Source organism: Armigeres subalbatus, chromosome 1, assembly GCF_024139115.2.
Source record: "Armigeres subalbatus isolate Guangzhou_Male chromosome 1, GZ_Asu_2, whole genome shotgun sequence".
Taxonomy (NCBI): domain Eukaryota; kingdom Metazoa; phylum Arthropoda; class Insecta; order Diptera; family Culicidae; genus Armigeres; species Armigeres subalbatus.
Window position 1 is genome coordinate 153389200 of NC_085139.1, and position 144179 is coordinate 153533378.

General features: G+C 39.9%; 3 protein-coding genes across 7 annotated transcripts in view; 2 read left to right on the top strand and 1 right to left on the bottom strand.

Annotated features, from left to right (window-relative positions):
• The window catches only part of LOC134205307 (A-kinase anchor protein 1, mitochondrial), a 25890-nt gene extending 9411 nt beyond the window's left edge, over positions 1 to 16479 (top strand). For all 3 annotated transcript variants that reach the window (XM_062680450.1, XM_062680451.1, XM_062680452.1), the window contains exons 2-5: positions 3012 to 4216; positions 4641 to 5028; positions 5107 to 5243; positions 14262 to 16479. In XM_062680450.1, the coding sequence (XP_062536434.1) occupies positions 3029 to 4216; positions 4641 to 5028; positions 5107 to 5243; positions 14262 to 14321 (1773 nt within the window). In that variant the 5' untranslated portion in view covers positions 3012 to 3028 and the 3' untranslated portion in view covers positions 14322 to 16479. The remainder of the gene's footprint in view (positions 1 to 3011; positions 4217 to 4640; positions 5029 to 5106; positions 5244 to 14261) is intronic.
• A 2990-nt stretch (positions 16480 to 19469) lies between these two features.
• LOC134206641 (uncharacterized) lies at positions 19470 to 20141 on the top strand. Its single transcript, XM_062682370.1, has one exon. It carries the CDS (start codon positions 19470 to 19472, stop codon positions 20139 to 20141), a length of 672 nt encoding a protein of 223 aa, XP_062538354.1.
• A 22596-nt stretch (positions 20142 to 42737) lies between these two features.
• Positions 42738 to 96457, bottom strand: LOC134207548 (sodium-dependent nutrient amino acid transporter 1). Of its 3 annotated transcripts, none has more exons than XM_062683261.1 (10): positions 96203 to 96457; positions 84997 to 85183; positions 84825 to 84914; positions 68577 to 68808; positions 62966 to 63236; positions 62746 to 62849; positions 61833 to 62022; positions 44087 to 44154; positions 43912 to 44020; positions 42738 to 43486 (listed from the first exon to the last, which is right to left on the bottom strand). In XM_062683261.1, the coding sequence occupies exons 1-10, from the start codon at positions 96290 to 96292 to the stop codon at positions 42905 to 42907; spliced, it is 1923 nt and encodes a 640-aa protein (XP_062539245.1). In that variant the 5' UTR covers positions 96293 to 96457; the 3' UTR covers positions 42738 to 42904. The 3 variants fall into 3 exon arrangements, with proteins under 3 accessions (XP_062539245.1, XP_062539239.1, XP_062539251.1); XM_062683255.1 differs by lacking the exon at positions 62746 to 62849 and adding an exon at positions 62505 to 62608 and having other exon boundaries at positions 96203 to 96456; XM_062683267.1 differs by lacking the exons at positions 62746 to 62849; positions 96203 to 96457 and adding exons at positions 62505 to 62608; positions 91183 to 91316.
• Positions 96458 to 144179: the final 47722 nt, after the last annotated feature.

A 144179-nucleotide genomic window follows, 5' to 3' on the forward strand; every position in this document is an offset into this window, starting at 1 on the left:
GTTTCGGAGTATCTTAAATGGACACTTCCAAGTCTCTTGAAAAAAGAATTCCGAGCCTTTTAAAGGAAGGCTTCGAACCTTTTGAAAGAAGGCTTCCGAATCACTAGAAAGGAGGCTTCCGACCCTCTTGGAAGAAACCTTCCGAGCTTTTATAAGAGAGCCTTCCGAGTCTTTTGGATGAAAGGATGCTTCCAAACCACTTTAAAAAAGGATTCTGAGCCTCTTGAAAGAAGGCTTTCGAGCCATTTAAAATGAGGCTTCTGAGAATCTTGAAAGGATGCTTCTGAGGCTTTCGAGAGTACGGTTCCAAGCCTTTTGAAAATAGCTTTCCGAGATTTTTAAAAGAAGGAGAAAAGAAAAAAAGTTTAAAGAAGAAAGCTTAAAAGAAGATTCCCCGGCCTCTAGAGAGGAAGCTTCCAAGCCTCTTGAAAGTATGCTTCCGAGCCTTTTAAAAGGAGGCTTTCGAGCCTGGTGAAAAATGCCTTCCGAGCCCCTTGAAAAGATCATTCCGACGCTTTTAAAAGAAGCAGAAAAAACAAGAAATTTTATAGGAAAAAAAACTTAAAAGAAGGAATCCGGCCTCTTGAAAGAAAATTTCCGTAATTCTCAAAATGAGGCTTCCGGGTCACTTGAAATGAGGCTTCCGGGCCTCTTGAAAAAAAGGCTTCTGAACCTTTTAAAAGGAGTTCTCCGAGCTGCTTCGAAGGAGGCTTCTGAGAAGCATAGAAGGATGCTTCCAATTTTCTTGCTTCGAAGCAGCTGAGCTTTTCGGGAAAAAGCCTTCATGTCTCTCAAATGGAGGCTTCTGAATCTGTAGACTCTAGATTTTAGTTAAGAGTCATATTCTTAACATATTACTCAACATGCAGTTTTGATCAGGTAGATTGCAAAGAAGATTTTTTTAATTTGTTCATTCGAGGTTTTGCCCTTTTGATCGTTTGTCCCACAGCTCTCTATCCATTGTACTGAATGTAGAAGGCAGGCTTTAATAGATCATGATTTACTGATCGCCATGCATATTATGTACAAGACAAAGTTTCGAAATAAAAAAATAGGAAATTATCAAAACTTTATCAATAAGTTTGGTTAAGATTGTAATTCATCCGCCATTACGCATTTTTGTCCGAGGTACCCCCTGGGCCCGGCGAAGGTACCCCCAGGGGTACATGTACCCCAGGTTGAGAACCGCTGTATTAGACTATGACTGTCCGTCGAGCCAGAACAAAGTACAGTCGCCTCTCCACATCTTGATATTGAAGGGACCATCGAGATAAGGAGAGATCGAGGAATAGAAGGAAATTTGAAGTGGGTACTAGATAAACAAAACTCGTTACTGTGAAAATCGATAACAAAACAAATGTCATCCCTTGTTTTTGATGTGTTTGTTATTGTTCAAAGATGGTCTAGTAGCCTAGAAATTTGGAGAGAGAATTCTGAACAAAATGTGACAAGACCACATCGGAATAGAGATATATGGTCGGGATTCAGCCAAATCGCACCAAGCGCCAACGAAAAATTACCCATTTTCTGCTCAAACTTTCGTTTAGCAGATTTAATTAGTCGCAAATTGTATCGGATATCCCTCAGCCCCATAACCGAGGATATCCTATTGCAAATGTACGCTTAATTTTGTATGAAACTATTTCCGTTGTCTTTAAACGAACAAAATATCACAAGCCAGTCGAAAAGCCGCTTGGTGCGGTTTGGCTGAATCCCGACCATATCGAGATAGGGAGGTTATCGAGATGTAGGAAATTCCACTGGTTCACTGGGTATTTTGTAAGTGTTCTGTCCGTTGTCTAATAATCAGGGATTGAATCCAAAAGAGAATGAAAAAATCTCTCACTTATCAACTCTGTATACATTCAATTCATATGTTTGACTACATATATCAATTTTACACAATTTAGAGAAAACAAAAAACTGTTTTTGAACATATTGGTACCAAATCTTTTGATTTCATCCGCCTCGCAGCTTAGTATTCATTAAGCACTTCCACAGTTATTAACTGCGAGGTTTCTAAGCCAGGTTACCATTTTTGCATTCGTATATCATGAGGCTAACACGATGATACTTTTATGCCCAGGGAAGTCGAGACAATTTCCAATCCGAACATTGTCTACACCGGCACCGGGAATCGAACCAAGCCACCCTCAGCATGGCCTTTCTTTGTAGCCGCGCGTCCTACCGCACGGCTAAGGAGGACCCCGAAGGGTTCGTTATCTATTGACAGCGATTTCTGCATACCCTACTAATGATAGGTGTTGAATATTCCAGTATGTGCGACCTCTGATCGAAGACGGTGATTTTGTCTTTATTATTATTGCTTATTACTGCGTCACATATAATCTGGTATTGACACCCTGCCTTGAGGCCCTGAATGGTACCGCATGCTTGTAGGTCTCATCCCTCTGCAGCATCAAATTGTTCCGTAGCATTATTGCTGAAACGTGAAACTCTTCCGCAATCTAATCTTTCTTGACGTTCTGTAATTCAGGCTCCATACTGACGAACAATACTCGAAGGAGAGCGCACCAGAGAACAGGACAGCGATTTAGACAATAGCGATCTCGCGATCAGATCTTGTTTTTGTCTTTTGTTTTTGCTTTTAACTAGGGTTTGGCTTAGTTCGCAAACCCTCAGTTAAAAATCAGTCCAGTTATAAAGGGCACAGTTAGCGAATTGTTGTTGTAAGATCACAGCATAATATTTTGTCATAAAACTATATCCAGCTCAAACTCCTTAGGAGGCACTTACATATTCTGCAAAACTGGAAGCCCCCATGAGTAAAGATGTTGCGGCGCATAATCCTTCATTACCTGGTACATCATGGACGATGTAAAATCCAACTTCGATTTGGTGATTTGGTCCCTGATGCATTTAATAGAATATAATTGAAGAATAAAAATACACAATGTCATGCAGCAATTCGATTGAAGCATATTTATTTTTGTTATCTTTTTTACAACTTAGTCACTTATACCTATATTTTTAAAATTGTTTACTTTCAGAGCAACAATTATTCGCCATGGTGAGCGGACGCCCCTTACTGTGTCTATCGTTGACAAGTTTAGGCATCATTATCGGCTTGGTGTGGTTTCGCCGAAAGAAATTTATTGGCTTCGACTCGGGCGGTGAAAATGCTGCGAATGGAAAGATGGATATCGTAGAAACTGTCGACAAAAGAACTACCACAGAAGTAGAAATCCAAGGAACAGACGTTAAACATACGGAATCGTTGCCCATAAAGTCATCGGTGAACGTGAAAAGTGAATCCGGCAAAAATCAATCATCCTCATCGTCCTCATCGTGCAGTGGAAAGTCTGATCCCATTGATATCGTGTCCAACACAAGAAGTCCTCCGAAGTTCTCCGATCAACAGTTAGACGCTGAGTTGTTGAAATTGAAAATCGAAGAGTCGGATATACGCAACCTTCGTCTGATTGAAGAGCAGGATGACTTTTCAAGCTTCGAGTCACCGGCTAACCTACCGGAAACAGTTGATCGTTTCCAAAGTTTTAACAAGTTCAACAAATCTTTCGAGCCGCAGATGGAGCCGGTTGTAGTGAAAGCAAGTATGACGGCTAAAATCTCTCCTAAAAATTCATTCGCAAGTGAGCTGATTGTGTCAACAGAGTCACCAGAATGCAACGGAAATGTCGAGGCTTCCAGGGCACAAGACAAGGTCAACAACAATGCCGTACGGGAAGACCCCGTAGCCCGTGAAAGGACTTCTGAAAGTACCGCGAATATTGAGGACACCGTCAATAATAACGGTTTGAATGGAACAGTGCCCGTGACTGCTGAAGAACCTCGTTCTCCGGCTGCAAGCCCTCCTCTTAGCGTATGTAGTATGCATTCAGGTGATTCCGGTAAGGGATCAAGCCCACCACAGTCAGAGTGTGCCCCAGTCACCAGCTATGATTTTCTTCTACCTGTGTACCTGGTGTCCAAACTGCTGGGTCGTAAAGCCAGCTTTGTTCAGTTGATCAAGTCAAGAACCGGGGCGAATGTTCTGATAAAACGGAATCCTGACACACACAAAAACAAAATATGCTCACTGGAGGGAACGCAAGCCGAAATAGACAATGCGCTAGCATTGATTCGCCGGAAGTTCCCGGAAAAGAGGTTCTCCGCATTAACGCTGCAACGGGTGCATGTAAGGCAGACGGAAAATGTCGTTCCCTTGCCGCTGACCGACACAACATGCTTTAATGTAAGTATAGGAGAAAATCCATCTGCATAACAGTTCTCTATTTCTCGGGTATTTTTTTATTCGAAGGGATAAGGGAGTTTGTAAACAAAGATTCAAATGATGATTTTTCCAATCTGATAGCATTCCCACGCAAACTATCAAACCACAGACAGGTTGGGGGAGGTTCCGGCTACCTGTTCCTAGTGTTGGTTTAGAGTGCCATTAGATAAGACAAATCGACGTATGAATCTTTGTTTGAAACATCACACGTCCTTTTGAATAAGTACACGAGATTTGTTGTTTGAGGTTTACAAACATACAAGATTTTAGAAAGGACGAATTCAATAAACTAGTTAATGGAAATGCGCTGCCGGACATAATGAAAGGGTTTTTTTGATTTTCCAGTTTTTTGATCATCAATTTTTTCCTCTTGTATCATCTACAGCTACAACTGGTCGAAGGAATCAACAATGATGTGACCGTATGTTCGATTGTCAACGGCGGCCACGTGTTCCTGCAGCAACCGCTGCATCCTTCGTTTCCATCGTTGAACACGCTGCAGCAGTGTATGAACAAGAGTTACAACATGATTGAGACGCCGCAGCTACCCGAAATAACGGAGAACGCCATTTGCGTTGCGGCAGTCCAGGATAGCTGGTATCGAGTGCAAACAGTTTCACACGACGCAGAAAACCAGTGCTGTTTAGTCAAATATTTAGATTACGGAGGCTACGCTAGCGTACCAGTTACTAACTTAAGGCAAATCAGAACGGATCTTATGGGAGTGCCGTTCCAGTCCATCGAATGTGTGCTGTCTAATGTTAAACCTAATGGTTTGTGAAAACGTTCCATGACTTTTGATGAATCGATTTAATTCAGTTGTAATTATTGTTTCATTCGTTTTATTGCAGGTGATTCTGGATGGTCTCCCGAAGCATCAGAAGCTTTGTACAGCTTAACAAAAGGGTTAATTCTTCAGGCTCAGGTGGCAGGTTACACCGCAGAAGGATTACCAGAAGTCTACTTATTCGCTTCATTAGCTAGAGATGTGAGTATAGTATTCGTTAATAAACTGGGGACGTTTTTTGATCGGGTCGAATAGTGGGAACACCGAAAACACAATCGTTGTTATGAAATCTTTTTTACTGGTCTACAATTTGGGCTATAATGTGCTAACTTTTTCTAGTACCTGCCAAAAATACAAATTTATGGGATAGCTTCTGTAAGAAATTGGATCCTTTGTTATTAAAATCGTTAAAATTATCGAAGTCGGTTTAATTTTGCGAGGTCATCTTGATTCAAGGTCAGACTTGTTTGAGACGTCGCAAAGCATTAGTTCTTCTCGGGGTGGTGTGAGCACGTGTCTCCTCACCTCGACGTTCATGGTTTGAATCTGGGTTACACTTTTTAAACAATCTCAAATTGATGAACTTATCCACGAAGCCGCGTCGATTGCGAGCAAGGAAAGCTGGACAAAAAGCTTTTTGTTGGTAGGCAGAAGATACACAGAAAGCTGCCAAAAGAAAAATTCTTCGCACTGTCAGACGTCTATCCCTAAACCACAGACGTAACACTAGAGAAAATATCGACCATGACTTTAACGACCAATTTGAATTTGATTGATTGCGCGTTTCACAATTAAGGGCGCTAGCGTCGTAATCCTTCGAGTTTGAAATTTCACTCTAGCGCCTTCTTGTGACAATGTCATACGAAACATTGTTTGGTGTAACATGCTCGCAAGATGGTGGTAGAGGAGTTGAGCGATGGATTTTTAAATAAATTATTCAAGCTGTTACGTCTGTTTGTCTGTGCCTAAACTACACTGGCAGAGAATAGGCCCTCTATCGCTACCCCGACTCTACATCCTATGTAAACAAACTATCCGTAATGCAAAACGCATTTTGGGAAGAGTTTCTAGAAAGCATGAACGCATCATAGACATCTGCGGACGCCTTCAAGAGCAGAAGTATTTCCACACAATCAGCACCGTCACCGATCCACTTGGCTGACGCCAAGATGGATACACAACTACCTAGGTGTTCCAATCTGCCAAATTCACGAGCCAGACAGTTGGGGCCCTCCTTAGCCGTGCGGTAAGACGCGCGGCTACAAAGCAAGACCATGCTGAGGGTGGCTGGGTTCGATTCCCGGTGTCGGTCTAGGCAGTTTTCGGATTGGAAATTGGTCTCGACTTCCCTGGGCATAAAAGTATCATCGTGTTAGCCTCATGATATACGAATGCAAAAATGGTAACCTGGCTTAGAAACCTCGCAGTTAATAACTGTGAAAGTGCTTAATGAACACTAAGCTGCGAGGCGGCTCTGTCCCAGTGTGGGGATGTAATGCCAATAAGAAGAAGAAGAAGCCAGACAGTTTGTTTTAGTTTTGCACTGAAAATGAATTTTTCACCCCCGCCTTCTTCTCTTCCATAAACTTGGCAGATTGGAGCACCTAGCGGTGTGTTCATCTTGGCTGACGCTTTAGGGGAATATTTTTTCTGTCTCGGCGCAATTTGCAGCTACGACGACTCTTTCAAACGCCACCGCAATGTCCTCAATGGCATCTCAATAAATAAACCTTTCTCTCTGAGCTGCAATTCGCCCTTAGGTATATGAAGTAGTGGCAAATCAGCAAATCCAGCGAAATCTGATATCCGTTGATCATGAACCTATTCCCAGCTGAAAAAATAAAACTCATTGAGGTCATTTACCAAGCTTGGACGTCCTAACAGCCTTTAGTCAAGTGGCAAAAATGTGCCGCTGTCCCCTGTTGTGAAACGACCTATGTTGGGATCAAAAGCATTGGTCGGCTCGGCTAACTAACATCGAACGCCACAAAATAAGCTCAACAACGAAACATATAGGGGAACTGTTCCGATCTCCATCTCACTGTACATATATTTATCCCATCACTACACAAAGAAATACGGGACCAAATTCGTCGCTTATTTTTGTCAACATGCGTGCTCACTGCTAAAAACTCAAAGGTGCAGCCCAATCGGGTTGTACGCAAAGGTGACGTTGAACTACGTAGCTGTATGCAATGTACAGGTTTTCGACTTTTCTGTTCGATGAGACCAAAGCAAGCTTAAAAAGCCCAGGGTGAATATGTTTTCGTTGGTTATCCTGTGCTGCTGAGGTTGAGCGAACATTACGAACTCTGGTAATGTATAAAAAATTTTAGACCAACATTTGAAAAGGGTGATAAAAATAATATTTTCAAATAATCGAGGCTGAACAACACTCTCAAGCCATCACTTATCCAAATTCTTCTTCTTTTTCTTCTTCATATTGTCATTACATCCCCACACTGGGACAGAACCGCCTCGCGTCTTAAATTATGAAATGATAAAAACTCGCTAAAAAGTAAGAATCTTTCGATAATTATATCTCGAAGCAATGGTAAATACTACTTTTGAACTTATTTTCCTACATAACATCAAAACACGCACGTTAAACATCCAATTGAACGTCATATTTGACATTAAATTGGTATTAGTCAGGTTTTATTAAAATGATAATTTTGTGTTTATTATCAATTGATTCCAAAATTTGAACAAGTTATCACCGATGATAACTCACTTACTTCTCCCACCGCAAACTGGAAGAGAGATTAAGCACCAACCACTAGATCAGTCTAACCCCGGTGGCTGATTACAGAAAAGCCCTTCGTGCGAAACCTGGGCTGTCAACGGCGTTCGGTGGTCGTCCTATGGAGGAAGTCAGAGTAGACGCGACAAAGAAGTTTGACAGTTTATTGATAATAATTATTATTTCTTCACGTGAGTTGCGTCGAACTTTGCGTATACTCCGGCAGACACATAGGAATCCGTGTATCTATTGTATTGTTACAAAAGATACATTCTAATGCAATGACGGACATAGAAAACTTTCAGTTATTAATCAAATAAATGCTTAAAGATTACTAAGTAGAAAAGCAGGCCAAGTTCAAGTTGGAATGTAGTGCTATGGAAGAAGAAGCTTGCGATGCACTTACGAGGTTGACTGATTCACCGAAACCGATTGCTCAACTGTTAGCAAGTTTGGAATTGTAATTATTATCATACATAAATATTGTAATACACTGGAGTCGGTTTTTACGCGGAGGATATGGGCCGCGTAAATTAAAATAACATAAGAAAAGGGGTAAATCCCAAGATATGTCTAAACAAACCGCGAAAATACCAAAATCCGAGTGAAAAAAAAATCGCATAAAAAGCGATTCGTGTAAAAAACCGCGTAAAAAACGACTTTAGTGTACATTGGGTATGAAGCATTGACTCTTCCTTGATCGAACAGTCCAAGAAAATTGAAAATCCATCCAGAAACGGCTGAGATATTAACGATCAAAGTCTATCATATTTTCGTGACGTTTTTCGATTTTTTGCAATCGTAAAGTGTACCCCAATATAGAAAAGACAGACGTAGTTCTACGTCAAAAAAAAATCACAAAAATAACAAACAAAACAAATTCCTTTCCATTGCTTTGTTTTTTATGGGATGGAAATAGGAGCTATGAGATGAAGTGGCAAACCGTTCCCCTACATGATACAGATATTTATTGAGCTAGCATGCCCTTTCTTAGAAATTAATCATTACCCTAACTCCTATTCTCAGTCCTAGCTAAGCATGGTTTTTATTCACGCTACAGAGGCACACGTCCGCCCCACCGTCCTCATGCCATTCCTGATGCTCGGCTTCGGATCCATTCTAGATTGAGCCTCTCGCCACACGCAATCCGGCTCCGCGACTCGGCTGCCTTTGTATGGCACGCACATACAAGCCGCCCTCGTCTCTGCCCACTATCGGCGGCCTCCGTGGCTCACGCAATTCCGTGCGACCAACAGCAATCGTCTTCTCGCTTGTCTCGCCGCCCTTGTAGCACCTTTGCACCCTGCTGGATTGCTCACCCGGAAGTCGTGTTCGCATCCAGAGAGTATCCGCTGACTTGGCAATCGACCTAAATACCGAAGAACTGATTCCGAGGTCAAGAAGGTCGCCGGAAATTGGTCACTCCGACAAAACTTCGGCTATGCTGAAGAAATCCAGTCACGCAAAAGAAGCCCTGTGAACTGGAGAATTTCCTTTTTACTTCTAGCCTTGTGTTAAAATCAGCGAACACTTACTTTTCGTGCAGGTTTTTCCGATCCCAGTATTTCGTACTAGATGTCAAAACTTGGCTGTTGGCGGATTGATCAGTCCCAGTGGCCTTCGACTCACTTAGCTGCACCGAAGAGGAAAATCGACGGTTACTGTGAATTCCTTTGTGGTCTTTATTATGACTCTTACCGATACGCAAACTTTCCTCCGGCTGGTCTTTATCCGGACTTGTCCGTCGAGCTAATTTTTCTGCACAGGGATTTTGCTCACCGTTTACACTTGCCAGGACCAGGTGATTAGTGACGCGGGTCGATTTTTCTGTTGACGCAACGCAGAAAATTGATAACTTGTGTTTGTATATGTATTTATTTCAACGATAACCTATTAGTTTTAAACTTTTTACAAGGTCAAGGACGGTTTGCTACTAGAAAAATACAGAGCCGGAAGATAACTTTTCGCAATGATTACTTTTAGTATGGTTCTTACCCGAACTTCTCCCTTTCTCGGGTACTTATTCAAAAGGACGTATGTGATTTTGTAAACAAAGACTCAAACGTTGATTTCTCCAATCTGAAAGAACTCCTACGCAAACCATCACCAAAGACAGGTAGGGTCAGGCTTCGGCTACCTGTTTGAGGTGTTGGTTTGCGTGGAAGTGCCATCAGATTGGACAAATCATCGTATGAATATTTGTTTACAAAATCACATACGTCCTTTTGAATGAGCTTTTTGCTCAACGAGTGGGTGAGTTTGACTACCGGAATGTGCTCGCTACGAGTCCCGTCTTCGTGGGGCACTTTCTGCGGATCGTTTTTCTTTTCCGTTTTCCTCAAGTGAAGATCTCAATAAATAAACAATAAGCAAACGATTCGGCAATTCCAATAATGCGATGTAACAGGTGCCGAGCACACTGTCTTCAAATTGGACGATTTTGCAGTACGAACAACACTCGCGGCACTTTTTCTACCCGGTCCAATCGAACGAAAAACAACAATTCGAATCGAATGCGGTGAAAGGGCAGTCGGAAAACGGTAGAGTAGTTTGAAAATAAGTCGTATGTGCATAAGAGAGACTCTCTTTGAATCTATTCTCTTTCGAATATTACGAAACTATACAAAAGAAAAGTTTACTTCGAATTTCTTGGCAGATATCCAAAGACAATAGCTTTGTCTATCATGCTGGAGTGGAAATGTAGCAAAACATGCAAAACTAGCCGATATATTAGCGAAAGAGAACGTGGTCAAAGAGAATCTCTCGTTTGCACACACGACCTATTCTCAAAGCAATCTAGAACGGATGTTTTCAATCGCTGAGCCTGCTTCTCGGTCCAACCACTTGGTAGTGATGCAGAGTGACAGCTGTGTGACGCGGTCGAAGATGCGTTCCATTCAAATTGGCGGTTGATGTACAGGACGATTTAAATTTTTCGAACAGCTTATTGTATGTTGCGTTTGTCGGTCCTCGTGGCTTTGTGAGTTGTTTGCTTAGGGTGTTTACTTTAATAGGGCAACATCAAAATCGAGATCAAAATAAACTTAACATAAAACCCCATATCAGCGTCCTGTGAAACGCTGGACTGCCTATTAGCATTACGTCACTGGCTTTAAAAATTACCCAAAAAAGTGCTTTTTGTGTTGATTTTGGGCCAAAAAATATTTCAAAATGTTTGTAAAACCGTATATGTAATTTGGTTTGAAAAATGAAGTTGAAAATTTCAACGTCCCGCATTTCGTCTGGTCTGGTCGCATTACACATGCTGGTCTATTCAAACTGGTGGAACACTTGGTTAGGCTTTGTGCATAAGTAACGGCCGATTAACCCCCCTCCCTCCCCCTCAAGCGTTACGTAATTTGTGCACAAAGCCTAACCGTAGACTCAAACAGCAACTGGAAGATGAAGGTTGCCTTGACCATCGTCAACGCGCTTTTATTGCCTGTCAAGGGATCAATTCCTATTTTGTTTCGCTGGACTCTCAGGGACTGCACGCGGAATTAATCTCGCTGGCTCTCTCAAAGGCTTTAAACTAGAGGTGTACTAGTGGACACCAGATTATGAATTGGGGGATATCTGGTCACGTAATTCTCTTCCTCAAAATATTTCGACCAAACCGTACTTTTCGGATTTCTGTTGACGCCACATCAAAGCAGTTTTCTGAAGAAACTGGCGTACCACAAGCGGCGGTCAGCGCTACCGCAAGCAGACTTCCTCGTTGAGTAAGCTTTATTCGTTGAAAAAAAAACTCTTGATCTCCTCACTGAGTTATGCAGAATTCTTCGCATCATCCAAAATGGCACTCCCCATGGTGTTCACTGGATCAAAGATAGAAGTTGGCAATCAACATAACTCAAAATTGATTCCAGTATCACGAACACATTTCCGGCCGGGGATAACTAAGTCGTGCTTAGAGCTACTATGCTCGACTGGCTACGCTCTCCCTATACATAAGTCACCAAACACAGGTATACGGGCAGGTCATTGTCGCACCGCAGGTTGAGGATTGGCGTCTCTGGATCGTCTATCACGAGAAGTTTGAGTGTATCTCCTCTGTGTTCAATTTTCCCTGCTGGACCCACAGTTACATTTTATCGCAGCTACGCCTCCTTCAGAACAACCCATCTTAGTGCTGAATCTGACTAGTGTAGAGAGTCAATCCTTAAGCCGTCCAACTCTTGCCTGGATACCTGGGCACGGCGGTGTCCCTGAAAATACATGTGCCGATACCCTTGCAGGCACCAGTTACATTGCTCCGAGATATACAAACAAGCTAACTCTGCATTTGTTTATTTGTTTATTTGTTTATTTAAACCAACAGGCTCACTTGGCCCCAATGATTTGATTCTTAATACTAATTACAAAACATTATGAATTGTACTTTCTTCACAAACATTTCAAACATAGCAATAATTTAAACGATAAGAAGAGCACAACAAAAAACAAAAATAACTACGATAAGTTTAATAAGCTCATGGCTCCCAGTAACTGGTTTCACAATGTACGAACTCTCGAAACAGCAATCCCGCAGGCCACGTTGATTCCATTAGTACCTTTTCTCTATAATTCCAGTTAACGCCAATTTTGAAAGATACGTATTGCAGGTTCTCAATGTTGCTCCATCGCGGTATCAGCTTAATAACGTCTGGTTTATCGTTAACCGTAGAGAATTGCAAATCATTTCACGGATGACTTCAATGGATACATGTTTAGCTACTTTTGTAATAAATAGCCAGAACTTACTGGAACCAGCTGGCCCAGTTTGACGTCTTGATCCTCTCATCAGTCGGGCGGGATCATTCGAAATGTGCATCGAGTTTCTGGCCTGTTCGAAGCTTTCCATAGGTGTTAATGTGAACGGCATAGCGGCAATGTTATGGCTCCGTTGGCAACCACTGTTCATCGTTTGGTGTAATGCAGAGAAGCAACGGCATGACATTAAAATAATGAGTAAGAAAAAAGATACCTTTTGGAATCGATGGAAGTTAGAATGTGCTGAGAAGATTACGGGCTACTTACTAGTTCCTAGACAGTTATCGATTACTTAGTAAATCATGCTTCGATAATTTAGTGTGTCATTAACTCATTCCAGAAGCTCAATTTCAAAATGTGTTGTATGGAGGACTTTAGTGTTACTTTTCTACGACTATGCATAGTAATTCGTTTTTGAATTGTACTTATAACGGAGTTAAAGCGCTATTTGCAATAACTTATACTAAATGATAACAAATTTTCAGTCATTCGGTTTACGTTTCTGCAACTAGCTCTCTAAATCCATTATTTATGGAATTCAAACAGAGGGCCATTGAGCGGAATTGTAGTAAAACCATCGCATCGCATTTTGAAATTTAGCTTCTGTAATGAGTTATTGACAAACTACTAAATGATCGAAGCCAGATAACTATTTTTTCAAAATAATCTAAATTTAAGTTTCGATCGTTTTCTAACTTAAGTATTATTTTTAAATCATGTCGATGTTTTATTATTTGATTAGGTGGATTATATTGCTCTAACATCTATTTTATTTCCTTTGAGCTGTTTGTCGTCAAATTTTGAACGCCCAGCCCAATTCACTACTTATACACAAATGAATCACACCATAAATTGAAAAACTCCATCCAAGCCTGAACCAGTTGTTAGAAATTTTTGAGGAAATTTCTAGAGGAACTCTCTAACTTTTTACTTACATAGAAAATAAAGAATGAGTTAGTTATATAGGGAATTCTAGAATTTATTGATTGATTGTCTTTATTAAAAAGACTTGCAGCCCTAGGCTAGCTCATCTATAGAGATTCTATGTTCTCGAATTAGAATCCACATTCGATTTTGCATGTTACAAAACTGGGATTGATTCATACTGAACGGCTCTAAGAGCTTCCTAGTCCCCCCTCTAATAAAACAAACATAAAAATTGACTAACTCCTTATTTAGATCCGCCGTTATGTTATTTTAGTATCATTTCCTCCAACCAGGAATCTGAAAATCGATTTTAAATGGACTCCTTAACGGCTAATCGGTTTGGAACTTGTATTTCCCCTTGCACTAATCTACGTCGGTTTACGAAATAAATAAATAAATAAAATACCTTCATTATAAGCCTTATTAAAATTGAAAAAAATAATGATTTAGGAGATTTGGGTTTTCTTCAAACACATCAAGAATCTGAATCCTGTCTCCAAAGTTTTTAAACGAATTTCTTTGAAAAAAAATCAAGGTCTTCAATTGCTTATGGAAATTATCAATTCATTGTTTATTGTTGGAATATGTATATCACCAGTATTTATTTTTTTTTTTTTTGAAAATAGCTCATAATAACAAACATATATTCCCATCCTTTGATCGTTATCTGGCAAATCAAAGCTAATGCTAATGCATCTGTAAACAGATGCTGTATAGAGTTAAAGCATTTCAGCGAATATAAAAGTATTACTTTGGCACCTGATATAATCATGTTTTGTTTTTCCTTCTCCCTACAGAACGTAATATTTATCAATCAAGAGTTGGCCGCCCGCCAGCTCGCAGTGTGGGAGGAATAGATAGAGACGCACTGTGTTCTTCGATAGAAACCTCAATGGCTGATTATTGAATAAGTAGTAAACAATGAATGAATTGTATGAATAATACTAGGAAAAAAAAAACCTTGCTGAAATATTTTCACACCCTGTCCAACGGAAAGCGGAAAAGTTTTGAGACAAATTGATTACAGAACAACAAGAGCATAAACCGTTGAAATGCTACTAATTATAGAGTTACGTATTTAGTGCTCCTGAGTGGAATAATCCAGCACTCTCATCAAGGTATGATCAGTTTGATGAATCTGCATCATGAGAAAAAAAGGTTATTAAATGTATAGAGCTATGCACACAACATAGGCAGAACATACACAGAGCAATCTTATTATAGCAAGAAATCTAGGAAGAAAACTGAGTTTCAAACTAGCATATAGGTTTTAAGAGAACATGTACTGATTTGTTAGGATTACATCATACGAGAAATCTTAATTTTACGTTTTCATTGATTATCCTTTTGTAGTAATCAAAACTATATATGCAGGTTCGAACTAGCGGAAACTGAAATTTCTTTTTAGCGGTTTGAAGTTATGTAGAATAATTGATTTCTTACTTTTCGACATGTTATGTGAACTCAGGCAATAAGGTTTTATATATCGTCAATACTCGTCATCATCGATAGGCACACATAAAACAAACGGACATGTTCAGGCGTTCTTTCCGCTCTTTCAATACGGCGTTCGTTTTATTGTTATATTCTTTTATTTTGGGGATTACAATAAAAATGTGTATGTAAATAGACAACTATTTCTATATTTAGGATCCTAGGAATGTTCTTCAAAAGCGCAATAAAATATAAATAGAAATTGCAACAACAAAAAAATAGAAATGTGCAGAAGACCCACTGGCAAAAACAATCATTTCAAGTAAAACCATTTTAAATTCGTTTTGTTGTATCATAATTTACAGTTTAAACCGTAAAGTTAAGATATTCCTGTGATTATTATATACAAAGAAAGAATAAAAATGTTGGGAAACGTTTTTCTTGAGTAATAGCTTTTAGGAAACAATATGGAATGAATCAACACATCGAAATTGAATTTTACCTTGTCAGAATATAAAGACTCACGCGTTGCAAATTTTTACATCGTAATTATTTCCCCCAGAGCTCAGCAAACAAGTCGAATTGGGTATTAGTGGTTAGATGCCGGTTTTCAAGTTTGGTACTGGATTTAAGTGCATCTACATCAAATGCAGGAAACACATCATGGATTTTTATTTTCATTCGGACTATTCAGATTTCCATTTGCTACTTAGCAATTTTAAAATGTACATACGTAGACTCTGGTCTGACTAAATTGTCTTCTGCATTTAGATTGAAACTTCCTTGCTGTGAAACATTCTGTTTTTGTTAGGAATGCTTTCCTCTACCATACATATATTATCCTGTTATGGAAGTTTTCTGAATTTCCAACGCCACGAAGATGACGCACATATTCCGTTACATGGCGACTTTCAGTCGAAAGCGTGATAAGAAATTTCCAAATTGAAACGCCACAGGCTGAGAACTATTAACTGAGATTTTTTGAAATATTCTTGTCAGATATCTTATATTAGAGTTCTTCCTTGGTATATATTTAATGCAGTTTGAACAAATTCTTTGGGACAAGGTTTCCAGGTTGCACAACAACATATCGGTAAGTTATCGGTAACGGGTTATGTTTGCGAAAGTGTAGAAATTTGCAGCGCTTAATGGGTAACACTACATTGGAGAACTGGCTAAATTCTCAAACCAGATATGTGCGTTGTCCACCCTTGCTACCATAGAACGAAGTCGAAAGAAGATGGTCTAATGCTAATGACTATTTCGTATTTCATCATTCAGTTTCTCATCACTAGAAAACATAAAAAAATAGTAAGATAAAATTGGATGCAACTAAAATTGAAAGTTACTAAACTGTACAATTTTTAAACGTTTCGGATGTAAGTCATGAGTAGCATGTTTTAAAACTTCCAATAACATCAGTGTCATACGGTTCCGCAGTGAGCAGCGACAAGGGCGTATGTGATCAATCCAGTTCTGACCTACAAATGAATTCCTGATTGATTTTGTTGAAGGTAATAAATTGCCAATAAACTACTCATTTAAAAATTCACACACAAGCACTTTCTAAAAATTGAAGACGTCAAATACAAGCCTCTTAAAAAATAATGAAGTAATTTTAATCATTAAATGATTTTATAATAATAAATTTTATCATTACTTTGAGCACTTACTATTTGAACAGTTATGCGCATTTTAAAAAATAAGTCAAATTCTCTTTGCTTGGATTAAGGTACACCGGGGCAAGTTGAAACGGTTTTTTCAAAGTTGAAATTCGAAGTGCTGTAAAAAAATCACCCTTTGATATTTTTTGATTCCGTTTGCGGTGTTTGCTAGTTCAGGCCAAAGATTATGCATAAAAAATAAGCAACCTTAACTAACTTTTTTATAAATATTTTGTATATTTGAATTATTTTTTTATATGCATCGTTTCAACTTGCCCCGCGTATCGGGGCAAGTTGAAACACTGCATTATATACAGACATAAGCTAATTTTGCCGTATTAATAACAAAATGTATGTACTCAGTGAAACTCAAGAAGCACAAGGTTGTAAAGGTGACTATAATACTGCCAGGATTCACATAAAGGTCCCATGTAAGTTTTCGACGATTTTGATTTTCTTTCAGAAATCAAGCTTAAGATTGTCTCCTGTTTAAGAAAAACTGATAAAATAGTAGGCTTTGTTCTAGAAATTTGAAAACAAATCCCACTTTTGTTGACTCATCTTGATATTTACTCGCTTAAAATCGCATTCCAGATTTTGATACTCTTTTACACAAAAAATAAACTTAAGTATGGTCCATTTAATTGTCCACAGCAATATATACAAATAAAGAGTATTATGTAAAATTTTTGGAAAGATAGTATTTTTTTTGAATTTATTAGTTTTTTTCTATATCTACATATAAAACAAGTTTGAAAAATTCAACGACAAATTACTAAAGGCGGAGAAAATGACATGAGACTCATATGCGAATAAGGGCAGTGTACAACAAAGTCACAAGAATTTTCAGAGACCAAATTCTGGAGAACGCACTTTGCTGAAAATTCATCAAATTGATTTCCTACTACTGGTGACCACTCGGATTACTATTCAGGATGGTTCATTATTTGGTTCACTTGTATATTGTGCACTTGAATCATTCGGTTGTGGCTTCTTCATAAATGCACATTAATTAATCAGCCAGCAGATCTCTCATAAACTCTTCCGATTGGAGAAATAGGCAACTGGGAAAGCGAAAGGTGGAGTTAACGAAATGTTTACATACTCTATGTTTTATTTTTTTTGATAGTCAGTGCCCAGTAGATTAAGAATCTCAAAACTGCATTTTAAACAGGACCCATTTTCATTCTAGTGGAGATTGTAGGAGGGTTGCATTCATGACGAAATGAGCGAAAATTCATTACAGTTATTTCCAGAAGTTTGCATGTATTTATAAATTTATGTTTTCCGAATGTATGTATTTACGAACCTTCATCATGGTCCTTCATGTGGAAAAAAATATTACTTTTAATTGCGAGGGTGACGTTTTGAATCGTTGTTTCAACTTGCCCCGCACCACGTATTTCTATTTGCCCCGATGAGTTGAACATGCGGACCAATATCAAACAACCAAAATACAAAAATTAAAACGGGTCTTTCATCGATTTTTCATATTCATTATGCTTATTCAACATTGAATGATTATCTACCGTAAAAAATTGATGAAAAAACTCTTCCAAACATCGTTTGAGACCTGTTTCATTGGCACGTCAAATATTTGGTTTGGATTTTGCAAATGGCGAAAAATAAACAATAGCAGGAATTGGTTTTGAAAACTGCAATCTTCCGGGCATGGCAGAAGATGCGTCTAGGGAAGTAGTTTGTTGAAAAAAATAATCAGAGCACTCAGTCATTTCCCATCTTAATTACAGCTTCCGTTTCAACTTACCCCGCATTTCAACTTGCCCCGGTGTACCTTACACATACGCTACTGTTGCTTTTTGCTTCCAAATGTAGTACCGTAATTATAATCAAATTCAAAAAAATATCAAAAACAGTTTCCTTACATTTTTATTTGCTATGAACCGAATTGAAATAATAAATACGTTTTTGTGTAATAATTTATTGCAACTGCATTATCTATTATAATTATTATTATCTATTTCACTCAAAACAGTTACAATTGCGACGAAAAAATAGGTAAAATAATGAAAGTGGAGAGGTTAGTCCCTTTGTAATACATAAAATGCAGTACTTAGATTAACCAATTAAAAACAATGGTACAACTGCCTTTGGTTAAGTCTACTTTGTTTATTCAAAACTATTTAGGATGCAACCAGGATGTGCTGTTCAGGATGAAACCAGTCCACTATTAGAATCAAACAAACAAGAATCAGTCATCAGAATAAGGTTCCGATTTAAAAAAAAATCTAAATCTTCAGCAGTCCTATTCCATCTTGAACAGTGTATGGAAATGACATTTTTCTTTAAATCAAATTAACACCTTTCGAAAAACTCGCATTTTATAAAAGTAATAATAGCTGCATTACTGGGTATACCTCTGACAAAAAATAAATCAGAAACCAGATAGTTTTTTGATAGTTTACAACGGCGCTTTCAATTTTTCGGATCAACGTTGAATGGTTTTGAAAAACCTATGTTATGTAAATACAAATGAAATATACATTTAAACAAATTATTTGACTAAAAAATCGATGCGTTTTCATCAAATATTGGTAAGCAAAGAAAGAAATGTCCCATTGGCTTTTCTGTCCTGTCAAACTATATTTCGATTTCTTCTTCTTCTTTTTCTTCTTCTGGGCACCACCGTACTGTCTAGCAGCAGCGATAGCTTGGGGATGGCACAGCTTTGTTGCTATATTGCCAACGATTTTGTTTTGAGTCTGAAGGACTTGTGGTGCGCACTACCAACATGAATGAGTGCGCCCCTGGATACCCCATGTGGAGAAATGAAGGTTGGCGCCGCCATATTTGTTGCCAGTCAGTTGAAGTGATAATAAAACAAAGACACACGCGTTTTTATCTTCGTTCCGCGTTCCGTTTAATTATTGCTAGAAACGTCCGGTGATGTGGTTCGCACAGGCCGAGGCGCAGTTTGCTCTGGCCAATGTGGTGCGCGACCATACAAAGGTCTACCACATCATCGCAAAAATTGACCAATCCGTCATTTGCCATGTGACAGATTTGGTCACGAATCCGCCAGCCAATAACAAATACGACACCCTCAAACAGCGTCTGATTTCCCGATTCCAAGTATCCGCACAAGGTAGATTGGAGCGGCTGCTGAGTGCTTGTGATCTTGGAGACATGCGTCCAACCCGTCTACTTGCAAAAATGCAAGAGATCGCTACTGGACTGAATGTAACAGACGATTTGATGAAGATGCTATTCCTTCAGCGGATGCCTCCCAGCGTGAAGGCCGTACTTTCAATCAGCGACGGAACTATCGGGAAGTTGGCGGAGATGGCAGATAAAATGATTGAGCACCCATCCTCCCACATAGCCGTCGTTTCAAATGTAGCTTCTGCTTCGGATACCGTTGCTGATCTACAAAACCAGGTTGCGGCTTTGACGGCTGAAATTAGGAACCTGAAAGCGACACGCGGCGCATTCCGAAGTCGATCAACATCTAGATATTCAAGCCGTTATCCGGAAGACGAAATATGTTGGTTCCATCGCAAGTTTGGCAGTCAAGCTTTGAAATGTCGGGAACCATGCAGATACAGTTCAAAAAACTAGATTCTCGTTCGCTCGAAACGGCGGGAGTGAACGCAGATGCAGTCAGCCGCCGTATCCTTCTATTCGACCGTTCATCTAACATGCGATTCCTTATCGATACCGGTTCGGATGTTTCGATAATTCCGGCAACAAGCAGAGACAGGAACAAAGAAGCGACACCATTCATCCTACATGCAGCGAATGGTTCGAGAATAAAAGTGTATGATAAAAGATTTGTCACGATGGATTTGGGGTTACGTCGTCGTTTCAACTGGCCGTTTCTTGTTGCTGACGTGGGAATGGCAATTATCGGTGCAGACTTTCTCGCAACGCATGGCATTCTAGTGGACTTGAAACATCGACGGCTAATTGACGAATTAACCAAGCTATCATCGACGGGCGGTATGACAGAAACATCGGTTCATTCTGTAACATTGATAGCTTCCGATCACCCGTTCCGGGAGTTGCTGAACGAGTTCAAGGAAATTACTTTACCGACGATGATCAGAACAGCAGTGCAACACGACGTTACTCATCACATTCAAACCAGAGGTCCCCCGGTGGCAAGTAAATGCCGTAGAATGGCCCCAGACAAGGTGAGTGCAGCAAAAAAATAATTTCAAGTAATGATCGATCTCGCTATATGCCGTCCCTCCAGTAGCTGCTGGGCAAGTCCGCTCCACTGCGTTCCAAAAAAAGTGGAGAATGGAGGTTTGTGGGAGATTACCGAGCATTGAATAAAGCAACCGTACCCGATCGCTACCCGGTTCCTCACATCCATGACTTGTTAAACACTTTTCAGGGTAAATCCATTTTTACAACACTGGACCTCGAAAGAGCTTACCATCAAATACCAGTAGAGGAACGGGATGTGCCAAAAACGGCAGTAATTACACCTTTCGGACTCGGCATGAATTTCGTAGTAGTCTTTGTGGATGAAATCTGCATCGCCTCTAGCACACTAGAAGAACATTACGAACATGTGCGGGCCGTTTTTGAAAGGTTGAAATCATATGGCCTCGTTATCAACGTGGCCAAAAGTAGATTTGCAGAGGCTTGTATCGACTTTCTTGGATACGTGGTCGTTATCAACGTGGCCAAAAGTAGATTTGCAGAGGCTTGTGTCGACTTTCTTGGATACGTGGTAAACAAGGACGGCATTACTCCTTCACCGGATCGTGTTAAGGGTATCATGAATTTCCCAGCGCCTAATACCGTAAAGGATCTAAGGCGATTTCTAGCGCTTTTGAACTGCTACAAGAGATTCATCCCACGAGCATCAGATTTGCAGATCGAACTTCGGAATCTTATTCCGGGAAATAAAAAGAACGATTCTCGGAAAATAGTGTGGTCTGAAGAAGCGAGAAAAGCATTCAAAATTTGCCGGAATTCTTTGGCAGAGAACGCTCTCCTGCATTATCCTGATTCTTCTAAACCGTTAAGCCTCCTCATAGACGCATCAAATACCGCAGCGGGTGCTGTGCTTCAACAGTTTAATGGTGATAATTGGATTCCGTTAGGTTTCTATTCCGAGAAATTTTCTCCTTCCCAGTTGAAGTATTCGACATTCGGTCGAGAATTAACAGCCATGAAGAAGTCGGTCCAATACTTTCGGCACATGCTGGAAGGAAGAAAATTCGTAATTTACACTGATCATATGCCGCTAACACACGCTATGACATCGAGCCCAAGCAGTCGTTTACCACACGAGGATCGCTATTTAAGATACATCTCCGAGTTCACGAACGACATTCGTCATATAAGTGGAAAATTAAATGTTGCAGCTGATGCATTGTCACGAACGCCAACGGTCTCTATTTCCTCGCCGATCGACTACGAAAAAATTGCTGCTGACCAGGTTGATGACAGTGAACTAAACCGCCTTCTATGCTCGCCTACTTCGCTCAAGTTAGAACTATGCCGTACAGCTTTGGCATCAAAACCTCTATACTGTGATATGTCGCGGAATACTGAAAGGCCATACATACCACCGCAACACCGACAAATGGTTCTTCGACATTTCCACGGTTTGGCTCACCCAGGAGTTCGTGCCACTCGTCGCTTGATTTCTGACCGCTTTATTTGGAAGAATATGAACAAGGACGTAAAAATTTTCGTGCAAAATTGTCTTCAGTGTCAACGCTCTAAGGTTCATCGTCATATTGTGGCCCCTCTCCAAAACATTCCCCTACCGAGCAGCCGATTTCGTCACATTCATGTCGATATAGTTGGACCATTACCTCCATCGAATGGACATCGCTATTTACTTACAATCGTTGACCGTTTTTCTCGATGGCCCGAGGCTATTCCAATTGAAGACATGACGGCCAGCAGAGTGGCGCGAGCATTGTATGAGACGTGGGTCGCTCGTTTCGGCGTACCGGAGACCATTTCTACAGACCAAGGTAGGCAATTCGAATCCGAACTTTTCCGAGAGTTATCAGAAGCGATGGGTTCTCAGCATATCCGTACAACGGCTTATCATCCACAAGCTAACGGTTTGGTGGAACGTTTCCATCGTACATTGAAGGCAGCAATAATGGCAGTTGACTCCAAGCACTGGTGTGAACGGCTGCCCATGATAATGCTCGGGCTTCGATCTGCTTTTCGACCGGACTTCAATTGCTCAGTCGCGGAATTGGTTTACGGCCAACCCCTGCGGCTTCCTGGAGAATTCCTGAACTGCGTGGAAAGTGACACAACCAGAACGGATTTTGTGAAAGCACTTCGAGACACATTCGTCAAACTACAACCAATCGATCCTGTTCATCATTCGAAGCCAGCCGTTTTTGTCCATCGGCAGTCATGTGTTTGTCAGAATCGACGCAGTTAAGAAGCCGCTCGTACAGCCATATGAAGGTCCTTTTGAAGTGCTGAGGCGATTCAGCAAGTTTATGGAACTAAGCATCAACGGAAAGATTCAAAGGATTTCGATTGACCGTATCAAGCCGGCATTCACAGCCGATCAAGGAATAAGCGAACATCCCCAATTAGATAAGAAAACTAAAATTACACCATCAGGACATATGATCCGATTCCTAGTGGAATTAGGGGGGGTCTGTGGTGCGCACTACCAACATGAATGAGTGCGCCCCTGGATACACCCATGTGGGGAAATGAAGGTTGGCGCCGCCATATTTGTTGCCAGTCAGTTGAAGTGATAATAAAACAAAGACACACGCGTTTTTATCTTCGTTCCGCGTTCCGTTTATTTATTGCTAGAAACGTCCTCAGGCACCCACAGACTTTTCAATTTTCCGCCTTCTGTAATTGTCAGTTTTGTCGTGTTTTCTGGTTTTTGATTCACCAAATGCTTCTTAGGGGTTCCGATGAGCCCATCAATCATATATAGGTTTGGAGTCTCTTGATAAGTCTTGCTCATAATTCCTATTTCAGTTTTGGATTCTTGAGAACCTGTTCTTGATCTTCTTCTTTTCTTTCAATTTGATGCGTTCGTCATGCCATCCGTTATAAGAATGACCTCTTGCCCTTTTTTTTACTTAAATTCATTTATTTTTGATTTTTGTTTGTTACATTATTTTTTTAAGATTACAAGTGTTTGGTTACTTGGCCCTTCATCTTTGATTCGGTTCAATAGCAATGTTTAGGATTTAAATATAGTTTATAAAGTTTATCTAATGTATCAGAATATGTTGGCCATAGGAAGGGAACCCCCTCACAAAGAATAACAACTAGAGTTCCCTATCTACACCACGGCAGGATACTGACTGATACTTCTGCCAGCAGCTGCAGTTCTCTTTATTCAACAATAGGTATATACAATAATCCATAACAAATTTCCTTAATCTATACCAAAGAGCAACTACAACTAACCGGCGCCCGCTTCTTATCCATCTTCGATCTACAGCGAAGCGTCGCACACTACCTGATATTCCAACACTCCTCCTTAGTGTGCACGCCTCGCAATTCTCCTGGCTCCTTCTAACAGCGAGCCTCCCTCCCGAGCCGAACAATTCCTCCCGGCTAGAGATGTCGCAAATTAATCGATTATTTCGATTAATCGATTAATCGTTGCGATAATCGATTAATTTTGAATCGATTATTACCCAACGACTAATCGATTCAATAATCGAGAAGAATCAACAGTAATCGATTAGTTACTAATCGATTAATCGGGATTTTACGACATCATAAGGATGTCGCAAATTAAGCGATTACTTCTATTAATCGATTCATCGTTGTGATAATCGATTAATTTTTAATCGATTACTACCCAACGATTAATCGATTCAATAATCGATAAGAATCGAGAGTAATCGATTAGTTACTAATCGATTAATCGAGATTTTACGACATCTCTACTCCCGGCCCAATCCGTTGCCCGTACAAATGGCCTCTATCCGACGTTTGCACAGCACCCTCTGTTGACCAGCTCCTGAATGTTCCGACGCTCCTCCTGGACGCTGACCAGCCAGCATTCTACCGAACGTTCCAACCTCCTGATGAATGCCGTCCGCCGCTACCCAAGACTTACGTGGCCGATCCATGATCCCACTGCGCCACGCGACTTATGCGGCCGATCCATGATCCCACTGCGATAACGTCGACGGCAATAACATCCCACTAAGATGGAGAACGGGAATCGTTCCTGGGCCCATAACCTGTTGGGCAGAAGAAGGAGGGAACCCCCTCACCAAGAATAACAAATAGAGTTTCCTCTTACTCCACGGCAGGCTACTGACTGATACTTCTGCCAGCAGCTGCAGTTCTCTTTATTCAACAATAGGTATATACAATAATCCATAACAAATTTCCTTAATCTATACCAAAGAGCAACTACAACTAACCGGCGCCCGCTTCTTATCCATCTTCGATCTACAGCGAAGCGTCGCACACTACCTGATATTCCAACACTCCTCCTTAGTGTGCACGCCTCGCAATTCTCCTGGCTCCTTCTAACAGCGAGCCTCCCGTCCAGAGTTCCTTCTCGCCGAACAATTCCTCCCGGCCCAATCCGTTGCCCGTACAAATGGCCTCTATCCGACGTTTGCACAGCACCCTCTGTTGACCAGCTCCTGAATGTTCCGACGCTCCTCCTGGACGCTGACCAGCCAGCATTCTACCGAACGTTCCAACCTCCTGATGAATGCCGTCCGCCGCTACCCAAGACTTACGTGGCTGATCCATGATCCCACTGCGCCACGCGACTTATGCGGCCGATCCATGATCCCACTGCGATAACGTCGACGGCAATAACATCCCACTAAGATGGAGAACGGGAATCGTTCCTGGGCCCATAACCTGTTGGGCAGAAGAAGGGAACCCCCTCACGAAGAACAACAATTAGAGTTCCCTCTCTACACCACGGCAGGCTACTGACTGATACTTCTGCCAGCAGCTGCAGTTCTCTTTATTCAACAATAGGTATATACAATAATCCATAACAAATTTCCTTAATCTATACCAAAGAGCAACTACAACTAACCGGCGCCCGCTTCTTATCCATCTTCGATCTACAGCGAAGCGTCGCACACTACCTGATATTCCAACAGAATAGCCTTAAGGAGGCATTGATTAATTTAGAAAATTTGATAACCTAACTACTATGTACACTAATACTTACAGTAAAGATTTTGATAAACTAGATTGGAAATAGCGCCCTAAGCGCTTCTTGGTCGGAGTGGAGGCAACGGACCATAAACTTATCTTTACACTCACCAAAGCGTTCATGTAAGGTTTTTATCCCGGCCAGACGGTGGACCTCGGATGTTCTTGTCCTGGGAGGGGTGTTGAGGATCATCCTCAGGAATTTGTTTTGGACCCGTTGTAGTTTGAGGTGGTGGGTTTTAGCGCAGCTCTCCCAGACCGGCATGCCGTATTCGATCCCAGGGAGGATGATTTGCTTGTAGACATCAAGCTTATTTTTAAGGGACAATGACGACCGACGGTTGATCAAAGGATCAGTAGTTTTACCAAAACGATACACTTTGTCACCGTCTTGTCAACCTGTTGCCTGAAAATAAGCTTGCTGACGAGGGTCAAGCCAAGGTAGTCGGCCTCATTGGCCCATTCCACAGTCGTGTCATTGAGGATGATTTTACAGTCTCCAGGCGGAACATGTTTAGGGGATTTAGAGTTTGGGAAAATGATGACCTGAGTCTTCGACGCGTTGATACAGATCTTCTAGCTGGTGAGGTACTCTACCAGGGCATCCAGGCCTCGTTGGAGTTTTGCCACTAGCGCTCTGATCACTCTACCGTTGTAGACGATGGAGGTGTCATCTGCGGACAGAGACAGAATGCCGCCTTCTGGAGGTTCTGGCATGTCGGAAATGAACAGGTTGAAAAGCAGGGGCCCGAGAATATTGCCCTGGGGGACGCCTGCGACGATGTTCATGCATTGGAACTCGCTCCGCTGATTGAGACCTGGAATGTCCTTGCCGACAGGTAATTGTTGATGAATTTCACCAGGTAGCTGGGAAGATTGTAGCGTTGTAGTTTGTACACCAGGCCATCCTGCCATACCTTGTCAAATCCCTTCTCGACATCGAGTAAGGCCATGGCGGATGTTTTTGAGACAAACTTGTTCCGTCTGAGGACGTTGGTAACTCGAGTCAGTTGATGTACAGTTGACCGACCGCGTCGGAAACCAAACTGTTCCTCGAGCAAAATGTTGAGATTTTCGGCAGACTCGAGTAACCGGTGATGAATAGCTTTTTCGAATAGCTTGGATAACCCTGAGAGAAGGTTGATGGGTCGATAACTTTTGGGGGAGGAAGGATCCTTCCCAGTCTTCCGGATGGGGATGACTTTCGCTGACTTCCAGGACGATGGGAAGTAAGTAGCTGAGCCGGAAACACTGATTAAAGATCAGCGAGAAGTGCTCAAAAAACGGAGCACTCATGTGTTTGAGCTCGAGATTCAGGATGCTGTCAAAGCAACGGTAGATGGTGTGCAAAACTGTGTGAAGATTTCGGGCGAACACTCCAGTTTGTTCGAATCGCGCCGGGTACTAAGACAAGGTGATGGATTTTCGTGCCTGTTGTTCAACATTGCGCTAGAAGGTGTCATGTGGAGAGCCAGGTGTAACAGCCGGGGTACGATTTTCGACAGATCCAGTCAATTTATTTGTTTCGCGGATGACATGTCGGCCGAACATTTGCAAAGGTGGCAGAACTGTACACCCGCCTGAAACGTGAAGCAACAAAAGTTGGACTGGTGGTGAATGCTTCAAAGACAAAGTACATGCTTGTGGGCGGAACCGAGCGCAACAGGGCCCGCATGGGAAGCAGTGTTACGATAGACGGGGATACCTTCGAGGTGGTCGAGGAATTCGTCTACCTTGGATCCTTGCTAACGGCTGATAACAATGTTAGTCGTGAAATACGAAGGCGCATCATCTGTGGAAGTCGGGCTTATGGGTCAAACACAATTGGTACGTTTGCGTGCGTTTTGACAGTTTTTCCATGGGAAAACTGTCAAAACGCACGCAAACGTATCAATTGTGTTTGGCCCATTACTATGGGCTCCAGAAGAAACTGCGATCAAAAAAGTTTCGCCATCGCACCAAATGTGTTATGTACAAGACGCTAATAAGACCGGTTGTCCTCTACGGACACGAAACATGGACAATGCTCAAGGAGGACTTGCAAGCACTCGGAGTATTCGAGAGACGGGTGCTTAGGATTATCTTTGGCGGCATGCAAGAAGACGGTGTGTGGCGGCGAAGAATGAACCACGAGCTCACCCAGCTCTACGGCAAACCCAGTATCCAGAAGGTAGCTAAAGCCGGAAGGGTACGATGGGCAGGACATGTTGCAAGAATGCCGGACAGCAACCCTGCAAAGATGGTGTTCGCTTCTGATCCAGCAGGTACGAGACGGCGTGGAGCACAGCGAACAAGGTGGGCAGACCAGGTGTAAAACGATTTGGCGAGCATGAGGCGCATTCGGGGATGGAGAGATGCGGCCTCGAACCATGTATTGTGGCGTCAAATTGTTGATTCAGTGTTATCTGTTTAAATGTAAACCAACTAAATGAAAATGAAATTTATACAAGTTTGATAAATTTGTTGTCATTGTTTGGTATGATTCGGAACAGTTTCTGTCTTCCTTTTATCGTTCTTCGTTATCTATTGAGAGCGATTCATCCAAACCCTGCTTATGGACTGTCATAGGCTGTCCGGTAGTGTCAATGTTTCTGCCAGGGCTGACAATCGTCATCGTCATAGCACGAAATGCCACAGTAGCGACGAGTTGCATTGTCTTCATTGCTACTCTACACATCGTCAATGACGCGCACGACGTTAGCTTTCGTCGTGTAACCAAATCGTCCCGACGACATCGAAGAACGAAGACTTCATACCGTTATTCTTCATGCGGCAGCTGCTATGCGAAGATTTTTACTAATTCTTTGTAATAATGAATTTGAAGCAACATATGAAAGCGTTATGAATGTTATCGATACATTTATGTTACCAAATATCCTACTATTTGTTTATTTGAGACGCTATTATGTTTTTAACCAGTCCGTCTATAATGACGTGCAATCAATTGTGTGAAGAAGTGACGACGAAAATCGTCATAACTTTTGGCTGCGCGACTATCGTCGTGGTACGCATGCAGCGCGAAGAAAACGAATAGGTGTTGCGTCGTGCAATGTTATGACGAAGACTAAATTTTTTTCGCTTTCTTCATACGACGAGAATGACTATTGTCAGCCCTGGTTTCTGCTATTAATTTATTGCATATAGTTTTAACAATCAATTTTCGAGGCATGATAACATTTCTTGTAGACATGATAAGCATGATAACAAAGTCTTTCGGCATCGTTCAGACTATATATGCTAACGTATTTACGATAAATTAAAGCCGCTAAAGCAAAAATGTAAAAAAGTAAGTTTTCCCATACTAATTTCCATATAAATTTAAAACGGGATGCGGAAAGCGATGACGCAATCAACGGGCTCACATTTTACACAGTTGATTGGGGTCCCAAAACGATTCAGAAAAACCTTGATCTTACATGATTGGATGAAGTTTGCGTTCTTTCATAAGTGCAACTGCGCCCCACTCTAATATACATACTTCTATGGAGGAAGATGTGGAGTGCTTTACCGAAAGGGACTTGGTGCAAGTACGACGTGCCAAGAGAGCTGCCTCGTTGCTCAGAAGGCAAAGGCATGGGATACCGCAGTCAAAGGTCGTTGGAGCCACAGAATTATTCCGGATGTATCGTGATAGAAATAATGCCAATAGAAAGCATGGTCAGATGAACTTTCACCTTACACATGTGTTTTCTGAACATGTTTTTACAAGAAGTTTTTGCATAGGTTCGGGTTTGAAGAATCTGTGGAGTGCTCGGAATGCATGGGCGAGGTGGAGTCGACGGAACATGTGATGTTTGCATGCCCGCGATTCAATATTGAGCGCAACGACATGCTGCTAGTCAATGGCATGAATTTGACGCTTTGTCGAATCGGCTGTATGAATTATCGGTTACCGTGGATCAATACACCTTGAGGGTAGAAAACAGGGGGTAAGTTTGAAAAAGTGTTACTGCAGAGAGTCCATGTTGAAGTGAAACTGTATGGAGACTGTGAACGGTGACTACCAGCACAACTAACGACGACCTCTTGATCGAGAACATTGATCTGACATCAACGATGATATGAAGAGAGAAAGGAAGAGTTTGTGCATTTTATGTTTCATTCGAAAACGAGTACGCGACGCGATTGCACACGCGGGTTTTTTCACTAAGAAATAAATTTGAATTCGGTTATAATTTCAAGTGTTTTGACTTTTATCCGATACATATTGGTCCTTCGACATCGAATTTACGTGTTACGGATTACGGTTTCGCGTTTATCGAGAACAAAACAAAAATGCAGATTTTCGCCGGTGATCATCGAATTGCTGAAAATGTGGACGCTGCTCAGCCGATTGAGCTTCGCCTTTTGCACAAGATTCTATACGGCTCCGAAACCACGCTTAATTGGATCAGGAGAAAAGTGCAAAAATTCGAAGGGTTTGATTTCGGATTGCACTCTCCTCAGTTTGAGGTTAGGTTGAGCCTAATAGAGAATGCAGAATTGGAGAACGTGAGAAAAACCTGTGAGCTGCTAGAAATTCCAATTGGAAACGACGTTTCTACAAGACAACTCGCAATTGCGATAATGATGCAGATTTTCCGTCTAGCTGATCCATCTCCGGCAGAGGCGACTAATAAAGGGTATTTTGCTCCAGTTTCCCAGTCCCTATTGAACCAGTCAATGGAGTATGGATTCACGGAAAAAAGTCGGAATAGTAATCCTTTTCGCAGAGAGCCGTCCATTGCAGATAGCAAAACGTCAAGCAAAACAGTGCAAGTTACAGTCATGCGTGCAAAATTGAATGCTGAGAAACAGCTAGCTGAATTAGAGGAAAAACAAGCCCGTGAGAAGAGAATGCGGGCCGAAAAAGTGCTCAATGCGGAAATGGAACTTCAAATTGCCGAAGCAGCGTTGGCAGAAGAGCTAGCGCAAGGAACGCGAGATGCTCCTCGTGATGTCCAATGGTTCCAAAACTTGCAGGAAGTAGATCCAGTGGACAGAGTGCAACAATGGATTTCTAATCTACAAACAATTGAAAGTTCAAAGACAGAATGCGCAAATCCTGTTATTGTAACCAAACGGCAATGTAAAGCTGAACCTAATGGAGGTCACACAAGTCACGATGAAGAACGCACTCAAAAAACTTACAGTATAAATTCAGAAATGGTACAGCTTACGAAATCGATGCAGAGGATGTTAGTGAGAAGCACTGGTGGAGAATATCTTCCGAACAAGTGGACAACAAAAAGTGCCCAGTTTGTCAACGAGGCAGTCATGATATTACGTTGTGTGATATCTTCAAAAATGCGGATCCCAAACGCAGGTATCAACTAGCAATTGAAAATAAGCTATGCTTCTGCTGCTTGCGTTCGCACGGTGGACGATGTGAGAGAAGACAGCAATGTCCTGTGGAAAATTGCAATCGTTATCATCACGGTTTATTGCATAAAGGAGAGAAACCGAATGCTCCCGTTCATGCCGCTCCGAACAGAACTGGCGTGAATGCTGTGTCTTCAGAACGACCAAAAACGTACCATGCTCTCTTGAGGATTATTCCCGTTCGAATCCAAGGTTGTAAAGGGTCTACAATTATTCCTGCTTTATTGGACGAAGGCTCCAGTCTAACACTCATCGATGCTGCACTTGCTGAATATGTTGGGATCACCGGTTACAAGAATCCACTGTGCTGTACTCTGATGGGTGGTTCGAAGCGATCCGATGACGACTCAGAAGTTGTAGCCGTGGAAGTCGGGCCAAGCGAATGTGATAAACCCCTTTCCTTGCTGAAAGGAATCCGCACGGTGAAAAATTTGAATTTGAGTGGACAACGAGTTGACGTGAACGAAATGGTCTGAAAATATCCGTACGTGAAAACAGCTAATCTCGATTGCTTGGATGGTCGATCCTCTTTGCTGTTGATAGGGCAACTGCACATAAAATTATACAGGCAACTGAAGTATATCAACCAGAACAGAATGCCCTGGCAATATCCAAATGTATGCTGGGTTGGGCTGTACAGGCCATACAACGTTGAGCATTGTGAGTCACAAGGTGTCAATGTTTGTTGCGACGATGATAATCTACAGGACCTTGTAGCTTCGTATATTCTACTGGAAAATATGGGAGTCGTTCAAAGCAAGGTTGACCGTCAGCGCTCCGAAGAAGATCGGCGAGCATTGAACATCATTGAAAAAACAGCGAAATTAGAAAACGGTAATTTTGTTGTCAACCTTCCGTACAAAATTACCACGCAGTTTCCGGAAAGCCGCAAATTGGCATTGGCAAGGCTGAAATGTACTGAACGTAAAATTGAAAAGCTTGGAATATGGGAAAAATATGCAGAGACAGTGGCGTAGCCAGAAAATTGGTCTGGGGGGGGGTTTTCTGAACATTTTTTTTTTCGAAAAAAAAAAATTCTTCTAAAAATTTTGTCTTTGGGGGGGGTTTTATACCCAAAACCACCCCCGTGGCTACGCCACTGTGCAGAGAAGATACATGAATACATTGCTAAGGGTTACGCTGTTCCTGTTACCGATGACGAGCTGAAAATGAAGAGGAGCAACTTGTGGTATCTTCCACATTTTCCTGTCGTGAATCGGATGAAACCAGGAAAAGTGCGCGTTGTGTTTGATGCGGCGGCAAGATCCAATGGAATGTGTCTAAATGATGCACTTCTATCTGGTCCTGATCTCCTGAAGCGGCTATATGGTGTTTTGTTGCGGTTCCGGACAGGAAAAATCGGATTTGTAGCAGATATCGCCGAAATGTTCCATCGCATCAAAATAGCAGAAGCAGATTCATGGTCTCAGTGTTTTTTGTACCGAGAAACCCCTGCTGATAAGCCGAAGACCTACAGAATGAGAGCAATGATATTTGGTGCAAACTCATCTCCCTTTATCGCCCAATACATAAAAAATCTGAACGCCGAGCGGCATGCTGAAAGTTATTCAGAAGCCTGTGAATTGATAATAAACGGTCACTATGTTGATGATTGTTTGGGGAGTGAAGACCATGAATACCGTGCCGCAGAGTTGATTCAGGATGTTATCTAGGTACATAGCGCAGGAGGGTTCCACATCCGCAACTTCAGATGCAGCTCACGAGATGTGATGGCAACTATACCAGTAGAGTTACGTGCGAGTGTTTCTGCTTCCGAAATTGGTGACTGTCAGCAACGGGTTCTTGGCCTACTATGGGACAGTGAAAAAGACTGTTTTCTGTTTTCTCCCACGCTGAATCGAATCAATTCCGAACTTCTCAACGGAAAAGTGGTACCGACCAAAAGAGAAATGTTATCAGTGGTAATGTCCGTATACGATCCGTTAGGATTTATCACACCTCTTACCGTGCGAGGCCGTATATTGATGCAACAAGTCTGGCGTAGTGGAATTGGCTGGGACGATCAACTGGACGAAGAAGCGAGACAAAAGTGGAGAACATGGTTGAAGGATTTGCAAGTTGTTGTAGCTGTTCAGATTCCCCGATGCTACAGCAGAAACATCGAGGAAGGCGACGAAATTCAATTACACGTATTTTGTGATGCAAGTTCGAAAGCCTTCGCTGCTGTCGCCTACATGCGGATTGTGAAGACCAGCATTTCTCAGGCTCATGTTGCATTTGTCTCATCGCGAGCTAGAGTAGCCCCAGTGCGCTCAATGACGATCCCGAAATTGGAGCTCCAAGCTGCATTGTTGGGGTATCGTCTCTCGTTGCTAATAAAAGAGGAAATGGGAAGCAAAATAGGAAAAATTTACTACTGGACGGATTCGAAAACGGTAGTATGTTGGTTAAACACCAGGAAAGCGCTGAAAACGTTCGTCGCAAATAAAGTTGGAGAAATTTTGGAACAATCGACATCGGCTGACTGGAGATGGTTATCAACTACGGACAATGTGGCAGATGAAGCGACAAGAGATACTAGTTCATTGAACCTTAAGCCGGAAGGAAGGTGGTTTCGAGGGCCTGAGTTTTTGCAGCAAAATGAACGAGAATGGCCTGTTGATTCGAATCCCATAGAAACGCTTGAAGCACATGAGGAGTTTTCTGGAGAAACAAATGCAGTAAATGTTGTAATAGTATCGGAACCACAGCTACCTGACGTAGAGAGGTTCAGTAAATGGAGAAGATTAATTCGCGCAACAGCATATTTCTACAAAATCGTCGAAGTTTGGAGAAAAAGAGGCACGTTATCAATTACACCAGAGGACGAGCAAGGAGCAATCAAGCAATGGATAAAATTTGTGCAAAACGAACAATTACCGGAGGAGCTACAGGCTTTACGAGACAATAAGACATTGAAACAATCGAGTAAAATGAATAAGTTATCACCGTTTCTGGACGCTGATGGAATTATACGAGCTGGTGGAAGATTGGAAACGCAAAAGTTGAGGTAGCTGTTCGCAATCCCATAATACTAGATGGAAGTGGTCGCTACGTAAAGCTGTTAGTGCTACATTACCACTGCCAAGGAAACCACCACGGTAGAGAGACAGTGCTGAATGAGTTGAGGCAGACTTATTGGGTCATTGGCATCAGAAGTCTACTCCGAAGTGTGATTCATAACTGCCAGCGTTGTCGAGTAAAGAAACCTCAAGTTTTGCAGCCTGTGATGGGACAACTTCCTAATTGTCGACTTCAAATGTATTGTCAACCATTCACGCATTGTGGAATGGACTTTTTTGGTCCCTTCGAGGTCACTGTTGGACGTCATAGAGAGAAGAGGTACGGAGTCATATTTACCTGTATGACGACTCGGGCAATACACGTTGAGTTGGCCCACTCGTTAACCACAGACTCGTGTATCCTGGCACTTCGCCGTATGATAGGAAGACGACGCAAACCTGAGGAAATCTATTCTGATAATGGAACCAACCTGAGAGGAGCTGATCGAGAGTTGAGAGAAGCTTTAGAACATTTGAGTTTTTCGGATGTTGAAGATGTAGTACTGCTCCGTGGAATCAAATGGACGTTTAACCCTCCAGCAGCGAGCCACATGGGAGGCTCATGGGAGCGGCTAATCAGAAGTATCCGAACCGCTTTGAGGGAGACCCTCAAGGAACGAGCACCGAAGCAAGAAGTATTACATACAGTATTGATAGAAGCTGAACATCTTATTAATAGCAGACCGCTGACGTATGTTTCGGTTGATGTTGAAGACCCAGAAGCCTTAACCCCAAATCATTTTTGATCAGGACTACCAGCAACGTACAATCACCAGGAGTTTTTGATCAGTATGACCTCAACTGGGGAAAGCAATGGCGTAGAGCGCAAGCTCTTATAGAACTCTTTTGGAAGAGGTGGCTTAAGGAATATTTGCCAAGCTTAATACCAAAGCAAAAATAGACGGATGAAAGTCCTGAATTGGGCATGGGTGATATCGTATACGTAGTCGACATGCTGAATGAACGAGGAAACTGGCCTATGGGAATTATTCAGCGGTGTTATCCTGGACAAGACGGTGTAGTAAGAGTGGTGGATGTAAAGACATCTTTGGGAGTCTATCGACGACCAACTGTTAAACTGAGGAAAATTATGATGGAAGACAATTACTGTGATGACAAACCAGTGTCACACCGGAGGGGACTATGTATGGAGACTGTGAACGGTGACTACCAGCACAACTAACGACGACCTCTTGATCGAGAACATTGATCTGACATCAACGATGATATGAAGAGAGAAAGGAAGAGTTTGTGCATTTTATGTTTCATTCGAAAACGAGTACGCGACGCGATTGCACACGCGGGTTTTTTCACTAAGAAATAAATTTGAATTCGGTTATAATTTCAAGTGTTTTGACTTTTATCCGATACAGAAACGATAACATAGGATAAGACGACCCAGTGATCAGCATAAATTCCCATACAATTATTCATTCCGTCGAAGCAGCCGAAAGAATAAAGCCGCATGACACCTTCTAGCGTACTGTTGATTGTTGAACAACAGGTACGAAAGTCCATCACCTTGTCTTTGGCGCGATTCGAACGAAGTGGAGTGTTCGCCCGAAATCTTCACACAGTTTTGCACACCATCCGCCGTTGCTTTGATCAGTCTGGAAAGTTTCTCAGGGAAGCGGTTTTATTCTATAGTTCTCCATAGCTCTACGCGGTCTATACGGAAATTGATTTATTGGTTTTTAGTTGTTGGTTAGCTTCCATCGTCCGCTGAACTAACGTAGTCATTTCCTCCGCTGCCTTGACTCTCACTGCCTGTACTCTCAGCGCCATACAAGTGTGCTACTTCCACCTTTCGATCCCTGCACATCTCGGCTTGCGACACGAAGTTTTTGCGGGATTCTTTGAGTTTCTGATAGAACTTACGTGTTTCTTGAGAACGGCACAGCTCAGCTGTTCCATCTCCTTGCACTCCGCGGCGTTACTTCTCCTGAAAAATGCGGGTCTGCTGTCTTTGTTTCCGTCTATAGCGTTCAAATTTAAAACGCGATGCGGAATGCGAGCCCATATTTTGCACAGTTGATTGGGGTCCCAAAACGATTAAGAAAAACCTTGACCTTACTTGATTGGATGAAGTTCTGGAAAATAAGTGAAACGTTGTCATTTAGCATCAGCCCTGCCGTCCTTTTTAGTCACACTTGGTCGACAACTAAGAAGCTTTGCCCAAATCCAAATAGTAGTTTGTGCAACTAGTTGCAAAAAGATGATTTTTTCAGCACGAGTTGTACGTTTATCCAACGAGGCTTGCCGAGTTGGATAAATACTACGAGTGCTGAAAAAATCGAGTTTTGCAACGAGTTGCACACGCAATTTTTTGCAATGACGAAAAATGGGCTTTAATATGATAAACCTATACCAAAATTGTACAATCGAATTTACTCCACATGATCATTCATGCCAATAAATTATGTTGCGGCAGAGAACAATAAGATTCCATCTTATCGTGCCAAATTGCATAGCTTGGAAAGCTATGAAGCGATGGATGCAATTGCCTTTGGAAAATTGTGATGTTATGTCCAACAAACCCTTTCATTTATTACAAGACGCTTAGAGTACACTATTTAAACATTCACCCAAACTAATTCAGCTAAATGTAGTCATGTAACTACTGTCCCAATGTAGGTTTTTCATTATAGCACCCAAATGAGTGCTATAATGAATATTATGCAACCCATTTGAGTTGCATAATGGTCATTAAAGCACCCATTCTGTTGGTATGGAAAAGTAGGCCGTTTTATCACTCAAATGACAACTGTAAACCAGGTATTATGATCAGGAATTGCAAAAAATTTCTATTAGTCTCTTTAGGCTATATGTGTGCATGTGAGCGTGTATGTATGTACAAACAATAGTGTGCCGTACGGCCGAACACCTTTACAGTCTCTTTAAAATGCTCCCACAGGTGCGGATTCGCAGTGCTGCCGCCCTCATGGGTCTCAACGATGCACTGTTGGTTACTATCAACCCCCCCCCTCCCAAAGCCAACATTTTGCGCTCCCGCAGGTGCGGATTCGCACTGCTGCCGTCCTCATGGGTCTCAATGATGCACTGTTGGTTACTTTGGTTACTATCAACCCCCCCAAAGCCAACATTTTGCGCTCCCGCAGGTGCGGATTCGCACTGCTGCCGCCCTCATGGGTCTCAATGATGCACTGTTGGTTACTTTGGTTACTATCAACCCCCCCAAACCCAACATTTTGCGCTCCCGCAGGTGCGGATTCGCACTGCTGCCGCCCACATGGGTCTCAATGATGCACTGTTGGTTACTATCAACGACTGGTCCCAGTTTCGTATTGGAAGTATTGATTTGTTCCCCTAAAATCCCATTTTCACACCGCATGAAAAAATAGTTTATTTTGGGATACTTGGGTCATATTAGCATGAAAAACTCAGGGGTGATACATGCCTTCCAACTCGCAAACAATTTAACTCGGGCGAGAGGGCTCGATGATTGAGGTTGAGAAATGCAAAAAAGAAAAAGTATTCGTGCCAACCGCATAAAATACACTGGGGTCGCTTTTTTAGGCGTGTCGCTATTTACTCGACTTTTTTACGCGGATTTTCGGATTTACGCGGTTTTTAGGATTTAACTTTTTACGCACTTTTTTCCGAAAAGTCTTGAAATCGCGTGAAAATTGTAAAAGCGAGAAGTGAGGAAGTGAGGAAGCGAGAAGTAAGAAGTGATAAGTGAGAAGCAAGAAGTGAATAGTGAGAAGTGAGGGGTGAGGGGTAATAAAAGAAGTGATAAGTGAGAAATGAGAAGCAATTTGTGAGAAGTGAGAAACAAGAAGGGAGGAGTGAGGAGTGTGAAGCGAGAAGTGAGAAATAAGAAGGGAGAAATGAGAAGTGACAAGTGACAGCCGAGAAGTGACTAGTGGGATGTGAGAAGGGAGAAGTGAGAAGCGAGAAATGATAAATGACAAATGAGAAATTAGATACAATAAATGAGATTTAAGATGTGAATAGTGAGAAGTAAGAAATGAGATAAAGATGTGATATGTAAAAAGTGAGAAACGAGAAGTGATAAGTGAGAGCCGAGAAATAAGAAGCTATAAGTGAGAAGTGAGAAATTTGATACGAGAAGTGAGATGTAAGATGTGAGAAGTGAGATGTAAGATTTGAGAAGTGAGGAACGAAAAGTAATAAGTGAAAGCTGAAGTGAATGGAGAGAAGTGAGTTGTGAGAAGTGAGATATGAGAAATGAGGAGTGAGAAATAAAAAGCAATATGTGAGATGTTAGAAGTGAGAAGGGATAAGTGACAAATGAGAAATTAGATACGATAAATGAGATTTAAGATGAAACAAGTGAGAAGCGACAAGAGAGAAGTAGGAAGTATGAAGTGAAAAATGGGAAGTGCGAAGTAGTTTTGACTAATTTTATTTGCTAATTACCTAATACATGTATTCATCTCTTAGACTAGGAGTTTCGTGTTTTCTTAACACTATCATCCTTATTTGCTAAAACGAAGTAAGTAGTGTAAAGTGAGAAGTGAGTAGTAAGAAGGGAATAATGAGAAGTAAGAACTGAGAAGTGAGAAACGAGTGGTGTGAAGCGAGAAGGAAGAAGTAAAAAGTGGATGAGAAGTAAGATGTGCGAAGTGAGAAGTGAAAAGTGAGAAGTGAAAAATAGGAAGGGAGAAATGAGAAGTAAGAAAACGGTAGCGAGTAGTGAAATGTGAGATTTGGGAAGTGTGAAGTAAGGAATGATATGCAAGTAGTGCGAAGTAAAAGGTGAGCAGTGGAAAGTGATTTTTGGAAAGTGAAAGGTGAAAAGGGAGAAGGTAAAAATGAGAAATTAGAAGTGAGAAGTAAGAAGCGAGAAGTGAGAAGTAAGAAGTGGGAAGTGAAAAGTGAAAAGTGAGAAGCGGGTAGTCAGAAGTGAGAGGCGAGGAGTGAATAGTGAGAAGTGAGAAATGAGATAAATATGTAAGATTTGAAAAATGATAAGTGAGAATCGAGAAGTGATAAGTAAGATTTAGAAGTAAGAATTTCGATACGAGAAGTGAGATGTAAGATGTGAGAAGCGAGAAGTGAGAAACGAGAAGTGAGAAACGAGAAGTGATAAGTGAGAGCCGAGAAGTGGGTTGGAAGCGCCAAATTTGAAGTGAGATTGAGAAGTGAGAAATTGAATACGAGAAGTGAGATATAAGATGTGCGAAATGAGAAACAAGAAGTGATAAGTGAGAGCCGAGAAGTGGGTTGGAAGCGACAAATGAGACGTGAGAAATTCAATACGAGAAGTGAGATGTAAGATGTGAGAAGTGAGAAGCGAGAAGTGAGAAGTAAGAAGCCAGAATTGAATGGAGAGAACTGAGTTGTGAGAAGTGAGGAGCGAGAAATGAAAAGTAGTAAGATGTGAGAAGTGAAGGCAAGAAGGGTGAAGTTAGAAGATAGAAGTGGGGAGTGTGAAGTGAGAAGCGAGAAGTGGGAAGTAAGAAGTGAGAAGTGAGAAGTGAGGTGTGTAATGTGAAAAGTGAGAAGCAAACATTTGAGAAGTGAGAAGTGAAAATCGAGAAGTGAGATGTAAAAAGTGAGAGGAGCGAGAGGCGAGAAGTGAGATGTAAAAAGCGAGAAAATAGATAAAGATGGAAGATGTGAGAAGTGAGTAGTGTACCACACGAATTTGACGTCACACGTTCCATTGCTTGGATTGCAATCGTGACGTCATGCTCGTTTGGCATGCTATAGAACTTACAGAGTCTACAATCTACTTTCCGATTTGGGTACAATATTTAAATCACTGCCCGGGATGCGGGTGGTCATTGAGCAACTCGATAACATTATCGAGTTCGCAAGCGGAAGGCAGAACATCAGTAAGGAACTGAAACACAATCTGCTGGTGCACCGCCATGTTGTTCGAGTCGTAAGACAAGAACAGGACGCTTTTATCAGCCAACCAACTGAGGCTTTCTCCTTCGTTGGAAGATCGAATATAGCTGAAGATGCGATTGATTTCGCCCTGACGGCCAACGAGGAAAAGACTACGCCTAGCCAAAAACGGCTCAGACAGCAAACCGGCGAAGGTGCTCAGAGCAAAGCCAAACAGTAGGCGATAGTAGGCCAAACGTTGTCTTGACGGAGAAGATCGGGGTGTAGTGGAGCCCGAAGGGCGTTGATTCGAGATCCGGCCCAAAAAAGTAAAAGGCACCAACCAGACGCCGTCGAGATTTGTCGCCGGGCCACAAGAGGGTATCTGCCGGCCAGTGCCATTGGCACAAGTGACCGAGAATCCCTGGCAGCTGGTCAGTAGCTCAAAGCGGAAGTCGAGCGCATCTCGACCCGCAAAGGCCTTGTTGGTGAAAACTGATAAGCATAAGTACACCGATGTCGATGCAGGTGACCGAAAAGCTTTCGGCGCTGGAACAGGACGCGCGAAGCGTCAGACGCACCAAGACTGGTGAAATGATCTTGGTGTTAAAACGTGGAGCGCAAGCTAGCGGGGCGACTGGCCCAACCCTAGCAGCACAAAAGCTTCACATCTTCTTCTTCTTATTGGCATTACATCCCCACACTGGGACAGAGCCGCCTCGCAGCTTAGTGTTCAAAAAGCACTTCCACAGTTCTTAACTGCGAGGTTTCTAAGCAAAGTTACCATTTTTGCATTCGTATATCATGAGGCTAACACGATGATACTTTTATGCCCAGGGAAGTCGAGAAAATTTCCAATCCGAAAATTGCCTAGATCGGCACCGGGAATCGAACCCAGCCACCCTCAGCATGGTCTTGCTTTGTAGCCGCGCATCTTACCGCACGGCTAAGGTTGCTGTGACCAGATTTAAACACAATCAAGTTGCTGCAACCATTTTTGTCTGACTTGTGCTACTTGGGAAGAGATCTTGGGTGACCAGAACAATCTGTGTCGTCATTGTGGAAGGGCACAAGGCGCAGGAATGCGATAAGTCACCAAAGTGTCCATCTGCGCCAGCAAAAAGCAAGCATGTAATCACGTTATGGGTGGACCTCCGTGTCCCATCGGAGAGGAAAACAAGAAGAAGCCATGCAAGCAACACAGTTGAATCTTAACCACTGTGCATCTGTCCAGCAGCTGCTGTGGCAGTCGGTCTCGGAGTCGAGGACCGATGTCGCTCTCCTGTCCAACCCGTACAACGTCCCTGACTCGGGTCGTTATTTACGTGACCTTTCTTGACGCGCATCTCGGAATTTATTCCATGTACCACAAGGAGCATGCAATATATTTAAAACAGGTCGACAGACCTTGGGTTACGCGTGTAGATCTAAAAGCCTTACCTAAGGATTTTTTTTTGGATTGCCAAGAAGTTGTGCTGTGTACACATGTGTACACTACAAGGTGCATGCACCATATATGAAATAGGTTGACAGACCTTTGGTTATGCGTGTAGATCAAAAGGCATTAATCAAGGATTTTTTTCTTTGGTAGCCATGAAGTTATGCTGTGTATATATTCTAATCTATGTTCCACAAGGAGCATATTTGAAAGAGATCGATAAACCTTTGGTTACGCGTGTAGATCAAGAAGGCCTTACTTTTGTAATTTCTTGGATGGCCAAAAAGATACGTTTCGTACCAATTCTATTCTATGTAGCACAAAGAGCATGCATATTTGAAACAGGTCGACAGACCTTTGGTTACGCGTGTAGATCAAAAGGCCTTACTCCAGGAATTTCTTGGATGTCCAAGAAGTTATTCTTCATACACATTATATTCCATGTACCAAAAAGAGCATTGATCATATTTGAAACATGTCGACAGACCTTTGGTTACGCGTGTAGATCAAAAGGCCTTACTTCAGGAATTTCTGGGATGGTCGAGAAGATATGCTTTGTATACATTCTATTCTATGTAGCACAAGGAGCATGCACTATGTTTGAAACACGTAACGCGTGGTTACGCGTAAAAATAGCGAAGACACGATTTTTATTAAAAGTCGTTTTTTACGCGGTTTTCGGTATTTACGCGATTTTTTCAAAAAAAATTTTACGCTGTTTATGAAAAAGATAAGGAAACACATGAAAACCATGAAAAATCGATTTTTAGTGAAGTCGTTTTTCATGCGGTTTTGATTTACGCGGAACGTATAAACCGACTCCCCCGCGTAAAAACCGACTCCAGTGTAGTGAAAAACGTTACACTCGATTGAACTTTATGGTTATCTTATTTAAATTGGCCAACATTAATAATCATATTGCAAAATAAAATAATAAAGGAAAAAACCATGATTAATCCACCTAGCGGTGATGGTGCCTTTCTCGTGCAAATAAAAAATTGTATTTTGTCCATAACTTCCGAGCCCATAGTCCGATCTGGCCAATTTTCAATAGGAAACAATGGAACAGGATTCTGCGTCGAATGCAACTTGCGAGCAAATCGGTTTGGGATAAGTGCCCGAAAAATGAGTGACACTTTTACACATTTGGTTACATTTTGGTACGTGGGTACGCACAGACACACACACATACACACAGACATTACCTCAATTTCTTGAACTGATTCGATCGTTATATGACACTATGGGTCTCCGGGTCTTCTATAAAAAGTTTGTTTTTGGAGCGATCATACAGCCTTTACGTATACTTAGTATACGAGAAAGGCCAAAACATTCAATGAAACAATTGAAACCTTGACTAATAATTATTCAATTTTCTTTATTTTCTTTATAGCAGTTCCTTCGACTGTTAAATACAGCTGGTCTATTCAGCTTTCCATGCAATAAATAAATAATATTTCATACACAATATAAGTCTTAGGCTAAAATATCTTTTCATTTGCTTCTTCATTTTGCATTGTATAAACATGGAACGGTTATAGATTGGTGCTATCTTGCACTATGAAATCATCGTACAATCCAAACAAAACACACAATTTCCTGACAATCGGAGAATGATTTTTGGCATAAATTAAATCGTCTCGCCTGGTTTTAGCCTCCTCTTTGTATTTCAACCAGGCCTTCCTCGTGTTGTCCGCACAGGGACCCCACTGTGGGCCCGGCTTAGATGCCTTCGCAATTTTCGCCCACACCGACTCTTTTGTAGAATCCCTTGCCACAATCCACACAGCCCAAATTAGCACCTGCGATGCACCGATAGCAAAAACGATGAGGCCGCAAATCAATGCTTCGTCCGGATACTGCTGACCGCTGTACGTGGGCCATTTATATTCAACCAGTGAATAGATGAAAACGGCAATCATGAAAAGTGGCGTTATTAGACCCCAGCAGAGCCGCCAGTAGAGCCCTACGCGACGCTGCACCATGAATTCCAGATCGTAGCACCAGTTGCCCAAGCCGTAAACCCAGAAAATTGCAACCATTTCGAAAATGGCCAGAACATATATTAGAAAGGTGCCTCCGTAATGATCAACCAGTTCCAGTATCCACTGTCCACCCTGGAATGAAATAAAAAATGTTTCGACATTTCGCATTAGAGTTGGAAGACTGTAAAGCACTCATGTTAGGTTAGATTATCAGGGTGATCGGCAGTGTAGTATGAATGGTGGTAATATGGTAAAGAGCCATACACTAATTACTTTCTGAGGTTTTCAGTTCCATCTCTCTGAGATTTTAAACAAATTATTTTATATTTATTTTACGTAATAAATGTATAATTTCTAAGATGTGTTTAGCATGAATTGCAATATAATCAATTTGTCTTTTAAATCGGATTGGTGGAAAAGCAAAGTAGTAGTAAGCACATTGTTTCTGTTTGTGAAGTAAGGTAAGGTTTTAAAGTTTAAGGTACGGATTTTTGAGTGTTTGTCGACCATTTAGAGTTTCAACTAAATCGAGTATATATTAATCTTATAATACTTACGGGAGTAACATACACCAGTCCTGTGCAAAATCCAATGATAGATAAAACCAGTGCTATGTGCCAATATTTCCTTTTTGGAAATGTATCCCAAAATGCCGTGATTAATGTACTAGAGGAATATGAAGAGACGATGAGATTAAAAAGATTGTGCTTCCAAACTCGTGGTAAAACTCACCCATGCAATGCTACTGCTGAGCCTACTCCTAAGACAAACAGCATGAAGAAGAAAAGCACCGAAAAGAGCTGGAGTGGAATAAAATAAAGGCATGTGTGAAAAATTGTGAGATTATGTGAAAATCTGATAGTATAGTCAGGAACTTTTGCCATTCTTAATACAACTAGATTGAGAAGACCTATGTGAGATATTGAGAAGACTAGAATAGGGTAAACTTTCATCCAGAGATTTCAGTCCCATTGCTCAACCTTCACACAGTGTTCTGGTCCAAAGTGACCTGACCAGATGTCCCGCATTTCCATTATTTATCCTGTGCTATGTGCATTTCGCTTAGTGCGAAGGTTTTTCTACAGCTCTACCTAATGGTTCGTTGTTAGAATTCAACTAATAACGGAGTTATAGCGCTAGTTGCAGTAACTTAAACTAAATGATTGGAATTTTGTTATTATTTAGTCTAAGTTACTGAAACTATAGCTATAACACCGTTTCTAGTAGAATTCAAACAACGAACCATTAGGCAGAGTTGCAGAAAAACCTCCGCACTAGAAGTCCACCATACAAAATATTTTGAAATTCAGCTTTTGGAATGAGTTATTGACAAACTACTAAATGATCGAACGCGAATTACTAAATGATCGATAACATCATTGATGAGCATTAACAAAAACTAGAGGAAGGGGGAATCTCTGAATTCTCTACCTCCTTAAAAAATAAGTTCCAATACCGTGCTGTCAAAGTGCGGGAAAAATGGAAGGAAGCTGGACACACTCTAACATAGATAATATTTTTTCTCCTGTCCAAATGAGCAATCAGTTCGATTTGATTCATAACGAAATTGAACAATTCGAATCTATCTGTAGCCCCGGAGATTTGATTTATGCGAAGAAGCAAAGGATTCCGCCAATTGTGGTTGCTGTTGCCGAGTTCTCTGGCTTTCGGAATGAGATATTGAGTAAGCTAAATTTTATTTTCCCATACATATTTGTTCGGGAGACACTTTACGGAATGAACTTCAACAAGACACCAAAAATTTAGTTTACAAGCTACAATCAATTTTGGAACTAGCTCATTCAATATATATGTTAAATTAAAAAAATATGGCCTTCACGAAAATCACGAAAAAAATGTTGAGGTTTTGTCCAGCTTTCCGCCACTGTGCGTCGAGCGGAGTCGATTGGAATATAACATTAAAGGTCTCCGATACTTTTATAAAAAGTTCGTTTTCAGAGTGAAATGATAGCCTTTCATTACATTTTTTTGTTGGGGAATTAGAACTACTGCGTCCATTATTAGAACTATTGTAGTATATCCCTGTTTAATGTACGTGTCGTTTATTACTAACCACAACTTAATATATGGTCAGTCATGTGCCACGACACGCTAGAAACCCGGAATGAAGTGGTTTATGAAACCAATTACTTTCCCTGGATGAACAGACAAACCTCTCTGGGCTGTATACAGCCGCTATCGAGTCATTTTAAGCATGAAAAATTTTTATTGTACGAGAAAGGAAAAAATGTTATTGGAATTCGTTTTAATGGAACCAAGTATTTTTTGGAAAATTCCTAATTGAAAGGCTGGCTCTTCAAAGGGTAAGAAAGATGAATTATTCTACATCTTAACAGTTAATAATGTGCATATTGCTATTAACTGAAACGTATTTAAAACCTGGACTATCCATCAAAAAAGATCCAAATTATTTTATCTTTATAAACGATCGTTTTGACAGCGCCTTTGGTGGGGTTGCCATTGTCATTAATAGAGAAACTATTTTCTTCTTCTGAAACCAAGGTTTTTGAAAGCATGGGTGTTTCCGCTGGAACCATTTTTTGGAAATTCTCGTTTATAGCTGCCTACTTGCCTTTTCAATGCAATGGCCAGCAAAGAAATTTGTTGAGAGCTGATTTTCAAATTCTGATTCACAACAAACCCAATTTTTTCGTAATTGGTGATATCAATGCCACCCATCGTTCATGGAATAATGCTCAAAGCAATTCCTACGGAGAATCCAGTCAAGCTGTGTGGTCAATTGGTAACTCATGCTGACTTTGATTCTGATCACCTTCCTGTGACGTTTGAAATCTCCCAAAAGTTGCCTCCCTGGTACCAATGATCTTCATAGAATTTCTAATATTGTAATATGTATTGCAACGGGGGCAGCAGGGACTATGTCCAAGGGCTTGACGTTCCCTCCCCAGGCCATCTGCGAGTTGTGGCCTGCCTAGGATCAACGCAAGGATGTGCAAGCTGAGGATTAAAGGCCGTTTCTTCAACTATAGCATCATCAACGTGCACTGCCCACATGAAGGGAGACCCGACGACGAGAAAGAAGCGTTCTACGCACAGCTGGAGCAGACATACGATGGATGCCCACTGCGGGACGTCAAAATCGTCATCGGTGACATGAACGCACAGGTAGGAAGGGAGGAAATGTATAGACCGGTCATCGGACCGGATAGTCTGCACACCGTATCGAATGACAACGGCCAACGATGCATAAACTTCGCAGCCTCCCGCGGAATGGTAGTCCGAAGCACCTTCTTTCCCCGCAAAAATATCCACAAGGCCACATGGAGATCACCTAACCAAGAAAAGGAAAACCAAATCGACCACGTTCTAATCGACGGTAAATTCTTCTCCGACATCACGGACGTTCGCACTTACCGCAGTGCGAATATTGAATCCGACCACTACCTCGTTGCAGTATGCCTGCGCTCAAAACTCTCGACGGTGTACAACACGCGTCGAAGTCGGACGCCGCGGCTTAACATTGGGCGGCTACAAGATGGTAGACTAGCTCAAGAATACGCGCAGCAGCTGGAAGTGGCACTTCCAACGGAAGAGCAGCTAGGCGCAGCGTCTCTTGAAGATGGCTGGAAAGATATTCGATCCGCCATTGGTAGCACCGCAACCGCTGCACTTGGCACGGTGCCCCCGGATCAGAGAAACGACTGGTATGACGGCGAATGTGAGCAGTTAGTGGAAGAGAAGAATGCAGCATGGGCGAGATTGCTGCAACACCGCACGAGGGCGAACGAGGCACGATATAAACAGGCGCGGAACAGACAAAACTCGATTTTCCGGAGGAAAAAGCGCCAGCAGGAAGATCGAGACCGTGAAGAAACGGAGCAACTGTACCGCGCTAATAACACACGAAAGTTCAATGAGAAGTTGAACCGTTCACGTAAGGGACACGTGTCACAGCCTAATATGTGTAAGGACATAAACGGGAACCTTCTTACGAACGAGCGTGAGGTGATCCAAAGGTGGCGGCAGCACTACGAAGAACACCTGAATGGCGATGTGGCAGACGAAGATGGCGGTATGGTGATGGACCTGGGAGAACGCGCGCAGGACATAATTCTACCGGCTCCGGTTCTCCAGGAAATCCAGGAGGAGATTGGCCGGCTGAAGAACAACAAAGCCCCTGGGGTTGACCAACTACCAGGAGAGCTATTTAAACACGGTGGTGAGGCACTGGCTAGAGCGCTGCACTGGGTCATTACCAAGATTTGGGAGGAGGAAGTTTTGCCGCAGGAGTGGATGGAAGGTGTCGTGTGTCCCATCTACAAAAGGGCGATAAGCTGGATTGTAGCAACTACCGCGCAATCACATTGCTGAACGCCGCCTACAAGGTACTCTCCCAAATTTTATGCCGTCGACTAGCACCAACTGCAAGGAGTTTGCAGGGCAGTACCAGGCGGGTTTTATGGGCGAACGCTCCACCACGGACCAGGTGTTCGCCATTCGCCAAGTACTGCAGAAATGCCGCGAATACAACGTGCCCACACCATCTATTCATCGACTTCAAAGCCGCATATGATACAATCGATCAGGACCAGCTATGGCAGCTAATGCACGAACACGGTTTTCCGGATAAACTGACACGGTTGATCAAAGCGACGATGGATCGGGTGATGTGCGTAGTTCGAGTTTCAGGGGCATTCTCGAGTCCCTTCGAAACCCGCAGAGGGTTACGGCAAGGTGATGGTCTTTCGTGTTTGCTATTCAACATCGCTTTGGAAGGTGTAATACGAAGAGCAGGGATTAACACGAGTGGTACAATTTTCAATAAGTCCGTCCAGCTATTTGGTTTCGCCGACGACATAGATATTATGGCACGTAACTTTGAGAAGATGGAGGAAGCCTACATCAGACTGAAGAGGGAAGCTAAGCGGATCGGACTAGTCATCAACACGTCGAAGACGAAGTACATGATAGGAAGAGGTTCAAGAGAAGACAATGTGAGCCACCCACCGCGAGTTTGCATCGGTGGTGACGAAATCGAGGTGGTAGAAGAATTTGTGTACTTGGGCTCACTGGTGACTGCCGAAAATGACACCAGCAGAGAAATTCGGAGACGCATAGTGGCTGGAAATCGTACGTACTTTGGACTCCGCAAGACACTCCGATCGAATAGAGTTCGCCGCCGTACCAAACTGACAATCTACAAAACGCTAATTAGACCGGTAGTCCTCTACGGACACGAGACCTGGACGATGCTCGTGGAGGACCAACGCGCACTTGGAGTTTTCGAAAGGAAAGTGCTGCGTACACCATCTGTAATTGGGGTGCAGATGGCGGACGGTACGTGGAGGAGGCGAAAGAACCACGAATTGCATCAGCTGTTGGGAGAACCATCCATCGTTCACACCGCGAAAATCTGACGACTGCGATGGGCCGGGCACGTAGCCAGAATGTCGGACAGTAACCCGGTGAAAATGGTTCTCGACAACGATCCGACGGGCACAAGAAGGCGAGGTGCGCAGCGGGCAAGGTGGATCGATCAGGTGGAAGATGACTTGCGGACCCTCCGTAGACTGCGTGGTTGGCGACGTGTAGCCATGGACCGAGCCGAATGGAGAAGACTCTTATATACCGCACAGGCCACTTCGGCCTTAGTCTGATTAAATAATAATAATAAGCACGCGCAGGACATGCGACTTCCGGCTCCGAATCTCCAGGAAATCCAGGAGGAGATCGGCCGGCTGAAAAACAACAAAGCCCCTGGAGTTGACCAACTATCAGGAGAGCTGTTTGAACACGGTGGTGAGGCACTGGCTAGAGCGCTGCGTTGGATGATTACCAAGGTTTGAGAGGATGAGGTTCTGGCGCAGAAGTGGATGGAAGGTGTCGTGTGTCCCATCTACAAAAAGGGCGAAAAGCTGGATTGTAGCAACTACCGCGCAATCACATTGATGAACGCCGCCTACAAGGTACTCTCTCAAATTTTATGCCGCCGACTAACACCAATTGCAAGAGAGTTCGTGGGGCAGTACCAGGCGGGGTGAACAGATCAGGTGTTCGTCATACGTCAGGTATTGCAGAAATGCCGCGAATACAACGTGCCCACACATCATCTATTTATCGACTTCAAAGCCGCATATGATACAATCGATCGGGACCAGCTATGGCAGCTAATGCACGAAAACGGATTTCCGGATAAACTGATACGGTTGATCAAGGCGACGATGGATCGGGTGATGTGCGTAGTTCGAGTTTCAGGGGCATTCTCGAGTCCCTTCGAAACGCGTAGAGGGTTACGGCAAGGTGATGGTCTCTCGTGTCTGCTATTCAAAATCGTTTGGGAGGGAGTAATACGAAGGGCAGGGATTGACACGAGTGGTACGATTTTCACGAAGTCCGTCCAGTTATTTGGTTTCGCCGACGACATTGATATCATGACACGTAACTTTGAGAGGATGGAGGAAGCCTACATCAGACTGAAAAGCGAAGCTAAACGGTTTGGACTAGTCATCAACACGTCGAAGACGAAGTACATGATAGGAAGAGGCTCAAGGGAGGTCAATGTAAGCCACCCACCACGAGTTTCTATCGGTGGTGACGAAATCGAGATGGTTGAAGAATTCGTGTACTTGGGCTCCGCAGACTGCGTGGTTGGCGAAGTGTAGCCATGGACCGAGCTGAATGGAGAAGACTTTTATGTGCAGCACAGGCCACTCCGGCCTTAGTCTGATAATAATAATTGCAACAAATGCCCAATAAAATTATTTTCAATTTTAGACAGAAATCGTTCTAGTCTTCTATTGCAACGATTAACTCTTTGTAAACCTTACCTATCCTTAGTATTAATTAGTTTGTATTCTATTATGTTTATATAAGTTCTAGTGATACGAATAAATAGAAAAGATTGAAGTGCGTGTGTTTTGCATTATGGTGTGGTGATTAACAGCTTCAAGCAATGATTGTATCGAGCACTGAGACGATTTTCAGGTAGGTGTTTATTTGATGATACTTTTTTATAAAAGTGGAAAGAATCATTTTCTATAATTGGATCAATTAGGAGTAAAACAAATGGTTGAAAAATATTCAGTATTGTGCGAGATAAATGGGAGACTTTAAAAATTATGTATCATAAAGCTATGGCTTCCAAACAGTATAAATCATCAGTTTTCTGTGCAGTGAACCGGGAATCGGGTCCTTAGGCCCAAGTAGTGATTTACCCTATTCATGCTCGCAGTGCCCTATATGATCCGAATACCATAATCTGCGTATTTTTGTGGTTGGTTGGTGCTTTAAAAACATGCTATGAATTAGTATCGAAAAGTTACATAACATACAGTTACAGCTACATAATTACGTTTCACTGAAAAACCAGCCGTTCAAATTCGTCTTCAATGGAAAAGTCGTATTTCGTCCGAGGATCTCGTCCACATATTTTGGTCCCATGTATTTTCAAAGTGCGGAATTACACGGGAAATAAAAAGCCATTTATATCAAAATCAACCTTTTCGCTTGTGGCTCATATATTTCAATATCTGAATGCATTAAAATATTGGGTTGTTAATTGATAATTTATCGTAATCGCCGATAAAGTTAATTATGTTCAACGTTATCGATTGGTACGATAACGATGAATCAGGGTAATAATTATCGATGCTTGTAATCACACTCAAGTGTATTCGATTATTTTTCTTGAAGTATGCTTGATGTATCTATAGATTGCGTGAAAACAGTAATACCACAGAGAAACAGACGTCTCACTTAGAACAAAATGCAATCAAAATTATCGTCACTAAACCATTATCGCCCAATGCTAAATTTCATGTGTGTGGTCAATCGGCAAGCAGATGGCGATAGTGTGCAAACTTCAAACACAAGCAAAATCGATAAAAGCGCCATCGGTTGTCATCGATAGACCACCTACAAAACATTGAATCCACCGTCAAAAAGGAGAATGATGGAACATGTGTTGAGTTAGACGTCTGTTTTTGGATTTAAAAAAAGCCCCTTTGCTAAATTTCTTTATTTTGGGACCCAAAGAATTTTTAGAAATTGTTTTTTTTTAATGCCAAATGTCTTAGAAATGCATGAAGACATTTGGGATCAATACTTTTCATAGGGACTTTTTTCGAGGAGATGAAACTTTTGAACACTACTTGTTTTTGAAATTCGATGGTAAAAATTTCCCATACATTCCATTGGCACCCTATTATTCATACACAAATTTTTGGTAGCATGGACTATATGCAAGGGCTTGAAGTCCCCTCTTTTAACCACTGCGAGTTGCAAGGGTTACCTAGTACTAAGGATTAGTACCTAATACTAATGACTGATGGTATTTGTACCAAGGTACAAGGCCACAAGTAAATAATTCCAAGATTGTCTTTGATGAAGACAATAACGTGTATGATTGTATGGTACTCATTTAAAGATTTTCGTACCACCACGGTACGAAGTGTGTCATTAGAATAGGATGTGTTCAGTTCAAGTTTAAAACATTGTAATTCCTACATGGTTCAATTCAACCAGAGGAAAAATCCTAACTGCCAGAGGCAATTGTAATAGCAGACCCGAAAAACTTCGTTTCGCCTAAAATTGATTTATTCTCTGATTAGTTCTATAGAAATGCAGAAATTTCTGTTTCATTTGTATGGGCACCCCCACTGTTTCAAAGAAATAGAAATTTTTGCATAACTCGAGAACTAATCAGTTTTAGACGAAACGAATTTCGTCGTATCTGCTAGTAATAACTAAAAATGTATCATTGCAAAAAAAGTTTTAAGAAAACACGGAACACCTAATCTAAGAGATGAATGCATGCATTAAAATGTGGTGGAAGCACTACGAGGAACATTTAAATGGCGCTGAATATAGGCAGTGAAGGTCAAGGCAGCGGAGCAGACTACGCCAGTTCAGCGAACGATGGAAGCCAACCAGCCCTCATTATACACAAAATTAATGTTACACATACAGTTGGTTAGGGTTCTTCCAAAACACACCAAGCGCCAATGAAAAATCACTCAATTTTTCGTCAAACTTTTCGAGTTGTTAATCCAATTGATCGTACCGAATATTCCAAAAACCCATAACTGGGGATATCCTGCAACAAATGTACATATTTATTTTGCTTATTTATTTATTTTGCTTATTTCATCTGACTGTGTCGTCTACATGAAAACTTAAAACTAAAGGTCAGTTGATAAAAAATCTGTTTAGCCGTTGACGAAACGCGGATGAACTGATGTTGAAGTCGAATTGGTCCGACACCTCGTTGAAATGGCGGATCATAGCGACAAAGCAGCTATTGGCAGCATAATTAGTGTTATGCCTTTCTTCAAAGAGCAAATCTCGAGGTCGAAGGGATCGTGAGGGTGCATACAATGGAATTTTTTCCAACAAATCTGGCACGTCGTACTCGGATAGCAAAAGTTTGGCGATGAAAACGGCTTGCGCCACGTTTCTCCGCTTATCAAGAGCATCTAGCCCCAGCAGACTACAGCGATCAGCATACGGTGGTAAATTCAGCGGGTCCGTCCATGGGAGATGGCGCAGGGCATATCGTACGAACTTGCGTTGCACAGCTTCGAACCGAGCAGTCCAAACAGCTTGATATGGATTCCAGACAGCAGAAGCAAATTCGAGTTGAGAGCGTACCAATGAGCAGTACAAGGCTTTGTAGCATAAAGGATCGCGGAATTCATTTGAGATTTTAAAAATAAAACCAAGCTGGCGATTCGCTTTGTCGATCGTAGTTGTAAAATGGCGTCTGAAAGTTAGCCTGTCATCCAACACGACGCCTAGATCTTTAACATGATCCACACGTTGTAAAGTTGTTCCTGCGATACTATAATCGAAAACCACGGTTTCGGCAGTGCGATGAAAGCTTATTACGTAACACTTTGAAACAGCCAGGACCATCATATTACGCTCACACCAACATTTGAATAAATCCAGGAGCTTCTGCAATTCTTGGCAGTCCGCCAGATTTCGAATAACGATGTATAATTTGAGATCGTCTGCAAACATCAACAGCAGGCCTCCACGCTGCAGGATAAAAGTTACGTCATTCACGAAGAGCGAAAACAGCAATGGACCCAGCGTGCTTCCTTGGGGGACTCTGGATCCGTTCGAAAACAATGGGATGAGTGATCTCCAATGGTGACGGTTACTTGACGTTGCATTAGATATGATCGAAGCCAGTTGCAGAATGTTGTAGAGCATCCCATTTGCCTAGTTTTGCAAGCAGTATGTCGTGATTCACTTTATCAAATGCTGCTTATAGATCAGTATACACAGCATCGACCTGGTACTGTTTGCGCATATTATCCATACCAAAATGATGTAAAGCTAACGAAATTTATTTCTACCGATCGACCTGAAAAAAGCCGTATTGATTCAAACTGATGTAGTTTTTGCATGAGACAAACAGTTTTTCGTAGATCAGTGACTCGAACACTTTTGATTCCACGCCAAGAGAAGTAATGCCTCGGTAGTTTCTCACGTCGCATTTGTCTCCTTTCTTGTACACCGGAAACATGGTAGAGCACTTCCATTGAGTAGGAAACTTTTGCTGACGGAGTGATAAGTTGAAAAGCATGCACAGAGGGATAGCCAAGATATCGGAACACTTTTTCAGAACCGCTGATGGTATAACACTAGGGCCTGCTGAAAAGGACGATTTTATCCTATTTATCGCCGAGACAACCATATAAGATTCAACGGTAAAAACATCCATGCTGATGACATTGTTAGGTACATCTCTCGCTGCTCTTGCGATGTCAGCTTGAGATGGCAAAGCATTAGAAAAGACGGTCGAAAAGTGTACTCATGTAAAATGAACTCATATGAATATATTTTCGCATTCCTTCTACGAACAAAATATCGCAAGTCAGTCAAAAAGGCGCTTGGTGCGGTTTTGCAGAACCCCGACCAGTTGTCCTCTTAAATATAAACTTAACTTATTACGAATCACTTTTGTTGTCATACTTGTGGAAATAACAACCTGTAGTCTGTTGAAACCATTCATGAACCTATACTAGTTGGCTCATGCTGCGTGTAGTTCCTCGATCTGAATGGAGGATTGAAGACTCTCCGACGACGAACACTAACCGGACTAGTGTTGAAGTGGTTGTAAAGCCGGTTGTAAAACTACGGACTGCTGATCCGCCCTCTCAGGATGTTGCAGAAAAACACTATGTCAGCGATCTTGTTTCTGCTATTGATGGTGTCGAAATCAACTAATGAGTGGAGATCCTCATACACCGGTAACTGTTGTCTCCATCCAAGATTTCTCACAGCAAATTTCAAAAACTTCCACTGTACTGCTTCCAGCCGTTGAATGTGTACATCGTATTGGGGCCAAGTATTGGCGCAAATTCCAGTTTAGTCCTAACGAGGCCGTTATATATTGTTAGGATTGCGTGAGGATTGGTAAGATCACAGCCAAACCATCGAATAAGCGCAAAAAGTAGCAGTGACTCCTTAATGACTCCATTATTACGCCCAAATCCCGAACGTCATCTACTCGTTGCAGAATTGTATGTCCCAAACTGTACGTAAATGATTAAACGATTAAATGAATAAAACGCTTAGTCCATTTTCGCTTACAAATCTTTCGAAGTTGTGAAGATTCTTTTGCAGCAAAATGCAGCCATTGAGGACTTTCACTAGCATGAACAGTTTTACGTCGTCATCATAGATAAGCACAATCGCGTTAGTCATGAAAGAAAGCAACTGATCCATGACCATGATAAAAAGTAGTGGGCCCAAATGACTACCCTGTGGGACTCCTGAATTAACTTCGAAGAAAGCCGATGAATTGTTGAACACTTTCACATACTGAATTCTGCTGAACAGATATGTTTTAATCCATCCGAACAGCATTCCTCTGATACCAAAGTCTTCTACTGCGTGTATTCGACATCGAATGCCTTGCTCATATCTGTATAGATACAGTCAACTTGATAGTCTTTAGACATATGGTCTGTAACCATGGAGCTGAACTCACACAGGTTCGTCACAACAGACTTACCTTTCAGTAATCCATGATGAGATGTCGAGACCTGTTCGATGATGCGCTCATAGATATGTGAGTAAACTAGTCGTTCAAATAATCTCGGCATCGCGGATTGGATTGCGACACCACGGTAGTTTTCAGCATTAGGGCGGGATCCTTCTTGTGAATTGGAGTGACGTGCGAAATTTTCCTTAGTTGCGGAAAGTAGCGATGAATTGAAGAGAAAAGACAGGGGTCTTGCAAGTTCATCCTTAAATTCCTTCAGGAGCTTAGCTGGAACTTTGTCGGGCCCGCCGACTTGCTTACGTCTAGCTCCATCAATCCTTGCTCTACTTCATCTCGTGACAAAATCATAGAGTCCGTGGCAGCAATGTCTGGAGAATTGATTTCATTTACGGGATCACTTCGGTAAACACTCAGTAGAAGTAGTCAGCGAAAAGTTCTGCAGTGTCCTGGCCCTTGATGAAAGACATGTTTCTATACTTCATCTCCTCCGGAATGCCGACATTGTTCCGTCTGCTGTTTACGAATTTCCAGAAAAAATTAGGATTCTCTTTAATTTCATTTTGAACCCGTGGGATGTACACCTGATACGCTTCTCGGTGCAATACTTTGAAAGCTGAGCTCATCAAGATGGAACCGGAAAAGGTGGCCAGTTCTCTGCACAAACTGATAGTCAGAATCTGGGAAACTGAACAGCCCGGAGGAGTGGAAGGAAGGGGTTATATGCCGCGTAAAGTTATGGAAAATTAAGGACGGGAACTGCGTCCCTGGGATGCTCGGCAGACTGATCAACGCAACGTTGGATGGTGTGCAAAACTGTGTGAAGATTTCGGGCCAACACTCCTGTTCGTTCAAATCGCACCGGGGACTAAGACAAGGTGATGGACTTTTGTGCTTGTTGTTCAGAAGGTGTCATTCGGAGAGCCGGGGTACGATTGTGGAGGAGTGGAAGGAAGGGGTTATATGCCGCGTAAAGTTATGGAAAATTAAGGACGGGAACTGCGTCCCTGGGATGCTCGGCAGACTGATCAACGCAACGTTGGATGGTGTGCAAAACTGTGTGAAGATTTCGGGCCAACACTCCTGTTCGTTCAAATCGCACCGGGGACTAAGACAAGGTGATGGACTTTTGTGCTTGTTGTTCAGAAGGTGTCATTCGGAGAGCCGGGGTACGATTTTCAATAGATCCAGTCAATTTATTTGTTTCACGGATGACATGGAAATTGTCGGCCGAACATTTGCAAAGGTGGGAGAACTGTACTCCCGCCTGAAACGCGAAGTTGGACTGGTAGTGAATCCATCGAAGACAAAGTACATGCTTGTTAGCGGAACCGACCGGAACAGGCGGAACGGACCGCCTGGGAAGCAGTGCTACGATAGACGGGGATACCTTCGAGGTGGTCGAGGAATTCGTCTACCTTGGATCCTTGCTAATAACGGCTGATAACAATGTTAGTCGTGAAATACGTAGGCTCATCATCTGTGGAAGTCGGGCCTGGTAGAGTCTATACGGTACATATTTGAAGGTCTGATATAACTCGATAATGGTTCTCTCATTCTTCTATTTCGAGACTTCGTCTGATTCAGATCGCTCATAAGCTAATTTTCTTACATTTTTATTTTTTATTTCAAAATGGCTACCAATTCTAACACGGTGATTGAGCAAGGTGTGCTTAACCGAACTGTTGAGAATATCTCTGCTGGTAAGGGTACAATTGGGATATGGCTGACCAAATTGAATCTCCAAGAAATAGTGGTTTGTGTTAGCATTTGTCGCGGCTCGTACCCATTGCAAATGTTGGTAGTTCGTCTTGTAACCGGTAATTTTACAACTGTATTAAAAACGCCTTGATTCGGGATTTTAATTCATTCTTTTTCAATACCAGCTGACTCATTTATTCCACGAAACCTGGACAATGCTCGTGGAGAACCAATACGTACTTGAGTCTGGTGGGGTGCAGATGGAACATGGCAAATGAATCACGAATTGTATTAGCTGTTGGCACGTAGCCAAAATATTGAGCAATAAACTGGGTAAAATCCAAAAAGTGTTCCGTGGGGGAAGGAGGGTGGGTTTTTGGTTAAATTTAGCGTTACGTAAATTGTTAAACAACCCTTGGCGTTGTACATCCATGGACCGAGCTAAAATGGATATGACTGTTATATATGTGTACTACTGTTATGAACAAACTTTTATTTTAATAAAATTGAAATTAAATGAAAAAAACCCAAATAAACACTTAGCGGTGACGATGCCTTTTTCGATTCAATCATTTGGTTTTGCCTTAGTGTGATACACATCATAAATAATTGCCTACATTACGGCTCTTGCAAATGCTGTACAGCTAAGCTTTTATAGTTCAACACGCCATTTTCTTCATGACTTTTGAACGCAATGACCGATCGTGATTATATTCAATAGTGATCAACTAGGGCATGCCCCCCGCACGGTGCTCCCCTGACCGTTTTGTTAATAACAAAAATTCTCCATCAAAACAAATACCATGAGCTGAATTCTGGGGTTATACTGCATCTCTGGACGAATTTTTAAAAAAATCGTAGGGCCCATTTTGGAGTTACGCCCTTTTTAAGACGTAACTGATATATATCGAAGAAATGCACAGGATTCAGTTTCAACACGATCTAAATTTTCTAAGTTGCTATCCCCATCTAAAATGTTTATCGTATATAAATAACCATCTGACTTTTCTTTGGATTATTAGTGGTAAATTAAAGCCACACGATAAAAAATACGACCGAAACAAAATCGTGTGAAAAACAGAATTCTGTGAATAACATTTGTACTTGTGTACTTGTGTATGTGTACTTCTCAACTTCCAAGGCGTCGTCAGCGATAAAAAAAGATTTTTTTTGTTACAGCCATTAGAATTTTATACAAAATTGTTTACTATGACGATAAGAAATATGAGATTTGTCTAAGAACATTTAAAAATAAGATTAGCTTCATCTTAAGTCTACATTCGATTCTAGCCAACTACATATGATTAACCCTTTTTATTTATGTTTAAATTAAATGGACAATATCAAATGCACACATATCTTCTTTTCATAATGAATTTAAGCTCGCAATAGATGGGTTTTATACAACTTCAGCGTATATGCCGATATATGCTCATTGTGCCATCCCTGCTCATGGCCGAATGTATTAAAAAATCCTTTTATTTGAAACTTTGTGATATGATATTTGGAGGTCTTCGGAAGATCCTAACTTTCCCAGGAGACAACAAACTTATCAATTGCGACATAGAATCCAGTCCAGGTGAAGGTTTATATGAGGAGTTGCAAACATTTTGAAAATGCTTCAAAACCTTTGTCTTGTCTTGTCTTGTCTTATCACATGCACAGCCAGTATTAAAAAGCACCCTGGAAATGTCGGTTGTATTTCCGACCATTTTCTTGTCTACATTAATATTTGCAGCATATCATAAATATGACACAAGTATTAAAATGGCCAGGCCCACCGTGCAGGCTTGAATTTGGGAGAAAATCCAGAAATCCCCGGCAATCAGATTATTTAGTAATAAATAACATGATCAACGAAGAGTTTTGAATCTACGAAAGGAAGAAACGGGGACAGCCGTACCAACCGTTTCACATTCAGGGGAAGATAATTGACGAATCGAAAATGCTTCAAAACCTTTAAACAAAAACCACAGATGTCATTCACATTGTAGGGGAAGTGGGGGTAGCACGCCCATAGGGGTTAAAACGCGCCACCCCTGAATAAGGTTAAATATCCCCATTTTGATTATTTTCAATAGTCTATACGATAAAGCAATAAAAAATATTGCCATTGGATACATATATTTCATGATTTTTCTCTAGTTATACATGAAAAACTCGAAAAAACGATTTTTGCGTGTTTTGATGCAATTCTAGCTCGGTGGAATTTAGTCTTTCTGTCGCTGTTATACATTGATAAATTAATAATTGAGCCATGAGCCATGCTGCTTACTCGTGTTCTTTATGTTCCACACGAAATCGTCGTCAAAAATGGTTTTAAAACGATTTTATGGGCCTTCAAACTTCTGAGGTCGGTGTGGGGCATTACGCCCATGCTCATTTCGTATGACCGAAACAGCTGAAACATTCGGTTAATTGCCTTAATGTAGGCAATTAAAATGAAAATCAGTACGATGATCACATGCGCGTTTTAACCCATCCATTGGCGCATCTCACCCTGCATGATTTCAAAATCAATTTTTTGCGGGTGCTTTTTGAAAATCAAATTTCTGTACAATAAAATGGACAATTAGATATCTGTTATCGGTAGTCAGTCGCAGATATGCTGTTCTTCAGTATGCGCTGATGAAAACTGGCTGAAATGGTGGTTTTCATTGATAAAAATGGCATTTTCCTTAACGTGGGCGTCCTACCCCCAGTTCCCCTACCACTATTAATAACATGCTCCGATAACGCCAACAATTTTAGATTTCGAGAAATGACATATTAGAAAAAAGTTTTAAGGTCCATTAAGGGCTACTTGTTTATTTAAAAACACAATTATGACAACAGTTATTCTATATAAAAGCTATTGATTTTGACTTGATACGTGTCATTTTCAATGCTCTCGTGCATGCTTACCGCTGAAAAAAAATAACAAAAATGAGAGCAACGTGGGGCCCTCCTTAGCCGTGCGGTAAGACGCGCGGCTACAAAGCAAGACCATGCTGAGGGTGGCTGGGTTCGATTCCCGGTGCCGGTCTAGGCAATTTTCGGATTGGAAATTGTCTCGACTTCTCTGGGCATACAAGTATCATCGTGCTAGCCTCATGATATACGAATGCAAAAATGGTAACCTGGCTTAGAAACCTCGCAGTTAATAACTGTGGAAGTGCTTAATGAACACTAAGCTGCGAGGCGGCTCTGTCCCAGTGTGGGGATGTAATGCCAATAAGAAGAAGAAGAAGAGAGCAACGTAATTTGCCCTTCAATTCTATGTTTTTGATTGATATTGGTATTGGTACATGCGTTCAAGAAGCAGTAACCCATCTGTTCTTTACTAAAGCTTCATCCATACATACGTCAACAAACTTTCTCAAATCCGCATTATTGTACTAAATGTGCGCAGCATCGAGAAGATCGTGGTATGCTCAGTGAAGCCGCATAAGACACCTTTGAGGTGTCAGACATAACCCTACAACATAAATAGCTCACTTCATAAATCTCCATATATTAGGCAACGGACAGCATAATCACACCATCTTGCGTCACAAAGGGTAACTAACGCCTGAAAACGATAGCCAAGGGGTGCCATAATTGCAAAAATTACACTTAATTTACAATGTTGAATTAAACATATTTTTAATTTTATTTTCATACTAAGGTATCAAAATGGGGTCAAAGGATAATTTCTAGCATATTATTTCAACATGTTATACTGCATTGTGACACCGCGTCGCTACTGTGTTGTCCGTTGGAATCAGCCAGAGTGAACTATATTGTTAATATAGTATATTTGTAATAAGTGTGGGTACAAAGACAGCACTTGTAGCCGATTGTCGCCAGGTTTTGAAATTTTGGTTTGATCTGGAATTATTCAAATCGATACCATTTTTAATAAACACATTTCCGTCAAGGATATGTCTACTGTTTTTAATACATTGAATCAAAGCTGGTACATCATTGCAGTATGCAACTGGTATATCAGCAAACTACACCCGATTCTGTTTTTACACGGATTTGTTGTACACGGCCGTGTAAAAAAATCCCATACAAAATTTTTGCAAAGCTGCTCTATTTTGCATGATTCGAGAAATCATAAAACTTTTTTTACATGGATTTTCAAATTTTGAACTGGAAACTTTTTTTACTCGGAACGCATCCTCCGTGTAAAAAAAGAATCGGGTGTACTTTTATTGTTGACGACTCAATGGAAGTTGAGAAATATGCATAAGACGAGATATTATATTGATTTTCATCGATATCATACAGTTACGTCTTAAAAAGGGCGTAACTCCAAATCGTAGGGCCCGATTTTTTTTTCAAATTTCGTCCAGAGATGCAGTATAGCCCCAGAATTCAGCTCCTGGTATTAGTTTTGTTGAAGAATTTTTTTTTGTTAATAACGGTCAGGGGAGCACCGTTCCCCGTCGAATGCAACTTGTTGTGAGAAAATAGGTTAAGAATTACTATATGAAATTTTTGGCTAATGTTTTTTGGTTTTCGTGTGCACACACACACGGACTGATAGACATTTGTTCAGGTGAAATGATAGCATTTCGGTACAATTTTGTTGTTTGACAAAGACAAAAAGTGGGTCTCCAATCCATTTTGTAATGTTCTAGATCAATCCGTTGATCAAATAAATTTCGTGGCAAAACGAATGAAATGAATATGTTTCCGTTGTGTACATATCTAGTAGAATAGAAAGGACATTACCCATTATCAACAAATGAAAATGGATTCACAGCAAAGATCAATAAAGATTTAGAATTTTCAGTAATGTTTTCTTTTACCCACCTGTGGGACGATGTCGAATTTAGCGATGGCATCCGGGTAGGAAATGAACGCAAGGCCGGTCCCGCTTTTGACCACTTTGGAAATGTCTTCGATTCCAAGATTGTGAGCTAGATTTCCCAGAATGCTGAAAATTGTCATGCCGCCTAACAAACTAGTAAATGTATCCAATGTTGTCACGATCATAGCATCTCTGAAAATGAATTGTTTTAAAATAAAAGAACGTTAGCATAGGAGAAAAGAAAGGGCGTTTTGGAATACCTATCAATGGAAATTTGATAAAAAATTATTAAAAAATTAACAAAAAGCTCATAAATTCCAATTTAAAAAAAATGTATTGTTTTAGATTCCAAATATTGATATCGATTTTTTCTTATGATTTTATATCTAATTCAGTAAGAATGAAGTCGTTGCTATTCGCAAACGGACAATGAGCAGTTGATTTCAGAAACACTTACGTTAGTTGAGGTTTGATGTATGGAAAATTTAAACACAAAAATAATAAAACATCTCTCTTGTTTTAAATCAAAATAATAACAATTATTATATAAACATCAATAAAGTAACCCAAGATTAATAATACTTAAAGCAGATCACTGCCAATAGAATGACCTTCAAAAATAATGAGTTATAAACATAGCTAGACGAAAATTTGGAAAATATGAGAATTCTTACCTATGTATATTGTGATGGAAATTGTTGTAGGACGAGAACATAATAATACTTCCCATGCCTACAGAGAGCGAGAAGAACAACTGTGTTGTAGCAGAGTACCAGACCTAGTAGATTAGATATATTACAAAGGATTATTAGGCAAGAAAGTTAGTCACAATGGGTTTTCGAAGATGATTGAGTTGATGATAAGCCTATAATTTATTTAAATATTTTGTTAGACAGGACCAGTCCATCAACCTACCTATAAGAGTTGTGTTTGAAATTGTTATATGATGCATACATTACGACCGGTCCCATTCCAACTGCTAGTGAGAAAAAGCACTGAACCACTGCTTCCTTCCACACCTGGTATGATGTCGTGAGAAGCATTAATTCAAAATGTGCGTTTGAGATTGTCGTTTTTTTTCTAAAGCTGATAAACAACATTCGCTACAATAACTTCCGTTAACACACTTACTTACCTTAGGATTAAGTAACTCCCCCCACTGTGGCTTGATAAAGAATAGCAATCCATCGACGGCTCCTTCAAGCGTTAGTGCGCGAACCAGAATGATGATCAGCACAACGTAAGGGAAGATCGCCAAAAAGTAGGCTGCCTTTCCAGAGCTTTTAACACCCCGCACCAGCACCAAGAAGATGATTACCCATGCCAGCAGCAGCCACAGCGTGAGTTTCCAGTCTGGTGCCCCAATGCCGTCGTCAATTTGCGATTTTTCCTTCAATACTACATCTCTGTTGGGGATGAAATACATCAATTAACGAAGGATTTCTAGCTAATCTTCGAGCCTAAAGTTTTATTACAGTTATGTATGTAGGTATCTTTATAAAAATATATATTTAGGTTCGACAGAGTAATCGCTTTAATTAATTACATGAGTGAAATCAGAGTGAAGTTAACGCCTTTTACAATGTTACGCAAATGCGTATTTCTTTTTTTAAATTTTGATGCATTTTTTATGATAGAATTAGAGGCGTATACATTAGTTAGTTTCGTTAGAAAACAGTAGACGTGTAGAATTTTCTACGGAAGTGAATTTTAAAGCGAACTGAAGGCAATTTTGATGGCGATATGCATCGAAACACCCCTTCTGCCAAGCTTCCAATTGGTCATTGGATCAGAAAGGAGGGGCATCAGCATTCAGCATGTAAACTTATCTCTCTTCGGTTTGAAAGATCTGGATAGACACTAGGGCAGTTCAAATTTCAAAAATGTTCGAAAATTCCAACTCCCATATGTCTATTAGCATCATTTTGATAATATAGGAGTCCTTGCAAAATTTCAGGCAATTCGGTGGCCATTTAGGGGTGGCGCGAAGTCAATTTATGTTTATATGGAAATTTGTATGGGAAAAACTTAAAATTTATTCAAGTCTCCCTACAACTGTCAAATCGTGATGAATTTAAATAAATATCCCCAACCACCCTTTCTGGAATCTATATAAATGAGACCTCTGGATAACACATTAGTTATGAGTGGATTGAACGGTTCTATTGACAGTGTGAATATGTGATAAATGGCTAAAATGGTGTAATTAGCCTCAACGTAGCAGTGGATATATAAATCAAAACTAATGAGTTACCCACTGGTTGAGCTCAAATAGATTCCAAAAATAGAGATTGGGGATGTTTATTTAAATTCATCACGATTTAAGAGTTGTAGGGGGATTTGAATTAATTTTAAGTTTTTCCCATTCAAATTTCCATATGAACATAAATTGACTTCGCGCCACCCCTAAATGGCCACCGAATTGCCTGAAATTTTGCCAGGACTCCTGTATTATCAAAATGATGCTAATAGACATATGGGAGTTGAAATTTTCGAACACTTTTGAAATTTGAACTGCCCTAATAGACACCTTTACGTGGAGTGTTACGGAGTAAGATCTACCGCACTGTGATCTAGTACTTACGATTCTTGGTAATACTTATGAGTGATAGTCGGAAGAGTATGTTACGACTATAATCGCTCTTAAATGACCCACCGATTCCACATTGTAGAAATTATAAAAACGCGATTCAATCAACCTTATAGCCTTATATTCAAATTGTGCCATTTATTATAATAAACATCATGATACAGAGTAACTTTTTCAAACCAATTTCCATACATTCAATTTTCAACACGATATTTATTAAGATTAATGACGCGATCTGAATAGGCTATTAGGATGGTTCCGAAGCTGACAACATAAATCTCCGAGCTCCAGAACGCTCATCTTTTAGGAATGAAGCAAAAACAAATTTGGTGGATCTGCTGAACACTCTGACTGATTTGAGTTCAGTGTAAATGTTGAATTCCGAAATGCCAAACGCTATGAAATCAGATCTCTATACAAAAACGAATTCGTACATCATATAAAAAGCGAAATATGTTTGAACTTTAGTACCGATCAATGGTCAAAATAAGTATTATCTCACTTTTTTGTTACAGCCGAATCTGATTATAAGGCGCACCTTTGAGAGCTGGTGTACGCCATTTCTCGATGGGTATAAATAGCCTAATCTAAAGTGGATTCACATCAGGCCAAATTGAAAGCAGCTGAAGTCAATAAACATGTGTATGTAGGTCTCTGAAAAAAACTGGGTTTGGCAATTTCGGGGTTCGTTTTCTCAAAGCTTTTTCCATAAATACAAAAATACTCCTCATTGACATTAATCTGGAAAATTGACTAACATGAAGAATAGGACTTAAGCTAATCTTGTGCAGAAGAGTGTGACATTTTTAGTGAAATATATTGACGTACATATTTTGATTTTCATTATAGGGTGGTGCATATTAGACAGCTCTGCAATTTAGGAAGAAATCGTATTCTTACAAGATTGTTGGTTTTTCAAGGAAACTTTTGGACCATACAATGACTGATATGTTGGAATATTGATAAATAGGGACCGCCAGCATGTGTCGGCCATTAGCGTTGTGATCGTCCGAGAATTCGAATTCGCATCGTCTTGCTCTGCACTGTGATCCTCCAAGAGATCTCTTAAGCAATTGGGGGTGATGTTTGACGATAAGCTGCGCCTCAACAATCATTTCGACTACCCGGACAGAAGCCATGAACAGAATAACAAAACGCGATATGCATTTGATTGATATAAGAGATAAAAGAACAGGCATGAATATTAAAAAAAATTGCACCGAAATATCATTTAAATATCATGATATTGATCACTTCCTACAAATATCATAACTTGATCTCTTCATGATATATTAGAGCAAAATATTTATGTTGTCGTATGATTTTTTATCTTTTATATCAATCATGTCCATATATAATTTTGCTATCTAATCAACATTTGATATTATTGAGCTATTTTTGTCTACTCGGGTACACCTGCAAGCACGCGTTGATGACGATAGCGGCACTATCGAGATTAAGCTACTGGCAAGCGTGGCGCCCGAAAATTAGAGAGTACCCATAGGCTGATGTGCATGAGAGTTATCGGTGCGTACCGTACTGTATCTCGCGAGGCAGCATGCGTACTCGCGGACACGATGTCCTTCAAACTGGAGGTCAAGGAAGACAAGAAGTGTTATACCCACAGGAGCACAGGTAATGCTCAAAGGAATATCAAGGCAACAACGGTAGCCAAACGGCAGAGAAAGTGAGACAACTCGGCTCATGGAGAGCTAAAATTTGGCTCCACGACTTCTTAATAGGCCAGGGATTCTTCAAGTGGTACCTGCGCAGGTTCCCACATGCGGCTTCCACCGCCTGCTCGTAATATCCAGACGTGATAGAAACGGCTGAACACATTCTATTTACATGTCCCCGGTTCAAAATGGAGAGAAGGGCAATGTTGGAAGCATGAGGAATAGAAACTACCACCGATAACATCGTCGGAAGAATGTGCCAGAACGCAGAACAGTGGAGGGAGTGCTGAAGGGTGACGACTAGAATTACCGACAACGAAGTAGCGCACGTAGCAGCAGCATGCCACCTTTGAGGTAAGCGGCTCATGAGCGTCAGCGTAGATAGATGGCGATAATGAACGGGAACATAAGCTCAAGCTACCAACGTTGCAGTTAGTGTCAGTTTGCGGTGAGCGAGTAGCCGCAGGGCGTGGCGTCACGACCGGTTGTGTAGAAGCTTTCGCTGTCGGGGAACTTTCCGGCGGAGTATCCGCCTTCGGGGACTATCTGAGTCGTTCGTGATCGCAATCGAGGCGGGAGCTGGCTGGCCCAACGAGCTCAAGTGGAGTGGGAGTGGAATGGCTTAGGGCACTATTAAAGGCTTATGAGAGTAGGCTAGAGCCACCTCCGGGGACTAGATGAGTAGATCAAGGCGTGCGAACGCACCGGCTTCAGGTCATCGTGGCACGATTGAACCGGAAGTCATCTCTTTCTGAAATCCTTAGATCGACCTCGACACTCGTACGGTCACTCACCCAGAACTTGTACTGATTTATGAATATGCTAACCAGGTGAAAGAGTAGTGTTGGTAGCATAATAGACTTCCACATATAAAGGTCGTCGGTTTCGGGGGAACTTCCGTCGCAGGGGAATTCTCCGTCGGAGTAGGATAAATCCGCCGTCGGAGACTTAGGTTGCGATCACGTTAAGAACCTAATGGTTCAAAACGAATATGGTGCTGAAAGGCACGAGGAAAAGATTTACAGGGCTCAAGACAGGGGCGTCGCGTAGAATAATTTTACGCCTTATTCGACTCCCGTTCAAAAAAATATAGTCCCACCAAAATATGTTCCCACTAGTCTAAACAGTGAGAAATACTTTTTGGGAACGATGTTTTGGATTGTGCGTTTGTTAATTTCCATGCAATGGAACGTGTGAGCACTTGTTTTAGTATCAAAAAATGTACACAATAGTCTTTTTTTCGGTAAATGTAGACTAAGCCTAAGTGGGGTTTCGTAGCTTTCTCCGTCAAAATGTAAATAATGTTTTTCATCAGTGGAGAGCCCAGTCAACTTGTTGGTACATATATACAGCTATTGATATAGGTTTTCATATAAGAGCCACAGATTCACTATACGTACGTGCCAAAGGGGAGACGATATTGCTACATACGAATTTTGTTTACCGATTTTCTTACTTCCAAAAATTGAAGTGACATGAAAATACAAAGCAACCAAAAACATTAAGTTAATGTTCATATTTTAATTTATTCTATATTAGTTTTAGTTCCCTTTCTTCAATAGCAATGTTTTCTAAAAATGTAGAAATCCGTAGGAAACAAAATGGGTTATTTTATTTGTGTATGTTGGCCATCTGACCAACGAACATTATTTTTATGGTTAGTATGGTACTACGAAGTCAGTTCCTTGGTTTCATACACTATTCTAAGCCAGATATGTTTCAAAAATTAAAAGCATATTTACAACAGTATTTTATTTGAAGGGCTCAAAAGTTTTGAGCATAACGGAGCCGTATTCAAGTTATTGTATTAAATAATTCAAGAATTTTGGTATTGGTAAATAGTACATAACTTTTGATAGAAACATACACCTGAGATTTTCGGACACAATGCACAATATAAGCTAAGCTTTCCATCGATGTATTAATATTCAAAATCGGTGATTGCAAACCTGACAGAAAAATAGTTTTCAAAAAGAAATCCAAGATGGCGGCCAAATTCAATATGGCTGCTTCTATTTTTATTATTGCATTGAGGATACACTCTTCCTATTTCCAACGATATGCTGATCTCTATGATGGTTTGAGAAATGTTGGAGTTATGACAGTTTTGGTGAGTCAAGAATTGACAAAAATCGAGGGGACCATTAAAATGATTTCGTGTATAACTAACGAGGGGTTCATCTTTATGAAGAATTTAACTCGGATCCTTAATATACTCGCCGAAAGCTTTTGAAAGAATATAAATTTAGGCATTTTTAAGAACCTCGTGCAGCCCGGTCTCAGCGAGAATTACTCATAGTTAAGCTCTATCTTCAAATAAAAATATAAGGATAAAAGAATAGAAATAACAAGGACCATTTACCTATGTACGTTTCAGGCTAGGTGCAGTCTTGCTTTTCTTATCAAATATGATTTAGCTTTTGGGAAAAAAAATTACCACCTGTTTTCGTTGCGGATTGCACCACTTTTCGTATACTTACAAGAAATATATTTGTGAACTGCTAACTCTCTGCAACTCCGAGCTGTTTGCACTTTGCGGCTCGCTGGCTATCTGCGAAGAGTCCACACAATTGTCTCCCCAGGACGGTTCGCACTTTGCCCATGGTAGCTCGGATGCAAACGATGCAAACAGGTAGTGGGCAGTCAATGCTATCAATGACACGTAGTAGCTGACTACCGAAGTCGTGCCAACTAGTTGTCCAATACCGATTCCTGCAAGTATTTGTAAAATAATAATATTAATAATATTAACTAAAATAAAATTCTGCTCTTGATTCTAATTTACATTGTGGTGATTGTATGAATATAAGAAATGGGTTATGGCATTTTCGTCTTTTCGTCATAGCCTCGATATCCATTAAAGGAGGCACTTTTTTGCCAAAATCATCCATACCAAAACGTAAGTTCAGGAGAAAAGTTCTGCTATAGTGGAGTTCAAGCAAATGGACGTTGCTTTTAGCCCCTACGGCGACGAACGGAAGTACCTGCCGTGTCGCTACCGTTTTGATAGACAATATTTATCATGTCAAATGAGATGTTTTATGAGTAGCTAAACTTGTTTGGGCTTTTCAGAAGATTTTTGATAATAAAAAATTCGATTCGGGTATTAGTCACCCGATATGGTGATTAATTTACAGTACTGAGGGTCAAAGGTCAAAGGTTATCAATTTTGTTTAGGGCGGGGTAAAATGTTTGGTCAAACGGTGGGGTAAAGTGAACAATTTTGTAAATAAAACAAACAAGTAAATTTCAAGCCAAATACATTTTCTTAATAATATTCAAAATGTTACCTTACGGGTATAAACCCTTTGTTTTATCACAGACAAGCAATCTTACAGGGGTTGGAAAAAATGATGAGGCGAGCAAAACGTCAACAAAATTCAAATGACATTAGATACTCTGTAAATGATCAACTATTTCCTTTGATTCTTGTAGGATGCGACAGGAAAATTCATCCAGTTCTGGGAACTGGTTCAAAATCTTGGTCTGACCGCAGGATTCCAGAGTCTTCTCTTCTTTTCTTCATTGTCATTACATCCCCCACTGGGACATTGCGGCCTCGCAGCTTATTGTTCATTAAGCACTTCCACAGTTATTAACTGCAAGGTTTCTAAGCCAAGTTACCATTTCTGCATTCGTATATCATGAGGCTAACACGATGATACTTTTATGCCCAGGAAAGTCGAGAAAATTTCCAACCCGAATATTTCCTAGACCGGACCGGGAATCGAACCCAGCTACCCTCAGCATGGTCTTGGTTTGTAGCCGCGCATCTTACCGCACGGCTAAGGAAGGCCCAGGATTCCAGAGTAATTCCGGATTATTTTAGGGCATACCAAAAATGCCTGTGCTTATATTTTTTACGTGGGTGACACTTGGATCGAAGTGCAATTTGCACCAGTTCTGATCAATCACGGAGTAGCAACCATTGATATGTACAGTCAGTCTAAGCTAAGCTAATCTTATATTTTTTACGTGGGTGAAACATTGGCCTTTGGCATATGTTTTTTCAGGAACTAGAGCTGAGATGATTGATATTTTTATATCACAGAACGGTCGAAAAACATCTGATACATGGCCGTTCCCGTGTATATTATGGACAGTTTCTTTTGGCTATTTTCTCCTTGAGTGCATTGTAAACCATTCTCCTCTTCATAAAGAATATTTGCATTGTTATAGCAGTTAAAAAATATTTTCGGATCATCCATAATGTTCATGTTTATGGTTTCTGGGCATCCTTCCAGTTTGCGGCATATTTTGTTCGAAAATTTGTATGGAGCGTAAATGACCATATTCCCCTTTCTTTTCACCTCCTTCTATCCAGTTTTTATCTAATTTATAAATAATCCCTGTTTCACTAATTGAACTGTCTTAGGGCTAGTTTGTCTCTATTTCTTTTTCAGAACATTTCTCACTTTCCCCCTAGTTACATGGCCAACAGCAGCAGCACAACTCTGACTGATTTGGTCGCATCAACGCTTATGTGCCTCTATTTGTTCGCACATGAGTCACTGTAACTTGTTTATGACAAGTGTGCTGCTCGGGAATATGCCCCCAAGTTACATGTTTTTCAAATCACACCCAAATTCAGAAAAAAAACCCTGATTGATCCACCTAGCGGTGTTTGTGCCTTTCTCGTACATTAGATATACTAAAAAAAATTGAGTGAGATTTTCTTAGCGTGTTTTTTGTATATAAATCGTATTTTGGCCATAACTTTTGATCCCATAGTTCGATCTGGCCAATTTTCAATAGGAAACAATGGGACAGGATTCCCCGTGGAATGCAACTTATTGCGAACATATCGGATCAAAATAAGTGCCTAAATCAAGCCTGCCCAACCTTTTCAAGTCACGGGCCAATTTTCAGAATAGACATCTGCTGGCGGGCCAAAAAATATTCGGCATTTTTTAATATATTTTCAAAAGTTTCTAACATTGAGTTTTTTTTCATTTCTGTAGAATGACAAAAAAAAAACTAAACACTATTGAATTCAAAAATTCAAAAATTTCTTACATAACAGGTCTTTTGATTGAAAAAAAATATAAAAACATGAAATTGTTGCATACTCTCGAATAATCAACGCATATTGTTTTCGCAATCGGTGACCAAAATTCGCAAACAGGATTCGATTTTTTTACAGCTTTTATTCTTGAAATGAGTGATGTTTTCATAACCTCGAAAACCTCCATTTGAAACATTTTGGATACATTTTTTAATTCGTTGAGAAAATGGATAAATCGTAACTGTGTTCTATAAAATCAACAAGATCGGGGAAATGTAGCAGTTTTTAGTAACAAACTGTGCTAAAATGTTTAGTTTCAAAAGTTTTAAAGTTGTATAATAAAAAATCTGAGCCGTGCCTTACAGCTTTATGTTCCATTCATTGAGATGTTTGGTAATATCTACCAGACAAGCTAAGTCACTCGCCCAGAAGTGTCACAATGCCAGTGTTTTTTCCATTCATTGCCAGTTCCGGCCGACAATCGGTTGTAAGGCTACTTAAGTTTTTAAAGGAGTGTCAGGCCATTCATAAAACTCCTCTCAGGTCCTTTTCGGTAGTCGTTCCACTCATTGGGGTCAAAGCTACTAATTTCCCTGTGATTTAAAGATGATCATCAACTCCCCTTATGAAGACAGCTACTTGCAACATGTTTTCAACATTAGTATTGTCTTGTCATCGATAGCGAGAGAGTAGAATTTGAAGTATGCGGCTTTTCTACGTAACGTAATTTTCAAATCTTCTACAAGAAGTTTTACTCATCGTGTTTCGAGGCAAACTAATGCTACTGAAGGAGACTTTTTCCTTAGGGCTCACAATGCCGACAATAGCCAATGTGCATCCCTTATCAAGTTTTCCGTCATAGAATAGTTTCATTCGTTTTGCCAACATGTCACTGTCCAATGTCCAATGAGCAGCTCGAAGTAGCTCGAAGTTGTTCCCGTCCTGCTCGTTCTTTTTTGTCAATAAATGGGCATGAGCAGGACAGGGAGAAACTTCAAGCTACTTCAAGCTCTCATTGGACAGCACTAATGAAAGGAATTCCGCTAAATTTTCACGGATTTTTATTTCATGAAAGCGCATCAAACTATCGTAAGCAAGCTATTTCTTATTTAATAATGTTACTAGTCGAAAATCAGGAACAATATAATCATTTTATCGACCCATCATTGTTATTTGCACAGATCTATTAAAACTACTTAAAAATTTAGATTTCAAAACAAAGCAACATTCCCATTATGACTGCTTGTTATGTGACAGGTGACTGGGAGTCCGCTACATTTTCATTTGGTCTCTTGAAAGTGAAAATGCAACTATGACGATCACGAAAACTACCAGTACTGACTTCGATAACCCACTGTTCCACTAATAACTCAAATGAAAAATGGAAATTTAAATTAAATGAGCAGATTATCTTTGAAGTTCCTAGTTCAGTGCAAATATCGATGCTTGGTTTCGTAATGTCGTTTCAGATCATATTCTTTCAACACCATAGCACTTTCCGAACAAATTAAGCAAACCGGCTTTCATTAGCACAACGTGAAAACGCATATCAACCTATCGTTTCATTGGGTCACTCGGGTCAAATAATCCAGCCATTTCCAAATATGAATCTTACAGTATTTATTAATAAATTATAAGATAGAAGCTTCTTGAGCCACAAAGATAAACTTGTGGGTCGGTTATGATGTATTTTCTATCACGCTGCGCGGGCCACAAAAATAGAGCCAAGGGCCGCATCCGGCCCGCGGGCCGTACGTTGGGCAGCTCTGGCCTAAATGATGAGTGAGTTTTATTTTGCGCACATACCCGGGTAGAGGTGAATAACAGACAAATAACATAATCATAACACATTTTACTATGATATCAGGTTATGTTATTCATGAATAACATAAAATAACATCCCAACAACAAATTTTGTTATAATAGTAGAATTTGTTATTTATATGTTAGGGAACATCCATAAATTACGTAACGCTTAGAGGGCGGAGGAGGGGTTGTCTGAAGTGTGACGATCCATAAAAAAAATTTCAGATTCTTCATACAAAAAGTGTGACATGGGAGGGGGGGTTGAAAATGGCCAATTTTTGCGTTACGTAATTAATGGATCTTCCCTTATATTTATTTATTATATTTATATGTAAGGAAGAGCAGAAAAATAAATTTTGTTTATTTGTTTGTTTATTTTTTAGGAAAAGGGAAAAGCCCGTTTGAGTTGAACTCTTTTTGTTCTCTCTCAAATGGGCGCAAAACCTCTTCGTCTTTTCGTACCAACAGAATACAATTTCACTCCAAATGATACACAATACAATTATTTCTTACAACTATTTACAATGGGGGGTCCCGTAGCGTAGTTGGCTACACGTTCGCCTTATAAGCGGACGGTCATGGGTTCGATTCCCAGCCCCTTCACCAACCCTTGTCAGTCGCCTGAGGTGCAGCCCAAACGGTGGCGTTTTGGGGTGCGCTTCTTACCGACACGGCTGCCCGATGACGACTGACAAATTGTTCTTCTCGGAGGCATACCTCCAACGTACCCAGATAAGCGGCAACCGAACAATGCAACGAGCAATTGGATACACGATACGGACAAAAGGACACAATGGACTCACGATGAGATGGACCCGGCAATGATAACAACAACAAATGTCTAAAAATAGATTCTGTGTGGATTCTGTACAGCAGAAAAAAAAACTATTTACAATGATTAACTTAGTCTAGATCCAGTATCAACAATTTAAACTAACCTTTCTAAAAGTGCGACAGGGTGAGGGAAAACCTTTTCCGAAGAGTGTTACGACTCAAGTAAAAATCGAATTCATTTGAGCAGCGATTGAAAATTCTGCACATGCTCAAAAATGGTTCGTTGTGCCCGTTATTCGTTCCGGCACCGCGGAGGAAAAAGAATTGTCTAGAACGAAGGTTTTGTTGGCTGCCGTTGAAATTCAGCTGGGACAAAAGAGGAGGCGAGTCAATGTTCAGAAGCAAAAGGTCTGCTACAAATAACGCACGGGCAGTATCACGGCGGACGCTTAGTAAATCTAGCTCAATTAACCTACAGCGGTCCTCATAACTACACGCTAAAAATGAACTACCCAAAATTGAGTCAAATCCGACTCATTTTCATTAAAAACGGGACAACTCAAAATTTGAGTAAAAGATACTACTTCAATAAAATGATGATTGCACTTAAACTAGGAGTCTGTTTGTCGTAGAATGCACATAGATAGATAGATAAACTTGATTCGCATCTGTCGTATTAAAAATTGATGGAAGACCAAGCTTAACTTTCGTGAAAATATCATTTTATTGAAGTAGTATCCCTTACTCAAATTTTAAGTTGTCCCGTTTTTAATGAAAATGAGTCGGATTCGACTCAATTTTGAGTAGTTCATTTTTAGCGTGTAGGCAAAATGTCAGGGTTTCTCCACGGGAGGTGACGTAGAGCGAACCGTACGAATTTACGCTGAACTGATTCAATATGGGAAATATTATTCTGATAGTAAGGTGCCTAAACTACAGATGAATATTCTAAAGTGGATCTTACTAAAGAACAATATAGAGCCTTTAAACAGTGGACATCATTAAAATTCCTTGCTATTCGAAAAATGAAACCCAGAGTACGGGAGGCCTTAGAGACTATGAAAGCTACATGTTCATTAAACGTCAGCTTAGTGTCTAATAATACACCTAGATCCAGTGTTGCCACTTATTTTTCGAACCTCACCTTCATTTTCAGGCGTAAAAATCTTTTTCACCTTTATTTGTGAGCAAAAAATCTTGAAAAAAATCTTTATGTACTTAAGGCTGAAGCGCATAACATCGTTCGTCATTTCGCCCGTCAAATTTGACATTTTCCCGTGGATAAACTGTTAAATTCGACGAGTTGATTGGCGAACTTGTCTTTGTGCTCCAGGCTTAAACTTGAATAGGTGCTTAATAGCTGAAATATTCACTTTTTTTAAAGTATACAAATGTTTTTAAATCTGTTGGGTTTTTTAGAAGCAGGTAGATATTTGTAATGAGAGTATATTTTGAAACGAGTTTCGAGGTATTTTTGTACCATCCCATTTATTGCAAATCAAGGTGAACAAAAGTTATAAACCTTTCAGGCACAGACAAACAGACATAACACATTGAGCATCGTCATTTAAACACTAACGACATCTGTTGATTTCAGTTAGTTGGGCAAATCACGAACCAGATGGCGGTAGTGAGCAAATGTCAAACTCGAGCAAATCCGATGCGCGCGTCTCTAGTGACCGATTGGCCAACTAATGATTATTTGAATTGACCAGTAAATCAGTGAACGAAGGAAATTTTACGAGTGTTATGTCTGTTTGTCTGTGTTTCAGGTTTGTAGTGTGAATATTTTGACTTTTTGCATTTTGAATTGAATTGCAACGGTGGCGCTGGGCAGTTCAATAATTGTCACAGTTCGAATAGAACGTAAAGTACATGATAAGCTTTGAAAAACGATTAACATTCCGTGACTACTGAGTCAAGCGATAGCCATCTGGTAGCTGACGGATTTTACTGAGTGAAAACTGCCTTATCGGTCATGATATCGGATTAAAGTATCGGCCAAAAATGAGAAAAAAAACAGAACACTAAATTTCAAAATGCACAAAAATCTTGAAAAATCTTATTTCTTCAAAAAAATCTTTAATCTTTATATAAAGATATCTTTATCAAAAAATATTAAAAAATCTTCATATATAAGATAAATCTTTATATGTGGCAACACTGCCTAGATCCTTGACAACAGTCTCTCTACGTAGTGTGGTTGATCCAATAGTATAGTCAAAGGCAATTGCTGAATGTTTACGAGAAAACGAAATGGAGGAGCATTTATCTGGATTGAGAACCATACAATTTAGCTGACACCAGTCAGTGAAGAGATCCAACTGCGATTGCAAAAATGATGTATCTTTACACCGTTTATGATCCAAAATAATTTGAAGTCGTCGGCAAATGATAGTTTAAAGCACTTGAGTAGCAAGTTAATGTCGTTCAGGTAAACTATAAAAATTAAAGGACCAAGATGGCTGCCTTGGGGAACTCCTGAAGTCACAGGGAAAAACGAAGAAACATAGTCGCCAATTTTTATCGCCATTTTACGGTTTCCTAAATAAGAACTGAGCCAACAGAGAATGGAACCAGAGAATCCAAGTCGTTCAAATTTGGCGACAGCGATTTGGTGATTGATTTTGTCAAAAGCTGATGAGAAGTCAGTATATATTGAATCGATTTGTTGTCCTTTCTGAAGAGCTTGCATAATAATCGAGGAGTAGATGATCAAGTTAGTATTTGTAGATCGCTTTGGAACAAAACCGTGTTGATCCTCAGAAATGTAGTTCAGGCTAGTTCGAACAATTTAGACATGGCACATAGCGATGCTATACCACGATAGTTTTTTACCTCTTGCTTATTACCTTTCTTAAAGACAGGAAAAGTGTATGATTTTTTCCAAAAATCCGGGAATATTCCTGAACGTAACGATGAGTTGAATAGGATTGACAAAGGTAACGACCAACTTGTAGAGCATTTTTTGAGAATAGTTGGAGGAATACCATCCGGGCCCGAACTGGTAGATGATTTTAGCGACGAGCAGCATTCATCGACGTATTCTTCCGTGACTTAAGGATGTTGACCGACTGGAGGACGGAGGGGTACGCTGACAGCAGCTTGCTGTACTAGTTGCTCAGTAACCGAATGATTAGAAAATACACCGGAGAATTGCTTTAGGAAAAGGTCACATATTCCCTCCGTGGATGTTTGTTCTAGGAGTCCATTCGTCATGACTGTTGGAAGGCCAGATTCTTTTCGCTGTTTGTTCACATAGTTCCAAAATCCTTTTGGGTTGCGACGAAGTTTTTGCTGGATTTTTCGTTGATACGATTTGAAAAGTTTATTGTTCACACGCTTATATCGTTGGTTGGCGGAGAGATAAACTGCTTTGCTAAACCGAGATTTGTACTTGGAGTATTTCCTCAAGGCGGACTTTTTGATATTCTTCAAACGTTTCAAATAACTGTTGCTCCAGGGTGGGCTTATAGGAGAGGATGATAAGCATTTGGGGACGAATTGGCCAATAGAATACAGAACAATATTTGATACTAATGTAACGGCTGAGTTGACATCAAATTCTGCAAGGATCTCATGCCAATTAATGTTTTCTAAAACACTAGTAATAATTGATTTTGATATTTCCTTTTCTGCAAATATTTTGCTATTGCTCTTATAATAGCAAAATGATTTATTTTTTGGCTACTCGCTCAAACGATTTCTCCTATTATTTTAGTTACTTTAGCAACTATATCAAACAAACTAACAACAGATTTTGCTATTCTGTTATTCATATATTAATGGTGGAACTTGTTATTCTTTTGCTATTTTCTTCTACCCGGGTACATACACACACGCACACACATACACAGATCTTCTAAAAAAGCGAGTCACGATGTTCGATGCTGCAAGGACACGCAGCTAACCTCGAGGGTGCGTCATGCACTGGCCCCCCTTTGAAGCATTACTTTCTGGTTGTACCGAAGGGACGATGGGCTTGGCGGCAATGGAAACGGTTTAGCTGGTCGGGGATGCAGTCCTGCCTCCCTCATTGGAGGTGGCCCCTAACCCAGCACTTCCTGGTCAACCCAGGATGTCTGTTGAGCAGATTCCCCCTCCATTGATTAGGAAGAAAAAAAAAAAAAAAACACATACACAGACAGATATCATCTCAATTCGTCGAGCTGAGTCGATTGGTATAGGGGCGATTCAAATATGACGTCCACTACTTTTTGAGATTTCTAGACCCACCCTCCCCCCTCTGTCACGCTTTTTTGTATACTTAGTACATGTATGTCACAAAATCTTAGACCCCCTCCCCCCCTTAAACCTGTGACATCATTGTTGAACGACCCCATATCACACTATGAGTCTCCGGACCTTCTATCACAAAATCGTCTTGGAAGTGAATATATAGCCTTTTCGTTACACCTTGGTGTACGAGAAAGGCAAAAATGAAATCATTCATCATTCGCCACTGTTCCATAACATGCTAAATAAACGATGTAAATGATATTTTGATTCAGAACTTTGAACTCAAAGTTTTCATGACTTAAATACCACAGTTCCGAAATTACATTAAACTAGTATTTTGAGAAAGCGCACAGAATTTGTTTAAAATTTCGCGGTTTAATAGTTATTTCAAATAACACGAAAAGCATGGTTTGGCATGGAAAATAATACGAGAAATCCATAAATGTGAAATAGACAAGCCGTTGCCCACTTTTCTCCGTTCACTTCACCCCACTACCCCTACGCGAGTTATTCCACGAACAAAATGAAAGTATAAATTTCCAAATGATGGTTATAATCATATAATTATTAGTATATGGGTTTATTGCTTAAGTTAATAGATAAATTTTTATTCCTAGTGTTGTGTGCACGGGAGTACGTAGATGCATTTCCCAACATCGTGTCACCCGGACAGACGCAGATTTAATCACCAACGAGTCGACATGTGGCTACACAATTCCCAGAACTGCGGACTTCATACAAGTACTGTAGCGGAAGGATCCTGGAGGAAAATAAGGCCTAAATCATCGTTCAAAGGGGACACTTTTTGTAACATTCTTTCTATCTATCACAACGCATACCGATCTCAGTGCATTTCAACGTCTACTTCATCACCCTAACACAGCACTCAATTCACCTCTCATCCATCTCTGCATGCGCCATCCTCAAAATACTTGAGACTTATCTAGCAAGGATTGCATTTCATTTTAAGTTTTAAAAAACTGATGTGCTGATGTACTATTCTAATCAGCGAATGTAAAACTGAAATATTTCCAATGACAGCAACATTGCCCACTTTTGTAAAGTTAGAATATACTCAACTTTGGACCAAATTGCAACAATAAGTGTCTTCTGGAGATCACATGGTCTACATTCAATTGGTACATGCAGGTCCATGTCACTTATTGATAGTGCAGGGACAACTTCTGACCAATATTCTTCTGATTAGTTGAGACGAATTAGATTGTTAGTCTTAATAGAGGTTGAATGCCCTTTTTCTTGATTGAAAGAGTTTTCGAACCTTCGTGCAACCTTATCCATAATACGACTAGTAAGACCTAAACTAAAGTTATGGGCACTCTCAAACTGTTGAGCAAGTTTTTGAATCTTTTCGCCATTTCCTTATAAAATTTAATTTTAGAGCGCTTAGCTGGAATGGCTTTTCAGGTTTAAAAAAATGGTCAATTTCCAAAAAGGTTTCAAAGGAGGATCGTAGTATTATTTACATTTAATACAGGGTAACTGCAAATAATCCTTGCAACAAAATAGGTTTACAAGTAATTAGAAAAAAAACGGCGTGCATTACATGTAGTTATAATAGGATAGCATGAAACAAGTTTTATTTGTCGGAAAATTATCACCATGGCCGCTTTGTTTTTCACAAATGCTTCTCAGATATTTCAGATGATTGTGACATGATTTCAACTGTCTCAGTGATATATTCAGTGTTTTGCTGGTTCTTGTATTCGAGATAGACTACACCGAATGAAAAATCCGACTCAAATACGGTGAGTTGGAAGGCTCCAAAACCCAAAAAAAATCATTTACAAAGATTTATTTTTATTTTGCCCATAAGTTGATAGCCAGAATTTCCAGAAAGTATGTACATATGTTACAGCCTGTTATTATCATTTTTTGCTTTTCAGAAGCAAACTGTTAAAATATGTACGGATAATTTGCAGACACCCTGTAAAAACTGGTTTGCAAGTAAACCTAAACAAACTGCTCAATCAAAATAATCATTTTACCCAATTCGTAAATAAATGAATAAGTATGATCACGTGTGAGATATGCGTTTTCAATATAAGGCTGATTTACGATTTGTTTTTTCAATTCTTGATTGGGGCGCTGCTGATATCGTAGTTACAGTCAAGTCACATGTATGTTGAAGCGCAAATGAAACAATTTATTACTATACGATGATTCTTGAATCACTTATCGTGCCAGCCTTTCAATAAAACGATCAGTATCTTGTGGTATCACTTGCCATTCTTTCGCAATCTGCCGTATTGCAGCAAACGGTCTGGTTTTGAAAACTTGTTCCAGCGATTAAATATCCGGATTTCCAACAATTGAATGTTTGTAATTGTACATTTAATCTTGGAAATGATTGATAGGTTGTAATTCGGCGCATTCGTCACTTTCCCAGATTACGGAAGCCCAGGTAGTTATTCGAGAATAATTTACCACAATATCGTTGGTCAGCGAAGCAATATCACAATATACGATATATGTAATTAAGGTGTATCATTGTAACATCTAATAAGTAAGGTGCATCATTGTCCGTTTTAGGAAAACCATATCCAATATCCAAACCAGTAATTCTTAAAAAAGTGTCAATACGTCAGCGAGAAAGTACTAACCACTTCCTAGATACTTCATGGATGCAAGTAGTAGTCACTGTTCCTTCAACATCTTTCATTTACGCACAAGCCTTGGCCCGGGAGATCCATGCTTTCGTGTTCTCACTTCCATTACAAGATATGTAGTAGCTTTAGGTATTTACCAATCTATGATTGGCTAAGTATACAGTTTTTTTAAAGAGATTTTTGCCCTACTAAGTGATGAACCAGGCTAGGGCTGCAAGTCTCTATAATAAAACATCAAAGATATTTGCAATCCGAGGCTATCTAACTTTATAGGATTCATCCCTGTGGTATATATTGCGAAGTTGCTTGATACTGATAAGAAAAATAACGGAATGCAAAAACCGTAATTTTCCAGGATGCTTTCGAATGTAGGTTGCGGTAGTATGCGATTAGATTAGTTATCAAGCATGCGAACTGAATGAATCTAGGATAAAGCGTTTCATTGTGTTTGTAACCACGCCAAAGCTGTCACAATGTGAAGATTATCAAAAGCCATAACAATTTATTGCTTAATTTTACACTTTTTCTTCTTCTTATTTTTTCTGGCATTACACTGGTACATTGTCGCTCCGCAGCATAGTGTTCGTTAGCCCTTATGTGGTTGACACGTGGATAACCCAAGTTCTATAAAAATATTAAGTAAATACAAATGTAACAATACAACGGGACTTAACTTCTTGATAAAGGTACAATATATGTAAGCAAAACGTCGAATAAAAATGTAACCCCCGTTTTTGAGCATAAGAAGACTGAAAGCCATAACCTCAAATAACACCATCATAGTCGATCTCTCCTAGTATGTTCATAACTTTATTAATTTTCATCCGATCTACATGCGTTACAAATGACCTATTGGCCTATTTGTAGTATGGTACACGCTCTTTGTAGTACTTAGAATATGTGTGTTGGGGTGTAATGTATTGGGTTATCCGAGGAATCCCTGAGTATGGTCTGAAGGTCTACAATCGTGGTTTGTCACAAGGGGAGATCTACCACATTGTACTCTAGTTCTACCTAATACTTATTAGTGATGATCATGAATCTCTAATCTCCATAGCTCTCATCAATTTAATATAAAGTCCATGCGAATTTGGTGGATTTTCTACTGTGCAAAGGTGAGATTCGGAAATGGCAAACACAATGCAATTAGATCTCTGAACAAAAATTCACATAAGAGAAGCAACATTGCATGGTCAAAACCAGCTGTACCACATCTTATTATTGGAGAAGCCCAAATTAAGTTTTTTGGGAATTTATCTTACGATCATCATTCATAAGTATTATTTAGTTAGATCTAGATAGCATACAGTATTTTAGATGTTTCATTGTAATCCGCCGTGCCAAGGTTATCTACTGATGATCGTGGGTTCGAGTCCCATCGAAGGAAAGTGGTTACCTCCAATACATTTTTCAAATCAAAATTTTCCATATTCAACAAAAGTTACTGTTTCCATAGTAATTTTCAACCTTGTATACAGTGATCCAGTGATGTTGTCACCCAGCGTCATGTCAGCGACAGTCGCGTGTTTGTGATTGGAAAAACCTTAAAAAGCTGTTTCGAGTTTGGTAATTATCGCGACCCAAATATTATCTCGAAAAGCGTTCCTACTATGCTTCGTAATACATCTAATTGTCAAGAAACCGTCGGAAATCTCGACGACAAATACCATGCTGTGGAAACCCTGCGAGGATAGGGAGAGCGAGGGAGATAAACCTCCCCCTAGCAGGAGTTACCTGGCTCCCTCGGTGGGGGCCGCATATCCGAATCAGTTTGTTCCAACTTGTATACAAGTGCGATAGACTTGTTTTCATGGCCTATTGAGATTCGAAGAGGTTTTTGTCTCTTTTATCGTTGTTCATTATCTATTGAGAGCGATTGCTGCAAACCCTGGTCCGGGATAATTCAGCCGCCTAGCCCGAAATCGGTTGCTTGTGGCTACGTCGAGTTAAGGACATTCACGAGATATAGTCCAAAACAACATTCTGGCACACACCTCCACCAATAGGTGATCAGCACATTTTACATGCATGCTGCTACATACATGCATGCATGCTGCTATGGATCTTTAGAGAATGTGATTCAAGTCCTAAATTGCATTTAACGAAATAAAAATGTGTTATTCAGATTGGAATATTTCGGTAGTTCTTATCTAAAGCTATGGGTTAAATTAAGGTGCACCCCGTGTGACGCAATATAGAGAGATCTACTCTTGAGCTTTTTCCCACAAACTGTTGACTTTACCAGATCTGTTGGCATCTCTTATTTTGTCGCCTTGCATCATACGGCAGTGCTCAATTTTTGGCCCTCCAAAAGTTTTCACATCCATAACGTCTGGGAAATGCCGTTCATTGTTCAGCACGTGGGAATTCATTTAATATTCTCGCATTTCTTGTGAGTTGTCCTCTATTTGTTACTCATGAGGAACATACACTGTTGTGAGATACTCTTAACATAGATAACAGATACTCGATTAGGTTTGCACCTCAATAGAGAGTCCAAACCATGATGGCCCGGGGCAAAAAATCCCGGGATTTACTAAATTTCTCGGGAAATATTTTTTGAAATCCCGAAGATCCCGAGCTAGCCGGACGTTGGACCCATTTACGGAAGTTAAATTCTGCCTAGTGGTGGTAATCCTGAAAGGACACCGCAGTGTTTTAAAATGTCATTGGCATTAATTTGTATAATTTACCCAGAACTTTTTTTAGATGCTAGATATCGATTTATAGGGTATGATGAACTTATATCCCTTAAATGTGCCTACAATTTGGTCGAAGCACACATTGCTGTAATTATGTATCTTTGGACAAAAATATAGGTCCACTGTAGCTTTATGAGTGCATGAAAAATATGAAGTAAATTTGGTTACTGAAAAAAGTTTTGAACAAATGAGTAAATAACATGCAGGTGATATTCATTAACATTTATTTCCTTCCTCTGTTAATCGTAAGGACGTGAGCGATTGTCTTAGGTTTGCCCTAATTAACTTGCCTGCTGTTCTTTGATAGCTCTTGTCCAATGGTTTAACAAGTTTATCTAAAGGGCGCAAGTATTTTTCTTCCTAAACATCAGCTCGCATCCGCCGAAGAAGTAATCACTGCATTGGAGAATTAGATAATCGTGTTCAGATAAAGTGCACCAAACGCTTTTTTGACTGATCTGTGATTCTTTGTTATAGTAAAAGTTACATGGATTTGTCCTCCGAAAATTTGAGCTCATTTGGATTAAAACTGACTCGGCAAAAGCCGTTTCAAGTTTGCATACAAATTAGTATGGGGAAATTTACTTTTTCATTATACTGATAATGACGACAGCAAAATAAAATTTCCATGGAGAATTAGAAATTTTCCATAAAAAATGAATCAAATACAGTGGTTGGTTGGCCGTATCCAGGCGCAACATAGGGTAAGGGAGGTATTTTGGACCACCAGTTTGACCACTGAGTGCAAATTCCTCTTGGTGGTCCAAACTAAGAGCCTCCGTAAGGGTGGCCCAAAATACATTCTTTACCTTAGTAGCCTGAATTTGTGTGTGCTATGTTTCGCACCAGGAGCAGCATTATGTCCTTTGTTAGTTACGCAATTAGCTCCAGGAAACTACGGTATAGATTAAATTTGATTACTAATTATTGGAACGATTAATTATATATGATGCGGTTTTGGCTGAGCGAAAGATCTTGAGTGTTCCATTCAGCTATGTAGGTTATCTTTTATCCTCGCCATAATCAGTATAATGAAAAAATGAATTTCCTTATACTAATTTGCGTGCAAACTTAAAACGGCTTATGTTAAATCAGGTTTAATCCAAAAGAGCTCAAATTATCGGAGGACACTCAGAACATGATACAGAATCAGATGAGCGTTGTGGAGCAAAATCGATTTTTTGAACCACCCTAATTTATACGTTATAGAATATCCGATTTATTGGGTTGAGGATCATTTGGTACGATCTGTGATCAATTGGAAATTCTACATGAAAAAACAAACAAACAACCTTATATATCCGTGCTTTTTTATGCAACTTCACCAATTATCAAGTTTACAATTCCGTGAACGTTTTCTTAGAAAATGTGTCATTTATTTGACAATTTACCTTCACGAGAAATCGTCATTTCGAAATACACTGGAGGTTGAAAATTTATGGGGAGTAAATGATCTATTCCTAACACTTTATCATCTCCAAACGATGGTTTTATGATTTGTTAACGTTAATTAGTATGATAATTAAGACATATGAGGATTGTGAATTATAATGATAAAAAGCATAAAGTTCAAACCTTTGAATATTGGGGAAATCTGCCAAATTTTCACCGAACTTCTGCTTGTAAATTGCCCCAGAGCCATTTCCAGGTAGTACAGCGGCCGTCCTGCACGGAGGAAAACATGGAGAAATTGGGGAAAGGAATGTATTAATTGACGAGATGTATTATTTTCGCATAATTTTCGTACCAATGACAAATAACACGATGAGGTAGGGAATTAAAAACGCTCCACCCCCATTTTCGTACGCGGTAAACGGAAAACGCCACACATTTCCTAGGCCAACGGACATCGAAATACATGACATAAGAAATTCAAGCTTGTTGGACCACTCGGGACGGTTTTGTTCATCGTTTTCGGATGGTAACGCATCGACCTGGAAAAAATGCAATGCAATTAACGTTATTAGGAACTTCTTCGTTTATGTTTCTTACTATGTATTATAAGCTAGTTAATTAAGTTGAACATGATTGGAGACTATTTCTCAATAATACGATATAAAATAACAATATATATGAAATATCATAAATGTTTACATCAATGGTTAGAATTGGGAAAAATAATATAGGATCAGAACGTATTCAAGCAATAGAAAATTAAAAGATAACATAAGTTCAGTCATACAAAACGCGACAGAAACACTAAATATTTCTCATCAAAACTACTTTATGCAATTATTTATTACTTTTTGTGTTCGGAAACCATGCATCATTAGAAGTAAATTATTTGCTTAAAAGGGAACCGGATCGACAAAATATGCCCCTATGCATGGAAGGAGGAGCTTTTCCTCGTTGCATTGTAGTGATTGCTGCATGTGCTGTTTTAAATGACTATGTACCAAAAATTGGCCCTTCATTTTCGGATGTCCTTATTTGGTAATGATGAATAATTAACATCGGAGTAGCCAAAAAATGAGCTATTTTTTTCCTCGATAAGTAATTGGGAATACCCAAAATATCTGATTTATAATTGTGCGATAGGTGATAATCATAAGATATCACAAAATGTCCAGCCGAATTCAAGAACGTATGGTTGATGATAGATTATCTTACCGGATTGATTGATTGATAGGATTATAAAACATACAATCAGTTTTACTTTAGAAAGCGAAACAACAACCATTCTGTACTATAGTCACATTGCTATAGTCTGGCGAATATAAATTTTTCAGTCTAACAACACAGCTATCACTGAAAATGATCAAACCGAGTTTTGAATTTGATCAAACATTCAACTGCGCTGAAGACACTATAAAACATCAATGTTGTAGCGATGTTTGTTACAATTGATAGTATCCACTTAAACTTTACATGTGATTTATTACCCAAATTGCGTACATTTCTTTTATTCATTTTGCTTTCGATTTGATTCTAATAGTTTATAACGTTTTATCCACTTTAAGACTTCTTCTTATTCTGCTCTGCCACTTCATGACGTCGTACTTGATTGGATCCCTAAGTAAAATGAAAGTTCAATTGAGTTCCGTCTCCTTTCTACCAGACTACAATAAAGTGACTATTTTTTATAACTTACTTTTTTGTACTACTGGAATCTGAATCCATGATCGTAATCTATTTACGCACTGTTTGCTTGCTGCCATTTCGTTATTTTTTGTCGCATTGGTCTGGTTTTGTCACTGTTCTGCTCGTACGGATACCAGAATTCAGAATATATTCTGGGACTTGTGGTCCTCCTATCTGGAGTTATTCCGTTGGGTCACTGTGTCAGATGCAGTAAATTTGACCACAACTCCCGTTTTTGTCGATATAAGTCCAACAAAATATTGCTTTGATCCATAATTTTTGGAAATGATCCATAAAAACTATATTTTGATCCATAAAACATTAAATTTTTTGTAGTGATGATGATCCATAATTTCAGTAATATTTATGATCCTTAATTTTGGTCATATGACCCATAATTTGGATCCATAATTTTGTTCATATGATCCATAATTTTGGTGATATGATCCAAAAATTCGGCTATTTTTTAATTTTGTGGATTAATTTGATTCACTTTCTTCCCAAGCATTATGGATCATATTACCAAAATTATGGATCATATGAACAAAATTATGAATCATATTACTGGAATTGTGGATCATAATCACTATACAAATTGCACAAATTAGAATTTTTATGGAACGAAATATAGTTTGATGGATCATTTTCCAAAGATTTATGGATCATTTGTCATATGTATGGAAAAATATCAGGAATGTTATAATGATATGGCAATGCTAATATCAACTTCCAAACATAGACGTACATGTTTCCACATGTTTTTTAAGAGCAAAGAGTAAAAAGTGAAGAATAAAAAGTGAAAAATGAAAAGTGAAAAGTGAAAAGTGAAAAGTGAAAAGTGAGAAGTGAAATATGAAAAGTGAAATGTGAAAAGTGAAAAGTGAAAAGTGAAGGGTGAAAAGTGGATAGTGAAATGTAAAAAGTGAAAAGTGAAAAGTGAAAAATGAGAAGTAAGAAGAGAAAAATGAAAAGTGAGAAGTGATAAGTGAGATGTGAGAAGAAAGAAATGTGAAGTGAAAAGTGATAAGTTAGTAAAGAAATTTGAAAATGAGAAGTGTGATATGTGAAGTGAGAAGTGGGAAAAGGGAGAAGTGAGAAGTAACAAAATAAGAAGTGATAAGTGAGAAGTGACTTAGAAGAAAATGAAAGAAAGGAAAAAAGAAGAAGGAACAATAAGAAGGAAGAAAGATTAAGAAAGAGGAATAAAACAATAAGGAAGAATAAAGAAAAATAGAAAGAGGAGGAATGTAGAGGAAGATATAAAAGCGGAGAAATAGGAAGGAAGAAAGAAGAAGGAAGCAGACATAAGAAATAGGGAAGGAAGAAGATAAAGGAATAAGGATAAAGGAAGAATGGAGAAAGATGAAAAAAGAAGGAAAAGGAATAAGAAAAAAAGGAAGAAGAAAAAAAGGAAGAAGAAAAAAAGGAAGAAGAAAAAAAGGAAGAAGAATGATGGAAGAAAGGAAGAATGAAGGAGGAAGAGAAGGAACAAAGATGGAAGAAGGAAAAATGAAGAATAATGAAGGAAGATGAAAGAATGAAAATGGAATAAGAAAGAAGGAAGAAGAAAGAAGAAGGAAAGAAGAAAAATAGGAAGAAGAAGACAACTTTTTTATTGTCTTTATTAAGAAGACTTTCAGCCCAAGGCTGGCTCGTCTCCGGGAAGAAGACAACTTTTATATACAGCAAAACTTACTCCGGCCTTAGTCTGAGGAAATAAAATAAATGAAACATTAACATTTACCAATCATGCCCAAAAGAAGAATTTTCATAATTGCATATTTTGAAATGATTTGCAAATAAATAAACTTTGACTTAGCTTTAGCTTTGACTACACATATCTATGGTTGTTACTCCGTGACTGTCCAGACTCAGTTAAATTGCACAAAAAAATCAACTGAATGATTGACGGGGGTTGTTTAAGCATTCTTAGTGTGATTTGTTTTAACATTTCTATTTTTGCAGCTACAACACAGGAAGTTTATCATTTTCACTCGACCCAACTGAAGTACTCTGTTCGCAAGTTGGCCTACCCGGCATCTATGGATGACAAACATTTCAAATGATATTCAATAAAAAATCTAGAAATCTCCTACGATTTCCAAAAACCTTGATACGTTCAGAAAAGGATAGGTGCACCTTTGAACATAGATTAGATTATATGTTGAATATTGGATAAATTAGCTAGGTAATTCTTTTCTCCGGCCCTCTATTTAGTGACCTGATAAATACTACGAGCTTTCGAAAGGCAATCTGACATCAAGAAAATAATAGAATAAATTCTAAGATGATTTTAAAAAACCCAATTTAATTCACCGAGTAGTGATACTGCCTTTCTCTCATTTAGCCAAGACACCAACCTTATATGGTGCTAATATGGTTCGATGTTCATTCATTTATTTAGTTAACATCTAAACAGATAACACTGAATAAACAATTTGACGCCACAATGCACGGTTCGAGGCCGCATCTCTCCATCCTCGGATACGCCCCACTCTCGCCAAGTCGTTTTGCACCTGGTCTGCCCATCTCGCTCGCTGCGCTCCACGCACGTGTTCGGCACGGCAAATGCTGGGTAAAGCGTACCATTGGTACTTCGCGTACCTGAAGGAATAAAATAGACCCCATCTCGCGGTCCTGAGCTCTTACCCTGCAACTCCTATCCCTACCTCCCCGCGGTGCTGGCCGGGATACGAGCAACCTTAGGGAAGATCGGGTAACCAACCCCGGTGGGAACTATGGTCGTATGCTGACAGGGAAGGGGGGGTTTGTTCCTCTCCGGAGGTGCAAATCTTATTGAGCGTCTGTTCTCCATGTCAGGATCGGCTCACAACAGCGTCTGTTCTCCATGTTAGGGGCGGCTGATCATCGTCCGAGTGCCAGCGAGGGACTCTAAGTGAAACTGTGCACCATGGTCCACCGGAAATAAGGAGGAATGGTCCTCCGGAAATTTAGGGGGTTTGGTGTCAGGCCCTGCAAGCCAGCCTTTAAAAAATCATAAGCAACAAACAATGGTTCGATGTATCATTTTCTTTATAACTTTTAAACGCCACGGCCGATCGTTATTAATTTCAATAGTGATCAACTAGGCTTTGCCCCCTGTCGAATGAAACTTGTTGCGAGAAAATCGGTTGATGACTACTATATAAAAAGTTGTCTAATGTTTTTCTTAGCTTTTGTGCACACACATACGCACACATACACACACATACGCACGGACAGACAGACATTTTCTCAGCTCGTCAAGCTGAGTCGATTGGTATATAACACTATGGTTCGTTCGTTTTCGTAGTGAAATGATAGCCTTTCGGTACGAGAAAGGCAAAACCCCAAATTTATGCCCCAGTGGTGATTATGCCTTTCTCGATTCAATGTGTTGAATTCGAATTAGTATGGTAAATGCAACGTAAATTGCACGTGTAACAAATTTATTTTGTACAAACATAAAGATAAACAATCAGCATGTAACAAATAACAAATTAAAATAATGCAGGTTCTCTCCTGGTGCGCTGAGAGAGAGACTGCTAGGTGGTGCCCACTACGGGAAATGACGAGGTTTCATATGAGATTTTGGTCCATCAGCCAAGTCCCGCAAAACATATTTTTATCGCGTTTTGTGCTGTTTGACTACAGCAACCTATTGCTGTATTCATAGTCTGATTTCGTTTAGGACTCCGATCCTATTTAGGCACCCCGAATCAATTAATGCCATTTGGCATCAACGATTCGATGTCTGGAACGAACCTGGGACAAATCACAACTAAACATTGTATTGCCTACATTCAGGTTTTCCTCTTGAATCCAGACATAGAATCAACAAACAAAACATACACAATATAGCACAAACGATACAGACTCGATCGAATATTTACAACTATTCGAACAAAATTAAACCAACCGTAACACAACCTTATCCAACAGCACAGAATTTTTCATGAACCGGAGAGCCGACTCATGAAAAATTCTTAAGTCAGCTAGTGATGAAAAATCTGTCTAGAGGACTAACAGACTGGAAACTTAACATAAGCCACCAATCTCAAAAACCTAAATCTGTTCTAAAACTTCATAAACGATAGTGAATCCTACCAAAAGTTGTCTGAACGCCAACGAGTCTTGGCGAATTGTCCTATAATCAGATTCTTTGCTACACTAAACTAACTCTGTTGATCCTACAATTAAATTGGATTACAAATGATTCTCGCGAAAAATCAAATGAATCACACATTTAAACAATCAAATCGATACTTGTCGTAATCTCAAATCTTCGTTCGTTATTTTATATTGTGGGTTATTTAGCTGGGCGCCAGTGTAATTGCAATTTACGTTAAATGCTTTGATGCGATTATATCACGCTGCTTAAGAATTACTCAACTATGAGAGTAATGGATTGTGTCACGGCAAAATTGATTAATGATTTAAAGTGTGCATGTAAACAGCGTATTTGTTAAAAGATAAATAGAAATATTATTCAAACCGCATGAGCTATTAGCAAACAAAAACAATAGTGTCCAACTAGGAAAGTTTCTCCGTCGAATGAAACTAGTTGCACTTACGAGGCGAACCGGTCCAGGGCCGAAAACCTCATTAATAAAGATATTAATAATAATAGTTGCACTCGAATCGGTCAAGTCCTTCTATATGAAACGTGTTTAACAAAAAAATCCCGGGGCTACTTACATATACACGCATAGATGGACATTTGCTCAGTTTTTCGAGCTGAGTCGATTGGTATATAACACTACGGGTCTCCGAGCCTCCTATCAAAATTTGGCTTTTGGAGTGAAATTATAGCCTTCTGGTACAACGAGAAAGGCAAAAATCAGTTCTACAACCTAATACTAATACAACTTACTTGCCGATACTTTTTAAATTGGTTATCAAATTTAGCAACACATTAACTTATAGGAACAAATTTTGTATACGTTTTCGAGAAAACTATTGCACGAGCTGTCACCTAAGTTAATTTTTTCACAGTTGCAGCAGTGCCTACTGAGTCTTTTCTCTGGTTATATTGGTGCTGTGAAATAAGAGTTTAGCAAAGCAAAATAAGTTCGTGGAGTTTTTAAAATCCATTCGAAAGATTCCAAGTTCTTTATTGTTTAATTTTCAGTTACCCCTCCTTGCAATCTAACAGCCTAATCTTACCAAGCGTGATAATTGGAAATAATTTATTTTTTCGAGAAATAGCAGCAAAATCCCTAGAACACTTCTCTACACAAATTATCAGATAAAATGCCTTCGATATGACAGGCTTTCAATACGCTGTATCGTATTTGTAAAGGTTATTCAGAAATACAATGTATCGTTTAAGATTAGCTTTATTTAGAAAGCTTAAAAACATTTGCTCGATTAGAAAAAAAATATTACAAAACTCTAAAACAACTTGAAAATCTTAAGGGATTCAAAGTTTTCTGATAAATTTCATAGCAAAATCAGGATTTGTTAGAAATTGTACGGTAGCCTTAGCAACCTAAGCATCCTTAGCCATTTGAAACTAAAACAACTTATCCAAAACTTCATGTTGACTCAATGTCAAGACTATACGTGTAGTTCTGAAATTTCATTGAATTTCCTTTTTCCAATAAAAATCTAAGAACAATCTCAGAATTGCAAAAATGGCAAAAATATCTGGTTATGATGCAATATCCTTCGAAGATCAAAAACATGATCAAATAAATTCAATTTGCTGTTGCGTTTCGAAAAGAGATAGATAGAGATAGTGGGCTGTAGCTACTCCAATGAATGAACCATTCATTAGCATGAGCCGTATCTCCAACCGATGTGCTGCCCAAATCGAAATTTCGTTTGAACCTTCGCAAAAAAGTACTTGTCGCTTCTTACACAAATACTCTTTGATAAATAGTTTGTCAGGATAATTAATTAGGAATTTATAAATTGTAATAGTCTTAAGAAATATTGTATCTGTTTTAAATTATAATGTCTGTTGATATTAAAGGAATAAGATGCTTTGCGCCCATTTGGGGAAAGGATATTGCTTTACACAAATGGGCTTCTCCCTGCTTCAAATAAAGATAAAAAGATAAAGACGTCATCGATTCAGAACGGTTTATCAATGTCATCATCAATCAAAAATTATCACACCATGTTTGAAGTTTTAATCTTTTCTGCTACATTTTTTAATTGCTTAATTTGATGGACATAACATTGGCCTGCTGGCAATGGTTTTGTATTGTGAATCCTGCAATGGCGAGTTCGATTCTCGGTCCGGGATTCCATTTGAACATAATTTATTATTGTATACAGTTGTAGGCATAAAAAGCTGCCAATTTACCTATAGCCTTAGAAGTACTAACAGGAAATGCAGGCGAAGTACCGGTATAGATTCAAAAATGTACATGTTTGGTGATAAGAATTACAAAGCAGAACAGAACAAAATAGATAAACAATTTCTAACGTTCGCTTCTTGTGCAGTTTACTCTGAGAATTTTAGTGACAGTGCACTTTGAAGTTGTTTCTCTGTGCTTTCGTTTAGTTTATAAAATTTTCTATTACTCCATACTTGGGTTAGTGTTCCTTTAATTAATAACATGTACCCATATCAATTATAATTGAGAACAAAGAATTGGAGCAAAAATTTGTTTGTTCTTCATCGCTATGACTTGGTTGACAACGCCGTGTGCCGTCCGAAGGGCACAAAATAGAGCAGGTAATTAGCATTAGTTAATGAAAAGGCTAATAGTGATATCGTTTGAAGGAAATCCTTCGAATGAAGGTGTTCGGTTGGGTCAAACTGTATTCCGGACCCGAGCAACGGCCAATTCATTACGTGAACGCTATAACCCCTCTCTACGGGTTGAGAGAACGGCACCAGACTCATTTCTCATCGGTCTGGCCTTGGTTCTCGATGGCTTAGGCCTCTCTACCAGGAAACACCCCGGTGAAAATCTTAAATGTACATCCCAACGACATCGAGTTTTTCCAGTGCAACATAATCGTACAACATCGTACCGGTACGCATCGAGTTTTGTCGACGATAATCATGTCAACTCGCTGTCACATGCAGCATATCGACATAGCCAAGTCAATACAACATTAGTATCCAATAGGAATAAGAAGTTGAGGTAGTGGACAAGAATAAAGGTTTGTATGAAGCATACATTCAGGTGCGTGTTGAAGAAGCATTGACCACAGGTGCTCTTCAGATTTATGCTGTAGATGTTTTAATGTAGTTAGTGAAGACTTTGACTTCAACATTAGAAGAGTAGTTTTTAAGAATCATACTCTTAAATTATTTTAAATCTGACTGTGCGGCTTTTTTGTTTAAAATTGAAGATTGTGGTCTAAGAAAATAAATAAGGCCGATACAAATATTTAAAAACTATTTTGTCTCCCCCTCGGATTTTTTTTGCCAAAAAATAATATTTTGAGGGGGCAACAAAATACAATTCGGATAATTCTGAGGATTTTCAAAACATTTTTTTACAAATCCGAGGAGTTTTTTTTATTTCAATATTTATTTTTTATTATCCCCCTTGACCTTTCGGAGACCAGTAGAACAAAACGTTAAATAAATATTTGTAACGGCCTAAATAAAAAATAATAAATAAATAAACAAATAAATGAATGCATAAATAAATAAATAAATAAATAAATAAATAATAAATAAATAAATAAATAAATAAATAAATAAATAAATAAATAAATAAATAAATAAATAAATAAATAAATAAATAAATAAATAAATAAATAAATAAATAAATAAATAAATAAATAAATAAATAAATAAATAAATAAATAAATAAATAAATAAATAAATAAATAAATAAATAAATAAATAAATAAATAAATAAATAAATAAATAAATAAATAAATAAATAAATAAATAAATAAATAAATAAATAAATAAATAAATAAATAAATAAATAAATAAATAAATAAATAAATAAATAAATAAATAAATAAATAAATAAGTAAATGAATAAATAAATAAATGAATAAATAAATAAATAAATAAATAAATAAATAAATAAATAAATAAATAAATAAATAAATAAATAAATAAATAAATAAATAAATAAATAAATAAATAAATAAATAAATAAATAAATAAATAAATAAATAAATAAATAAATAAATAAATAAATAAATAAATAAATAAATAAATAAATAAATAAATAAATAAATAAATAAATAAATAAATAAATAAATGAATGAATAAATAAATAAATAAGTAAATAAGTAAATAAATTAATAAATAAATGAAATGCTATATGTACAATTTTTGAAAGCCGAGATAATTTAGGAAAACGTATACTATTCGAGATTTATCGATGCCATCTATCATAAATCGTGGTCTGTTACGGCTCAAATAGTAAAACAAAAATCTTTTATGTTTGGTTAATAGATATATAGCATAAAACAAAGTCATTTATATCAGGGTGACGGCTAATTGGCATTACACCCCAAAAGGAGGTGATAGTGGACCCCACCAATTTTGCCCCATAAACTCCATCAACAGTGTCATCTTAGCAATACAGTGAGATCAGGTTGCAAGCACTTTTAAATAGTTCAAAAACGCTTATGACTTGTTTGAAACGTCAACGACCACATGATATAGTAAACAAAGTATCTTCGATTGATCACAATAGTCAAGGACCAGGAGGGATTTGATTATGATATGATTGATAGAACAAATTGATTTTGGCAATAACTCAGTTAGGAGTGAAATGTGGACCGACCTTACCATACAATTTTTGGCAAATGAGGTCTACTATCACCGCCTTCCTGGTGGGACACAAAATGAGAGTCACCCTGTGAACACTTCGACTCAATTGTATAAAATGAGCACATTTAGTCAAAATAGTTAAAAAATAAAGTAAATAAAAGCTCAAAGTACTATCTCACTTCTGAAACGTATTATGCAAGGACACTTTTTTTTTCAGGAGCGGTCAAATTTATCTGATCCCATTATCTATGTCACATAATTTCTAGGAAAAATGGTAGTATTGCCATCTTGTAGCCAAGTATTCATTAGGCACGTCCACAGTTAGTAACTCCGAGGTTTGTACGACAAATACCATTTATGCATTCGAACACGAATACTCTCAAGCTCAGGAAAGTCGAGACAATTTTCTAAACCAAACACTATCAGAAAGATCTGCTTTGTAGCTGCGCATCTCGCAATTCACGTAATATTATTTATCAAATGTTTGAAATTTTTCAACTCGCGGCGATCAATCCAAAGTAAAATCCAACCATAAAAATCACAGCACTTTTGCATAACCACTATTTCATTACTGTTTGTGAGTTTCACAGTTACTATGCTGTTGTAATAAATCTAAATCGATGTAAGGCAAACACACCATTTACCAATAAATATAAGTTTCTGACAAATATTTCAATAACATCTTTCTATCGAGTGTGTAATGCTTCGAGTTAATAAACATAAGTGAGCACTATGAGCAATTGTGGCAAACGATAGTAAACCTTTAAAGCAAGGGCCAGGATAGCGTAGGATCTTTCTAGTAGTAAAGGTTATAAATTAGTATAGTGTATGATGCATTATGCTTTGCCACACAAGATGCCAGTTCATAAAATGGCAGGCATAGAAAGCCACAATAAATTGACATATGAGGAAACGGCAAATTATTCCAATAGAAACATAATATCGAACATGGCACACTTAGTCTTGGTGGTAATATGGGGTAAGATATTGAAACGCTAAACATAATGCTAACGGATCACAGTACCTCTACATTATTTCAGATCTTATAAACATAAGCAATATTAAGATGAACGTCAAGACCTTGTTGAAATTAATGTAATTTAAGATTCATATTAATAACATATTAATAATAGCAATATTTTAATAAATCCAAACACCTATTATCAAAAAATTAATTTTTCACTACCTGGTCATCGTCATGAAGGTTTCCATTGGAAAGGTTGGAATCTTGATTTTTGTCGGAACTCGGGTAAGATATTGTTGCTATCTCTGGCATGATTACAACTATTTTTCACTCTATGTTTTCTTTCAGTAAGCACATTCAAATATATATTCAAAAATTAGTATTGTACAAAATGTTGCCGTAGAACAACCACATTTAGATACAAAATTGACACAACTTGTGACACTGACGAGGGATTGATTGCGAATAACGAACCATTCTGCACAATTCTTCTCCATGACGATCTTATCAATGTGTAAATGATAAAAATTTTATAAGTGAATTGTACCCATTAAGCAGTTTAAGCAGTAAAATAGAGCTGTTTTGACGTACTGCGAACGAGGTTGTCTGCAGATATCTCATTCACCGTCTTTCAGAAACGGTTCGAGCCATGTCAAGAGTACTTGGCGCAAAGATAAGTGAAAAGACATCCGCTCATTTCCTCGGAACAATCGATAACAACGCTTTATGGCAGGATTGAAAATTTGTTACCTTTGCTTAGATATTTCGTATATGCTACATAATTGATCTGTTCTTGAATCAGGTTTCGTAAGTGTAATATGATAGCGTTCAATATGATGACAAAGTCTATAAGGCTATGAAAAACCAACATATGTAGTGAAGATATGGATTTTATGGTTGTGATGAGTTGTGAATGATGTAGCTACATTTAACCCCTGGTGAAAAAGGTTATTTCAAAAAACAGAAATGAGTTTTGGATGTTCTTCTTTAAATATATAAGGTAACACGGTAGAACTTCGGTTTTTTCAATAGTCTTTGAATATACAAATCGTTGTGTTCAGCCTGATCATTGTTCTCATAGTTAAAACTCGCTTCAGCCCATGTTTGTATGGTAACGTATGGCCTGCATCTCGAGCCGATCATCCAATCCGTGCAACTTTTTTTTTCCGAAATTCTCGTCCCGGATGATTTCTTGTTTTTAGAGTCTAGCTGGCCTTGAATTTGAGGTCACCGCTTTCAGGCAAGTATGCTTCTGCAAGCGATAGTTCCTTGCCTGAGACATCACCATCTACATACTTCTGAAACGTTGATAGAATAAACTCGTAAAGATTTTCGCTAAGCTGTCTATAGCTATTAGTAGTCTATAGGATGCATTCTACACACTTAAATTCAGAAATCCAGCTCGGTAATATTTTTTACGGATTTAATCCGGTAAAAACATATTGAAACCGAAAGAACTGTAAATGGCGAAGTAATTTACTTATTTCGGTAGCACATCAACCGACCAGCAAAATAAAATTGATTACACCCAGTTTTTTTACACTGTTTGGTTTTTGTCGTTTAAGACCTTCAGCGTCAATGAAACAATGAGTTAATCTCACGAAAAAATTCTCAGAAAATCAAAGAAAATTCAGGGGGGATTTAAAAAGCTATGAAAGTTCAGGTTAACCGAGAAATTGATGAATTCCAACCACGTAAAAAAACCTGGGTGTACACGACATCGGCAACAACATCGACATCGACGACAAAATGAACAACAATGAGTTTAGTTTCCGACAGACTCCGTGACACTTTCCAAGTAACCAAAAGTTTCTTTAAGAGTACGTTTTTCGCTTAATCAGCTTCACTGAGCTGCTTAAGCGAAAAACGTACTCCTAAAGAAATTTTTGATTACTTGGGTTGATGTGGGTGTCATATGCAATTTCATTGCTCTCGATATTTCTTTCTGTGCGAAAAATTGATGTATTGTGTTAATATGAAAACGGAAAAAATATCTATGTTAACTTTTGATTACATGGTACTTCTAGCTAACACAGATGAGTCACTATTATACTTACTTACCCACCAATTCTTTGTTTTCGAATGGTATTGATTTGAGTACATGGTGTGAAATCAAGGAGCGGTACGAGTTCGGTGGTCTAGTGGCTACCGCTTCTGCTTTATAAGCATGAGGTCGTGGGTTCAGTTCCAGGCTCGTCCCTTTTCTACTCACGGTGTGTCTATGGGGAAACATTATGTTTCAAAAATCAGTATCTCTGAAACACCCTCCACGTGAAAGTAGATGCTCTCCTCCTTCATATAGTGGGTAAACTAAAATGTTCTATCGGGGGATCTAGAACAATTTTTATTTTATTCACTATTTTTGGTGCAAATTCCATAGAAATCTCAAATGATAGCCGATTTAACCCCCCTAAAAATGTATGAAATAATGACCCCCGATAGAACATTTTAAAAATGCACTTACGTGAAAGAGGAAAACCTATACTTTCGTGTAGTGAGTGTTTTAGAGATACTGATTTTTTGAAAATAAGCCTCTTCTGACAAACACACCGTGCTACTTTGTAGTTCTAATTAAGTTCTTTCTGGGTTTCACGTTCTATCAAAATGATTCCTACTGCTATAACCTCCCACACTAACAAACCTCCCTTGATACCTATGAGAGGTCGTAGAGTTCTCTGCATCTTTTTTAAGTAGGTGTCCTACGTCAGCATTCGCAAGGACGTGGCCAGAACAGATCTCGACTATTAGATAGTGCATTGCTTCCATCTAAGCGATAGTGATTGGTCCAGCGATTCTATAGATGGTTATCGTTAGGATGATACACGTATACAACGTAAGCATTAGGTTGTATACAACATTCAACGTCTTGCAGAGCGCCCTTCGTAACTCGAATCGACTTCCGCCCTGAATTCGTTTCGTAAACTAAAATGCGGTTCTGGAAATGGCTCTTAAGGATTCTATAGGGAAGAACGGCCCAAAATGCACCCCTTAAGCTTCTTCGATGATTTCGCCCATATAAACAAGAATACCCAACCATTTCAACGCATAGGTGCAACATTTACAAACCCAGCTACATTTTACAATGATCTCCTATTCAAAACAATAAGGTTTTCATGACATTCTAACGCATTTAAAAAATGTTTTAAAAATAGGCCTGAGGCAAAACGCCCGAATGGTGGTCTAAAATGACTCAATTGCATGTAAAATGATGGTGAACGAATGGTTGTTTGTTTTTTCTTAATGGATTGAACTACAATCTTACGGATGTGGTGGAAGAACAGCAAATCGTTGAATTTGAATGAATATGAAAGGTTGTTGCTATTTTTTTTCCAATGGAGCTGAATGATGGATAACTAATTATGAATGGTAATGGTAATATTCGTTTATAAATGTACTACAACAGATTATATGTGTGATTTTATGAATGAGACCATTTTGCCTCAGGGGTGCATTTTGGACCGTTCTCCCCTACAAGTAGCCAGGCTCGTGCAGCGCTACGGCACTGTTAAATCCTTTTTTGGCATCAATCGTTTCTAATGCGTTTTCTATGTTACTTCAACAACTGTCATGATTGCATCCATCTTTGATCTGCCTTTTCGGAATTCGAACTATCTCGCCCGCCTTGAAACACGTAAAAACATAAAACATAAAACATAAAACATAAAACATAAAACATAAAACATAAAACATAAAACATAAAACATAAAACATAAAACATAAAACATAAAACATAAAACATAAAACATAAAACATAAAACATAAAATATAAAACATAAAACATAAAACATAAAACATAAAACATAAAACATAAAACATAAAACATAAAACATAAAACATAAAACATACAATATGTATAAAACAAAGCGATACGATTTTATCTCAAATGCCCGATTTCCATTCCCGACTAGAGATAGTAGAATCTATAGATGAGCGAAAGCATGGCTGAGTCGGTTTTTTTTACCGTGCACACGCGCATGTGACGTCACAGTCCATAACATTTCCATTGAAATCGTAACGTCATGCTCGTTTGGAGACACGTTTGACAGATCATTTGGAAACAGATGATTTATCTTCGCTCATCTATATATTCCATATACTGCCGCTAACCGCAAGTCGAGCACATCTGTATATGGAGGCCCATATACAGATGTACTTGACTTGCGGTTAGCGGCAGTATAGGCTAGATGTACCAGTTGCGCCCATAGTACCAGTTGTCGCACTAGTGCTTTATATGCCAAATGGCCAATCAAATCGCCGCAAACCAAATTCATATCGATAAAGCATATTCATATGATACGATAACACCTTTGATCTCCTCCAAAGCAAGCAAAGCAAAATTGTAAAAATTGATTATGCTTAATTTTGACGTTCTTTGAACCAGTTGTTGCACTAGTGATACCAATTTGTACAATCTCATAAGAAAATAATGGGATTCGGGAAAATAATGGGAATTTAACTGTTCTATCTATTGAATGTCAAACTTTTTAATCACTGATTGGAAGTTATATTCCTTTGATTTTGGAATGCTGTCACATCTTTCATAAATGCGTGTAGTAAAGACAATTCCATGTGAACTTTGTTAAACCTTAAAAATCACTCTAATAAAGAAAAAAAAAATAACATCCACATTGTTGATCAGAGTGCTTCTCAGAGGAAGTTGAAATGATTAGCATTTCGATCAGCACCAAGGATATACTAGATTTGGAAGTGTTATGCTATTGAAGTCACAGGTACAAGGCTATTGATTTAAAAAGAGTAAGTGTAATGTTGATATAGTTCTAAAACTGTCATCTAAGTTCGTTTCATCTGCATTATTTAACAGTGCGAGATAGAGTCAATGTAAGATGCAGGACATTTAAGCGATGACATGTTATTCATTTCTGAACCAAGGTAATGATTCTTTTTTTATTTAGTGGTTTTATAATCAAAATATTTTGTACGTCAAATGGAAGTGATAATCTTTGAATACCACGGGCTCATTTATTTATACTGGCTGGGTTATAAAGTAGTGCGAATTCAAATGCACAACAGTTCGCATGAACGTACATATTTTTTACCGTGTTAATTTCACTCTGAATGTTGGCTGTTCTATGATTGAAAGAAGCCTAAATTTTAGAATGCAATAATGCCAATAATGATAACTCTCAAAAAACACAAAATGTGAAAAAGGAAAAGTTCTATAATGAATTATTAGGTTAAACACGAATAAATATTATCGAAAGAACAGTCCATGATTAAAAGAACGGAAATCTATATACATAAAAATGAATTTCTGTCTGTCTGAACCTTATAGACTCCGAAACTACTGAACCGATCGGCGTGAAAATTTATATGCAGAGGTTTTTGGGGTCAGGGAAGGTTCTTAAGATGGTTCGAGACCCCTCCCTCCTTTGGAAAGGGGGGGCTCCCATACAAATGAAACCGAAATTTCTGCATAACTCGAGAATTATCAATTTTAGGCGAAACGAAGTTCGTCGGGTCTGCTAGTCTAGAATAAAACTTCCAACTTTGGTGCATTGAACCATTTGTCCTAATGAGGTACCGACTGTTTACTTCGATGAAATTCACTTCCAGCGGGCAGCAGCATCGAAGACTTGACATCACCTTCTGAGCACCAAGTTTGTGGGGGCGGTTCTTTCATCATTGCTGCCACCTGGAAAAGTTTCGAGAAAAAGTAGAATCATGGAAATTTGACATGGCATGATATAGAAAATGAGGTTTAAAATGCCTGTACAACGTTATAAATTATTTTTTTAAATCTTTCGTTTATTTGGAAGGCTCATTTGCCGTGAAGCGTTACGGAGCCGAAATAAGGTTTAACAATACATTTCTTGATTCTTATAGGGGAACGGTTCGGCACTATCTTCATACCATAGCTTGTATTTCCATCCCATCAAATACAATGCAATGAAAAGGAATTTGATTTGTTTCTTATTTTTGTGATTTTTTTCACCACACACGTGTTTGCAAAAAGAAGCGAGATTGGTGCTGTATTTATTTGTTTTGCGATGAGATGAATATATGTTCCGTGCGATGGAAAACGGAACAGTTCCCCTACATAGTGTTAGTTTTGGGGAACCGAATAATTCGCGGTTTAGTCGAGGTTAGGGAATACAATAATACAGTAAGAAAGGAAAGGGTTTTAGGGAACTTAAGTAATTACAATGCTGATGTTCACAAAGTTGACATTCTTCGCGATGTTTCACATCTGTAACGGGACACACAAACTTTTTTTGGGAGTCAACGACGAGAGGAAGACATACGGAAGAAATTAGCGACAGATATTAAAATGTACAACAAGAGGAAGACAACACTTCCCTTATAGGCTTTGGTTGTTTTCCTTGGACCCAGAGATGTTCAGTTAGCGCAGATCTGGGGCCACGATGCTCCTCGCATGCCAACACGACATGATCGATGTCCTGATAATCCTCGTCGCAAACATAGAGATTACCTTCCGAGAGCCCCACTCTGAACAGATGTGCATTTAAAGTGTAGTGATTGGACATTAGACGACACATGGTTCGAATGAAGTCTCGTCCCATATTCAATGTATTGAACCATGGACGCTTCGACACCTGCGGGCGAATTGAGTACATCCATCTACTCAACTCCCCATTTGTCCATTTCTTTTGCCAGCTGTTCAAGGTTTCCTGATGAACTGATGTGAAAAAATCATCGAAGGTGATTTTCCGATCGTAAATATCACCTTCCATAGCACCCTTAGCCAAAGAGTCCGCTTTCTCATTTCCCGGGATCGAGCAATGAGAAGGGACCCAAGCCACGGTGATTGTGTAAGACCGTTGTGATAAAGTACTCAAAGCTTTCCGTATCCCATTCAGAAGATACGCTGAGTGCTTAACCGGTTTCATTGACCGAACAGCCTCCAAGGAACTTAGACTGTCGGTGACGATGAAAAAGTGGTCAGGAGTGAATAGTGTATAGCTGCTAGCTCAACAGTATACACGGAACTAGGCTCTTTGAGCTTAAAGTATGCGCTATGAAAAACGTTAAAAACACCGAAACCCGTGGAGTCATCTATTTTTTACCCGTCTTTGTAAAAGCTTCTCTCCTCGCTGGCGTGCCCGTATTTGCTTGCAAACAATGGAGGTATGACCTCCGCACGAAGGAAGTCTGGTATTCCATGAACCTCCTGCTTCATGGTTCACTTTAACAAAAGTGAACTAAATATCCTGAAAGGTCACGGTTTTAACAAATTTGTCTTCCTTTTACTTCCACTAATTCGTTTTTTCGTATCTACACAAATACGTATTTCATCCACTACTTGTGGACATCTGTGTTGTTTACGGGATACTGAAGATGTCCACAAGTAGTGGATGAAATACGTATTTGAGTAGATACGAAAAAACGAATTAGTTGAAGTAAAAGGAAGACATTTTTTTTAAAACCGTTTAACATTTTCCCCTAAGACGCTCGCAAATAATTATTAACCTGAACCTTAACCGAGCTAAGTGCGAACATTACCGTAGGCCTGGGGAGCTTTCTAGAACCCTACATAGTGCCGTAAGTGCCAAAAGTGAGGTCATGAAGCAAACATTGCCGCAAGGCTGATTGAAGACTCTCTTTAAAGGGTAAGGAAAATGAATTATTCTACTTCCTAACAGTTCATAATGTACATTTTGCCATTATATCTGAAACGTTTCTAAAATCTGGACTCTCCATCAAAAGAGATTCAAATTATTTTATCTTCAGAAATGGTCGCCTTGTCATTAATAGACGAATCAAACATAAATTATTTACTTCAATTCGAACCTTGGGTTTCTGTTGAAACACATTTTGGTCAATTCTTTTCTATCGCAGCCTACTTGTATTTTCAATGCATTACGCAGCAAAGGGTCCTTCCTTAGCCGTGCGGTAAGATAAGCGGCCACAACGCTAGACCATACTGAAGGTGGCTGGGTTCCGGTCCGGTGTAGCAAATCTTCGGGACTCGGGTTGGAAATTTTCTTGACTTTCCTGGGCATACACGTACCGTACTGTTAGCCTCATGATACACGAATGCAAAACTGGTAACTCGGCGTAGAAGTATTAGTCGCAGTATGCCACGAGGGAAATGTGTGCTGCTAGGGCAATAATAATAATAATATTATGAAGAAAAATTCCAACGGTAGCATTTTATTTGATGATTGTTCTGCGGATATTAAATATCCCAATGGACCAATTTGTTTCGATCCACTCGAAATCCTTCGACAATTGATTTGGTTTTAACGGATTCAAGTCAGCTGTGTATGGTCAATTGGTAACTCATGCTGACTTTGGCTCTGATCGACTTCCTGTGACGTTTGGAATCTCACAAGAAGCCATTTATAAACCAATCAGCTCTACTTTCAATTATCATAGAGCTGTTTGGGGTTTTTATGAAAAATATATTGATAGGTATTTTGATGTTAATAAATATTCCTCTCAATTCCACAAGTGATATTGACAATGCTCACATATCTTTTACAAAATAATTGTCGAAGCTATGCATTGCAATTTCTAATTCTAGTCTAGTCTAGTCTACACATACATAGCCACTGCGTGAAAGAATTCTGGAAAGTGATAGATTCGACTACATCTATCGCTTTTCTTGTCAATATTTATGTTTGAAGTACATCACAAATGTAGTTCAAACATAAAAGCGGCCAGGCCTACTGTGCAGCGTTGTAAAAATACCTGTGAGAATCAATTTTTAACTTGATTTCACAATTAAGCCATAGAACGGGGACATCTCGTACCAACCGCTCGGTTTACATTATTAGGTGATGGTTGTGAAATCGTTGGGAGTGACTTAGCTAAGATGATAAATGTTCACTCCTTGGGTCCTCAACATCTTGGGATGGAACACAGTTTTTAGTCTAGTGCCCTGGCTTGACACAGATGAATAAAAGTATTCGCATGATTTTATATGTATTACTATGAAAACATGACGAATACTCAAGTCCATCAGTGTACATGTAAGCCTAGGTTCAAGCGCCATTACTCGCCCTCTGTAACGAAAAACAAAAGCGATTGAAAACTTGCGAAAACTCAACCATGAAACGATAAAAATTTAGCATATTTTCTCACAACAGCCCCGTTTTTTTCTACCTGGAAGTATTTTCTCGATTATCTCCGTCAAAACACTTATCAAAAACATTTTATAACTTACTTAAAACCTTTTGAAACTTTTGCTATGAAATAGTTTAACGTACCTTATACATTTTAAACACAGATATATTTCTTTTTATGATTTTTTTTTACGTTTTACGTCAAGAATATTTATTTAACGCGACATAGGTAATAATGTATTCGGAAAAAGGGGTAGAACGCCTTTCAGATCGAAATACAAACAAACCCCACTCAGCTGTAAAAGCCTGTATATTGTAGAATTCTTTGGCCACTTACTTCAAAAAGCATGGAGATCGGATCGAAACAATTCTCAGGAAATCAGGCTGCAAAGAATTTTTGCTCTTATATGAATTGCGATGTAGATATATGTTAATCGACATCCAGAAGTTTTCAATTATGTTATTGCACGCATTGTTTCAGCGGTACTTCGGACAAAATTGAAGTTGTAAAAAACCGCTAGACAACTACGTAAATAATTGCAATCGTAAATACTACAGGTTAGAGGTCGCAACCATACAAATTGTGCGAAATGATTGAATCAAACATGTGTAAAACTTTGTGTATTTGCAAAATTAGAAATATGTTAATCTTAATAGGCAATTCGTGAATATAAGTGACAATTTCAGTGTATTTGTACGTCTGCAACTGATTGACGAAAATACCTCAGCCGACTCTGGAGATTCAAGCAAAAACAGAGCTGGACCAAAAATTAACAAATCCCCATCAACTCCTTAACTGCAAAGGCATACCACCAAACAAGCTCCAATGAATCATTTGTTAATAAGCAAAAATGAAAATACTCGAAAAACCGACTATGACTACGAAAGAACGCTTACAGAAGTAAACGTTGAACAATAAAAAGACTACATCTTAGTGTTATAGCCTATTCAGACTACGAGCTATTCACACAATCCCATGACTTATCATTAATACATTATTTGAAAAGAAGTCTTCAAAAGGACTCGACTAACTTGAGGATAACGATATCATATCAAATTTGGCAATGATCTAACTTGGAACGAATCGGATTCATTAAAAAGCTTTGTTCGTCCATAATTTGGAATTGAAATATAACTCAACACTGCAAAAGGAACGTCCTCACCAAATATCCTTCAAAGTAATGTTTCGTCCGGAATATACAACGGTGTCCTGCTTTGGCTGCGCCAGTTGATCATGATTCCAACTGCTGCAAACTGGTCCGGTTCTGTTTGAAACGCAGCAAACTTGCACTGCGCGGGCCTGCATCACTCATCCGCAATTTGAGTTTTAGTATCCAGAACACTCTTCACTCGGAGCCGCGCACTCCTAACTTTGTAAATTTTACATATAAATAACGAATAAACATCGATTTAACCCCCGTTTGTCGCATTAACTTCTTAAAATTTTGAATGACAATAAAATCAACTAATCAAACCGATGCGGATTTTAACTACCAATTAATACAAATTACTGTCACATTTACTATATTGCATATTCATTCAATAAAAAAAAATGAAATTCCCGAATTTGGCTGGTGGAATCCAGTTTTGGCTGATGGTTAACAGCGATGAAAAAGTGACACGAGAAAAAAACACTTCCTCACTGTAGCATGGCACACTACGACTCCTATGCATTGCAATTCCTAATTCTGAAATTAAGCTCAACTCCATTATTGTTGACGACGATCTACAGCTACTGATCCATTTTATATATGTAAGGCAAAAGCCAAAGAACTCACAATCCAGCTTTGAAAGTAATTTGGCGAGATTTGCAAAATGAAATTAAAAAAAAAAGTTTCGCTATACTGAGAAATACCAACTTTGAAAATAATGTCTCAAAGTTGATTCCCAGTTTGAAAACCTTTTGGAACAACAGTTTGAGAGTGCCCATAATTGTAGTGTAGGTCTCACCAGTCCTATTGAGGATCAGGTCACTCGGATGTTCAAAGACATTCTCAATCAAATTAAGGTTTTGACCCTTTGTTAGATCCACCAATAAAAAAAAATAAAAAAGATGAAAGCCTCGGTGAAGATGGTATTTTCTACATACTCAGATGGTATCCTCTACATACTCTTACATACTACATACTTTCTGGCTGCCGTAATCTGGCAAAGTGACGTATACGCTATTTTCAAAACAGTGTTAACGAGTAGAATTCATCGAGCTCTTTAACAGAACAATGGAAAACATGTAGCTTATAATTTGGCGCATACGTCACTTTTTTAGATTACGGCAGCTGAAAGCTCCTTATCCTTTTTGGTTAAGTTATTTAACAAACATTTTTAATTGGCTGGATAAATGGGAAAATGCCAAAGTTGTTCCAATTTCGAAGCCGGGCAAAAATCCAGCTACGGGTTCCAGTTATCACCCAGTTAGTTAGCTTTCTTCAATCAGCAAACTGTTTGAAAAGATTATTTTGAATAGAATGATTCATATTACAGGCAGCAAATTGTCAATAAAGAAATCAGGGTATAAACAAAAAATAAATATAAAATTTATATAAATAATGCAAAATATTCATAAACAATTAATATTTCTTCACTAAACAAAAAATATTAGCACTTTTGACATTGCAATTATAAAAGGAAATTCTTTTTCCATACAGAAATTAAAATGTGTCACAAAATTTCCATTAATAAATCAATATTAACAATAAACAATTACAAAATTTTCCACAATTTTTTTTTAACAGAAAATTTAAAAATTTCACACGAAATAATCAGTAAAAAGCAATAGAAAAATAAGAAAAACAAATTCTATATTCTATAAACATTTCCTCAGTTATTAATTAAGAATGTATCTTGTGTGACAAGTACAATGAATTGGATACACGATGCCCAGGGTGTCGAGAAAGTTTCCAATCCAAAAACATCCAAGACCGGACCAAGCATCGAACTTGCCATCTCCGGATTGGCAATCCCACGTCTTTTCTTGCAAGGCCACTGAGAGCCAATTGTAATTCCTACATGGTTTAATCCAACCAGAGGAAAAATCTTAACTGCAAAAGGCAATTGAAATGTATCAATAATAACTTAAAATATATCATAGCAAATAAGGATGATAATGTTAATCAAACAAGGAACACAGTCTAAAAGACGAATGCATGTAATTGATCATTAGCAATTAAAATTAGTTAAAAAATAAATTATAAAATAATAAAAAAATGGAATAAGTAATCATTTACGTTTTGAATGAAGCCAATCTAAACAGCTCAACTCGACCGGGACGTCTGGTCTATTCGGCCGAATAGAATTCGGGTCTATGTATAATGATCACCGCGCCATCTCTTAACATAAAACATAAAACATAAAACATAAAACATAAAACATAAAACATAAAACATAAAACATAAAACATAAAACATAAAACATAAAACATAAAACATAAAACATAAAACATAAAACATAAAACATAAAACATAAAACATAAAACATAAAACATAAAACATAAAACATAAAACATAAAACATAAAACATAAAACATAAAACATAAAAAATAAAACATAAAACATAAAACATAAAACATAAAACATAAAACATAAAACATAAAACATAAAACATATTTGGATCAACTGACGTTATTACCAGAAAGATCGGAAGCTATTCTATCTGTTGGGCACTTTAGTTGATGAAAATAGTTTGAATGAAGAGTATGTATACAATTGCCATTTCAAAAATCAAGATCTCATTCAATTAAAAGTGCCGTGAAGGGGCCAAATCGCCATTTTTTGCGTTACTTCCGTTATGAATTTTGCCTTGGTTTGCTTCTGATTGCTATTGGTTTGCTTCTAGAATATACAAAGTTGAGAGCTGGCTATAAGATTTTATCTATAACCTCGCAAATAATTGGGAAAAAAAGAGTAAAGTTTATACTGCGAAACAAATTATGAATATGCTCAGTCTAACAGAAAGTTATTCAGATTTTTCATGACCATTAAAACGATCTTTAGAGTGATCAAAACACATGAACTGAAGCAATCTTGACCAGTAATTAAATGTCGGGCTTATAGCCAAGTCTATAAAACTTTGATAAAACTAAAATTGTTTCTTAAGGAGCCCTATGGGCTAGCGCAATTATATTAGAGGTATCACGGACGAAATAAATTGTCTGCATTCCGGACATCAACGGTGTTTGTTTTAATTACGATTGGTACAAGATAAAGAGCAAGATGCAACGACCAAGTGTAGCAAGAGGAAAAGGAAACGAGTGAAAGAAAATAAACAATAACCATGGACTGATTTTGATATTGCCAACGCGCTGGAATTTTGCCATTTGTTCTATTTCAGGTGAACTATTTGCATGATGTCTATGTGTTATAAATGAATTAAGTTCTTTGTAATCGTACGTTGATTGAATTCATTGCAGACACAATGAAGTGGAAATCTTACAGAGGTTGAGAGTCATTAGCAGAAGTATTATTATTTCCCATCACAATCATCGGCAGGTCTCATTTGTGCATTGCATTACGGCGAATGGTGGTGAAAATACCAACAACGAGGAAGGAGGCTAGAGCGAACACTTGCTAATTTAATGAAATTTTATCATCAACATTATGTAACAATTAATTGGTAGGCAAAAAATAATTCATGTTATAATCACAAAGTAAAAAAAAATCGGGCGTGGCGGTTTTTATAATTTTTTGTTCATGTTTAAATTATAAAAAAAGCACATATGAATAAATTTTCATCATACATAAAATCCAATTCTCTTTCGTTATTCTTTTTTTCATAAACATGGAATCCTCTAAAATTAATGTTACCCATGACCACCCAACTTTCAAAATCCCAAAAAAATACTCATCCCAAAAATTCTATACTTTAGAAATGCGCATGAAATACATAAACATAATATAATGTACGTGTGTGTACATAGTCAAAAGTAGCAAAGAATAAAAAATCTATCCGAAATGAGAGTTGGGATGAGGCACGGCTTGTTTTTATACACGGGCGCTGAATTTCAACTTTTTTTTTCACCATTACGGAAGTTATGCCGAGCGAGGAGTGTGATGAAGTGTTGCGCGCCGAGTATGGAGTGGGTTTAGTTAGTTAAAAACAACACAACTCACATCTTTTGGGCGTAGAAATTATTTGAAAAGCGTTTACAATCCCCATCTGCCCTCGACTTCCTCGCGCCCGGATCCGGAGAAACGTTGAACGTGGGGATATGATGTGGATGTGTGCCCTCCCGCCGTCGTCCTAGCATACGCATCCCACGAAACCACCATAATTACCAGCGTTGACATGTTGGCAGATGAGGGTTGCCTACGTTAATTTCTGTATGTCTGATAAATTAATAATAAATAAACCAAACTAAAATAAACTTAATCAGTCACTCAAAGGAATGCAGTATGGTAAAAATTCAAAAACACTTAAAATCAGAATCAGTATTTCATTGCTCTTGTTTCTTAAGTCAATACTCTTATTGTGTACGAGCTGAAAATGTGCGAAAATGCTGACCAAAAAGCACTTCAAATGATAATACTTCTTCTTCTTTTTTATTATTCTTCTTCTTATTGGCATCACATCCCCCACTGAGACATTACCGCCTCGCAGCTTAGTGTTCATTGAGCGCTTCCACAGTTGTTAACTGCGTGGTTTCTAAGCCGAGTTTCCATTTTTGCATTTGTATATCATGAGGCTAACACGATGATACATTTATGCCTTGGGAAGTCGAGAAAATTTCCAACCCGAACCGGGAATCGAACCCAGCCACCTTCAGCATGGTCTTGCTTTGTAGCCGCTCATTTGAGCGCACGGCTAAGTAAGGCCCCATCAGATGAGAATTAATTTATATTTATTAGACATATTTTGCTTCAGTTGCATTTTAGTCTCCAAGATACTTAAATTACCACATTTATCGATGTACCACCTATATTCAGCTCAAGGCCCTTCAGCGATTTCCCGTTTTATTCCTTGACTTGTGTTTTTAGGATTTCCACTGGTGCAGTGTTTTGCTCGGCTGCTCAAGCAAAACCAGGATTTATGAGAAAATCTACGGTAACCAAAGCATTAGTAAGCATTATATGCCATTTGAAACTAAGACAATTTGCCCAAAATTTCATGTTTACTCAATATCAAGACAAGTTCAAGATATCTGGCAATGATGTAATATCCTATTCATTCCTATCGCAAAACAATTGTTTGAAGTTAAAAAACTTGAGCGAATAAATTCAACTTGCTGTAGTTTTTCGAAGAGAAGGATTGGATAATGAAGACAATTCATTTACATTTACAAGACATTTACATTTACCCCTATATAATCAGAGGACTAGATATGTGCAATACTTATGCAAAGTAACAAATTTCCTGGGGGGCTAGGTACATCCTAGGTGGGGCTAAAGCCCCCTTTAGCCCGCCTGTAGTTACGCCAATGCACGCGACGCGATTCTATCACTTGGTGACTACGATTATGTCGCCGTTGGCATGGAAACGTGAATTGGACATTACCGGTAGCGACCCAACGATAAAATCGCTGCGACTAGACAAACACTTGCTATTTGATAGTATGGGAAAATACTCGGTCCGCAGCAGCATCTAATCTTTTCATCTAACCCGCTGTGCTTCATATAGTTTGGTATCAATCATATTATACTTTTAAACTGAGACATTGCTGCCCTGAGCTTAGTATCTTATTCATTTAGTTACTTGCACTAAGGCCGGAAAGGCCTCTGCAGTACATGAATGTCGTCTCCATTCAGCTCGGTCCATGGCTACACGTCGCCAACCACGCAGTCTACGGAGGATTACGCCTTCTTGTTCCCGTCGGATAGTTGTAGAGGACCATTTTCACCGGATTACTGTCCGATATTCTGGCTACATGCACAGGCCACCGCAGTCTTCCGATTTTCGCGGTGTGAACGATGGTGGGTTCTCCCAACAGCTGATGCAACTCGTGGTTCATTCGCCTCCTTCACGTACCGTCCGCCATCTGCACCCCACCATAAATGGTACGCAGCACTTTCCTTTCGAAATCACCCAGTGCGCGTTGGTCCTCCACGAGCATCTTCCAGGTATCGTGTCCATAGAAAACTACCGGTCTAATGAGCGTTTTGTAGATAGTCAGTTTGGTACGGCGGCGAACTCTATTCGATCGGAGCGTTTTGTGGAGTCCAAAGTACTTACGGTTTCCTGCCATGATTTTCATCTCCAAATTTCTCTGTTGGTATCGTTATCGGCGGTCACCAGTGAGCCCAAGTACACGAATTCTTCAATCACCTCGATTTCGTCACCACCGATAGAAACTCGTGGTGGGTGGCTTACATTGACCTCTCTTGAGCCTCTTCCTATTATGTACTTCGTCTTCGACGTGTTGATGACTAGTCCAATCCGTTTAGCTTCGCTTTTCAGTCTGATGTAGGCTTCCTCCATCCTCTCAAAGTTAAGCGCCATGATATCAATGTCGTCGGCGAAACCAAATAACTGGACGGACTTCGTGAAAATCGTAACACTCGTGTCAATCCCTGCCCTTCGTATTACTCCCTCTAAAGCGATGTTGAATAGCAGACACGAAAGACCATCACCTTGCCGTAACCAACGATGTTATCGATCATTTAGTAATCTGCGTTCGATCATTTAGTAGTTTGTCAATAACTCATTCCAGAGGCTAAATTTCAAAATGTGTTGTATGGTGGACATTTAGTGCGGAGGTTTTTCTACAACTCTCTTGAACAGGTCGATGTTCGAATTCCACTGCTAAAGGAGTTAGGGTGCTAGTTTCTATACTTATACTAAACTAGCTTTATGTACCCGGCCTTGCTCGGAATTGCCTGTTTGATTCGCAGTTTTTTTTTCACAATCGGAAAATGAATAAACCAATTGGTCAACAGGATAATTGCGTTTTCTTATCGATACTTCATCATTTGATCAGAAGAAGGCAGATTTCATTTGAAAACATTGACTGATTTTGAAGAAGGGAGCAAACCCATAATCGCCATATTCCGGGCAAACGTTTATTTCTAAAGAAGGAAAAACATCCACCGATGCCTTATTCCGGGCAAACGTCTATTTTTAAAGAAGGGATCACATTCACCATCCAGAAGGAAACACATTAATCATTGCTTGTCACTGGGCAACCATAATTTCGATAAATGGTTAAATTGATCGATAACTAAACAATACAATAATGGGTTCAGAAGTTAGGCTGGAGCATACACACAAACATACAAACATTGAGTTTATATATCTCGGTACTTATTCAAAAAGGACGTATGTGATTTTGTAAACAAAGATGCATACGTCGATTTGTCAAATATGATGGCACTCCTACGCAAACCAACACAACGAACATGTAGCCGAAACCTCCCCTACCTGTATGTGGCGATGGTTTGCGTGGGAGTGCTATCAGATTGCAGAAATCAACGTTTAAATTTTTGTTTACAAAATCACATATGTACGTCACATACGTTGAATAAGTATCCGAGATATATAGATAGCTAATAGCTATATGTATTCGGCTTTGCTAGGGACTGAAAAGTAAATTATTCAATTAAAATGTCCAATGCTGTAGCACAAAACCCACAGAGGTAGATCTACCGCTCATAGAATTGTTCCTTTGTATCAATCTATTTTTATATATTTGTTTGGCCCTTCTACCTTTTCAATAAACATCTTCCAAAAATAGAGAATAAGTGTACCAAATCTGGTTGTAATTTATCCTGGGAGTTACACTGAATTGCTAATTTTTTTGAAAGACAAAACCTTCCCCCATAACTTCCCTTTTTCCCCAATGACCCTCCCACCTCCTTTGTTATCTTCTCCTTGGGATAGAAAATGTGTACACCAATTTTGGTTGAAATCGGTCCTGGGAGTTAGGTGTTACACTGAATTGCTCTTTTTCTAAATACAACCCTTCCCCCTTACCCTCCCTTTTTCCCAATGATCATACCACCCTTTGTTATTTTCTCCTTAGGATAGAGAATGTGTGTACCAAATTTGGATGAAATCGGTCCAGGGATTCAAAAGATACACTGAATTGCTTGTTTTCTGAACAATACCCTCCCCCAGCCCCTCCTCTTTCCCAAATTACACTTCCATATGATCGACTACTCTTAGTGAATATGTGTACAAAATTTGGTTGATATGGGTACTGGGGTTGGGAGTTACACTGAATTGCTCGTTTTATAAAGACAACCCTCCCCCATACCCTCCCTTTTTTACAATGACCGCCCCACCTGCTTTGTTATCTTTTGTTTAGGGTAGAGAATGTTTGTATCAAATTTGGTTGAAATCGGTGCAGGGGTTCAGAATTTACTCTGAATTACTCGTTTTCTGAACGATACCCATCCCCCCAGACCCCTTCCCCTTTCAAAGATTACACTCATATGGTTGTCTCCTTATATTGAATATGTGTACAAAATTTGATTGAAATCGGTCCTAGGAGATGCAAGTTACACATAATTGTTCGTTTTCTAAACAAAACCCCTCCCCCTTTTCTAAATGACCCTCCCACCCCCCTTGTCCACTTCCCCTGAGGATAGAGAACGTGTGTACCAAATTTGGTTGAATTCGGCCAAGTGGTTCAGAAGTAGTTAGCGAACATACATACATAGATTGATTTTTATATATATAGATGATAACATAATATGCAATCATTTAGTCTAAGTTACTGATGCTAGCGCTATAGCTCCGCTATTGGTGAAATTCAAACAACGAACTGTTAGGCAGAGTTGTAGATAAACCTTTACACTAGAAGTCCACCATACAACACATTTTGAAATTTAGCCTCTGAAATGATTTATTGAAAAACTACTAAATGATCGAAGGCAGATTACTAAATGATCGATAACATCCTTGGCCGTAACCCTCTGCGCGTTTCGAAGGGACTCAAGAATGTCCCTGAAACTCGAACTACGCACATCACCCAATCCATCGTCGCCTCGATCAACCGTATCAGTTTATCCGGACATCCGTTTTCGTGCATTAGCTGCCATACCTGGTCCCGATCGATTGTATCGTATGCGGCTTTGAAGTCGATAAATAGATGATGTGTGGGCACGTTGTATTCGCGGCATTTCTGCAATACCTGACGTACGGCGAACACCTGGTCTGTGGTAGAGCGTTCACTCATAAATCCCGCCTGGTGCTGCCCCACGAACTCTCTTGCAATTGGCATAAAATTTGGGAGAGTACCTTGTAGGCGGCGTTCAGCAATGTGATTAAGCGGTAGTTGCTACAATCCAGCTTATCGCCCTTTTTGTAGATGGGACACATCCACTCCTGCGGCAGAACCTCATCCTCCCAAACCTTGGTAATCACTCAGTGCAGCGCTCTAGCTAGGGTTTTTATTACCGACCCTTTTTGGCGAGTCCCGGTGTGATACCGAGATGTTTAGCACACGCGTCCAACTTCAGTAATGATCGACTGGGCTCGCGCACTCGCTAGTCTAACCCTAGAATGCTCCAAGGCAATACCCATACATGGAGACACGTACACAAGACGGTGATCTATACTTACTGTTTGAGCTATCCACCACATCCCCTTTTTTATAAAGAAAAGATAATTTTATTATTATTTGGTTATTTATTTAATTAATTAATTAATCTATATATATAAAAACCAATCTATGTATGTATGTTCGCTAACTACTTCTGAACCACTTGGCCGATTTCAACCAAATTTGGTACAGACATTCTCTATCCTCAGAGGAAGTTAACAAAGGGGTGGGATGGTCATGTAGAGAAGGGGGAGGGGGGGGGGGAGGGGTTTTGTTCAGAAAACGAACAATTCTGTGTAACTTTCAACTCCCAGGACCGATTTCAACCAAATTTGGTACAGACATTCTCTATCCTCAGAGGAAGTTAACAAAGGGTGGGATGGTCATGTAGAAAAGGGGAGGGGTGGTGGGAGGGTTTTGTTCAGAAAACGAACAATTCTGTGTAACTTTCAACTCCCAGGACCGATTTCAACCAAATTTGGTACAGACATTCACTATCCTCAGAGGAAGTTAACACAGGGGGGGGATGGTCATGTAGAACAGGGGAGGGTGGTGGGAGGGGTTCTTGTTCAGAAAACGAACAATTCTGTGTAACTTTCAACTCCCAGGACCGATTTCAACCAAATTTTGTACACATATTCACTACGAGGAGGTAATCATATGGGAGGATTTGGGAAAGGGGAGGTCTGGAGGAGGGGTTTTGTTTAGAAAACGGGCAATTCAAAGTAAATCATGAACCCCTGTACCGATTTCAACCAAATTTGGTACACACATTCTACATCATAAGGAAAAGATAACAAAGGGGATGGGATGGTCATTGGAAAAAGGGAGGGTATAGGGGAGGTGTTGTCTTTGGAAAACGAGCAACCCAGTGTGACGCCCAACCCCCCGGCCCCCTTTCAATCAAATTTTGTACACATATTCACTATGAGGAGCCGATCGTACGGGAGGAAATTTGGATAAGGGGGTAGGGGTCTGAAGGAGGGGTATTGTTCAGAAAACGGGCAATTTAGTGTAACTTCTGAACCCCTGTACCGATTTCAACCAAATTTGGTACACACATTTTCTATCCCTAGGAGAAGATAACAAAGGGGTGAAATGGCCGTTGAGAAAAGAGGAAGGGTAAAGGAAAGCGGTTGTCTTTAGAAAACGGGCAATTCAGTGTAACTCCTGACCCCCAGGACCAATTCTAAGCAGATTAAATGATTAAATCATTCAACTCTATGATTAAAGATTATGATTAATGAATTATAATTTTTGAAAATGATGACTGATAATGATTAATGATTAAATTCATTTTGACAATAATTAACGATTATGAATAATAGATGAAAAACCGTTGGATTATGATTAACGATTACCGATCGTGATTAAATGTTGACACACTATGTGTATGGTTAATGATTAACGATCGATATGATTAATGATTGATGATTATGAATGATCAAATTGCATAGTGATCCATAATCGAGTAACCTTTATTCCAAATTTTAAAAGGTATGATAATTATATGATAATGATTCAAGATTAATAAATAAAAGCAAGGTATGCAATGATCCAATGTTCCAGCATAACTTCTGTACCCTTGCCCGATTTCAACCAAATTTGGAACAAACATTCTTTTTCTTAAGAAGGCGAAGATGACAGGGATCGATCAACTCAACACTTCATCGAAATCATGGTTTGCCCAGAGAAAAGCAATGATTAAAGTGTTTCCTTCTGGACGGTAAATGTGATCATTTCTTTAAAATAGACGTTTTTCCGGAATAAGGCATCGGTGTATGTTTTTCCTTCTTTAGAAATAGACGTTTGCCCGGAATAAAGCGATTTTGGGTTTGATCCCATTTTCAAAATCAGTCAATGTTTTCAAATGTAATCTACCTTCTTTTAATCAAATGATGAAATATCAATAAGAAAACACAATTATCCTTTTGACCTATTCCAATTCCGATGGTGAAAAAAACTGCGAATTAAACTGGCAACTCCGAGCAAGGCCGGGTACATAAAGCTATATTCATATAAATTTAAGGTAAAGCTAAACTTATTTTTCTCACAATTTAGTGTTTACCTGAATTATAACTATTGGATAGTTGCCGTAGTCTTTCCGAACGTCGAGGTTGTTCATCTTCATGGTTACTTGGGGGCATATCCGTTTCGGCGATACTTTGTGTGTCATCTGAAATCTTCTTCAAATGAGAAACATTTCTTTCGAATGATTTCCCTGTTTCCAATGATTTTACAGAAATGTTTGAGGCGTCAACCAGGAACTTCTCTTTCAAGAAGTTAGTCGAGAGCTTATTGGAAGGATGTAGATTTCGCATAAGAACGACATCACCAATCGCGATGTCGCTTAGCTTTCCTCTACGATTGGTATCTTCTCGTTCTTTTCCCAAAAATTTCTGAGCTTTATCTCGATCAGAGAAATCTGCAAAAGTAACTGCTGTAGAGAGATCTTCCAGATCAGGAAGCTTCGAGCGTGGTTTTCGATTTTGAAGAAGCTCATTCGGAGTCTTACCGGTGGTTGAATGCGGTGTATTGTTATACATATCTAAATATCGATCCAGCTCCGCACGCCAGGTGCCGTACAATGCGTTGGCGATTTTCAGCCTCTTTAGAAAGGAGCGGTTCTGGCGTTCTACCTCCCCATTCGCCTGGGGCCAATACGGTGACGTATGATTCCGGATTATTCCTTTCATTCGACAGTACTCATCGAATTCGACTGCGACAAATTGCTTCACGTTATCTAGTGTAATAGTACGTGGAATACCCCAAATACGAAAAAAAATTTCCAGCCGTTTTATTGTTTCCTTAGCTGTAATGTTCGTCATTATCTCAACATCAACGTGTCTGCTGAAATAATCGATTACCACCAAAATGTACTCCCCAGATGGCAGCGGACCGAGGAAATCGATTGCAATGTCTATCCAGGGTTTATCCGGCAATGGTCTACGCGACATAGGTTCTGGGGGATCTGGAATCTGTACCAAACGGCAGCCTTCGCATTTTTCACATGCTTTTACTACTTCTTGGTCCATGTTTGGCCACCTACATCGGTCTCGTAAACGTCTTCGCATAGTGGATTGACCTGGATGCCCTTCATGAGCTAGCATCAACATTCTGTTCCTCAAAACTGCTGGAATGACTAACTTCGACCCCCTAAGGACAAGGTTGTTTGCATACGATAGTTCAGTACGAAATGCGGAATATTGTTTAACTTGTACTAAGGACCAGTTATCCGTCATTATTGCATCTTTCACGGCCTGCAGCTCACCATCAATTTCAGTAGCCTCAGTAACCTCCGAAATGTCAATCGCAGCGGTTTCTTGGATAGACCGAATTGTGTTTTCCATGTCTTGATCATAGTCTGACTCTTTAGTGTAATCGATCAGTGCAGCCAAAGCTGACACCATCGTCCTCCTTATATAAACATCTGAGTCTTCTTGCCAAGAGTTATCAGTGACATGTGCCGCCAAACGTGATAGTGTGTCAGCGATATTCGATGACCCCTTTTTGTATACAACTCTAAACCTGAACGCTTGAAGTCTGAGCAACCACCTTTCAATTCTAGCTGTCGGACGTGAATTTGTTGTAAATAAGACCTGAATAAGAATAATAGTAACATAAGTTTCAGAAGTTTCTTTTGTAACATAGTCATAAGAATAATACCTCCAGGGGTCGGTGATCTGTTTCTAATGTGAAGGATATTCCGATCAAATAGATTTTGAATCGTTCGATACCCCAGACAATTCCTAACGCCTCTTTCTCTATAGGGGGATATCGCTTTTCTGCTTCTGATAAGCTACGCGATGCGTAGCTGATGACACGAGGCAGGTTATCTTTCAGTTGCACCAGCACAGCTCCGAGTCCCACTCCAGAAGCATCCGTCACTAGAACTGTTTGATCTTTAGGATCATAATATCCCAAATGTTCCAGGTTTGTGATTCTTTGTTTCAGTTTTTCGAAGCAGCTGTTATGTTGCGGTAGCCATTGAAAATAGCTAGAATTCTTCAAAAGTTCTCGTAGCGGATGACTTTCGGTTGCCAAGTTGGGAATGAAGCGGGAAATATACGTCACGAGTCCCAAAAAACTTCGCAATTCTTCCTTGTTTCGTGGCGGTCGACATTCTGAGAGGGATTTTATTTTATCTTGCGATGGAAGAACTCCATTAGCAGACAATTTATGTCCATGAAATTGGATTTCGAGTTGCTTGAATTTGCATTTGCTGTTATTCAGTGATAGACCGTATCTATTCAAAACATCCAACGTTTGTTTTACAGCGATGTCATGTTCCTCTTCTGTCAAACCCCACATTAGAATGTCGTCAATGAAGACAACTGTTCGAGGGCATTCTGCTAATATGCTTTCCATGAGGCTCTGGAAGAATTCTGGGGCGTAATTTACACCGAACAAAAGACGAGTATAACGATATAATCCCCAGTTCGTAATGAAGGTGGTGATGTCTCGACTTTCTTCCGCCAGTTCAACCTGGTGGAATGCTTGTTTAATGTCCAACGTCGTGAAATATTTGGCTCCGCTGAATTTTGGCAACAAATCTTCAAACACGGGTAATGGATGGTTCAATCGCTGAATTGCTTGGTTAGCTCGTCTCATATCGACACACAGTCTGATATCACCGTTGTCTTTCATAATAGGGACTAGGGGGGGCACCCACGAAGTTGGCTTCGTAACACGTTCGATGATTCCCATTTCCAGTAATTCGTCTAGCTTTGATTTTACATGACCAAGAATGGGGATCGGGCAACGGCGAAGAGGTTGGATAACGGGAGGAACGGTACGATCAATTGGTAAGGTTAATTGAAAACCTTTGATTTTTGGGAACGATTTTGTATTCTTTACATGATTGATATTCATCCCAAAAGTGCTTGGTAGACCAACTTGTAAAAGTCCCAGTTTACGGGCAGTAATTTTTCCTAGCAAGGATTGCTGCCCCCCCTCGATTACGTAGAATGTTGTCTCAGTCGAAATTTTTTCAAGACCATCTTTTATTTCAAGGACCGCATCAAATACTGTTAATAGTTTTAGTGGAACCCTTCCGTACGCTAGAAATCGCTTCGAATCATCGTGTCTTTCAGCAGTGAATTTGGCATCATTGAATTTCAAAAGCTGCCAGGTCGCGTCATCTATCAAGTTATAAGTAGAACCAGAATCAATCAGCATATCAATTTCGACTCCCCCCAACGCAACATTTTATGAATTCGTCTTCTTCGTCAACTATATTGAAGACTGACAAGTCCTACCGGCTAGTGTCGTTGTCCTCAGTGGTTTCAATGTTTCTTACTGTCTTCCTCCGCTTGAAGTAGTTAGATTCACGACCCGACCTGTACGGCGAATGTTTTCGCTTCATTCCCTTTTGGATTAGTAATAAAATGAAATATTCGAAGTAATAATTGTAATGTTATGTAATGTTAAGTCAATAATCTTACAGTTCGTTCAACATTGGATTTGCACATAGACTGAAAATGTCCTTTCATGTGACAACGGTGGGACGTTTTACTCACAGCAGGGCATTTTCGTCATCTCTATGCTGCAATCGGCCACATCGGGAACACCTCGCCTTATATGCCAATAGTCCGCTATCTCTGTAGTATGGAACTCGTTGTTTGCTGACCGATAGACGATTGATATCCACTTTAGAGGCAGATTTCATCAAAGAAGCTTGCTGTTTTATTGACTGATGTGCATTGATGATCTTCGTTGCGCCGTCAAGTGTTAAACTTTCCCTTTCCAGCAGTTTCCGTTTCAGATCTTCAGGTGAGTTCTGAATAACCTTATCCAAAACAGCGATTTGACGACATTGATTTTCGTTTTGGCCAAAAAAACATTTATCCGCTTTCTGCTGAACACGAAGGAGAAATTTCTCGATAGGTTCCTCGTCGGCTGGGGACATAGACCAAAACTGGAATCGTTCAAAACTTTCGTGCTGCTTTGGAGAAAAATGTTCAGTCAGCTTCTGTTTCGCCTTTTCGTATGGATCAGAACCATCATCATCATTCGTATCAGCTCCAGGTATGCCGTAGAACACGTTTTGAAGTTCCATTCCACCCATGGCTAGCATTTGGGCTTTACGACCTATCCCGTCATTAATGCTTGTGGCGATCATCACGTTTTCGAACCGTAGCCAACCAACCCAAGCATTCCTTACTTCAGATGGTGGAAGATGGGAAAATTTGAATTGGGGAATATTGTACGACGCCGGACTGAAAAATGATGCTAATGGCACCTCGTGAACAACTTCCCGTGCAGCAGAATCCATTTTCCTATTAACAAAAACAACAAGACTGGCGTTATACTGAGAACAAACGAACCAGGAAATTGAAACCATATCCTTTATAGCAAATGACACCGCCATATTTCCTAATTATTCTTTTCTGGTTCTCATATAGTGAATTTAATCACCTGTTATGCTCTGTCACCTGTCACCATCGCAATCATTCATTTCTCCATTCCATGCCAGTAATAGTGAGCCCATGCGCAAGCTGGAAACATCTAACGCACTGTCATTCTCTGTTCTTGTATAAGCGCATATCTTCGTTTCCTTCTCAGTGAATTGAATCACGTTTTAGGCAAGCAATATTTCACTTTCCAGTCAGATACCTTTTCAACTTATTAGTGAATTTAATCACATTAGTTTAGTTGTTCTCTATTCTGCATTCGTCTCTCTTTTCTAAGCTTCTCTTCTCTCTTGCTAAGTGCAGCGCAGCGCATCCAACAGCAATCTCAATGGATTAACGAATGCTCACAAGCTTCAACCGACAACCGACAACCGTAGGGGAAGAGGCCCCAAAACGCCCCCCCGATGCAAAACGCCTTTTGTGGTTTCCCTCATATTTACCGTCATTAAGATGTCCGTAACAAAACTAGATCTAAAATTATGTAGGATAGGCGAAGAAAGTTTCAAAAAAGTGCATGGGAAGGTCGGAAAAACCGAAAATTTCCACATTTTGAAGAAACATCTAACATTTTGGCGAGGCAAAACGCCCTAGTGGCAATAACCTACAAAGTACTTGCGTCTCCACGGACTATCCATACTAGAATGCTGATTCGCCGACGCATGGTACTTTGTTCCCTAGGAGCTGCCAGCTAAAAGGCGACAGAATATCACCACTTTTTTGAAATGTGAATATTATCAATATGATCGAGATTTTTGACAATTTTTGAATGGCATCAACTAGCTATCTTGTTTAACTGATGCATAATGTAAGAATACCCATGAATAGCGTTACAAATAAGACAATAGAGCAGTGTTTGCTTAGCTAGGGCATATTGCCCCCCCTTCCCCTACCAGCAGCAACGGTAGCAGTGCGTGGCGCGTTGTTACATACACATTTCGTGGCGCATACAAGATAAGCATTCGCATCTATGTGGAAACACCAGGGGTCTGATGTTTTGGTTGTGTTTTCGTAGTGTAGATGCAGTCTCGTTTCTTCTGCTTGTCGTTTATGGAACTGTCAGTGTGGAACGCACCTATCTCTTTCTTTCCCATGATTCTTCTTATGGCTGTCAGCGCGGAATTTTCTATGTTGGCTACGAAATGAACTGTGGTGGAGGTATACAAGTGTCAGTCCCGTGGGAAACACGTGATTTGAATTATGGGTGCGCGTGAGTGAGTACGTTTTTGCGTTTGATCATTAGAGGGTAAGAGTTATGTGTCGGGTTATTGCGTACTTACACTCATCTCGTGGTGCATATACAATTGAAAATTCATGCGCGTACTTCATAGAACACGTGCGCGTATATGTAATTTAAATTTCGCGAGCGCATGATTGAGTACGATTCGCGTTTTGAGATTTCTCTCATTTCTTTTTTTTTCCACAGAAACATGTATTGAATATGATTGTTTCATTGTGAGACGCCATTTTTTTTTTCGCGCCGCGCGTCATGTCGCGTGGAGACCGAGCAAAATGTTCTTAGTTAATTGCTGTGTGTAGAGATGTCGTAAAATCTCGATTAATCGATTAGTAACTAATCGATTACTCTCGATTCTTATCGATTATTGAATCGATTAATCGTTGGGTAGTAATCGATTAAAAATTAATCGATTATCACAACGATGAATCGATTAATCGAAGTAATCGCTTAATTTGCGACATCCTTATGATGTCGTAAAATCCCGATTAATCGATTAGTAACTAATCGATTACTGTTGATTCTTCTCGATTATTGAATTGATTAGTCGTTGGGTAATAATCGATTCAAAATTAATCGATTATCACAACGATTAATCGATTAATCGAAATAATCGATTAATTTGCGACATCTCTAGCTGTGTGGTCAAATTTTATTTAAAGTTATTACGTTTTCGGCTGGATGTTTGCAGGAATTTTAAAATGTGTGTACATACCTTGGAGAAAAAAGGTGGCGTAGTTTGATATCTTCTCGCTAACCAGCAAGAACGCACTATCAAGCACATTTTATAAACACCATTCTCGTTTTTTTTTCACACTAAATCTTTTTGTTCCCCAACAATTCAATTTTTTTTTTTCATTTCACAAATCTTTCTAATTAATTTTCCTTTGCTTTTTTTTCACTTAAACTTATACGAATAACGCAATATGGCGGGTCACAAGCTTTGGTTGGTAGATATTCTTTTTTCCACTTTCTTTCAATTAAATTTCCAAATTTTCCATGCACTTATAATCACTTCTTTTTTTCATTACCTAATTATTGGATCTTCTTTTGAAACAATTCGATGAACAATGTATTTCCACTTCGAAAATCAACACTTCCAATTTCTTAAACACCGAGATTTTTTTTCACCCTCGTCGCCACTTGTGATACCGAGATGTTTAGCACACGCGTCCAACTTAAGTAATGATCGACTGGGCTCGCGCACTCGCTAGTCTAACCCTAGAATGCTCCAAGGCAATACCCATACATGGAGACACGTACACAAGACGGTGATCTATACTTACTGTTTGAGCTATCCACCACACCGGTACTACGGTACTGAACCCCTCAGTACCGGGAGTACCGGGAAGTTCGCGAGAAAATTGGCGCCAAATCATTTTTGTTCTGAATAACTATCAATCTGTCAAAACACAAATGGGTCGGCTTCCGAACAACCATGAGGGGAAAATAACCATCGAAGTGTCAAATTTCAACTTAAAGTTAAACGAATCGGTGGAATGGTTCACAGCATAAATGTCAGCGAAGGAAAATGAGTACGTTTTGACAGGTAGGTAGCCAACATGTTTGGGGACGATATACTCAATCCAGTTGAAATCCGAAATTGGGGGCTAGCGAAGTTGGATTTTTCTCACAATCCGTACGTTAAACCTAACTTCGGAAGTGGTGCGCTGAATAGCTCTTCGCGATATGAAAACAGCGCACCACTTCCGATGTTAGGTTTAACGTACGGATAGTGAGAAAAATCCAACTTCGCTATCCCCCAATTCCGGTTTTCAACTGGATTGAGAATAACAAAGGTAACCACAGCGACAATCGTCCTCTATAGTTTATTACCTCTATTGTCAGGTGTTTGAAATTTTAGTAAAAAAAATATCTTTCTTACTAGCTGCTGCATTCAAATAATGTGGTTAACCATCAGAAGTTTTAACCAAAACTTTTTCCTTAGTACCGAAAATACCGGTACTTTCATTAAGCCAATACCGGTATTTCGGTACCGAAAATTGGTCGGTACTTCCGGGAATTCCGGTACCGGTACTCCCGGTACTAAAACCCTAGCTCTAGCCAGTGCCTCACCACCGTGTTTAAACAGCTCTTCTGGCAGTTGGTCAACTCCAGGGACTTTGTTATTTTTCAGCCGGCCGATCTCCTCCTGGATTTGTTGGAGATTCGGAGCTGGAAATCGCATGTCCTGCGCGCATGCTCTTAGCACAGACAAACAGACATAACACATTGAACATTTACTCATCAAATTCATCGTCGTTCAAACACTAACGACATCTGTTGGTTTCAGTAAGTTGGGCAAATCACGAACCAGATGGCGATAGTGAGCAAACGTCAAACTCGAGCAAAAACGATGCGCGCGCCACGAGTGATTATTTATGTTTATGATTATTTAAATTGACCAGCAAATCAGTGAACGATGGAAATTTTACGAGTGTTATGTCTGTTTGTCTGTGCTCTTAGGTTCATTAACATGCCGCCACCGTTGTCTGCCATATCGCCATTCAGGTGCTCTTCGTAGTGCTGCCTTCGGATCACCTCACGCTCGTTTGTATGAAGGCTCCCGTTTATGTCCTTACACATATCGGGCTGTGGCACGTGGCCTTTACGTGAACGGTTCAACTTCTCATAGAACTTTCGTGCGTTATTAGCGTGGTACAGTTCCTCCGTCTCTTCAAGGTCTCGATCTTCCTGCTGGCGCTTTTTTCTCTGAATAATCGGGTTTTGTCTGTACCGCGCCTGTTTGTATCGTGCCTGGTTCGCCCTCGTGCAGTGTTTCAGCAATCTCGCCCATGCTGCATTCTTCTCCTCAACTAACTGCTCACATTCGCCGTCATAAAAGTCGTTTCTCTGCCGTTTCTCTTCTGTGCCTAATGCAGCGGTTGCGGTGCTTTCAATGGCGGATCGAATATCTCACCAGCCATCTTCAAGAGATGCTGCGCCTAACTGCTCTTCCGTTGGGAGTGCCACTTCCGGTCTTGGGCTAGTCTACCGTATTGTAGCCGCCCAATGTTTAGCCGCGGCGGACGACTCCGACGCGTGTTGTACACCGTCGAGAGTTTTGAGCGCAGACATACTGGAACGAGGTAGTGGTCGGATTCAATATTCGCACTGTGGTAAGTGCGTACGTTCGAGATGTCAGAGAAAAATTTACCGTTGATTAGAGCGTGGTCGATTTGGTTTTCCGTTACTTGATTAGGTGATTTCCATGTGGCCTTGTGGATATTCTTGCGGGTGAAGAAGGTGCTTCGGATTACCATTCCGCAGAAGGCTGCAAAGTTTATGCAGCGTTGGCTGTTGTCGTTCGATACGATATGCAGACTATCCCGTCCGATGCCCGGTCTATACATTTCCTCTCTTCCTACCTGAACGTTTATGTCACCGATGACGATTTTGACATCCCGCAGTGGGCATCCATCGTATGTCTGCTCCAGCTGTGCATAAAACTCTTCTTTCTCGTCGTCGGGTCTCCCTTCGTGTGGGCTGTGCACGTTGATAATGCTATAGTTGAAGAATCGGCCTTTTATCCTCAGCTTGCACATCCTTGCGTTGATTGGCTGCGACCCAATCACGCGTTGGCGCATCTTTCCCAGCACTATGAAGCCGGTTCCCAGCTCGTTGGTGGTGCCTCAGCTTTGGTAGAAGGTAGCCGCTCGATGCCCGATTTTCCACACTTTCTGTCCTGTCCAGCAAATATCCTGCAGCGCTGCGACGTCGATGTTGCGGGGATGTAATCCATCGTAGATTATCCTGTCGCAACCTGCGAAGCCTTGCGACTTTTGTAGTTCCATGTTTCAAGCTTCCAATCGTGATCCATTAGTCGTCGCCTAGGTCGTTGCCGATTGTATCGAGTCGTATTATTTTCTATGTCGTTCGTAATGGTTGTTTTTAAAGGCGGCTTTTTGGGCCTGCGCAAACCTCCTGCCTCGTCCCACCTAACACCAGGACTTGGGCTTGTGTGCTTTGAGCGACACACGGTCGCTTTGGCGGAGCCTACTTGCGGATACATGCAGCTTTTTATAGAGGTTTAACAGGGCCCACTGTCAAACCCCACCACATCCTAGGCAGGCGCCACAACTCGTAGATGGCCTGGGGAGGGATCGTCAAGCCCTTGGACATAATCCCTGCTGTCCCCTGCTGTTCTGCAATGTGCGGCCGGTAAACAAGTTAATCAGTTCAGTGCGTGTTTTCTCTTATTTCGGATAGCAGAACGATCGCGCGATCTGCCGTAATAAAGTTAATCAGTTCGGTGCGTGTTTTCTCTTGTTTCGGACAGCAGAACGGTCGTGTGTTCTGCCGAAATATTGTGTGCTGCATTGCGCGGCTGGTAATAAGAGTAGCCATCGAACAAATAAGTGCAGTGCGTGTTTTAGTCGTCGGGAAAGAAATAAAATATCTATATTGTGTTCGGTGGCTTATGTGCATGTCGTGCGCGGTCGAAAAAAGCGCTTTCTTCAATAGTTTGCTGTAGCCAACTAGCAAATGAGTACAGAGAATTCAGTGCGTGTTTTCTCTTGTCCCGGTCAGCAGAACGATTACGCGATTTGCCGAAACATTGTGCGGCCGGTAATAAAGTCAATCAGTTCAGAGTATGTTTTTTCGGAGTAGCTATCGAGCAAGCGTTGTGCAGTGCGTGTTCTAGTCGTCGCGAAGTAGTTAAGATATCGAATCAGTCTTCGGGAAAATACGTAAGACACGCGTTGCTTTTCCGTTTTTGTGTCATCATGAATATGGCGTCGTTCAAAAGAAATAGTAAGTCGCTTACCAAGGCGATTTCACATATATTTCCTTCCCAACTGACATACTATTCCTTTCCAGTGCGCTCATGGAGATGCAGAGGATTCCTCGGTCTCTTGTAGCAATGAGTGTCGAACTAATTTTCCTCCCCTAATCCTAATTGACTGTGAGGACGTGGCCGGCATCGTTATTGGTCTTGAATTAAAGAAACTCCGAAGCATGTACAGTGAGAATAGCTTTCTATTCCCGAGAAAACTATTCAATTTATGAGCTGTGTATTATTTGTTGTTTCTCGGCTAATCACGACTAGCTACGATGGGTACAGACAATTAAGCTAAGCTAAGCTAAGTAAAAATAGTTAATTAAATCGGTACATGACTTTTTTTTGCCTTTGACGTATACAAAACATACGTAAAGGCTATATGCTCGCTCCAAAAACGAACTTTTTATAGGAGCCCCGGAGACCTATAGTGTTATATACCAATCGACTCAGCTCTACGAATTGAAGTGATGTCTCTGTGTGTGTATTAGAGTGGCCCAGCCTAGTATTGGGAGAAAAAAGTCGTCGGATTCTACGGGGCACCCTCCAGGATTTTGGTAAGAAAATCAATCTCTGAAAATTTCAGCCAGATCGGTTATTGCATAAGCTGGCGCAATTGGTTTGAAGTTAATATGGGGGTTTCAGCCGAAATATATGGGAAAATACACCTCTGTTACTGTTCCGGGAGATAAAACAAAATGCACTGATTCTTGTTAGCAAATCGCCAATTATACGTTGCGATACAGCTTAAAGCTGAAATTTATTCTATGTTAAAAGTTGAACAAATATTATAAGAGTTAACTTACATTTATCAGTGTCGAAATCAAATGTTTGAACTAAAACTAATAATTGATTTTACTGGTGTAGAGAACAAACTGTTTTCCATCCGGCTCGATGCACGTTCTATTGAAAAATGGCTGCAGGTAGATTTTTCAAACTCAAACCACTTCCGCTTAGCATACGTACGATGATCTGACAGCTTTGTTGTATTGGGCGTTCATCGGCAAGCTGATCTATGCTGTCAGTTGCCGACATCGTCCCCCCCGTAACACTGGTCATCGCCACCAGTTTTACCCTCTTTAGCCACATCCAACACAGCCAATTTTGATACCGACCTTCTCAGTAACCCCCTCGCAGTTTGAACTAGTGCCTGCCTAACTCGACCATCTCCACTCACAATCACTTCTAGTACTCGTCCTCTCTCCCAGTGACCTCTAGTTGAGCCATCCAAAATAAATACTAAATCTCCCTCGGATATAGGCTTAACGTCTGCAAACCATTTTTCTCGTCTTGTAAGAGTTGGCAAATACTCTCTCAACCAACGTGTCCAAAACACCTGCAGTTTCCGTTGTATTTCATTCCACGATCCTTTCAAAGCTCCAGCGAAATCATCCGGTTCCATTCCTGGTTGTCGACTCCCTGTAGAACTGCCCAATAAAAAATGGTTAGGAGTAAGCGATTCACTTTCTCCAGAGTCAATGGGAAGATATGTTAAAGGTCTGCTGTTCACGATCCACTCCGCTTCAACCACCATTGTTTGGAGTCCTTCATCATCCAACTTTGGATCGGTATACGCAGATTGCATTGCCGTTTTTACCGCACGAACCATTCTCTCCCAGGCACCGCCCATATGTGGGGTACCTGGGGGAATGAATACCTGGGTACCTGGGAGAATGAATAGCCACTTCGTAGCTGTACCAGTGAAACTAGCCGCCAAATCTCCATTGATTCGATCCCGTTGTTCTCTTAGTAATCTATCTGCTCCTTGGAAGTTAGTACCATTGTCTGAATATATTTCAGACGGTACTCCACGACGACATATAAATCGTCGTACGCACTTGATACACGATTCAGAGGATAAATCATGAGCGACTTCTACATGCACCGCACGTACGGTAAGACATGTAAAAAGGGCGATCCAGCGCTTAACGTTGCTTCTGCCCACTTTCACCAAAAAAGGTCCAAAATAATCGAGGCCCACATAGGTGAACGGTTTCGTGAAAGATGACAAACGTGCTAATGGGAGTGGTGCCATCCACGGAACCTCTGGTTTCGTCTTTTGTATTTTGCACCATTGACAGTTCCTAGCAACATGTCTAGCAACCGTTCGCAACTGAGATATATGGAACTGCTGCCGTAACTCGTTCACCACCGTTTCGGTATTTCCGTGTCGAAAGGTGCAATGAAACGCTTCAACAAGAAGTAGGGTGACTCGATGCTTCCTAGGCACGATAACAGGAAACTTAACATCTTCTGAAATAATAGGTGCTGCTCCGATTCTTCCGTCAACACGAAGGACGCCAAATTGATCCAAAAAAGGGGAAAGATTATATATTTTACTCTCTTTTTGCAGTTGTTGTGGTTTCATTTCAGGGTGCATCTGGTTATTAGTAAGTACAACCATTTCGTCTGGATAAGACATCCATTGTACCATGCGGGTCACATACGTTTCTCCTCGCTGTAGCTCCGATTGTTTCAAATGACCGCTTTCTAAGATCTCGTTACTTCGCTTTCTTTTCAGGTTGTCAACGTACCGGTATACATACGCCATTGTCCGTACAATTCGCTTCCATTTGGAAAATCTTTCGAAGTTCAACAAAGACTCTGGAATCTTGATTCCTTGATGAACATAGTATGAACGCAATTCTTCTGTGGTGTTGTGTAATCCAGGTTGTTGGGGCCACTGACTCTCTGGACTTCTCAAGAACTTAGGCCCAATGAACCATTCGCTATTTGGCTTCAATCTCACTTCTGGTCCTGATCCCCATTTGGTTGCGGCATCAGCGGGATTCATTCCACTCGGTACCCAACGCTCGGTACCCAAATCTTCAATGTTAGTAGCTGTTAATAACTCACCAATTCTGTAAGCAACATACTGCTTATATCGACGATGATCCGCCCGGATCCATGCTAAGACAGTTGACGAATCACTCCAAAGAAATCTTCTTTTTACGATAACGGTATGGCTATCCAGAACAAAGCGCATCAGACGTGTACCTAACACAGCGGCCTGCCATTCCATACGTGGGATTGACATTGGTTTTAGTGAGGCAACTTTTGCCTTTGCCGCAACTAATGAACAGACCGCAGTACCATCAGCGCCAATCACACGGAAATATGCAACAGCATAATAAGCTTGCTCGCTGGCATCCACGAAAATATGCAGCTCTAGATTATCGTACGCAGCATTTTGGAAATAACATCGCGGTATTGTCAACTTTCTTACGATTGGAAACAGAGCTGTCCACATATGCCAGTTTTCACATAATTCGTCGCACACCTCGTCATCCCATTGCAATCCCGAACGCCAAGCCTCTTGCAGCAGAATTTTACCGTGAATCGAAAACACACTCAGTATTCCCAGCGGATCAAAAAAAGCCATTAGACACTTCAGCATTTTACGCTTAGTTGGCCGTTCTCCACCCTCCATAGCTTGGCTTGGATGTCATCCTTCATCGTTACGGGGAAACTCAATTATTATTATTTATTCAGACTAAGGCCGAAGTGGCCTGTGCGGTATATAAGAGTCTTCTCCATTCGGCTCGGTCCATGGCTACACGTCGCCAACCACGCAGTCTACGGAGGGTCCGCAAGTCATCTTCCACCTGATCTATCCAGCTTGCCCGCTGCGCACCTCGTCTTCTTGTGCCCGTCGGATCGTTGTCGAGAACCATTTTCACCGGGTTACTGTCCGACATTCTGGCTACGTGCCCGGCCCATCGCAGTCGTCCGATTTTCGCTGTGTGAACGATGGATGGTTCTCCCAACAGCTGATGCAATTCGTGGTTCATTCGCCTCCTCCACGTACCGTCCGCCATCTGCACCCCACCATAGATAGTACGCAGCACTTTATTTTCGAAAACTCCAAGTGCGCGTTGGTCCTCCACGAGCATCGTCCAGGTCTCGTGTCCGTAGAGGACTACCGGTCTAATTAGCGTTTTGTAGATTGTCAGTTTGGTACGGCGGCGAACTCTATTCGATCGGAGCGTCTTGCGGAGTCCAAAGTACGTACGATTTCCAGCCACTATGCGTCTCCGAATTTCTCTGCTAGTGTCATTTTCGGCAGTCACCAGTGAGCCCAAGTACACAAATTCACGGGGAAACTCAAGGCATCAGCTTTTGTTGACCAAAGCATACCAAGTACACGTTCGTATTTTATCGTTCTTGTCCACTATGAGCAGTTTCTCACCATCATGTACCTCTACCTCTCCTAATTGGTCCAACACGGATTTGCTGTTAGACAGCCAGTTTCGTAATTGAAAACCGCCTTCCTCATGAATCATTCTCACTTCATCTGACACTCGAGCAGCTTCTTCTTCGGATTCGAAGCTATCCAAAAAATCATCAACGTAATGATTTTTTATAATGCCAATAGCCGCACGTGGGTAACGATCTGCAAACTCTTCAGCATTTTTGTTTTTGACATATTGTGCTATTGCTGGTGCGCAGGATGATCCAAAAATAATCACATCCATCAAATATACTTCTGGCGGGCTGGAGGGATCTGCTCGCCAGAGAAAACAGTGGGAAGGTTTATCAGTGTCCCGCAACAAGATTTGGTGGAACATTTCTTTTAGATCAGCCACCACTGCAATTGAAAACTGACGAAATCGAGCAAACACCGCCGGTAGCTCTGTTAACTGATCGGGTCCTTTGGAGAGGAACGAGTTGAGCGAAACACCGTCGACAGTAGCCGCCGCGTCCCAGATAATGCGGGTTTTGCCAGGCTTACGTGGGTTAACCACTACCCCCAATGGTAAAAACCAGACTTTTCTCGGATCCATGTTATCCAGTTCCACTTTACTTGCACGATGCGCATAACCTTTAGATTGGTACTGCATTATTTGCTGATGCAGGTTCTCTTTAAGCTGCTGATTTTTAGACATTCTTCTTTCCAGACATTCGAGTCGAGTCGATGGCTTTACATCCCATACGTTTCTGGAAACTCCGCATGATCGTACTTCCATAAAAGACCTACTTCAAACTTCTTCCCAATGCGCTTAGTCGTTGTGTTCAAAATCTTCTTAGCCCTTGTCTCCTCATGTGAATCTATTGTCATCGGAGGGTTGACTCCTATTTCTTCCATAGCAAAATAATTTTTCACTGTTTCATGTAGCGTTTTTATTTCCTCACATTCACATGAATGATAATTCAACGATTGTTGCAGTTTCGAATCACCTTTACCTCCGAAAACACACCATCCCAATCTCGTACGTACTGCCACAGGTTCTCCAAATTTTCCCTCTTTCGTTTTCAATGGGACAGATGTAGATTGTTAACCCCCACTAGCAAACGAGGCATGGCCCTTTCGTAGCTTTTAACTGGAATTCCATGGAGATGTTGAAACCGTTCGATAAGTTCCTCAAAGCGAAGATCCTGTTGAGGGAGAGCAAGCTCTCTCACTGTCTGAACGTCATTCACTTGAAACTTTTTTCCGTTAATTCCAGATATGACTAGCTGTACGACTCTCGAATCCGACTCTACCCTTGACATATTAGCCGTCCACTTGAGACACAACGGTTCGTTGGTTCCTATTGCCCCAAGTTGTTCAGCAAGGCTGTCTTCTATCAACGTCAGCGATGACCCATCATCAAGAAACGCGTATGTATCAATAGTCTCGCGAGGACCGTACAAGGTGACCGGAATGATCCGGAATAATACTTGTTGTTTGACTTGCAAGTGGTGTGATTCTCTGCGGGAACCGGGGTACTCAAAGTTGGTGCATATTTATTAGCGTGAAGCAGCCGATGGTGACGATATTCACATTCGTTGATACCACACACTGATGCCTTCCTACAGCTCCTTCTTCCATGTGCATTCAAGCAGCTTCGACAGAGTCCATTGGCTTGAACAGCTTTCCAACGTTCATCTACGGATAGAGATACAAACAATTCGCAGTCGCTGACTCGATGAGCAGATTCTTTACAAATATAACAAACTCGTTGCTGATCCTGCTCTTGCATTTCCTCAGTACTATGAGCGAATAGTGATCCTCTTGACGATTTAGATTTTGACTTCTCAGAAACACTACTTTTCGCTGCCCCAGTATACAATGTAACTTTACTCGCAGACACCACTACACTAGACATGAACTCACCGAACGTCTTCAAATTAACTACCGGATACTGCTGCATATATCCAGCCCACTCAAGCTTCACATGAGCAGGAAGTTTGTCAACAAATTCCATTAAAAGGGTTGGGTTTGACATGTGTGCTTCTTGTCTTGCTGCCTCGAGATGGTCACACAGGCTTTGTACCGCCAAACCAAAGTCGATTAGGCTGTCCAATCGCTCAGATTTCGGAGCAGATACCGCACGAACTTTGTCTAGAAGAACGTGAACTAATAGTTCTGGTCGACCGTAGAGTAGTTGGAGAGTTTGGAGCACTTGAGGGACAGACTCTGGGAGTAGTAAACGACTCTTTACAGACTCATATGCATTGCCTTTAAGGCAGCGTTGAAGGCGGGACAAATTTTCCACATTGCTGAATCCACAAGCAGCTGTAGAATTTGTATAGCTGCTTATGAATATAGGCCAATCAGCAGGGTCCCCATTAAACGGTGGTAAATCACGCGGCAGAACTTGTCTGGCAGCTAACTGCGAGGAGCTGAGAACAAAATTATCGATTGTAGGCTGATCTTGGGTGATCATCCTAACTGTTGGGTCAGAAGGGAAGTTCCTGAAACCCACATTCCCGAATTGTGATACCATGTCTTGGAACGTCTGATTATAACTCGGGTGATATGTATTGGCTTGGGTAGGATTAGAGTGTGGCTTACCTGGTTGTGTTGGGGGGGAAGGAACTGCTTCGCTACTTACTGCACCACCTATCCGTAAAGATGGTAGATGACGTGGTATGACGCCTTCCGGTCTTTGTTGAGCAACTTGTTTACCAGATAACATGGGGTAAGAAGCAGCTGCTGCGTTTCTCAGTACCGAATCCGTTCGATGGAGGTGAGGGTTTTCTGGTGTGATGGTTTCAAAATCTTTACGCTTTTCCCATAGTCCAAATCGATTGACAGGTCGCTCCAACTCTGTCGGATTTGTGTTTGAAACCGCGCTAGTAATTTGTTGCCGCTGGTCCCAGTTTATATCCGCCGGATGAGTTTGAACTTTCTGTACTTTCAGTGATAGCGACGTAGACGGCGATGCTGCATTTCGGACACTAGCTACAGGTTGCAAAATCCGCGGAGCTGCTACTTGGTCTTGACCCTCTGCTAGATTCGCTGGATTGGCTAGCCACTGCTTTACATGATTCATGCTCGTTCGTCTGCTCACTCTGCTACGATTGCTATGATTATCTGCCTCCTCATCGTCGATTAGTTTTGATTGCAACAGCTCATATTTCTCTTGAAGAAATTGTTTTTCTGCTTCTAATTCACGCTTCTCAATGGCTCTTCGTTCTTCCAGCTGTTTGAGCTTCAAATCAATCCTTGCTGCTCGAACACTAGCTGAGGTAGAGAGGGAGCCACTGGCGGCGGATTGGAATTTTTGACAATTATTACAGGCCCACTGTCGCTCGGAAATTGATGGCGTCTCTGATGCACACTAGGGCAGTTCAAATTTCAAAAATGTTCGAAAATTTCAACTCCCATATGTCTATTAGCATCATTTTGATAATATAGGAGTCCTGGCAAAATTTCAGGCAATTCGGTGGCCATTTAGGGGTGGCGCGAAGTCAATTTATGTTTATATGGAAATTTGTATGGGAAAAACTTAAAATTAATTCAAATCCCCCTACAACTCTTAAATCGTGATGAATTGAAATAAACATCCTCAACTTCCATTTTTGGAATCTATTTGAGCTCAACCAGTGGGTAACTCATTAATTTTGATTTATATTTCCACTGCTACGTTGAGGCTAATTACACCATTTTAGCCATTTATCACATATTCACACTGTCAATAGAACCGTTCAATCCACTCATAACTAATGTGTTATCCAGAGGTCTCATTTATATAGATTCCAAAAAGGGTGGTTGGGGATTTTTATTTAAATTCATCACGATTTGACAGTTGTAGGGAGACTTGAATAAATTTTAAGTTTTTCCCATACAAATTTCCATATAAACATAAATTAACTTCGCGCCACCCCTAAATGGCCACCGAATTGCCTGAAATTTTGTCAGGAATCATATATTATCAAAATGATGCTAATAGACATATGGGAGTTGGAATTTTCGAACATTTTTGAAATTTGAACTGCCCTAATGCACACCTCATGTGCCACCAGCTGTTGCATTCGTCGCATTGCACTAGATCACCGAAGGAATCCGGCCGGTCGCATGCAATGCAGTTTTGCTCCTCAGCGCTGGATTCAGCAGAAGTACGCTTTGCTCCTTCACGTTTTCTTGCTTGCATGATAAATCTTTAAGTTTTGTTCCGGGAGATAAAACAAAACGCACTGATTCTTGTTAGCAAATCGCCAATTATACGTTGCGATACAGCTTAAAGCTGAAATTTATTCTATGTTAAAAGATGAACAAATATTATAAGAGTTAACTTACATTTATCAGTGTCGAAATCAAATGTTTGAACTAAAACTAATAATTGATTTTACTGGTGTAGAGAACAAACTTTTTTCCATCCGGCTCGATGCACGTTCTATTGAAAAATGGCTGCAGGTAGATTTTTCAAACTCAAACCACTTCCGCTTAGCATACGTACGATGATCTGACAGCTTTGTTGTATTGGGCGTTCATCGGCAGGCTGATCTATGCTGTCAGTTGCCGACAGTTACTATTTCGTACGGGAAATTGGATGGAAGAGCCCGATTGAGCCCAGATTTGCAGGAAATGAAGTTAACATGCCCATGAACAATTCGACATAAAATTCTACTATCATTAAATAAACATTAAATCAGTTTCTGGCTGATTTATTTGGAGTTTGGTTGAGCACTTTGAAATTCATTAATTGCCATGAAAACATACACATGCAATCAAAGGTGCCTGCGATGCGTGATTTCACGCGCACTGAAACATAAGTAACTGCACGCGCGCCACAACACATATCGCAGTTACCTTCGATTACACGGCTTGTTTCCAAGGCAATTAATGAATTTCAAAGTGCTCAACCAAACTCTAAATAAATCAGCTAAAAACTAATTTAAAATTTATTTAATCATAGTAGAATTGTATGTCGAATTGTTCATTGCCATGTTAACTTTATTTTCTGCAAATCTGGGTTCAGTTACAGTTACAGTTACCCGAGCATATTAATTGTTTATTCGTCTTCGATTGGATCGTACAGACTACTCTTATTCTAAGTTCCTTATTCTAGATTTGAAACAATACTTGGACACATTAAAATCAAACAAATTACAAACATTATTAAAAGCTCTAAGGCAGGAGCTAAAGGGATTATTGTATCCGTACGTTGTTCGGTGGGTTGGGATAGCGAGTAAATCAGCGTGACGCAGGCTATGGCTAGGTATGCTCAACTGTACATCCACGAGCAAGTCCGGACAGTCTATGTTACTGCTGATGATGTCATACACTACAAGTCTTCTGAAGGTGAGTCGTCTAGTTGAGAGTAGTTCCAGGTCAATTAGCTGACATCGGGCTCTATAGTCAGCGAATAATAGTGAGCGAATAAATCTAAATAATAGTGAGCGAATAAATCTAAAAACTGCGAATGCCTTCGTCGTTATTGCAGAAATATGTTCGTTGAACCGCAATTTCGAGTCCATTGTAACGCCCAAGTCACGAATCGACGAAACACGCTCTAGTGCAGCATCGGCAAAAGTATAGCTGTACATTATTGGGGATATGATTCGCCAGAAGGTGATGACTTTACATTTCGCCACATTCACGCTCATTCCGTTTTCATCGCACCAACGGCGGAGCACGTCAATATCAGTTTGAAGAGCAACACAATCCAGCAAAGAGTGTATTACTCTGAAAATTTTGAGGTCGTCAGCGTACAGAAGCTTTGCAGAGGTAAGGCAGTTGGTCAAGTCATTGATATACAGGATAAACAGTAAAGGTCCCAGCACGCTGCCCTGGGGCACACCGAGGTAATGCTGAAAGTCCTAGACCGTGAGGCATCAACACGAACGAAAGCTTTTCTACCAGTCAGGTATGACATTATCCAATCTGCTACCCATTCAAGGAAACCCAAGTGGCGTAACTTTGCAACGGCATGCATGTTGGTGAGGCACGGTGTCGAAAGCTTTCGAAAAATCTACGTATACGGAGTCCACCTGATTGCGCTTCTCGACTTCACGGAAGAGCGCATTAGAATAGCATAGCAGATTCGTTGTACTAGAGCGTTGAGGAAGAAAACCGTGCTGATGAATTGAAATGAGTGGTTTAACAGCAGATAACAAAACTTTATGAACTAATGATTCAAGAAGTTTTCCAACACAACAAAGAATGGAAACACCACGGTAGTTATTAACTTTGCGCAAACTTCCAGATTTGTGAATTGGAATCATCGTTGCTGTTTTCCATAGTCCAGGGAACGTTTTTTCACTCAACGATCTGTTGGAAAGTAGTGTTAGTGAAGCCGCTAGTGATTCAGCACAGGCTTTCAGCAGGAAAGGTGTTAGGCCATCCACTCCGGCACCTTTTGAAGCATCTAAATCGCGAAGAGCTTTCAACACTTCTAGGTCGGAGAACAGGAAGGGGGCGAGGTCAATATAGTGCGGTAGAACATTCGAAAAACAACCTGGGTGAGTTTGTGGAGGGTTCACATTGAACACACTCTGGAAAAAGTCGGCGAAGAGGTTCGCAGCTTCATCAGATGTGGTAGCTGTAGTGTCGCCATAAACAACATTGTTCGGAACTTGATTAGCCGTCTTTTGCGATTTGATAAATCTCCAAAACCTGGACGGATTATTTTTAAGATTTGATTGGAGGTCGTCCATATATCTTCGGTAACTGGCATCGAGGAGGTCGTTATAAGAGGTTTCTACCTGATGGAGGGAAACTCTGTTCCCGTCAGTTTTGTTAGCGATGTACTGTTTCCGTAGCTTCCTCAATCTGTTTCGCAGGTTTCTGAGTTGAGCATTCCACCAAGGCTTGTTATTAACACCTCGATTAATGCGACGACGGCGAGGAGCTATTAAGTGCAATATTTCATACAGCTTGTCGTAAACAGCAGTACGTTAGCATCTACTGAGTGCCCATGGAAATGATGACTCCAATTAACCGCAGAAAGCTCTGTATTAAGTGAAGTAAAATCGCACCGCCGAAAGTCGTAATCCATGGGATCCGGTTCCTGGTCAGAATAACGTGGTATTAGGCAGCAGGTGTCGATGTGTAACACTACCGGTGGATGGTGCTCGTCGATTGGTATGAGCGGCAGAACGGGCTGAGAGATGTCCATGTTGTCAGAAGCATTTGTGAAAACCAAGTCGAGCAGCCTATTGTTACGGTTAACGAAGGGGTTGATTTGCACCAAACCATATGTCGAGATGGCTTCGCTAAGGGAAATTTCTTGCTCGCTAGATGCGTTAGTTGCCAGATAGCCGTTGATGTCGTCATCGAAGATCCATTGAAGATGAGGGAGATTATAATCCCCAAGCAGCAGGAAAACGTCATTAACGGATGATTTATCAATTAAACTTTGCACTGCCGTACAGTGGGTAGCATAAAGCTCGCAATCGGAATTCGGGCGGAGATAGATACCGAAAATATGCAGATAGTTATGAGGGAGTTTCAATGTGATAAGGACACTTCGGTACATTGCAATTCACGTTTGACTGCAACCAATACGCCACCGCCTCTAGAAAGACCACTGGTAAACTCGCTACGGTCGCAACGAAAAATGGAGTAGTCCGATGAAAGCTCCGAATTACAAATATCGGATTTGAGCCAAGTTTCTGATAGCACAACAACATCGTAATCGCAGGATGAGAGTCGTAACTTCAAAACGGTTGACTTAGTACGTAGACCCCTGACATTTTGGTAGTAGACGCTCAGGTAGCGGGAATCACTTGCAGCGGCGGGCTTTTCCATATAATTTCCTGTACGAAATAGTAACAGATGTGTATTTTCCCATGTATTTCGGCTGAAAACCCCATATTATCATCAAATCAATTGCGCCAGCTTATGCACTAACCGATCTGGCTGAAATGTTCAGAGAATGATTTTCTTATCAAAAGGCAAAATCCTGGGGGGTGCCCCGTAGAATCGGACGACTTTTTGTATCCTGGGCCAGTCTAGTGTGTATGTGTGTGCGCAAAAAATCTCACTCATCTTTTAGGCACTTATCCTTAACCGACACTTATCCTTTGCTTGCAACATGTTGCATTCGACGCGGAATCTTGTCCCATTATTTCGTATTGAAAATTGGCCTGTTTGGACTATGGGCTTAGAAGTTATGACTAAAATACTATTTTTATAACACACGAGAAAGGCTCCATCACCGCTAGGTGGATTAATCTAGGTTTTTCGACATGGAATGAATGTAGGAACAGTTTGATGAGAATGGGAACAGCTTTCCTAGGGTAACCGAACGCTTAGTGGAGGTAGCACCAACAGTGAAGGTAGTGAAGATTTAATGAGATTTTTCATTATAATATACTCACCGATGGTTTCAGATAATGCGTCTTGTTATAAATATGCTGTCAAATCCAACTTATCCTAAGATTTCGCTTGAAAAGCTATTGAAAACAATGATTTTCTTTAATAAAATTGACTCCCTTGTGCCTTCCTTATGGAGCAACTAAAGGAACAATGTACCCATTTGTGGTGCAAGCAATTTTTGGTAGTTATTAAATAACGTCAATCTCATTTTTGTTAGCAAATTTATTAGCTTATCTATTGATCAAGAAATTAAAGCTTGAAAAAAATTTCGCATGATCACCGATTTTTTTAAAATATTTTCTTTTATGGATCTGCTGATATCTCCACTATTGGTATCGTTCATCTAGTAGTTACTATCTTTATCTCTGGCGGTTAACTACATGATGTGCTATAGGGTATCGAGCATAGGTATAGTCGTGGTAGCACTAAATTAGAATTCTGAAGTAGAGACTTTCAAACCGAACTTTCTTCAGAAGTTGTCAAACCTTAAGATGCGTTGTTTAGCGCATCTTAATGCGAATCCAGTGCCCTACTTCCAAAGTTGGGTAACTTGTCTATATCTTCAGAAAAATCTATCTTCGGTAGTACAAGCATACCAACTTTCTACCGGATGGACAATATACGTTGACGGCTGGCAGCGTTGGGTAGGAAATCAGTATGTACCTACTTATGATTCATTGTATTTTTTGTTTGTAGAAATTACAGTTTCTACCTTTATCAAACTTGCAATTGTCGCAGCTTAAACAATTTTATGCTGCAAAATAGACAGCCCACGCGAAATCTTCCAATAAAACTGCTCTCAGCTCATTCCCTATCCACACTTTGATGGCTTTCGGGCTCTGCATCATTAAAGCAAAAGCAGCTCCTACCATAAACGAAAGACGACACAACGAGATGTGTAGTGCTGCAGACGCACCCGCGTATATGACCGTAGAGAGGGATATTGCAATTTTGATGTTTCTGCCGAAAGTTGTAACAAAATTTTCATTTTATGTTTAGCTTAAAATGATAAATTTTATATGAATGCGCCTCTCTAAACATATGCGGCGTGCGAAAGTATAAAATGTTTTATAGTCAATTAAAAATTATACTTCTCCGCGCGCGTTGCCTTTTTAGAATTAAATGTTATAAAAACGTGAAATATCTATGCGTGTTTTATGTTTTTCGCTTTTATAGTTGAAATTTTACGCGGGTAAATAGAGCTGTATGTACTGTTCACAGAGTTGGATTTACGTTTAGGGAGAATTGCTTCGATGTAACCGTCAGTACCACAGCTTTTCCACTCTTTCGATGCGTACTTCGTAGCTGCTTTGCTTCACGCTCAACCGTGTCCTATGCATTTTAAGGTCTCGTTGTACGTCGTTCCTTACCACTTAATTCAGATGTGAGAAAAAGGAGCAATAATCAATATTCAAGGACTAGCGCGATGAAAAAAGGCCCTAGAATGCATGACCTATTTCTAAATTGCTGTTTTACGGAGTTTACTGCATGCAGAGAAATATATGTAACAGTGGCTTTGTAGAATGCAATTGACTGGGTAAAAACTAAAAGGAGCATTTTCCCGAGCCGACCCTGATTGCACACGCACTTTCATATAATGTACCGCGAGAAAGCGAATGAAAGAAATCTAAACATTTTATATCGATCGCTTTACTGCCAAGGAGTTCCGGCCGAAGGAATATGGCGAAAAAACATATAAAACTTTTTAACACTCACTATAAAATGTTCGTACTTTTACTTTTTATGTATATTATATGTAATATTAAAAGATTACTTGCGTTCTTTCTTTAGGGCTACGATGCGTCGCGAAAGTATTGTGAGGTCGTTTCCAGCATCCGTGTGATAGAAAGGACGTGCATCCACGCGGATGAGTCAAATTCCTAGCAATAAACGCACAATGCAATGAATCAAATTTTGTAATGGTTGAGAATGATGTGGGCATTATTTTTCACCATGGTTCTAATGCGCAAATTTATCGCAGAGACCTAACACTAAAAATGAATTTGTCTTTCGAAATGCTATGGCTAAACTGAATTAAAAAAAAAAAACAATTCCTTAGGGGACAATGGACTGGACACTCATGATCCTCATTTTTTGTTTCAGATATTTTTCGATGTCACATGCATACATTTATACAATTTATATGTACTTGAAATAAGATTATATTAGTCATTCAAAAACATCATTGCAATCAAAACTTGCGAGAAACTTGATACCTCTATGAGCTAAATATATTAAGTTTCTTTAAAGCCTGGCGAAAGATCAAATTGGTTAATTCCTAACAATTCTTCATTCTTAATAGCACAGATATGTGTGTCTTAATTGTCTAACTAGATGATCTTTATCTTTTATCATATTCTTTTTAATTTGTTTTATCTATTTCTGAACCTTTCTTTGTGTAGTCTACAAAATTTTGAGTATGAATGATTTTGAATGTATTCTACAATTTGTATAATTCAAACTGTTGAATCATACTTTTGAATTCGTAGTAAGCTATCTGGTAGATAATTTGGTACTCGCGGTTGTTCTTAAACTTTTCTTTTGCTATCGTAGGAGTTTTCACACATGTTTTGGCGTTTGGTTGTCGAGCCTAATGATTCATGTTGAGAGATACGTGTGAGTTTTGGGTTTCTAATTAGTCTTGCGAGCAAATGCGTTGAATTGACACTCCGGAGATGACGAGTTCAATTCTCGGTCCATCCTGGGATGTTTTAGGGTGGGAAACATTCTCGGCTCCCTGGGTATAGTGTATCCATTATACTTGCCACAGAATATACACAGAAAAGCTTTCAATTAATAACTGGTAATGCTAAAAGGACACCAAGTTGAAAAGCAGGCCTAGTTCCAGTTGAAACATAAAAGCCATAAAAGAAGAAGAAGACGACCTTGGCTTCTGATATAGAACCCGGTTTATGGCGGAGCTTTTGAAATCTGCGTTCCATAAGCTTAGCTTTTGGCGAATTTCATGTATATATCACTACTAATGATTACGAAGTTTACTCCGCTGCAAGGGTATGGCCATGTTACGACAACAATTATTCTCCCAGGAAGTTATCGCTTTCACACGATCATCCCGATTTTGTTATTTATGGATGGAATCTAAATATCTTTCAATCTAAGATTTGTAAAGGTATAGTAAAGTGAATATTTTTTCCGATACTTTATAAACCTGATTTTATTTACCACACTCTGTAGTAGAAATTAAATTCAAAAGCTGTTCCCCTATTTATCCTGTTCATATTTTTCGGTGAACAATACCCGAAAAAAAACCTAATAGATAGCTACATACTAAGTAACGGTGATGAAAATCTCTGTGTGACTGACATCCTTGTTCTTGTTCTCGTTTTTGTTCTTGTTCCTGTTCTTGTTCTTGTTCTTGTTCTTGTTCTCGTTCTTGTTCTTGTTCTTGCTCTTGTTCTTGCTCTTGTTCTTGTTCTTGTTCTTGTTCTTGTTCTTGTTCTTGTTCTTGTTCTTGTTCTTGTTCTTGTTCTTGTTCTTGTTCTTGTTCTTGTTCTTGTTCTTGTTCTTGTTCTTGTTCTTGTTCTTGTTCTTGTTCTTGTTCTTGTTCTTGTTCTTGTTCTTGTTCTTGTTCTTGTTCTTGTTCTTGTTCTTGTTCTTGTTCTTGTTCTTGTTCTTGTTCTTGTTCTTGTTCTTGTTCTTGTTCTTGTTCTTGGTCTTGGTCTTGGTCTTGTTCTTGGTCTTGGTCTTGGTCTTGTTCTTGTTCT

Excerpts from the sequence above, each read along its gene's own strand:
- LOC134207548 (XM_062683261.1), bottom strand. The coding sequence starts at position 96,292 with ATGCCAGAGATAGCAACAATATCTTACCCGAGTTCCGACAAAAATCAA. Across the intron at positions 44,155-61,832 it reads AATTCGACATCGTCCCACAG|CTCTTTTCGGTGCTTTTCTT; the intron begins GTGGGTAAAAGA and ends ATTCCACTCCAG. Across the intron at positions 43,487-43,911 it reads GACTGGTGTATGTTACTCCC|GGTGGACAGTGGATACTGGA; the intron begins GTAAGTATTATA and ends ATTTCATTCCAG.
- LOC134206641 (XM_062682370.1), top strand. The coding sequence starts at position 19,470 with ATGTGGTTCGCACAGGCCGAGGCGCAGTTTGCTCTGGCCAATGTGGTG.